The 144,179-nt window shown below is 41.1% G+C and overlaps 4 protein-coding genes across 6 annotated transcripts; all 4 read right to left on the reverse strand.

The window, feature by feature from the left end:
* Positions 1 to 226: 226 nt before the first annotated feature.
* Positions 227 to 40,332, reverse strand: HKDC1 (hexokinase domain containing 1). The gene is made up of 18 exons (XM_082855122.1): positions 40,204 to 40,332; positions 35,420 to 35,582; positions 29,258 to 29,406; positions 29,036 to 29,155; positions 25,322 to 25,417; positions 24,108 to 24,207; positions 21,729 to 21,912; positions 18,883 to 19,038; positions 17,321 to 17,554; positions 15,948 to 16,252; positions 14,186 to 14,331; positions 13,973 to 14,092; positions 7,574 to 7,669; positions 7,298 to 7,397; positions 5,722 to 5,905; positions 3,620 to 3,775; positions 2,878 to 3,111; positions 227 to 425 (listed from the first exon to the last, which is right to left on the reverse strand). The coding sequence occupies exons 1-18, from the start codon at positions 40,264 to 40,266 to the stop codon at positions 278 to 280; spliced, it is 2,754 nt and encodes a 917-aa protein (XP_082711248.1). The 5' UTR covers positions 40,267 to 40,332; the 3' UTR covers positions 227 to 277.
* Positions 40,333 to 54,537: 14,205 nt separating this feature from the next.
* On the reverse strand, positions 54,538 to 78,595 carry SUPV3L1 (Suv3 like RNA helicase). Its single transcript, XM_082855123.1, has 15 exons — positions 78,310 to 78,595; positions 72,671 to 72,748; positions 72,173 to 72,280; positions 70,696 to 70,810; positions 69,376 to 69,544; positions 67,289 to 67,400; positions 65,166 to 65,243; positions 63,776 to 63,867; positions 62,408 to 62,588; positions 61,535 to 61,628; positions 60,575 to 60,794; positions 58,841 to 58,921; positions 58,308 to 58,484; positions 55,670 to 55,818; positions 54,538 to 55,012 (listed from the first exon to the last, which is right to left on the reverse strand). The coding sequence occupies exons 1-15, from the start codon at positions 78,581 to 78,583 to the stop codon at positions 54,577 to 54,579; spliced, it is 2,364 nt and encodes a 787-aa protein (XP_082711249.1). The 5' UTR covers positions 78,584 to 78,595; the 3' UTR covers positions 54,538 to 54,576.
* A 4,697-nt stretch (positions 78,596 to 83,292) lies between these two features.
* Positions 83,293 to 108,760, reverse strand: VPS26A (VPS26 retromer complex component A; the record flags this gene model as incomplete). Of its 3 annotated transcripts, none has more annotated exons than XM_082854233.1 (9): positions 83,293 to 85,031; positions 87,895 to 88,037; positions 89,997 to 90,065; positions 93,514 to 93,620; positions 95,266 to 95,430; positions 96,070 to 96,226; positions 97,339 to 97,414; positions 103,957 to 104,106; positions 108,691 to 108,760. In XM_082854233.1, 9 exons carry the CDS (start codon positions 108,697 to 108,699, stop codon positions 84,918 to 84,920), a joined length of 990 nt encoding a protein of 329 aa, XP_082710359.1. In that variant the 3' UTR covers positions 83,293 to 84,917. The 3 variants fall into 3 exon arrangements, with proteins under 3 accessions (XP_082710359.1, XP_082710358.1, XP_082710360.1); XM_082854232.1 differs by lacking the exon at positions 108,691 to 108,760 and adding an exon at positions 108,340 to 108,441; XM_082854234.1 differs by lacking the exon at positions 108,691 to 108,760 and adding an exon at positions 106,038 to 106,157.
* Positions 108,761 to 123,200: 14,440 nt separating this feature from the next.
* SRGN (serglycin) lies at positions 123,201 to 139,808 on the reverse strand. Its single transcript, XM_082855148.1, has 3 exons — positions 139,550 to 139,808; positions 130,537 to 130,684; positions 123,201 to 124,099 (listed from the first exon to the last, which is right to left on the reverse strand). The coding sequence occupies exons 1-3, from the start codon at positions 139,623 to 139,625 to the stop codon at positions 123,868 to 123,870; spliced, it is 456 nt and encodes a 151-aa protein (XP_082711274.1). The 5' UTR covers positions 139,626 to 139,808; the 3' UTR covers positions 123,201 to 123,867.
* Between the last annotated feature and the right edge of the window lie 4,371 nt (positions 139,809 to 144,179).

Below are 144,179 nucleotides of genomic sequence, written 5' to 3' on the forward strand. Positions count from 1 at the left end.
ACTGAAAGACTTGCTGAAAGGGGATCTCTTGGGCCCAATGCTTTGATTTTATAAGTTGGCCCATCTTTGGTCCAAACACGCCAAACAGAGATGTCATTTAATGCCCTTGAAAACCAGTAACAGAATGCTAAGAGTACCCAAGAACCTGGGGTTCTCTTTTGGCTATCCAGAAGGTGAAGTCAGCCAGAAGCTTGCCTGCTGGTCTCTGACCAACTCATCTGCCAGAGGAAAGGCTGGTCAGTATCCAAGGCACATGCGGCCCAACCCCAAGGGGTTCCTAGTTCTCCCTCCGTGCCTGCTGTAACCTCTTGGCCACAGCAGTGATCAGAGCTGCTCCCTTTCCACTCCCATCTTCTGACAACATGAATGTCACATCACATCGAGGAGCTAGTTCTTTCACAGTTTCCTGCAATATCCGAGAAAAGCTATAAGAAAGAAAAAGAGAAGCATCATCAGCACTTAGTTGTAGCGTGTATCAGTACTTCTTCCTTTTTATGAATAATATTCCATTGCATAGATGGAAAATAGATTGCTTATCCATTCATCAGTTGATGGTGAGAATGTAAATTGGTGCAGCCATTATGGAAAACAGTATGGAGGCTTCTCAAAAAATTAAAAATAGAACTACCATATGATCCACTAATTCCACTCCTGGGTATTCATCCAAAGGAAACAAAAACACTAATTAGCAAAGATATATGCATTCCTATGTTCACGGCAGCATTATTTACAATAGCCAAGATATGGAAGCAACCCAAGTGCCCATCAATACGTGAATGGATAAAGAAGATACGGTACATATATACACAACGGAATATTACTCAGCCATAAAAAGAATGAAATCTTGCCATTTGCAAAAAAGATGGATGGACCTAGAGGGTATTATGCTAAGTGAAATAAGTCAGACAGAGAAAGGCAAATACTACATGATTTCATTTATATGTGAAATCTAAAAAACAAAACAAATGAACAAACAAAACAGAAACAGTGTTACAGATACAGAGAACAAACTACTGGTGATTGTCACAAGGGAGGGGACTAGAGGGTTGGGCAAAATAGATGAAGGGTATTAAGAGGCACCAACCTCCAGTTATAAAATAAGTAAGTCGGGGGATAATATACTGCATAGAGAACATAGTCAATAATATTGCTATAACTTTATACAGTGACAGATGGTTACTAGACGTTGTGGTGATCACATAAATGTCAAATAACTGTGTTGTATACCTCAAACTAATATAATATTGCATGTCAACTATACTTCAATTAGAAACAAAAGATTTGGGAAGTTGTTCTCTTTACAATCTTAAGTTTCACAATCCACTAGCATGGGATGTTTTTCCATTTATTTAGGTTTTCTTTATTTGAACAATGTCTTGTAGTTTTCAATGTACAAGCCTTACACTTCTTTTATTAAATTTACTACTAAGTATTTTATTCTTTTTGATGCTATTTTCTTAATTTCATTTTCAGATTATTCATTGTTAATGCATAGAAATGCAAATGATTTTTGTACACTGATCTTGCATCCTGAAACCTTGCTGAATTTGTTTCTCAGCTCCTTCCAATAGCTTTTTGTGGATTCCTTAGGATTTCTATATACAAAATCATGTCATCTGCAAAGACAGTTTTAGTTTTGCCTTTCCAATATAGATGTCTTTTATTTCTTTTTCTTGCCTAACTGCCTTGTGTAGACTCACCCTTGATTTTCTGCTTGAGGTCACATATTTTTGGTCTGGTTCCTATAAGCCTCTCCCTTGAATCAAAACTTGACTGAGAGACAAAACCACACAACCATCTGGAGGCAGTGCTAGAAGCAGTACAATGTTGAACAGCAGTGGCAAGAGTGGACATCCTTGTCTTCATCCTAATTTTAAGGGAAAAGCATCCAGTGTCTCACCCGTAAGTATGATGTCAGCTGTGGGTTTTTCATAGATGCTTTTACCAGATTAAAGAAGCTCCCTTATTCCTAGTTTGTTGAGTGCTCTTATCATGAAAGGTGCTAGATTTTATCAACTGCTTTGTCTGCACCTATTGAAATGGTCATGTGGTTTCTGTCCCTTGGTCAGGTCTTGGTTCAAAGGAAAAGGCTTGTAGGAACCACACCAAAAATATGTGACCCCCAAGGGGAAAACCAAGAAAAGATATTAGTCAGTTATTCTGGATAATTAGTCAGCATCATAGGAAGGGCTAAGAATCAAGGATTGCAGTAATAATATGCTCATGTATACATTTCAGCAGGATTGGAAATTTTTATAAGCTTTTATAAGCTTCATCCCCAAAACAAAATATAAAACATTAAATAAAAATAAAAGCTTTCACTGCCATCTTTTCGATGTGCCACATAGTCTACAGACACTATTTGACTTAATTCTCCTGACAACCTATGGGGTAGGTGTGATTTTTGTCACCATTTTAGAGATAAAGAATTAGGGTCAAAGGGGGTAAGAAACTGGCCCTGGGCCCCCCAGCTTCTAAGTGGTGAAGCCAGGATTCAAACTCACTCTTAATCCTTCTGCCTCCTGACTCTGAGCTCATACTTGTCACATGCTCTGTACTGTGCAAAATAGTCAGTTCTCATTGCTCCCTGTGAGGTCAGGTGAGACTGTGTTAACAATAATCACTTGTATTTACTGAGCACTGTGTAGAGCACTTTTCATGTAGGAACTCACTCAACCCTGATGCAGGCCTAGGAGGCAGAGATTATTACTGCCTGCCTGTTACAGATGAGGAGCCTGGGGTTCAGAGAGGGTGGTGAACACCCCACATCACAGCACTAGGAAGCAGAGCCCCCAGGGCCTGCACTTTGTCTGTCAGATTCCCCAGGGTCCACACTCAGCCCCAGCAGCCCCACCCCTGCCTCTCTGGAGCACTCACTGCGGGTGCAGCTTGTACAGGGTGCCATCCACACCCACGGTGATCTTCAGGTGCTCAAACCCCTGGTCTTCCCTCCTCTTCTCCACGATGGCGGCCAGGCCGGCACCGTAGAGCTCGGCCGCCCGCCGGGACACAGCTCCGCACACCTCCTTCACCACGATGCTGTCCTCACACGTGCTGTCCAGGCCAAGCTGCTGCAGGATCTTCCTGACCTGGAGGAGGGCCAACCGATCGCTGCAGGCAAGCAGAGCAGGACGTCAGGACCTATTCCCGGGGTCCTAGAACCCGCTCCGCGGGGCTCACAGGCCCCCATCCCTAGATGCTCAAGCGGGAGGGAGAAGAAAATGATCCAAGCAGTGGTAGGATTGGAGCAGGATGCCTTAGAAGCTGAGATTCAAGAAGGTCTGCCACCCCCAGGAAGTCCCATCATCTTTAAAGAATAAAGTGTGAGCACATCATCTTTTCAGGATCAAAAGAGGATCATTTTTTTGCCTAAGCTAACTCCTGTGTAACCATTTAGGAACCTCGGGGCCCAGACAGGCTGCTGGACCCTCAGCTGGGTGCTGTGGTCCTGATACAGCTGGAGAGAGGGCGCAACCCCAGGAGGCAACCCTATGCCCAGCCAGGCCCTTATTCTTTTTATTTTTAAATTTCAAATCTGCCGGAACCTGGTGTGACAGCGGCACATCCAACATAGGGCCTGTCACATCAAGCCAAGCAGGTGAAATTGATCACGAGTCACCTTTCAATTTGAGACAAGAACTTGGTTTCAAAGATGCCCCTGGTCCGGAGACGCTCTGAAATCTGCCCTCTGAAGAGAAGACCCTGCTTGGTCAAGTCAATCAGGATCTGCCGCACAATCTCCCCCAGGTACATCCCACTGGTCATTTTCTCGTATCTGTTTAGAGAAGAGGGATAAGGTTGGCAAGAGCAGGAAAATCAGTGCTAGTGAGTGGTGTGATCCGAAAGGATCACAAGTCAGAGTGTGGAAGGCATGCCATTGGCATCCACCAGCTGCCTGGGTTGCAGTGAGTCAGAGTGGGCAGCAGGCCCAGAGAAGTGCATGCAGGAGACAGTATGATGTGGGAAGACCAGGCTTTGGAGCCATATTGAGCAAGAACTAGGTCCCAGCTCTGCCACACATTAGTTGCATGACCTGAGCAAGCACTTTAAACCATCATCTATAAAACAGGGAGCAAAACCCTGACCCCACAAGACTGTTGGGAGGCAACCGTCTGGTGCACAGTAGACACTAAGCTAAAGTGAGTCCCTTTCCTGGCCCCAAAGCTAGTTCTCCTTGGCTTTGTATTTGAAGAAATCTGTTCCACTAGAGTTTTTGCTCCATGAGATAACACATTTAAACTGTATGCACACACCAAGGGTGGTCCAAATGTTAGCTCCCTTCCCCCTTTCTATCAGGCTGTGAGCTCCAAGGCGGAAGGTGCAAGAGAAAAAGGAGCTTTGCAATCGACAGGCACTGATCAGGCACGCTGCCCAGGTATGTGTCACAGTATTAATAACAATGATGCAGAGCTGGACTGCCACTGCCTGCAGGGTCACATGGAAATCTGAGTGTGCCTGAGACTTACGTGCTGGACTTGTGTTCTCTTAACTGCTCAGGACCTCATCCGTCTAAAGAACTGACACTTAGACAAATACTGGTGACAGCAGGTGAATTCAAGTATATTACCCCCTTAAACTCTCACTCCAAAAACGTGAGCTTCCAGTGGATTCAGACATAAAACTTGGATGCCCCAACTTGGGATTTAGAGATAAGGCCCTTTGTTAAGGTCCCTTGTGTTTTGGTCCCTGGTTCAGCTGGGCTGACCACAATTCACCTGCCTCCCACCTACAAAGACTAGTGCCAAAGGAAGGTGAGGGACCACCAGGGCTGGTCTTGGTCTTGTCAAGCCTCTTCCTATTGAGTTTTCTCAGTTCAACAGTCAGCGAGGCACCTGTGGCCCAGGCATCCCATTACATTTCCTATCTGCTCAAATTTTCCACTTGGATATCATCCATCAGGATAAATGTATATTTTCATCTTATATTATATAGTAAGACACTGGGTTTAGTTGTGACAAAGACCATATGGCCTGACAGTAGAACATTTACTATCTGGTCCTTTACAGAAAAAGTTTGCCAATCCCTGTCGTAATGGATGGGCTCAGGCTAATGATCAATCCACCACACGCTAGCTCTATCCCTGTCTACCCCTTTCTCTCCTGTTCAAGAAGGTATGTGAGAATGCAAGTGAACATGTACTCTGTTTTGTGTTTTTTTTAAACCATCATTATTTTCAGTATCTTTAGTATGGTTATCAATTGCAATACACCTCACAAAGTGACTGTGACCCATGCTGGAACACAACGTCATGGCTGAGAACCAGGACTCCCACCCATCACCTGCAGCCACTTCCCCACCCCCAGAATAACAGAGATCACCAACCTGGCAGCCTGCTCTTGAAAGTCTAAGGATGTTGACCTCTAAACTGGACCTACTAGAAGCCCATCTTGAGAGGGCCCAGTAAGTCACCATGTCCCACCTCTGGGACACCCAGTCCACAGTGAATGGACTTTTTGACAACCTCTGCCTCACTTCCAAAGCCACCACTAGACCTTATGGTACATTGTGGTAATTAGAAAAAGGCTCACCTTCTTTCTCTTTGTTGGAAACTTGTCATAACTTTATGCTTTTGTTCAAATAAGACATTTCACTAACATCCGATGGAGAGTTGTCATAAATATACAAACTATGGTGTCTGTAACATGAAAATGGCGCCCCCTTAGATCTGCTGAAGTCGTACACTGCACAACCTGCATAAATGCACACATCTGCCCTCCTCACCTCTGTTTGCCAGGATTCAAGGACCCCTCGTCCACCTCCTTGTCGTACTGGGTCCGGATGTCATCTAGGCAGCCATTATCTCCAAATCCTCCCCACTCTGTGTTTATGCACATCTTCCCTTCATCCCCTTCCACCAGTTCAATGTTCCTCATCTCCTCCATGTAGCACATGTTGCTGCCTGTTCCTAAAAGGTCAAGATGGGACTTTAGTCTTCAAAAGACACCACTACGTCTTAAAGAGCCAGCAGGGTACAGTAGATAGGAATTTAGGTTTGGAGTCAGATACAACTGGGTGTGGACTCTAGCTTTACACTCATAGCTGGGTGACCCTAGACAAGTATCTCATCTTTCAGAGAGCCAATTACTTCATCTGTAAAAAGGAAATAATACCTGCTTTATAGATTTGTTATAAAGAAAAAAAAAATGAGACGATGTTCGTAAGTTTCCTCCACATAGAATTGGTACCTGTGATATCATTATCCTCCTCCTCCTTCTCCTCATGATTATTGATAAGCCACAGGCACACCAAGTAAGCTCCAAGCAGTCACAGAATTAGCAGTCAGAGCTGGAAGGGACCACGAGGAATCATCTGGTCTTGGATAAGTAGACACCTGGCATCTGAAAGCCACCCTCTTCTCCTTTGTCCATGACCTGGTCTCAGAACTATTCTCAACACAACAGTCCAGGCAACTATTATCATCAATCAAACAAATCTTACCTCTTTGTCCTCCTAGATCTAGCCCAGCCCTTCCCACAGATGAGGAAACTCAAGTCCAGACAGAATAAGCAACCTGCCCAAGGTCACAAAGTAGGTAAGTGTTGGAGTGAGATGAAACCTCTTAGTTGGCATTGAAGACATCTCAATATATCCCCATCTCCTGTTCTATGTACTACTTAAACGCAGGAAGCCCAGATAACCAGCTGGAACAACTTTCCCAGATTCTGTGATTACTTAACCCGTGCCTGTCACTGAGAATGCCCATCACCCCTGTCTCCACCTGTTCAAATACCACCTGTCCCCTCACCTGTTAGAGTATCCCCCTGGAATCGACCCTTGCACCTAAACACTGCCAGACTTTTCCAAAAGACCCTTAAAAGGCCTATATCATACCTCAGACCACTCCCTTCTTCTCTCCTAGGTTTCTTTCCAACTCTTCTCCATCCTGTGCATCCTGACAGCCAGAAGAGGTCAGAGAACAGAGGAGGTGCATGTTGGAGCCAACATGAAAATCTAGCTCCCTCAGCCCCGTGCCAACCTGATCCAACTGGGGTCTCCTTCCTCCCAGAATAATCAGCCCCAAGGCGCTAATTTGAAAGTCCCCTCTTTCTATGTTATTCTCCTTCCTCAACAGAAAAGAAAACCTTGGCTTAGGACCCTTAGGGAAAAAGATGTTAAGTAAAGACTTGGGAATTAGGAGACCTGGAATCCCAACCTTAACTCTGTCTCTACTTTGGAGAAAGCTGGCTTCAGAACCTCTACGTAATGGAACAATGGCCCCCTGCCCTTCACTATGTTAAAAGGGAACCTCTAAAAGATCAGATGGGAGTAGGCCAATAGGACATGCCTGATCACTTACCTGCAATCAGGCCAACCTCACAATTACGATCTTCATAGCCACAGGTCATCATGGTCCCCACTGTGTCATTCACAACTGCGACTATGTCCAGGTCAAACTCCTGCAAAGGAAGCAGCTCTACTATAAGTAGGATGTGCAAGCCAAACAGGCTCAGGAGGGGCACATCAGCCTGATGTGGGCAGAGGCCAGAGTCACAGGGCTGGGTATAGGATGGCAGAGCAGAGGGGCCTCGGGAAAGGGGCAAGGTCAGGCATGAGCCTTAACACCATAACGTACATTTCTCCTCTTGATGGCTTCCCTGAGCATGTCCACTACATCTTCCCCTTCACAGTCAGTAGCCTTGAAGCCTTTGGTCCACTCAATGAGTGTTCCCTGTAAGAAAGGAGGGCAAATTCATTTGCACAATAGTTTGCTGGGACCACTACACAATCTCAGCATCAAATAGATGCAAGGCACTATAGCTGACGGGTAGTCAAATGCTTTTGACTGTGCTTCCATCTGTAGCCCTAACACTGGGCCCAGAGGTGCCACAGGGCGTGATGCTCAGACAAGGTCTGCTGCTGAGGAATAATTGTAGCAATTCATATTTATCAAGGGTCAACTCATGTTCCCTGGCCATGACTGCACAGAACAAAGGCCAGTTCTAATTTACCCAATCAATCACATCTTTGTGATAAAGCTGCAAAATGTTAATCAAAGCATTGTTTCACAGGAAAAACTAGAGGCATCCTGTCATTCCAACAATATGGATCTATCATCTTGTACATCAATATAGGAAATGCTCTACAACCATAAAAACATAATGCTTTAAGAGACGTTAGATGTTAGAGAAAGATGCTCACCATACACTGCTAAGTGAACTCACATTAAACAAATATAGATGGTGAATTATTCTATTATTATTTTAAAACTCACACACACTCAAATCTGGAAAAAGGCCTGGAACAATGCACACACCAGGGGGTTGACGGTGGTTCCCTCTGTGTATAAAATTACTGCTACCTTTTAGTCTCTCCTTTTTGTTTGCCTATATTTTCTAATTTTCCTAAAATTAGCATGTATAATTTTTATAATACCGAGAAAATGTATTTCTAATTTTTTTTTGAATTTTATTTTTTTAATACAGCAGGTTCTTATTAGTTACCTATTTTATACATATTAGTGTATATATCAATCCCAATGTCCCAGTTCATCCCCCTCCACCACTTCCCCCGCTTGGTGTCCATACATTTGTTATCTACATCTGTGTCTCTATTTCTGCCTTGCAAACCAGTTCATTCTAGATTCCACATATTTGCGTTAATGTACAATACTTGTTTTTCTCTTTCTACTTACTTCACTCTGTATGACAGTCTCCAGGTCTATCCACATCTCTGCAAATGACCCAATTTAATTCTTTTTTATGGCTGAATAATATTCCATTGTATATATGTACCACACCTAAGTCTCTCTTTTGGGAACTAGTGGTTACCAGAAGGGTGAGGAGTGAGGAGAGGGGCAAAATAGGTGAAAGGGATTAAGAGGTATAAACTACTAGGTATAAAATAAATAAGTTACAAGGATGTAATGTATAGCACAGAGAATATAGTCAATATTTTTTAATAACCTTGTATGGAGTATAAGCTATAAAAATATTAAATTACTATGTTGTATACCTGAAACTAATATAATATTGTAAATCAACTCTACTTCAATTTTTAAGTCTCTCTTTTTTCTCCCCAGCCATCAGTGGCTTTGCTCCCAGCTGTCCATTGGTCTCCCCTCCTTCTTAGCTGTGTCTTCATGAACCTGTCAGAACTGCTGGGAGAGAGGCCTGAAGGCCCAGTGTCCTGAGTCAGGAGGTGCACCTGTGCCCTGGATCATTCAGGACCATGGACAGCTGCACACAGCTTCCTCCTTCCCATGTGTATTAATTTTTTTTCAATATCTTTATTGGAGTATAATTGCTCTACAATGGTGCATTAGCTTCTGCTATATAACAAAGTGAATCAGCTATATATATACATATATCCCCATACCCCCTCTCTCTTGCATCTCCCTCCTACCCTACCTATCCCACCCCTCTAGGTGGTCACAAAGCACCAAGCTGATCTCCCTGTGCTATGCAGCTTCTTCCCACCAGCCATCCATTCTACATCTAGTAGTATACATATGTCCATGCCACTTTCTCACCTCGTCCCAGCCCATCCCTCCCCCTCCCCGTGTCCTCAAGTCCACTCTCCACACCCGCATCTTTATTACTGTCTTGCCCTTAGGTTCTTCAGAAATTTTTTTTTTAAGACTCCATATGTATGTGTTAGCATACAGTATTTGTTTTTCTCTGTCCGACTGACTTCACTCTATATGACAGACTCTAGGTCCATCCACCTCACTACAAATAACTCAACTTTGTTTCTTTTTATGGCTGAGTAATATTCCATTGTATATATGTGCCACATCTTCTTTATCCATTCATCTGTAGATGGACACTTAGGTTGCTTCCATGTCCTGGCTACTGTAAATAGTGCTGCAATGAACACTGTGGTACATGACTCTTTCTGAATTATAGTTTTCTCAGGGTATATGCCCAGTAGTGGGATTGCTGGGTCACATGGTTGTTCTATTTCTAGTTGTTGTTTTTCTTAATTTTTATTCGGGCATAATTGCTTTACAATGGTGTGTTAGTTTCTGCTTTATAACAAAGTGAATCAGCTATACATATACATATATCCCCATATTTCCTCCCTCTTGCGTCTCCCTCCCATCCTCCCTATCCCACCCCTCTAGGTGGTCACAAAGCACCCAGCTGATCTCCCTGTGCTATGCAGCTGCTTCCCACTAGCTATCTATTTTACATTTGGTAGTGTATATATGCCCATGCCACTCTCTCACTTCATCCCAGCTTACCCTTCCCCCTCCCCGTGTCCTCAAGTCCATACTCTACGTCTGCGTCTTTATTCCTGTCCTGCCCCTAGGTTCTTCAAAACCACTTTTTTTTTTTTTTTTAGATTCCATATATATGAGCTAGCATACGGTGTTTGTTTTTCTCTGTCTTGCTTCACTCTGTATGACAGTCTCTAGGTCCATCCACCTCACTACAAATAACTCAATTTCATTTCTTCTTATGGCTGGGTAATATTCCATTGTATATATGTGCCACACCTTCTTTATCCATTCATCTGTCGATGGTCACGTAGGTTGCTTCCATGTCCTGGCTATTGTAAATGGTGCTGCAATGAACATCGTGGTACATGACTCATTTTGAATTACGGTTTTCTCAGGGTATACGCCCAGTAGTGGGATTGCTTGGTCGTATGGTAGTTCTGTTTCTACTTTTTTAAGGAACCTCCATACTGTTCTCCATAGTGGCTGTATCAATTTACATTCCCACCAACAGTGCAAGAGGGTTCCCTTTTCTCCAAACCCTCTCCAGCACTTATTGTTTGCAGATTTTTTGATGATGGCCATTCTGACTGGTGTGAGGTGATATCTCATTGTAGTTTTGATTTGCATTTCTCTAATGATTAATGATGTTGAGCATCCTTTCATGTGTTTGTTGGCAATCTGTATATCTTCTTTGGAGAAATGTCTATTTAGGTCTTCTGCCCATTTTTGGATTGGGTTGCGTTTTTAATATTGAGCTGCCTGAGCTGCTTATAAATTTGGGAGATTAATGCTTTGTCAGTTGCTTCATGGGCAAATATTTTCTCTCATTCTGAGGGTTGTCTTTTCATCTTGTTTATGGTTTCCTTTGCTGTCTAAAAGCTTTTAAGTTTCATTAGGTCCCATTTGTTTATTTTTGTTTTCATTTCCCTTTCTCTAGGAGGTGGGTCAAAAAGGATCTTGCTGTGATTTATGTCATAGAGTGTTCTGCCTATGTTTTCCTCTAAGAGTTTGACAGCATCTGGCGTTACATTTAGGTCTTTAATCCATTTTGAGTTTATTTTTGTGTATGGTGTTAGGGAGTGTTCTAATTTCATTCTTTTACATGTAGCTGTCCAGTTTTCCCAGCACCACTTATTGAACAGGCTGTCTTTTCTCCATTGTATATTCTTGCCTCCTTTATCAAAGATAAGGTGACCATATGTGTGTGGTTTTATCTCTGGGCTTTCTATCCATTCCATTGATCTATATTTCTGTTTTTGTGCCAGTATCATACTGTCTTGATCACTGTAGCTTTGTAGTATAGTCTGAAGTCAGGGAGCCTGATTCCTCCAGCTCCGTTTTTCTTTCTCAAGATTGCTTTGGCTATTCGGGGTCTTTTGTGTTTCCTTACAAATTGTGAACGTTTTTGTTCTAGTTCTGTGAAAAATGCCATTGGTAGTTTGATAGGGAATGCATTGAATCTGCAGATTGCTTTGGGCAGTATAGTCATTTTCACAATGTTGATTCTTCCAATCCAAGAACATGGTATATCTCTCCATCTGTTTGTATCATCTTTTTTTTTTTTTTTTTTTTTGCGGTACGTGGGCCTCTCACTGTTGTGGCCTCTCCCGTTGCGGAGCACAGGCTCCGGACGCACGGGCTCAGCGGCCACGGCCCATGAGCCCAGCCGCTCCGCGGCATGTGGTATCTTCCAGGACCGGGGCACGAACCCATGTCCCCTGCATCGGCAGGCGGACTCCCAACCACTGCGCCACCAGGGAAGCCCCTGTTTGTATCATCTTTAATTTCTTTCATCAGTGTCTTATAGTTTTCTGCATACAGGTCTTTTGTCTGCTTAGGTAGGTTTATTCCTAGGTATTTGATTCTTTTTGTTGCAATGGTAAATGGGAGTGTTTCCTTAATTTCTCTTTCAGATTTTTCATCATTAGTGTATAGGAATGCAAGAGATTTCTGTGCATTATTTTGTATCCTGCTACTTTACCAAATTCATTCATTAGCTCTAGTAGTTTTCTGGTAGCATCTTTAGGATTCTCTATGTATAGTATCATGTCACCTGCAGACAGTGACAGCTTTACTTCTTTTCCGATTTGGATTCCTTTTATTTCTTTTTCTTCTCTGATTGCTGTGGCTAAAACTTCCAAAACTATGTTGAATAACAGTGGTGACAGTGGGCAACCTTGGCTTGTTCCTAATCTTAGTGGAAATGGTTTCAATTTTTCACCACTGAGAACAATGTTTGCTGTGGGTTTGTCATATATGGCCTTTATTATGTTGAGGTAAGATCCCTCTATGCCTACTTTCTGGAGAGTTTTTTATCATAAATGGGTGTTGAATTTTGTCAAAAGTTTTTTCTGGGCTTCCCTGGTGGCGCAGTGGTTGAGAGTCCGCCTGCTGATGCAGGGGACACGGGTTCGTGCCCCGGTCCGGGTAGATCCCACATGCCGTGGAGCGGCTGGGCCCATGAGCCATGGCCACTGAGCCTGCGCGTCCGGAGCCTGTGCTCCGCAACGGGAGAGGCCACAACAGTGAGAGGCCCGCGTACCGCAAAAAAAAAAAAAATAGTGTGTATACATACAATAAAATATCACTCAGCTTTAAAGAGGAAGGAAATTCTACGTGGATGAGCCTTGAGAACATTATGCTAAGTGAAATAAGCCAGTCACAAAATAACAAATACTGTTATGATTCTACTTATATGAGGTACCTAGAATAGTCAAATTTATAGAGACAGAGAGTAAAATAAAGGTTACCAGGGGCTGGGAGAGAGGCAAGTGAGGAGTTATTGCTTAATGGGTATAGAGTTTCAGTTTGAGAAGATGAAAGAGTTCGAAAGATGGATAGTGGTGACAGTTTCATAACAATGTGAGTGTACTTAATGCCACAGTACACTTGTACTTTTTAAGTGTACCAGTGTACACTTAAACACAGTCAAAGTGGTAAATGTTATATCTATTTTACCACAATAAGAAATGGTAAAATAAACAAGGCAAAACTAGTGTGTACATCATGGGGACATTGACTGGATTAGACAAAATCTTAACAAATCTTTGGTGTCATTCTTATTATTGTCATGAGCTCTCTGGCTGACTTGCTGTGCTGACCAGAGTTCTCTCTATAAATTGAGGAGTGGTGTTCTGCTTTTATGCCAGTCCTGTAAGTTTGGTTGACATAAGCCTATCAGAGAGCAAGAGAGAGTACTCTGTTCTCCATAAGCTGGTGAATGGTGCTTTTATCCAAGAATTCCACGAAAAATCTTGTGATGTACATTTCTAAATTATTATGAATAATGTATTAAAATCATTATCCATGATGTTCTTCAATGTCAACTAGGTAAGTGCCTATGTGATAAACTCCTGAAATTCTAATATCAGGAAAGAAATGCATTTCTTCTGAGGCACTGGTATGCTTTTGTTCATCAGACAATAAAAACCCTACGACCTACTGCATTTCCCTGTTTACACAGGAAGACCCAGGTAATATTGTAGACTAAGAGTTATAACTGGCCTTAACTGGTCCTTACCTCTTATCTCTCGATAACATGATTTGACCTCTCTTTTAACAGTAGCCTTATCCAAGTGTCCCTTTATTGTATACTACACTAAATTATTTTGTAAACTTCAATCAAAGAAACAATAATAATGGAAAGGGGACACAGTAAATAGAAAAAACTTAAATGGTCCAAATTCTCGATCATGTCTCCCCAGCTGCCCTGAACCTGAGACCCCGAAACAAAATGAACAGTGACTCAGAGCTGTCTCGAGATTCCCCAGGTGTAGGAGGGAATGGACCCACCAGGCTGGGCCGTCTTACCTTGTCAATGCTCGCCTGCCTGCAGGGAAATGAGAATGTGAAGCCCAAAGGCAGCTGGGCTCCCTTGAGGCCCATGTAGTCCAGGAAGTCAGCGATGCACTGCACAATGTGGTCAAACAGCTGCAGGCAGAGAGCGGGAGTCATGCCAGGCCTGCACTGTACAAGGTGGCAGGCTGGCACCTCGGAGTGCGGATCCGCTTGCCCGGAACTTACCTCCTCGCCAGTGCCCTGCATGATCTCCAGGGGGATGGTGAAGATCTTGTTGTACATTCGCACTGACCTCCGTCCGCTTCTGATCTTCACCAGGAGGACCCGGAAGTTGGTTCCCCCGAGATCCAGGGCAAGGAACTTGCCTTTCTCTGTGGTGGAGAAAGTGGGGGCTGCATTCCACCAGCACGCACCGAGCAGGGCCTTGTGTGCAGGCATTGGGAGGAAGAGGTGATGCTGAAAGTGAGCAGATCCAGAGCCTGCCTGCCTGGGGCTCATGGGCCAAAGGGGTGTGGCGGTCACCAAGCACAGTGTCAGGGCACTGGGCAGGCACCCTGAGCCCATCTGAGGCCAGCCTGCTTTTCTTGCTGTCTGGTAAAGGCCACACATGATACTTATGCTCAGGGAGGCTCTGAGGGTGAATCCAGGCCAGGCTACCTGACTACAATGGACTCGGGAAGGTGCTTCCATCCTGTCATATGGCCTAGAGGAGCTGTTCATCCTGAGCATGAAATGATTCTTCTGTCCTGCTCACCCCTTCCCTGGATTCTCACACCCCCACCTGACTAATAAGAAACTGTATTGAGTCTGACGTCCACCACCGTCCAGGGCCCCCCCGTGCAGTGCCTCTCGGTTCTCTGACATTGCAGAGCATGTCAGTCTGTTCTGTGTGATTCCTCACCTCTCTCCCTGCCTCATTCACTCTGTTCTAGCCACACTGGTCATTTTGCTGTTCCTTGAATTTGCCAACGACCTCACTCTCAGACAGTTCTGTTACCCCTGACGGTGGTCTATTTTTCTTCATAGCCCTGTCATTACACGGCATCACCTGGCGTTTATTTGTCTACTGTCTGCCAGCCCAACAGAACTTAGGCTCCATAAGGGTAGGGACTGTGTTTTCTTCACTGCTCTGTTACCGTGCTTACAACAGAGCCTGACAAGTAGCAGGTGCTTAATGAAACTTTGAGGAATAAAGGCAAAAGGATAAAAGCTATGAAAGAATGAAGAGTTGAATAGCATCTTTTTTACTGCTCTTATTGTTTTCCCCCCAAGTAGACTCAAACGATACTGGCTCTAGAAAAGATCTTTGTTGTTGAGAGATTCCAAGTACAACTGTGTGACCTTGAGTATGTCACCTAACCTCTCTGAGTCTCAGTTTTGGCATCCATAAAATGGGAATCATTCTCTTTATATAACATACAGAGTAGGTGTAAGCACAAAATGAAATTAAACGTTCAAAAGCAAATTAAAGATATGAAGCATTTTACAAAGGTCATTATATCTGGGTGAGACTCATGAGATTCAAAGAGGTGGAGTAACCTGTCTAAAGAACTGACCTCTAGAACCCTAGTTTTGTGGCTACCGTCAGACGAGCACAGAGGACCAGGAGAAGGATCAAGTATCGGAAAAGTCAGGGGCAGAAAGTGAAGAGAGAGGAGAGGAAGAGAGCCAAGCCCCAGGAGAGAAGACAGCCAGAGAAGAGGGGGGAAGACAAGCCAGACACTCCAAGTGTCCAGATGGCAGCCCCTGGGAACAGCATCTGGGTCTTCACACACATGGAACCTAACTTAGGTAATCTTCACTGCCAGTGCCGTGGATCAGCCAAAGCAAACAGATTGAGCAGAGTACTAACCTTCTACCCCAACCCTCCTCCCTCCATTACAGACATGAACCCAAGGCTCTTGAAACAAAAGACCTAACTGGATTTAAGGAGTTTTGATACGAGCTCTGGGTGGCCCATCAGAGAAGGGAGCTGTGCACGGCCCACCTGTGCCATCTGGCATCCCGCAGACGTAGGTGGGCAGCATCTTGACCGTGGCCAGCGGGTGGGTGTCCCTCTTCAGCCCGTACTCGAGCTCAACCCGCATCTTGTCCCGAATGCCCACAAGTTGCTCTCGGGTCAGCCGGAACAAAGCCAGCACCTTGTCAATCTGCTTCCGCTGGGCCTGCACGCGGGAGGCCACTGCGGTCACCATGGCGGCCCCCTTGGTGCTGCCACTCTCCGACAGGAGGAAGCGGACGTCACAGTTCGGGACCAGTTTCCTCACCACCTTGTGCAGGCGTTTTGGGTATCTGGAGGTGGAGGGGGGATGGCAAAATATGTAAAAATCATAAAGGCCCGGGCCCAGCCAATAGGAACAGACACAGGTGTAGCAGAGGAACGGGCTCCTGGGGAGCCCTGCTGGGCCAAGGCTCACCCCTTCGGTTGCTGGATGGAGGGGGAAGATGGGGGTGACTAGGGGTAGGGACCAGGGCAGCTGGGACAGTGGAAGGGACACTTGGAAGGCTCAAAGAAGTGGTTATTTTATCACTAATATTGTAAGCAGTAGGGCATGTCCACACATAATGTATTGGCTGAACATCATCTCTGCCCAAAGGGGAAGGGTTCTTTCCCTAGCTCTTCCCAGGTGTACCCACCTGACTTCCAATAACACCTCTGTTAGTCAGAGGGACTTTTGTGCTCCCTCCTTCTGGGAAATTCTCATTTCCCTGTTTGTTTACTGTCTGCCAACCTAACAGAACTTAGGCTCCATAAGGGTAGGGACTGGGTTTTCTTCACTGCTCTGTTACCGAGCTTACAACAGAGCCTGACAAGTAGCAGGTGCTTAATGAAACTTTGAGGAGTAAAGGCAAAAGGATAAAAGCGATGAAAGAATGAATAGTTGAATAGTGTCTTTTACTGCTGTTATTGTTTTCCCCCCAAGTAGACTCAAACGATACTGTCTTCCTACTGGTACCTTTCAGGTGGACTTGGCAACCCCTGCCATCCTGATTTTTCCCCATTTATAACTGGGTGTATCTTACTTTCCAATCTTACCACATAGCAAGTATTTAATAATAATAATAATGGATAGATAGATGAATAGATGGATAGACAGATGGATAAATACACGGCTCTGCTAGTCGGGCAATTGGGTTTAGCAGAATATTCCTTTAAGAATGATCCCCTAAAGCAACCCAGCCAGCTAGATGAATGTAATCTCTGAATTCACCCCTTCCCCTGTAATCTCAGAACCACAGAAGGCAGTTGGGTCCAGCAACCCAGAGAAGCAGCGTAGTTTAGAGACAAAACTGGACTCGGTTCCAAGCAGACAGACTGGACTCGTTTGCAGGGGGTGTGGGCCGGCGGCCAGCACTCACTGGGGGTGGATCTTGTAGAGTGTGCCATCCATGCCCACCGTGGTCCGGAGCCGCACCAGCTTCTTGTTCTCCCGCAGGCGTGTTAGGATGGCTGCCAGGGCCGCCGCACAGAGATTGGCTGAGCGGAAGGAAACGATGGTGCAGACGTGCTGGACCGCGACGCAGTCGGCCTCCGAAGGCTCCAGGCCCAGATCCGTCAGGATCTCTCTTGTATTAGCCAGGCCTTCTTTATACCTAGCCAGGGGATAGGAATGAGAGGACCACACTTCTCCATCCCGTGGGAGTCCCCCTCAGAGAGCCAGCATTCCCACCTCTCAGGACTGTGAAAATAAACAGCCTGGCACATAGTCATGTGATAACGATGACGATTTCACCAGTGATCATGGCAGCCACTATTTATTGCACACTATGTGCCAGGTGCTTGTCTAAGGACTTGACATGTGTTAACTCAGCCCTCACAACAATCCTGGGGGGAGTACTGTCATTATCCTATTGCACAGAAGAGGGATCTGAGGCACAGACAGGGTAGGTAACCTGTCCACAGGCACAAAGCTGGTAAGTGCAAGGGGCAGGATTTGAACTCAGGCAGTTCGATTACAGAGCCCACCCTTTTAAGCATCCTGTGCTATACTGCCTTTGACAGAAACTCAGTCTCTGCCAAGCTCTGCATAAACACAGACTCTGGAAGTCAGATGTCACCCTGTTGAACTCAGAATCCAAGCTGATTGCAAAGCTCAGGGTAATGCCAGGGTTTCTAAGCCTGAGGAACAGGATCCTGGGTCGACTGGGGCCAGCCACCACCACCAGTCAGCTCCCCACTGCACACCTTTGTGTGAGCCCCCTAATCACCAAAGCCAAAGCCAAAGCCAGTCCCTGACAGCACCAGGTAGAGAAGGTTATTGCTACAGCAGGAATTCTTAACTTGGATTCCATGCTTGGGTTTTAACGGGTCCAAGGATGCCCTGATATTATAAGCAAAATGGCGTGCAAATGTGCATTTTGGGGGTAAAGGGTCCAGAACTTAAATCAGATTCTCAAAGGGGTCTGTGACCCTAAAAGAGTTATGTCACTGGGCTTCCCTGGTGGCGCAGTGGTTAAGAGTCCGCCTGCCGATGCAGGGGACACAGGTTTGTGCCCCGGTCCGGGAAGATCCCACATGCCGCGGAGCGGCTGGGCCCGTGAGCCGTGGCTGCTGGGCCTGTGCGTCCGGAGCCTGTGCTCCGCAACGGGAGAGGCCACAACAGTGAGAGGCCAGCACACCGCAAAAAAAAAAAAAAAAAAAGTTACGTCACCACTTCAGTGAGGAAAAAGGTAACAAAACATGAGGAGGGCACAGACCTCCGACAGCAGAATCCCTGGCTGCTGAAACCAACAAGAAGCCACATGTGAGGCATGGCAGGCATTGCTAATCCACCTGAAGCTGTGTCCAGGTATGAAATCGTCCTGTGAAGAAGGAAGATCTGGTTCCTTCTGTGCACCACCACCACGAGCACACCACTCCTTGGTTGCCCACCCTAACCCTCCACAGAGTCAAGGTGGAAGGGACCCTGCCAGCAGCTTACTTCTCCATGGCAGCCACGTGCCGTGTTTCAATCTTGCCCTTAATGTGGAGAGCGGAGGATTTCTCGCCGCCAAACAGGAGGCCTGCCTTGGCCATCTTCAGCAAGATGAGCCTGACGAGTTCACCTAAGTACAGGCCGCTGATCATCTTCTCAAACCTACAATTTGGTGAACAGATCAGTGGCAGCAATGCCTTTGGTTATGCAGCATCCTTTCCCAAAGCCCATGAGCCACAGCCCATGGTTTGGAGCATGAGTAGTGGAAGGGTCTCTTTATAGGTCAGGAGGCCTCAGTCCCTGTCCCAGCTTGGGGTACCCTTGGGAACCCACTCATCCTCTCTGAGCTACATTCTTCTCACCTGTAAAAGGCGAGGACTAAACTAGAGGAAACCGAAGATTCTTTCCTGATCACAAAGTGCTTGATTCCAAAAATCTTTATCTCAAATCACCCTTGGCCACGGGGGTGCCATTCTCATATTAGGCATAAGGAATCTCAACTTCAGAGACTTCAGGTACTTTCCCAGGATCACCAACCACAGCACGACAAATCCAAATTTCAAATGTTTCCAACTCCTACACATGTTTCTGCCCAAGAGAGAAACATGCTGTGTCTGTAAGATGGGCTTGGATAGCTCCAGAGAGGTTCTACAATAATATGGATGAAATATCCCACCAGGCTACCTACACCTGGACTCTCAGTCTGCATACAACAAGCTATTACTTACTGTTTCCCAAGTAAACTATTAAATATAATTTTTATTCTGCAAACATAAGATACAAAATCAAGGGCAACCTGTTTCCTAATCAACTTTATCTATTTCATATAAAGTCTTAGAGCATTGCAGAAACAAGACAATCAAAAGAAATCCAGGTTGGGTTTGGGGGAGTGGAATTTATTTTAAGTGAAGTGGATAGGATGAGGATGATAAAGTCCCCAAAAGGGCACCACTTCCTTGGGCTGTGGCTGCTCTATGTCACCAGTGAAATGGGTGTGTGCTGGGGACCAGGTGCATCCAAAGCAGAAATTTGCTCCCCAGGTATGCACTTCTAGTGTTGAGTGGTTTCTAGGTGGTACTTAAAATATTTATTCACCAGGGCTTCTTGGGAAAATGGTTGATTTCAGGGCTGGGGCTGGGAAAGTGCATGGTGAGCCTAGAGCATCTTACTGTGCCAGAAAATAAGGAAGTACTTAAAGAGTGATGGAATCATGTCAAAAGGACACAGGGACTAGCTTGAAGGAGCTTCCACTGGCTAAATCTGAAAAGAATTTGAATATCAAAAGAAATATAATAGGAAGGAATTATAACCCATTAAATTAAAAAAGAATCCATATTAGTATAAGTAGATAAATGGAGGAGATAGGAAAGCTCTTACTTATAGTAGAATAACTACTAATAACCTACAGGGAATGATGGATCTAGAAATTCATCAATAGATGCTAAAACTAGAGAGTGAAAGTTTAATGAGAAACAGGGTATTTACATAGTCTCAAGGTATCTCTTCACCAGATACTTATTCATTATAGAGGGAATAATAATAACCTTATGGTGCAGAAACCTCTTTCATATCCCCTTAACCAAGTGATCCGAGTTAGTATCCCCAGTAACGGAACAAACAACATGTGCTTCCAGATCCGATGCCCAGGGGAGGACACACACCACTTGTGTGATAGTCCTGCCAAAAATACATCCCCTGAATCTAATCATGAGGAAACGTCAGACAAATCCAAGTTGAGGGACATTCTGTGAAATAAATGGCTTGCATGCTTGAAGATCATGAAAACCAAACAGATATTACAGAAGATTAAAGGAGGCTAAAGAGACATGGCAGCAACATGTAATGTGTGATCCTGGACCTGGACCAGGACAATTTTTTTTTTTATAAAGGACCTTAGTGGGGCAGCAGGTGAGTTTTGAGTAAGATCTGTAAATGAGAGATTAGAACTGATTAAGTGTTAATTTCCTAATTTTGACAATTATACTTTAATTATATAAGAGAATGTAATTCTTTTCAGATAATACACTCTGAAGTATTTAGGGGTGAAGGGATATTATGTTTGCGATTTTAGTCTCAAATGTTCAGAAAAATAATTTTATATAGACATATGTGTATTTTATGTATATGTGTATTTTATGTGTCTGTGTATACACATATACACAGAGAGAGAATGTCACTATTAGGGAATTTGAGTGAAGGGGAATTTTATACTATTTTCACTACTTTTTTGTAAGTCTGAAATTATTTTTTAAAATTTTAAGCATTTATTCATTCAACACTTTTTTTTTAACAAACACTTAATGAACTGCAATAATGTGTAAGACCCTATGTGTAGAAAGGAAAGGAAAATCACAGGTGTAGCCGCCTTCAGGGAGCTCAGCATACAGGCAGAGCTGAGGCAGACCCTGAACACTTATACCACAGGCGAGTGTGGGATGAGAGCAGAGAAAGGCTCGGCAAGACCTGAGACTGAGACGGACTCACACCAGGTGCTGCATGATTAGGCCTCCGAGGAGGAGGGGGCGGGGCGGAAGGGGAACACAAGTGAGGAGTGTGTGCTTCCTCAGGCTGCACTGGTTTGTTCTGTGGCCACTCATCCAAATGCGCCAAGAAGGCAGGACACCTAGTTCACAGCTGTATCTCCCCTCCCTCTGGACTGAATTCGAATCACTCAATTTCCTTGGCTTTCACTTTCCTCATCTGTCCAGTGAAACTGAAATACAAGCCTTGATTCATAAACTCCCTGTGATGGATAACGAGTCACAGCTAAGAAGCCTCCCAGGTATACAGCAGACCTGAGTAAGTGGACATTTACTGGTGCCGATGCCCAGATTACAGCGCAGGGTACTCACAGCTGCTTCCCGGGGTTCAGAGAGCCGAGGTCCAGCTCCTGGTCGAACTCGGTGCGGATGTCCTCCAGGGCCCCATCGTCCCCGAAGGCCCCCCACTCGGTGTTGATGCACATCCTCCCTTCGTCACCTTCCACCAGCTCGATGTTGCTCATGTCCTCCATGTAGCACGCGTTGGTGCCCGTGCCTGGACGAGGGATCAGGGAGAAAACAGACGTGAGGGCTCCCAGCTGGACAGAGACAGCGGGGACTCTCAACTGCCCAAGAGTCCTCTGAACGCATCACAAAGTGCTTTTGATCCACTCCGGGGGCTGGTTCTCGCTGAGGGAAGCAGCTTTTGGCCAGCTGGGGAGTTCATGAGGAATAAAGCTGACATGCCAAGCCTACACTTGTCAGGGTGTTAATGGTTTGCTGTTATCAATGGAGTCAATTGTGAAGAAGTCCCTGATGAATATGTATGAAAGCTGACAGTATATTTACTAAGAGGAGGATGAGTTAACCAAACTTCGTAAATATATTAAAAAAGAAATCACCAACCCACAGTCATATTTTTAATCCTTTCCCTATGCTACTTAGCTTCTTCTCTATTTGATACTAAAAATATTCCTTACTCATAGCCTGCCACAAATTGTTCCTAGCATAAGCTACATCCTTATTTTTGACAGTGATTAGCTATCACACAAGAAAGCAACATGCCATTATTCAAACACAAACTCACTGCAAGGAAATACCTCAGACACTTGAGTAGTGGTGAGTGGCTGCAGATGGACACAATCTGCAGCCAGTAGGTTTGGGACCTATTGGGATAATGGAAATGTGCTAACTGGATTGTGGTGATGGTTACAAAACTCTATAAGTTCACTAAAAATCACTGAATTATACAACTAAATGAGAGGATGTTATGCCTCAGTAAAGCTTTTGTTTTTGGCCACATCGCGTGGCTTACGGGATCTTAGTTCCCCGACCAGGGATTGAACCCAGGTCCCCAGCAGTGGGCACACGGAGTCTTAACCACTGACTGCCAGGGAATTCCCCAATAAAGCTGTCTTAAAAAAATATATTTTTTTAAAGTATCTTCCCCTGGCTGATACTCTGGTGTCAGAATTTTAAAGCCAACATGAGAAATAAGAGATGTAGAGAATCAGAGTGTAATAGAATATTTGGAAAAAGCTTTTCTCAGAAAGGCACAGACACTGTTTATGCATGGCACCCAATTGGCAGGTTACCAGACACAGTCGCTAAGACGCACACAGTGGGCAGTAGCAGATGCCATGACAGACAAGCACCAGGCCCACTCAGAGGTGTGGGGCTCCAGAAACAGGAAGTCAGATCAAGCCCCTCCGCTGTAGAGATCCTGCCCTTTGGGAAGGTCAGGCTGAGGAGAGTGAGTTGGAAATTAAGGAAAAGCAATTCAGAAAACTTCCCCCCATAGTGGTAAAGGAAAAGGGAAGCTGCAGGGATGTTTGAGAACAGCCTATAAACCCGGTCCATTTGGCCTTACTGTCCCCTGCACAGCCTTCTCATGGACCCCTCCGGGAGAGCCCCTCCCAGCTCAGGTGTTGGGACCACCCACCAGACACCCCCGCTGCGCTGCGGGCTCCCTGGTCCAGGCCCACACGCAGCAACGAAGGCCCAACGCAGCCAAAAAATAAATAAATTTATAATTAAAAAATAAATAAAAATGCACACCCCACTTATCCATCTGCCACCCAAAGTCCTCCCGTGCCCTGTCTCCCCTGGGGTAAAAGCCAAAGACCTTCCAGTGACTGTGCTCCGTGTCCTAGGCCACCTGCCCAGTCCTGTCCACTCTCTCACGTGAAAGGCCTTCTACCCTCAGCCTCACTCGCTTTGATTCAGCCTTTTAGGGTTTCTCGAGCACCCCGGACTCACTCCCACCTCAGAGGCCACAGGGACTCTCTTCCTCACCAGCTCTGCTTCGCTCCCTCTTCCTCATCACTGAGGTCCCGGCTCGAATGTCACCTCTCAGCAAGGCCCGGCCTAACCACCGCACCACAGTCGCTCTCAGTCACATCACCCTGCTTTATATTCCTTATCGTACTAACCACCACCTGAAATTATGTTACTTGTTTAGGCCTTTTCAGTCTCTCACCCACCTCCGCGCTGAAAGCTTCATGAGCACAGGAACCTTTGGGACTCTCACCACTGAGAATCTGATGCAGAGCACGAGGCCCGGCACACAACGGGCGCTCAGTAAACACTTGTTGAATGAATGCGTATATTAATTTTCCATCTCCCTATGTTGCTTCTTCTGAGTAGAAAGTGCCAATAACCTTCCCACAGCATTTACTCAGAGTTCCCCGAAACTAAGCCCCAAACCAACCCCTTTCACCCTCCTCCACAAAGGAAGTCAAATTGAGTTACCAATGATGACACCAACTTCACAGTAGGGATCATCATAGGCGCACGTCATCATGGTCCCCACGGTGTCATTGACCAAAGCCAGGATGTCCACATCTAAGTCCTGCTGGAACACAAGTCCCAGAGGGCATCAGTGGGTGGGAGGGAGGTGTTATCCGTTTATGTTTCCCCACAGAGGAAGCAAAAGCAGTGAAGGTGCCTGGTTGAGACAATCTCTAGATCCTGCCTTCTGGGTCTGCCTGTAAGGAATAAGGCCTTTGTCAAGCTTCGGGGGAGAGAAAGAGAAGCTGGGAGCTGAAGAGTGGAACTCATGCTCCTGCTCTGCGGGTGAAAGCCTCTGAGCCATGAAAATACGAGGGACCGATCACCAGGACTCCAGCCCATGTTTGAGGGACCCTGAGAAAAGCGTGTTTATCCTAGGAGCAATAGTGTTTCCAGGAGAAAACACCGAAGTCCTTGCCCATGGGGACATTTGAACCAGCCTCAGCCAAGTCCTCTCCGTGGGCACCACCATGGGCTTCCCGTTCTACCAAGTCACCGCGGGTTATTACACCATGGTTCCACAAGGTCTGGGGGAGCATTTTAAAGTGAAATGAAAACAATAAGAGAAAAACAAAGGGTACAAAAGAACATGAGAGCAACTTTAAAGAGAAAAAAGACTGCAAGGGTATACATCAATATATTCCTCATGCTGTCAGGGTAGCAAGTCATTTGGGTTTATTTGTGTACTTCTCAGCTCTGCAAGGAGCACGTCTTGCTTTTATATTTTTAGAGTTCTTTAAATTATCATAAAATGTATTCAACAAACAGAAATACTCAATGAGTAGAGAGTGGAAAGTGGGATCAAGAGCCAGACAGGAGAGAAAGTGACCTTTCAAGCCTCAGAGAGGAAAGGTGGCGGTTGGAACATCACACACAGCATCAGGTCTAACCAAGACCCCCGAGGGGCTGTGGCAGCTGGGGAGGCCCCAGGGAAGTGCGGGTCACCCTTCAACAGTGATCGGAACACTCTCCACATGCCAAGGCTCACAGGTGGGCTCATCCAAATCGGCAGCATCTGTGCTACAGTGAGACCTTCCCTAAGATCAAATCCGTCTCTGATTCTCCTTCGAGGGCAGGCATGTAGGAGATAACCCTCCCCCACATCCTCCCCTCACCCCCGCAAGAGAAAGGGGCTAGAACTGGGAGACCTCCCCACGCGGAGGTGGATTCCTTACCTTGTATTTTCTCATAGCATCGGTCAGAGAGCTCACTACGTCTGTGCCCTGAACTCCCCGCGCCTTAAACTTCTTTGTCCATGAAAGCAGGACACCCTGGGGGAAGATTTCAGATCCAGACAAAATAAGGAAGGCACTCAGTTCTGAAACTGCAGAAATTTCATGCTTAAAGTATATCCCCCTGTGGCCTTCTCTTCTTTAGGCTGAATCACACCAATCCTTTCAACATTTCTCCAGAGGCCTTTTCTAATAATTTTGACATGTTTATTACTCTCATCTGAGCAGTTTGAAACATAATACATAGGGGCAGAAAGAACAACGGCAGCAGAGTCAGAACACTTAGATTCATAAGACATTGATTGTCCAAGTCATTTAACCTCTCTGAGCCTCAGTTTACTCATCTGTAAAATGGAAACATCACTTCCCTGCCTCTGTCACAGGACTGCTCTGATAGAAGTACCAGCATACGGTAGACGCATGATGTGTGCAGAATGCCTGGTTTGCCAGGTCCACAAAGCAGAACTGACGTGTTACCTTGTAAGACTCCCTCAGGGACTTCATTTCAACTTAGAAAAATAGTTCTCAATTTGCATTATCAATTTTCTGCTTACAACTGGTGTTTCTCGAGAGTTTCATGTCTAACATAGCAAATAATCACAGAATTTTTCAGACTGGAAGAGAACTTGGAGATTAAGAGACTTGCCCAAGGTCACACAGTCAAGAGGAGCTGAGCCCAAACTTACTGACTCCCTGACCATCCCCACCCCCTCAGTTTATGGATAAAGCAGCCAAGCTTTAGAGAGGAAGGAAGCTGTTCCAGGTGTCACAGCGAGTGAAGGACAGAGCCCAAGTGGAACATAGGTCTCCGACGCACCCCCCCAGTGACCAGGTTTTTCCCTGCACCACAGCGCTACCTAGTGGTAGCTCTAAATTCTGCCCTCATGGGCTATGGTAACATCCCTGCCCCACCAGACAGAGGAGTGAGAGATTGTAGGGTGGTGTCCCCCCAAAAAGGATGCTAGGGACAATGTGGGACCCGTTGGGGGGAGTATATATGGGGGAGTGGGGAATAAATGCATGTGATATATTGTTAAGTGAAAAAAGAGCTATACATACAACTACATATTTTTAAATTACACATACAGTATAACACCAGTATTTAATATAGATATGACTGGAAGGAAAACCCAACAATTCTAGTAGGGCGTATCTCTGAAGGCTGAGATTAGAGGAGATTTCTATTTTCTTCTTTAAACTTTTCAATTCCTACCCTCTTTCCTCTCTCTTCTTTTTCCTACCTTGAAAACGTATTACCATTTTATCATCAGAAACACACACACACACACACAAAGAAATTTCTCTTTGGCTAAGACTTTTCCGTTCCCTCACTTAAACAAACAAAACAACAGCAACAACAAACTCACATCCTGCTTTAATTCCAATGCCCTGATCTTTTATCATTTTTTAGTTTTACAAAGAATCCCCCTTAGCCATACCTCCTCATAAGAAGTCTTCCCCTTCCCACCTCCTTCTGCACTTACATGGCTGATCAGACTCCACCTTCTCCAAAGCCCTTATTTTCATGTCACAAATCTACATCTGCAGCAGAATCACGGTAACAGCTATGCCCGCTCTCGGTTATTATTACTAACGCATTTCCTTGTGGCTGAAGCTTTTCTACTTTAGACTTCACTGAAAGGCAGCTTGGGAGGAAATTTTATAAAATGCAGGTAATTCAACTAGACTTTGAAGAGAAAAAGTTTTTCCCTTCTTCGATATAATCAAGCCACCCTTGCCTCATTTAAATGTCCTCTGAAAACCCTCATTGGGATACAACACAAAATGGGTCAAAATGCTTGCACCTGCTGGCATTTTAAACAACATTCTAGACCTGTGTCTTTTTGGAAAGTCAGTGTGGTCAGGGAGTTTGTGAGCTTGGGCTGAGCCATTCTTGGCTGTGTGGCCTTGGGTAAGTCTCTTAACCTCTCTGAACTTCATTTTCTCAAATATAAAGTGGAAATAATTATATCTCCCTCATACGATTGCTTTGGGATTTAAATGAGGTTATACACATAAAGCGTTCATCAGAGTGCAGGACACAGTGTCAAAATCTGAGATACAGTCTATCATCACCACCATCATCATCATCATCATCTTCCTTCTTCCTGAGGTCTCTGTTCCTAAGCTCAAATACGAGGTGTTTAACTTTGGTGAATTGAGGCCTGATTCCTGACTCCTCCCACTTCCCCTACTGACTCGGGGGAACTCTGCTCTTCCAGTCTGCAAACACAAGCGAAGCTCCACCTGGCCTCTTCTAACATTCCCTGAAACCTTCTTCACACTATTTTTTCTAATTCTTTCTCAAGAAAATAATTAAAAAGTAAACCTCAGCCCATCTCCCATATAGACAGATGATGGCAAATTCCCATTCAATGGAATCTAATAAATGATTGGTTGCACCTTTTAATTGTCAGATAGTTATCAAATAGCTATTAAATATAAGACATTGTGCTAGAGATCCTGGGGATGGAGAGGAAGAACAACATAAAATAGTGCCTGCCCTCCAGAAACATCTGTGGAATTGGAGGACAAGGTACAAAAGAAAGAAGAGACAAGTTGTATAGGGACAATTGTCAAAACCTTGCAGCTACCATTGATCCACCAGGCACAGTGCTCAGCGCATTACAGATGCTTCGTCTAAGCTTCACCTCAGCCCAGCAAGTAGATATTACCCTTGTTTTACAGATAAGAAAACAAGGGACCCAAGAAGTTAAGTAACTTGCCCAGGGGACGCAACTTGTTCTGAGCCAGGATTCAAAGCCAGGTCTGTGGAACGTGAAAACCCATTCCCTTTCCACTATCCCACTATCAATAAGCAGCTCAAGCCAACAATATCAAACACATCCCAAGTCAAGATGGTCCATGAATTGATTATGAGCTGGGTGTCATGACCAGTCTGTGCAGCAGGAGCTCACAGACCACCACCCCAGGCAGGAGTAGCCTGCGGGAGACCTGACTTGTGACAATAACCCCCTGGCCCCAGAAAGCTCATTGTCCTTTTATATGGCCCCTTGTTTATTGCCACAGATTCACATGAGATCAGCTTTGCCTTCTCCCTGTTTACAAATTGAAAATCTGAGGCACACAGAGCTGGATTACCGGAGACTCCAGCTGGCTAGTGGCACAGCTGAGACTATACATCCCAGGTGCTGGGTCTGTCCAGTAACACTGTCACTCCAGTGACCCCACCTCAGTCCTCCTCCTAAGCGCTCACTACAGAGGGAGACTCCCCAAGTCTTCCCCCTCTTATTCTAGTTAGCTGTGCCAATGCTTCTGAGAGTGGTCGCCAGACCAGCAGCATTCGTATCACCCGGTAACCTATTAGAAATACAAATCTAAGGCCCCACTGATTAAGGAACTCCTGCATGGGGCCCAGCGATCTGTGTTTAACAAACCCTCCAGGGATTCCGACGCAACCAAGGTCTGAGAACCACTGAGCTTGGTGGTGAAAACCATCTTGGTCCCTGTGCTGTGCCCCAGGAAGTGTAAAATCAAGGTGGCCACGTTAACATATTCCCTGCCTCACGATTCCACCTCACTGTTTAAAAAACTCCTGCTGATCTCTCCTGTTCCCAGCCTGACCCTGCACGTGCCATTCTCCAGCCCCAAACCCAAATCCTATCCAGGTCCTTCCCTCCCTTGCACCAGCCTTACCTCTTCTAATTTAGTCTGTTTGCAGGGAAAAGAAAAGGTTAGGCCAAGAGGTAATTTCTTCTGCATCAGGTCTTTGGTTTTCATGAAATCTGCCAGACAGTCAGCTACGTATTCAAACAGCTGCAGAGAAGAGAAAGCACAGGACACGGGGCTAAGGCACGGTCACCCAGGAACTTGATGCCAAGGCCTTCCCCCACCTTCACAGAGCCCCTGCCCTGCTACCTCTGTGCCATTCCCTCGGATAATTTCGTTGGGTGTTGGGTAGAACTGACTCTCCATCTGGACATTTCGTTTCCCCTCTTCGGAGACTTGCACCTTCAAGACTCGAAACTTAGATCCTCCAAGATCCAGGGAAAGAAACTCCCCGTTTTCTATTAAAAAACAAAGCCAAAAAAGTTATCATTTATTGAGGGTCTGCTAAATAGCAAGCTCTGTGTTCGAAGCTGGAACTGTAATAAATGTCAGGAAGTCTCACAACCACCCCACGAGCCATTATGCCCACGTGCCAAGACTCCAGAAGTGTGGCCGCTGATTTGTGTCCTCCAAGGGGCAAAGCTGGGGTGCGACCCAAGTCTGCCTGCCTCTGTAGCCTCAGCCCTGCCCACTGGGCCATCCAGTAGGGAATAAACGCGTTCATCTGGAGAGGGCAAATGTGAACTCCCTTCACGCAGGTGGTGTTAGAAATGGGCCTTGACGGTGGAGCTTATTCTAGCCCGCCACAACCCCCGCAACAGGGAGGAGAGAGCTGATACTCCGGAAAACGGGCATACGGCAGAAAAGGCAGGGGGAGTGCAGGGAAGAGAAAGCAGCCCCAAACGAGCCTCAGTCTTATGGGCAGAGAGGAGACACTCCAGGAGGGAAAGGAGACAAGAACCAAATGCTGGTCCTTAAGGAGCAAGGATGCTTAATATTTTGGGCCAGAGCCACTCCAAAAGGAGAAAATGTATCCTGACTGAGTCCAGTATAAGACAGATGCTATTAATAAAAAGGTGGAAATGACACATGTGTTGTGGTGAGGCAGCCCACCCTGATGACTTCAACGCAGATTCCAGCCAGAGTTCCTGCCTAGGACCCTGCCAGTATCTTCAGTATCAGCCAGAGATATGGGATGGGAACTCATGTGTGCAAACCCTTGAACCAACAAGTCTTTGTATAGAATTATCTGTGCTGGAAAAGTGGCTGCACGTACCAGGCATGCTTCATGACATATGGCCAAGGCACGTGTAAGTGAAACTCCATGACCACAAATCTGGGCACCCAAGTGGCCTTTCTTTGGTACCATGTGACCCTAAACACAGCTGCATGAATCTAAGGAACCAGCCGGCCATTCAGATTCACTCCTCGTGAAATGTGAAATAAAACATAGAGGGAAATTGCTAGTAGGTGGTAAAAACTGAAGTGGAAGCATCCCAAACATCAGAGGTCGGCTGGGTAGCCAAGGTGGCCACATATATGTAGGCTGAAACCGTGGAGGAAAATTCCTAAGTTCCAGTTCCCTTGAAGCCTGAGTGCACCACGGTTCCTGCCCTCAGATTCCCACAAGGTCCTGTGTGCCTCCCATTTGGGTTTATGTGTCCTTGTACTACAAGCCTCCTTTCCTGACCTGCCTTGACTGGGTTTCTCTGTTCCTAGCAATCAAGGAACTAGCGGCAAGCCCTCCCAATGGCGTGGAGCACCGCTCTTCAAACTTTAAGGTGCATGTAAGTCGCCCAAGAATTTTGTTAACATGCAGACTATGATTCAGTGGAGGTGGGGCCTGAGATTTTACATTTCTGAACAAGCTGCTGCTGCAGGTCCGTGGAACAAGGTTTAGAGTCCTCATTTATAGACCCAGCCAGCTGGATATTTTGCTTTTGTGGAGATTCCTGGAAAGCAAGACTCTTATCTCCCTAGATCAGCCCTGAAAGGAACCTGATGGAGCCATTTATTCAGGCAGGGACTCGAAGGACCTAATCCTGTGCAACTTTATTAGCACTCATCATGTACCAAGCAAGAGCTGCTTTCACAGGTGTTATCACAGGTGTTGCACAGGAAAGAGGGTAGATCACATGATCCATGTACGTATGAACATTTACTGAGCACTGACTTTGTGACAAGTGACATGCCAGGTGCTAGGGATGTAAAGACGAAAGACTGTGGGCCCCCTGGGAAGCCCATCAGAAATACAGGCAAGTAAATAAACCATTTCCACACAGGAGGGCACGTGCTCTGATTGTGGGAAGCACAGGGAGCAGTGTCTACTAAATCAGAGCAGGAGTCACCACCCCAGAGGAGGTGATACAGAGCTGAGTGACGAAGAAAGAGAGCGAGTCAGCCAGCCAGACAGAGGAGAGCAGGGGTCCAGGGAGAGGAGGCCAGGAGCAAAGGAATGAGATTGCCTGGGGTGGGAAAGGTCTGCGCTTCTGAGCAGGAGGGACGTGTGACAGAAATGAGACTGGCGGGCAGTCTCGGGTTAAATTAGGAAGGATTTGGAAAAGCCACCCCACCTCCAAGAAATCTGGGATTTATCCAGGTGAGGGGGAGCCACAGAAAGACTTTAAGAAAGATTTTAACCAAGACCTGGTTGAGATTTTGGGAAAACGCCTCTGACACCAACCAGGATAGATTGGAGGATTTTTTTAAAAAAAACATAATTATTATTATTATTTTTTTGAAGATGTTGGGGGTAGGAGTTTATTAATTAATTTATTTTATTTTTGCTGTGTTGGTCTTCGTTTCTGTGCGAGGGCTTTCTCTAGTTGCGGCGAGCGGGGGCCACTCTTCATCGCGGTGCGCGGGCCCCTCACTATCGCGGCCTCTCTTGTTGCGGAGCCCAGGCTCCAGACGCACAGGCTCAGTAGTTGTGGCTCACGGGCCTAGTTGCTCCGCGGCATGTGGGATCCTCCCAGACCAGAGCTCGAATCCGTGTCCCCTGCATTAGCAGGCAGATTCTCAACCACTGCGCCACCAGGGAAGCCCAGATTGGAGGATTTTAATAAAAACCACATGGTGTGATCCCTTCTGTAACTCTGACACAGAGAAAGGACTCATTGGATCCCAGGGAAAGGAGGACCTGCCTAAAAGAAGAGGGCAACAGCAGCAGGGGGGCCATCAGGATCTTTACGGTGAGTATTAAGATCATTATGACTTCTCATCATGGGGCTGTAATGTACAGCTTGGTGACCATAGTTAATAATACTGTATTGCATATTGGAAAGTTGCTAAGAGAGATCTTAAAAGTTCTCATCACAGGAAAAAAAAATTTGTAACCGTGTGTGTTGATGGATGTAACTCGACTTTCCGTTGCGATCTTTTTCTAATATATACAAATATTGATCAGTATGTTGTACACCTGAAACTAATGTTATATGTCAATTATGTCGCAATTTTAAAAAGAACACTAATTTTTAAAAAAAGAAATGATCTTTCAAGAAGGTGAGGTTTCCTTGAGAATCCACCAGCTGTAGATGATCCTCCAGTGATCTTTCAGTGGCTCCAGGCAGCCGTGGACACCAGGGGTTTCCTTCTCCTAAGCCATTGCCAGGGCTTGTGCTCCTTCCCCACTCCCTAGTGCAGCATCTCCCAAAGGCGCAGGAGGACTGAACGTGTATATTCCTGGAGATTCACCACCTCCAGGGGGAGAGGCCCGAGAAGCCATATGTTTAGGAATCGTCCCAGGTGAGTCTTATGCTCAGGCAAGTGCGGGACCCCTGTCCTAATGCAGACCCCTGGGCCCATCAGCTGACAAAACTGGGGCTCCTGGGCTCAACTTGCAAGGCTCACCCTCCGGGAGGCCTAGGAGGCTGCCTGGAGACAGAGGCCAAGAAGAGAGGCAGCTGGGGTGGGGCCTGAAGAACCACTGTCACCTTCAAATCACAAGATGGGCACTTCCTGTCCCCCTTCCCTTGTGACTGGTAGAAGAGAAGGCACAAACAATAACCATGCTTTTAAGGCACTCGTAAGAACAGTCAAGTGCTGCTCCCTGACTGACAGGTTGCGAGGTAACTAAGGCTCAATCAGGTTACCCCCTCTCAGGGAGGTTCAGATGAAAGAGGGGAAACTAGAGAGTAGGCAAACTCAAAAGGCTTTCTCTGGAAATTGAATACATTTCTGAAATGGAGGCCCCAAGAGATTAGGATGTAATTATGAAATCATACCACCAGCTCCCAGGAGCTCTGTAGGACTTGGGACATTTTGAATAGTTGAGAGCATTCCTTCCACATGACCTCATCTGATCCTAACGACCCTACAAGTTGGTGGGACAAACTGGCCACGTCCCTTTTACTAATGAGGACAGGAGTACAGTGGTTCTGGGACTTAACAAGGTCGCCTGGCTCCACAGGGACTCTGGGCCCAGGGACCTCACTGCAGCAGGATCACTGGTGAGATTTATTGTGTGATGAGAGGCTCTAAGGAGACAGCGAAGAAAGGAGGTGGTGTCTCCTGGCCTGAGGAGGACGCAATTTCTAAAACTTGGTCAGTTTCACTTCCAAACCTTCCTGAAGCAGCCAGGGTCGGGAAGGCACACCTGGCCAGTAGCCTCACACCATCAAAGGCCACTTTCCCTTGCTTCTGGGGACACACCTCTACAAGAGGAACCAAATCACCAAAAGCCAGGAGGACTCTGACCTGGGGCTTCCTCCCTCACACACGTCATGATTCAGGTACTTCCTCGGAATGCCCCAGATGATGTATCAAGGACAGAGTCCCCGCAGCATTCTCAAAGAGCAGTGTCAGAACTCAGCAGAGATTTCAAAGCAGGACTGTCTCTCTCCACAGCCTGTGTTCCTCCATGGTGGTACACTGCCCACCACACAACCGCCCCAGCAAGGGAACGGGTCTTTCCCATCACAGTTCCCAGTTCTCAAACGGCAGAGCCAAGCTACTTGGGGCCAGGCATTGGCCCAGAGGGGCCCAAAGCCCGCTAATCCGATCAAAGGTCCCTGCTCCTTCAAGAGCCCCAAAGCCCCTGCTGGAGCTTGGTTGCAGAACTGGGGCCCTGACACTGAGGAAGCCCCATGGTCCTCACTGCGCTCATCTGACCTGAGGATAAGAGTTACACCATGGGGTTCTTATAGGGATTGTACGAGACAGTGAGACCCTAGCACTGCATGACCATAATACGTGCCTGGTAGACACCAGTTCCTTTCCCTCCTATGCTTTACCCAGAGGCTGAGAGTGAAGGAGTTTGATGGGGCCTCACAGATTCCCTCTAGAGGTCTCTAGGCTCTGGTAAGCAAAATAATGGCTCCCCCAAGATGTTTACATTGTAATCCCCAGATCCTGTGGCTATGTTAGGTTACGTAACAAGGGGGAATTAAGGTTGCAGATAGAATCAGAATTGCTCATGAGTTGACCTTGAGGTTGGGAGATGATGCTGGATTATCTGAGTGGGCCTAATGTAATCACAGGGTTTTTAAATGTGGAAGAGGGAGGCCGAAGGGTCAGAGTCAGAGATTTGAAAATGCTATACTGGGGCTTGAAGATGGAAAGGGGCACGAGTCAAGGAACGCAGGTGGCCTCTAGAAGCTGGAAAAGGCAAGCAAACAGCTTCTTCCCCAGAGCCTCCAGAAGGAACGCAGCTCTGCCAACACCTAGATTGTAGCCCAGGGAGACCCACTGCAAACTTCTGACCTCCAGAGCCGTAAGAAAATTAATTTGCGTTGTTTAAAGCTGCTAAGTTTGTGCTAACTTATTACAGCAGCAGTAGAAAGCACATGTTACAGATAGAAAAACTGAGGCTAAACATTTTGCCAGAGGTCACTGAGATGTGACAGAGCTGGGCCTAGAACCTAGGTTTCTTCAATTATTATTTAATATTTTTGCCACTACGTCATACTATCTTCCACCACTTCCTCTCTATAGCCTAGAATCTAGATATCTAGGAGTGAAATGCCATTTACTATGCATTCTACAAATATTTCAGGCCTAGTATGCATCAAGCACTACGCAGCGCTCAGAGCGCTGTGGTGAAGAAGACACAGACCCTGCCCTCAGGGAGTGATGGTCCCGTGGGGAGACTCTCATACACAGCAGGCTGACAGGCGCTCTGATAAGAACCTAATCCAGCGTGGGGATGCTTCCCAGACGGAGGCAGTAACCTCTACACTGAGATGGAAAAGCCAAACTGGTGTTCGTAAGGGGAAGAGTGTTGGGATTCTCCAACAGGAGAGGGAACAGAGTGTGTAGGGCTAAGGCAGGCAGGGAAGAAACAAGGTGCATTTGAACTTTGGCTCAAAACTTTTGGTACTGAGCATGACTGAAGCATAGAGAGTCAGTGGGGTGGGGGGGTGTGGAGAGAGGGCGGGAGAGGTAAGCCAGGGAACAGAAGCAAACTTCAGTTACCCATCAGCCAAGAGGGAACCAGGGGGATCAGGGTCCCTGGCAGCCCCCAGCTCCACTCACCTGAGCCATCCGGAATGGCCCTGACAAAGGTGGGCAGCATCTTCACCGACGCTGTGGGGTTGGTGTCCTTCCCCAGGCCCTTCTGCATTTCAGCCTGGAACCGAGCCATGATGTCCAAAAGGGTCTCATCGGAGAGCCGCATGTGATACAGGAACCTGTCCACCTGGAACAGAGAGCAGAGTGATCAGGGTTGGCTGCTGGGGACACCTGTCCACCATTCAAGGCTGTAAGTTCCCACTCCAGGCATGAAGCTGCCTTCCTGACTCGGGACAGCTTCTCGATGTGGATTCCCAAAGGCCCCTTGCCTGACCACTCATCAAGCTGGGGAGTTAGAACAGAATGGAATGGAAAGCCAGGGAGGTGGGGACTTATTCCTCTGAAAAACAAGCTCTGAGGAAAAAATGATTCCCCCATTTCTCTGATGGGACAATGGAGGGGCAAAAATGAAGAAGGATTCAATTTCTAATTCCCGGTTCAAGGCCCTCACCGTTGTCCTACTGCCTCTCTTCTGGAAAAGACTAGCTATAGCTTGAACCTCAAATTCCTAAACATGGAACTTTTCTTTTGTGCAATGGTAACAATATACATTCACACGTTTCCCCTTGTTTATGGGCCGCTGGGAAGAGCAGAGCTAAATTCAGTTTCCAAGTGCAACCTCTAAAGTCCAGTGCTTTAAACTTCCATTTTGTTTTTAACTGAGGTTGTTTTAACTAAGATGAAGTTTAATTTTTAAAGCCAGATCAGATTGCTATTGGAAATGAGAGCATGTCACTCAAGTAACCAGGAAACTGGGACAAAGGACCACTACCCCCGTGGAGGGAAGATATAAAAATTACTATTGCTGTGCACAGTCCATTTGAAGGCAGTAAGTCACATCATATTACCTTCCTCCCCGTGTTAACGCTAATCACTTGGTGGCGGCAGCCTAGATTCCCAGGGCTCGCTGGGATGGAGTACCAGGAGGAGGGACAGCGGCACAGGTGCCCTGTATTGCCACCCTGCTTTATCTACTGAACAGCCTCTCTATTCATCCAGGTCACAAGGGGGCTTCATCTTGGCACATTCCTGCAGGAACTTCTCTCCCACACTTTTATCTAAGGCTAAGAACATTTGTTGCAGTATACAAAGTGCTTTCATGTATGTCACCTCATCTAACCTCCAAGACATCCATTGGAGGCAGTCAGGTAAGGCCAAATTATTGCTCCTAATTGAGAGATGGGGAGACTCCAAGGCTCAGAGCCATTAAGCAGCATTAGGAGAGCCACAGGTAAGTGGCAGCCCTGGGACTCTAATGCAATCTCCATATTCCTCGCTCCATGGCCTGGTTTTGCTTCACAGCTTTGTGCAGGACCCACAAGCCCCACAGACAAGTTATACCAAAGTCCAGGGGTCACATGACCTTTATCATAAGACAGGTACGCAGTCATCAGCCAGCCCTAGAGGGCAGGCATCCCAGTTCAGTCCAGGGCCAGTATGGAGGCCTAAGCCAGTGAAATGGTCCATGGCTCCAGGGGCTTGGGGGCCCAGCGAGAGGCCAGAAAACCATCAGAGAGCCACTAACAAGAGGACAATTGGGCTTTCAGCATATTTGAGAAGATAGGATGGAATCAGGTCATGCTTCATTAAGGGCTTTCTGTTCACCCCGAGTCTGTTTATGACTAATTGGTTGGCACAGCAACACACAAGGAGAAAACCGACAGAAGGGACATGACCCAAGTAATTGGGGTTTGGGGAAGGGTGAGATGTACTACACGGAACCTAAACTTGCTTCTTTATCACCCCAAGGCCCTACAGACAGTGCCCCTGAACGGACTGCTCATTTCTGCTCAGCCCCAGAGTATAAAGACCTCCTCCAGGTAACCCCATAGCATCATCCTTTGTATGTAAGTAGTGGTTTTGAGGCCCTTTGGGGTAGTTTGCCAGCTGAAGTTTAACAGTCATTCAGGACTTTGGGTTACTACTCCTGCTCTTTCAGTAAGTTAAAGTTAAGACACACAAATGTCAACTTAGCGTCAGTTTCTTGTTTATTCTTTGTATCTTCCACAGCACCTGGTACAGTAGTTAGAAGGGAAGAATGAAACACATGCTGGGACAAAAAGGCTGTATTTTAAATCCAAACAGGTGATTTGAGGCCTGTATAAGCAGGCCCACACGTTGCAGGCACCAAGGGAGGGTACTTGAGTTCAGAAAGCCAAGCCCACTCTTGGAGTGACTCACAAACCATGTGACACCAGATATCTTCTAAACAAAAGAGCCAACAAGCATCACATTTAACATATGAAGAGCAAATTCAAAACTGCAGGCTCAGAGCTGCTGAATTACAGGATGTGGGAGCCCAAAGGGACTTTACAGATCACTTAGTCCAAAGATCCTGTATTATGAATCCAGAGTCATAAAATGGTTCAACTCTTGAACCCAGTGATGTCACTTCCGGGAATCTATCCTTAGGAAACAATCCCAAATATGGAGAACATTAAATACACACCAATGTTTATCATAGCAATATTTTATTTGTTAAAAAAATGTTTATGAAAGTGGCTGAATGTCCAACAAGAGGGAAAAGTTTAAATTATGGCATATCCAACTTGACTGAATTTTAGGAAGATAATTATGGAGAAATGTACTTGAGTGGTTACGTTTTAACAGTAAGTGAACTATACAGATCCACAGTGGTAAACACAATGTAACTGTAAAAACATCCACTGTGAAAAAAGACAACAAGGGCTTCCACGTGGCAAACGTGACAGTGTCTGTGAGAAGGGTGGGATTAAAGGTAACATTTCCACTTTTCGTAATGTTGACTTACTAAACTGTAAAAAGTACACAGGGAAAAACCTAACCAGTTCTTCTCTTATGAATGAACAATCTGCAGGTCAGTGACCAGACCCAGTCCAATGTTATCAATAGGTCAAATAATGTCACTACATCGAACTGGAAAAGATCTCCTCTCCTCTCCCCTCCCCCCTTTCCTTCCCCTCCCCCCTTCCTTTCTTTTTCTTTCTCTCTCTTCCTTCCTTCCTTTCTCTTTCTCTTCCTTCTTTCCTTCCTTCCTTCTTTCTTCCCCTTCCTTCCTGTTTTGTTTTGGTTTAGTTTTAATGTTGGTATAAGGAAATTTTAAAAAATTGTTCCAGGGTCTGCATAGTAACCCTCGGAGGCAAGTAGCACCCAGCATCTTGACAACTCTAGAAGCAGGAAGCACAGAAACTACGGAGGGGACCGGCTACCTGACCGGGACAGAGGAAGAGCCCGTGCCTTTTGACCAGGTGTGTTGTCACCACGAGGAGAAGTGAACGAGTTGGTGTTCTCAGAACCTATGACTCAACGCAGCAACTCATAAACTGGCCACCCTTGCTACCCCAGACACCTGCTGGCTCACTCATCAAGGTGGCTGGAAAGTGCTCCTGACTATCCCTGCTCAGCTCACGCTTAGCTATCTTGCCTTCCCCTGGGAGAGAGAAAGGGGTCAACCCCAGGCCTTGACAAACGCTGACCCTCCTCCCAGAAGGACCTGGAACAGATCAGTGGAGGCTGCAATCCCACCTCCTGGGCCTGCACCTGGGCTGGTGGACAAACATGTCTAGCCTGATTCTTGGGTGTAACTAAAGGTTAACCACCACAAAGGGACCCAAGGAAACGAAACTAATTTGTTAGAACTAGAGGTATAAAGGTCCAAAGACTCCCCTTGAGGGCTGGAGAGACACCATGCAGGTTACATCTTTACTAAGAGGTTGTAACAGAAAATGAATTCTTAAGCAGTACTGTAGGACTTTTCCACCTCCTTAAGAAGCTAGTAGAGAGCTCTCTGAATCTAATCAATAAATGAAAATTAAGATAACTGATCGATTTACAATATTTTAAGATTTGCTATAACCTGCAACCCAACTCCCTAATGAACAGAATGTAGTGGGAGGTTATCCCACCCAGCACAGGAGGGCTGTCAGGTGCCATGCTTGCTTTCTTTCAGTTTGAAAAGCCAGGAGGCATCATGACACAATGGAAAGAATGCTGAAGGAGGATTCAGAGGTTTGGGTTTAATCCTCACTCCACTTTAAATACCTGGGTAATCTTGGCTAAATCCACCTGCTGGGAGGACTTCTGTTATCTATAAATTGAGAGATGCTCGTGCCCAGAGCCCTGCCACTGGCAGCTGGTGTGGGTAGAGGGGCAGGCTGGGCTCATTCTAGGCTGCCAGGAGAGAATGCTGGTGGCTGGCCCCCATTTGAGCCTTGGCAACTTTTAACCAGCCGACCTTGGAATCAATTTTGTAGACAGGTTTCTTGTGCAAAGTGGCAAAATAATGCACATCATTAAGAGCACACCACTGGCCAACAGCACGTGCCAAGAATATATATCTTGAATATTGTACGTAAAAACTCACACCCCTCTTGGTATCCGTATTTATATCCTTCCAAGCATGTGAAGAATCATGTGAATTACTTTAATGAGTTCTCAAATTTTCTTTAAAAATGATTCTTCTTTGTAGCCTTTCCCCCAAACATTCCTCACATCAAACACAATTGTCTTCAAGCTTTCTAAAGACTTTCTCCTCATCCGCTTCCCGTCTGGTATCTGAAGTCCGAGTGAAATTGAAGGCTCAGGACAGTATGCAATGTGCAGCCCATGGGAGATTTACTTCCTCTTCCCCTTCTGTGAGTTTTTACTGCCTCTCTGCACCCTGTACCTTTTCTAATAAGCTCTCTTAAATCTCTTCACATGTAGGCACGGGATCAATTAACTCTGTCAGGGAAGACTGGACCAGATATCTCTCAGCTCTGAGTCCTTACCTTCTTGATCTGGTCCTCCTTCAGCTTGGTGAAGTAAAATGCCATCAAGTGTACCGCAAACATTCTCCCCAAGTTTGGTTTCTCCTGAGGTGAGCAGGTATTTCCGTGCAGCGTTCACTCCCACGTCTCTGGAGCGCTGCCCACTTCCAGTCCAGGCTGGATCCCTCTGGGGAACTAGGTGCTACAGATTAAATACTTCCAGGCTGCTTAGTTCAAAGATTAAACTTTGCCCCCTGTCTCTGGTCCCTCCCTCCAGCACACACTTGATTGTCTAATAGGAGGCTCAGGATGGTAGCTGAGGGTTGGTGGAGGGTAGGCAGGGGACGGGTTGCTTGACTCTTTGAGAATTGGGTCCCACAAAATCTCGTTGCTAAGCAACACTCTCAAGCGAATGTCCCACCAAGCCCACTCAGCCGAGGAAAATCTTCTGAGAAGTTGGGCGTTAAACAAAGCCAACTCTCAACCAGCTGAGCTGCTCTGCAAATGTCTAGTCTCAGGCTTTTCTCTTTAGTCCTTTTCTTCTCAGCACAGGAATATAACTCCTAACTCTCTGCTCCTCAAGGGCACTATCTTAATTAAGACTAAGTATTGCCCTGGTCAGAGAGGTTTCAAGAATGTTGGGGCAGGGCTTCCCTGGTGGCGCAGTGGTTGAGAGTCCGCCTGCCGATGCAGGGGACATGGGTTCGTGCCCCGGTCTGGGAAGATCCCACATGCCGCGGAGCGGCTGGGCCCGTGAGCCATGGCCGCTGAGCCTGCGCGTCTGGAGCCTGTGCTCTGCAACGGGAGAGGCCACAACAGTGAGAGGCCCGCGTACTCCCCCACCAAAAAAAAGAATGTTGGGGCAAATTCCTTAATTTGTGACCAATCAAATCTCTTAGCTTACAGCCATTGGTAATGGAATAAAATCAATAAAGGTTTATCTATTCACGGTGGTAAGCCAGAAAACCTTGATATCCCAGCTAATGAACCAGAAAAAAATTATCCATGAGAAAGAATGAAGTCACCTGTACTCACTGGGAAGCTGCTGCTGGAGAGAAAAACTGAAGTCACAGACGGGAAATGTCTCAGACCACCAGGATATTTGGTTCACTCACTTATCTCCCTCCATCATACTTGATGTGAGAAGGACCCAGAAAGGGGTCAATGTATGGGTACAACAGACTTTGCACTCTTCCCGCAGTCATTGGTCAGCTGATGAAATCAACAACAACAACGATGCTGTTAACAACAGCTGCTAACATGGATGGAGCACTTACTATTTCCATTTTATAAATAAGAAAATTGAGGCCCAGAAAGGTTAATTTGCTCAAAATCACAAAGCCTGTAAATAGGACAGTGAGGAATGAAACCCAGGAGTTTCATTTCAGTGCCCAGCTCTTAAACAATACATAGTATTGCCTTTCTTCCTTTTCCATGCAATAGATACTCAGTTAATAGCTACTACTAGCAGCAGCATTCTGTGGGGTTATTGTCAAGAATTCCAACCACAGTTAACCCTTGAATGACACAGGTTTGAACTGCATGGGTCCACTTACATAAGGATTCTTTTCAATAGTAAATAATACAGTACTACATGATCCAGGGTTGGTTGAATCTGCCTGTAGATGTGGAATCACAAATACGGGGGAACCACTTGTACAGAGGGCCGGCTATTAATTATAAGTAAATTTTTGACTGTGTGGAAGGTCCAGCGTCCCTAACCTCTGAGTTGTTCAAGGGTCAATAGTACTTGGAAAACTAAACACACAGATATCACTTCAATAGGATCTTCCCAGTGGGGGAAAATGGCAAATGAAGAAATTCCTGACCATAACATCCCAAATACTAATCAAATGCTTACTAAAATTAGCAACTGATCTGATGTTAATGAAGGTCAGCTGGGCACCCCAGGGTTTCTCTGCTCCTATAGGCACCTGCGCTACAATACAAACGGAAAAAAAAAATGACTTTTCCTGGTCAACTTAGCGGCCTCGGCTTTGTTTGCTTTGCAACTGCATAGTCTCATTTATCAAGACAATTGCCAGACAATTGCCTGGCGAGAACCTTCAACAGCTGCCTCTTCAGGAGCCACTGATTCTCCAATCAGTGCTCTTTATCCATCCATCATGTGGATGAGCCACTGGAAGTCTAGCCTAAGCCCAGGGTGTTTGATTAAAACTACTCAGATGCTTTTCTCAGACTGATATAAAACCGTCTCCCAGAATGAGAAACACTATCCTTTTCAGTGTGTTTACCCCTCAGACTATGAACTCTTCTAGTTCCTTTACTTTGTCGTTTCTACAAACAAGCAAAGGCTAATCTTTAGTTGTTGACACTATTCAATTCCCCATGTGGAACTGGTATTCTGAAACAGACGTGCCGTCCCAGAGTCTGCACTGGATAACATCCTGGGCAGGTCACCCGCCTACAGGTGATAACAATATTGTCTTAATTCCTTCATTTAAAAAGTAACCTCAGGTGCAGTACGGCACCAAGGTCATTGACTTATTCAACATAGGGATAAGGGGTTACAATGGCTCATGGACAAAAGGACACAAAGTTATAACCAAAGATCTCTGCAATCTAGTGGTTGCTTTTATGTGCCAGATAAGCAGCTTTGGGGATTTTAATTAGGCAAATGACACCAGAGGATTTTCAGCTATTACATCATTCCATTTTTTAATCTAAGCACATTAGCATCTACATTCCAGGTCTGAGCTAGCTGACTAAACCAAGAAGCTTAATGATTATAAAAATCACATGTATTTGAAGTCATCTAGCTCAGCCCCCTCACTTTAGAAAGACAAAATAATTAGATTATTTTACCATTCCTCATCTGATTATTTCAGTTCAACCACTGGAATTTTTCACCCTTATTAAAGCTCTACGTAGCTATTCAACGATATACAAGTCTTATAAGCACTTAGATTTTGCTTAAGAACATCATTTGAGGGTTAGCGCTGCTAAGTGACATTTTAGTTAAAACGTATTACCTGTCTGGCCCAAACCGTCCATGTAAGAAGGAACTCTCTCACATCTATACACATTTCTGTTTCCACAGAGCTGGCCCTTATGGGAAGACCTAAAGACAATATCTGCTTTCCTTTTGGTATTGAGCACAGTAGGAGGACAAGAAGTGCAACACAATTTACCTATTATTTAGTAAACACTTGTACTGATATAATGTTTACTAGGTGTTTTACAATATTAATTCCCACCACAACTATCATTCTCTCCATTTTACAGATAGAGAAACTGAGGCAAAGATCCCAAATGGTACATGGTAGAATAGATATTTGAATGCAGGCAGTGTGGCTTCAGAGTCCATGCTTACCCACTGTGCTACACTGGCTCTCATTAACCTGGAAGCAAAGCACAGGGGAAATACAGGACCTAAGCTAGGGAAACCTAAGCTAGAGAAATACAGGACCTAAGCCCAGTGGAAAGTGCACAGGCCCTGACTTCCCACTTTGGCTCTGCCCTGACTGAAGACAAAGGCTCCAAGTTCATATCTGTAAAGGGTTCATAGCTCCATTGTGGTCATTTGCAGAATAAAAGTAAATGAGATCACATAAGAGAAGTCATGCATCCCATAGTGGGCACACTAAAAGCATCTCTTTAATCTAAGCCTTCACCTAGTTCAGTACCCCTTCTTAAAATTGCTATTTTATCTCATCCCATTTAATCCCTTAGGATAAAAAAAAAGCATGCAGCCCTTTCAGTACATTCAGTAAAACATAAAATATATATTACTTATATATGGAATCTGAAAAATAAATTAGTGAATATAACAAAAAAGAAACAGACTCGCAGATATAGAGAATAAACTAGTGGTTACCAGTGGGGAGAGGGAAGGGAGGAGGGGCGGGAGAGGGGTGGGGGAGTAAAAGGTACAGACTACTATGTATGAAATAAATGAGCTACAAGGATATACTGTACAACACAGGGAATGTAGCCAATATTTTATAAAAACTACAAGTGGAATATAACCTTTAAAAATTGTGAATCACTAGGTTGTACACCTGAAATTTATATAATATTGTGCATCAACTATACCTCAATAATAAGCAAATAAATAAACTTGAATGAACTTTTTAAAAAACCATAACTGTAAACCATTAGAAGGTACCAGTTCCATTTATTGGAATTATAGAAACAATTAGGAATTTTATAAATATTTTATTCCTGTTACTAAAGAAAACAGATCTTGAATTCTGTCCCCTATTTTTTTAATGATATGTCCAACGTTAGTTGTCCATAATATAAAACAGTCTGCCCTGCTGGTATTCCACATGCTGCAAAAGAATAAGAAAGAGTGTGTGTGAAAGAGCAAACTGCCATAAAAGAAAGTCAAAGTAGAAACTTTCAAACCCTGCCAGCAGTTACAGTTACTATGGTGTTGCCATGGGAGCAACCACAAATGAAGCAGAAATGTTAACTTCAGCAAGTTTCAAAAGAATACTACTGATAGTTTTTTATAGGTTTATTCCTGACCCAAGAGCCGTCAGGGAATGCTCATGAAGAAATGAGCATGTATGTTAACTACAGTTCAATAAAAATCAATTAATTAATCTTTAATAATTTAAAAAATGGGTGCATATTATTCTGTATGTAAATAATACCTAAATAAATTTGATTTTTTAAAAAGGGGGGGAAAAGAAAGACATCAACTGCACACAATTATTTTTTATCACAACTGTACATTAAGAGCTGTATTTGCAAAATACATAAGTGTGGCATAAACCCACAAGGACAAGAGAGCTTAACATAATTTTGGAAGACAGAAAGCTGACAGAGAAGTAACAGCTTAGCAGAGGAAACACTGACACCTCAGTGCCTGCAGAGAGTGACTGCACCAAGAAACGAGCAATGACATCTATAACTCTAGAAATGCTCAGGAATTGAAGGCCTTGATACTTCAGAAAAGCAAGAGGCTGAAAAAAAAAAAGATTGGCTAAAAGTGTATATGAAAAGCTTTCACCTTTCAAGTCTGCAGATACAGAGGGCCGAATGTATACTGGAATTAGACAATTAAGTAAATGAAGAGTGGATGGCAGGAGGTTGTTTTCTCTCTGCGAGAGTGGGAGGCCACAGACAAGCGAGTAGAGAAGGCTAGAATGATCCAGGTTCTGGATTAGAGTTGAGGCCATTAGTATAAACTCACGATTAGCTTAATATAAATACAGATGGTTAGATATATTGTATATACACACACACACACACTATATATATATACATAAATACTTGTAGATATGTATATGTACATAAGTTGGTATACTCATATATATTTCCTTGCTCTGCAAGCTGAGAGACCCTGGAAGCAATGATACTCAGCAGCAACAAGAATACCTAGCACTCAGATCTTGGTTTCTAGTATCATTCTCCACACCCCCACAGCAAAAAAAAAAAAAGAACCAGGGCTCCTTGGAGAAATGTCTGATTCTAGAACTAGGCAGAGTATATACAAGATGAGTCTTGAGCATCTTGTAGTGCCAAAAAAAGTAAGAATGCTAAAAAAACAAAACACAGTAACAACAACAAAAACAAATGATGAGGATATATCAAAGGGACACAAGGCCAACTGAAAGAGTTTGCAGTAACCAAAGCTAGAACAATTTGAGCAACAAGATGAAGTATTACTTTATTATAACCCAAAGTATAAAATAAATACCCAATAAATAAATAAATAAATACCCATCAAGCCATACTAATACAAATAAATTGAATGAATAAATAAATATGGGAGAAAAGACAAATTTCCCACGCAGAATAACTCCAAATAATTTATGTAGATACCCCCCCACCTCCAAGGAGGTGGAGCATACACCCCTCACTACTGAAGTGTGGGCTGTGCATAGTGACTGCTTTCCAAAGCATACGACATGGAAAGGCGGTGGGGAGGGGTCGGGGAGAGTACTTTACAGTGGAGAAACCTGATAAACACTAGTCAGCCAGATGATCAAGGTTAACATCAACAGGGAGGTCATGTTGATAGTATGTACCTTTGACATGGTGTGATAAGAACAGCACTTTACCTCTGTGGTCTTCCTCTCAAAACCCATAACTCCAGTCTAATCCTAAGAAAAATATCGGACAAATCCCAACTGAGGGACATTCTGTAGAATACGTGACTAGTCCTCCTCAAAGTTGTCAAAGCCATCAAAAGCAAGGAAAGCGGGGCTTCCCTGGTGGCGCAGTGGTTGAGAGTCCGCCTGCTGATGCAGGGGACACGGGTTCATGCACCGGTCTGGGAAGATCCCACATGCTGCGGAGCAACTAAGCCTGTGTGCCACAACTACTGAGCCTGTGCTCTACAGACCTCAAGCCACAACTACTGAGCCTGCGTGCTAGAGCCCGTGCTCCGCGACAAGAGAAGCCACCGCAACGAGAAGTCCGCGCACCTCGAGGAAAAGTAGCCCCCACTCACCACAACTAGAGAAAGCCCACGCACAGCAATGAAGACCCGTTGCAGCCAAAAATAAATAAATAAAATAAATTTATTTAAAAAAAACAACAGTATGGTACTGGCATATATGTAGTACCATATATATAGTCAGCTAATTTTTGACAAGGGTGCCAAGAATACACAATAGGGAAAGGACAGTTTCTTCAATAAATGGTGCTAGGAAAACTAGATATCCACATGCAAAAGAATGAAACTTACCCTACAGCATTCACAAAAATTAACTCAAAATCAATCAAAGATTCAAATGTAAGACCTGAGCCATAAAACTCCCAGAAGAAAACATAGGGGAAAAGATCCTTGACATTGGTCCAGGCAGTGATTTCCTAGATAAGTCACCAAAACACAGGAAACAAAAACTAAAATAAATAACTGGGACTACATTAAACTAAAGAGCTTCTGCATAGCAAAGGAAACCATCAATAAATTGAATAGACAATCTACAGAATGGGAGAATTCATAAACCATATATCTGATAAAGGTCTAATATCCAAAATATACACTCATACAACTCAACAGCAAAAAAAAGAAAATAATCCAATTAAAAATGGGCAAAGGACCTGAATAGATATTTTTCCAAAGAAGACATACAAATGGCCAAAAAATATATGAAAAGATGGTCAACATCACTAATCATCAGGGATATGCAAATCAAAACCACAGTGAGATTTCACTTCACACCTGTTAGGATGGCTTTTATCAAGAAGACAAGAGATGACAACATTGGTGAGGATATGGAGAAAAGGAGACCCTTGTGCACAGTTGGTGGGATTGTAAATTGAGTTGACCTTTACGGAAAACAGTATGGCAGTTCCTCAAAAAATTAAAAATTGAAGTACCATATGATCCAACAATCCCACTCCTGGGTATACATCCAAAGGAACTGAAATCAGTATCTCAAAGCAGTATCTACGTACCCATGTTCATTGCATCTTTATTCACAATAGTCGAGATATGGAAACAACCTAAGTGTCTGTCAACAGCTGAATGGATAAAGAAGATGTGGTGTATATATATATATATATATATACAATGGAATATTATTTAGCCACGAGAAAGAAGGAAATCCTGCCATTTGGAACAACACAGATGGACTTTAAAGGCATTATGCTAAGTGAGGTAAATCAGAGAAGGACAAATACTGTATGATCTCACTTATATGTGGAATCTAAGAAAACTGAACTTGTAAAAACAGAGAGTGGAACACGGTTACCAAGGGCTGGGGATGGGGGAATTGGGGCGATACTAAAGGTACAAACTTGTAACTAGTAAATAAATAAGTTCTGGAGAGCTAAGGTACAATATAGTGATTATTGTCAATAATACTGTATTATAAACTTTAAAGTTACTAAGAGACTAAATCTTACCTACTGTTAACATAAAAAGAAATGATAAATATGTGACATGATAAAGGTATTAGCTAATGCTCCTGAAGTAATCATATTACAATATATAAACACACTGCATACCTTAAAATTACAGTGTTATATGTCAATTATTTCTCAATTAAAAAAAAAGCCAGTTTATGATCCAATCAACCTACATCAAAACCCAAAAGCCTTACCCTTGTAAACAGAGCTTCCTATTAGCTTAATTCCTCCCTTTTTTTTTTTTTTTGACCACACTGCAAGGCATGTGGGATCTTAGTTCCCCAACCAGGGATTGAACCCGTGCCCCCTGCAGTGGAAGCATGGAGTCTTAACCACTGGACCACCAGGGAAGTCCCATAATTCCTCACTTTTAAATATGAACATAGCCAAAGACTACTAGACACTAAAGAAAAGTTTCCAATGGTGAAAGCAAAAACCAAGCAAGAAAAAAAAAAAAGTAGGAAACAGAAAAGAACTTAAAACAAAAACTATAATATCTTTAGGGAAATAAGATATTGATTGTATCCATGAAACAAGAACAAGAGGATAACTACAAACAAGGGTGGGAGCAGGGGGGAGGGAGAGGAACTATATGACACTTAAAAAAAAAATTCAGTACTTTTTTCCTAGCAAGAGTTTTAAGCTCAAAAAGACAAATTTAACTGAGCCATAACTGATAAAAAAACTTATATGAATCTATAGGGAACGTCCTAATAAAACTTCTGGGAATAATTTAAAGGTGTATTCTCTAAGGCATTTTCCAATATTTTTTGATTGTATTAAACATTCATATTCTCTGGTTACATTTTACAGCACTCTTAATTAGCTTTGAGTGGTTTAAATTCCACTAATAAGATAATGGCCTCTGAGAAATACATACAGTTGTACTAGGATTGTCTGTAAATGAATAAGGATAATACACACATGCATACATTGCAAACTTTGCTGTAACAATACAATATGATGTATTAAGTTGGTAAGGGAAGAAGAGCATTAGCTGAGGAAAATAAGAGAAGCTAAAAAGTTTTAAGATCAAGGCAAGATTTATAGTTAAAAGAATATGTGAAAATATATGAGTTCTAATATTACTAAAAATTAAGTAACAGGAGTCAGAATTGATAATTCAGCTGGAAATCATTTATGTGAATTTGCACATATAATTGAGCAAAAAGTCACAGTATATGGACCAGATGGTGATGAAATTAAATCACTGTGCAGAACTTAGGAGACTAAATCATGGGCGGTTTTTCTTCTATCATCTCAAGATAGACTCTTCTAGTGGCTGAAAGCCCCCAAGAAAAGGCCAGAGCTGAAAGCATCTACTTTCTTAGAACTCAGGACTGCCAGCTGTTAGAATGTCAATATTCTCAAAGGAACCCTCCTACACTGTTGGTAGGAATGTAAATTGGTACAGCCACTATGGAGAACAGTATGGAGGTTCCTTAAAAAACTATAAACAGAATTACCATATGATCCAGGGATCCCACTCCGGGGCATATATCTGGAGAAAACTATAATTTGAAAAGATACATGCACCCCAATGTTCATTGCAGCACTGTTTACAATAGTCAAGACATGGAAGCAACCTAAGTGTCCACTGACAGATGAATGGATGAAGAAGATATGGTAAATACATACAATGGAATATTACTCAGCCATAAAGAATGAATGCCATTTGCAGCAACATGGATGGACCTAGAGATTATCATACTAACTGAAGTAAGCCAGAGAAAGACAAATCATATGATATCGCTTATATGTAGAATCTAAAGAAAAAATGTTACAAATGCACTTAAGTACGAAACAGAAATAGACCCATAGACATAGAAAACAAACTTATGGTTACCAAAGGGGAAAGGAGGGGGGGAGGGATAAATTAGGAGTTTGGGATTAACATATACACACTACTATATACAAAATAGATAACCAACAAGGACCTACTGTATAGCATAAGGGACTATATATACTCGATATTTTATAATAACCTATAAGGGAAATGAATCTGAAAAAGAATATACACAGGCACACACACATATATATACATAACTGAATCACTCTGCTGTACACCTGAAACTAACAAAACATTGTAAATCAACTATACTTCAATTAAAAAAAAATGAGAGAATGCCAACATTCTCATAATAAGCAACAAGTCTTACCTTCTTTCTCGCATATTGCCATACTCCCCTTTATTCTTCTGAATTCTCTAACTCTCTTTCTTTTCAAATGTGTATCTGAATCTCTTCTCAGATGTAGACATTACACTGTTTATTGTTACTCCTCTTATTTTCAAAATGAAAAAAGGAACTATCAAATAATGAGCTCTAAGAAATGAAAACTAACATAGAGAAAATTAAATTTTCAATAGGTTAGAAGATAAAGTTGGAGAAATTGCCTAGAAAGTAGCAGAAAAGTCATGAGTATAATTTTAAAATACTGATTTAACAACCACAAAAAGGAATAATAGCTATATCAAAAGAGAAATGGAGAAAAGGAATGATTTAAGGAGTGATTTAAGAAAGCTAAATCCTCACCTACTATAACAGGAAATCAGCAGCTAATGCTTTAAAATGATGACTCAAGAGACAGTAGGAGACGTATATTATGCAGAGTCAATGAGGTAAATATTAGAAGAAATAGATAATAGAGTTGAAAATGCTTGTTTCTGGTTTTTAAAGCTATGTATGTATTCCTTTGACAAAAATTAATTTTTAAAACACGGCTTAAGCTTACTTGGCTTATGTATATAGAGTTAGAGGTAAGTTAATGTGCTTAGGGGAAAGTTCTTATTTCCAAGTGAGCTTTGTTTTGAATTTACATTATATACTACTTTTAATTACATGTGATCAACATCTATTTATCAGTTTTTAAAGAATAACAATGAGTGATAAACATGCTAAGAAAATGAAAATGCAGCTGTTAAGAGGAAAGAATAAGTCAATTTGTGAACATTACAAATTACTTAAGGAACTTTTAAAAATATATATGATCTCGACCTAATTACAAGCACTTGAAAAAAAACGATCTCCCAGCAGGGAATTATCAATTTCACTGCACTTTACAGGTGTCTCAAATAGCAGTTCAAAGTAGTCACTGAGGCGAATAGAGACACAGACCTACCAGACAATGGACTTGACACGGGGAGGGGGAAGGGTAAGCTGGGACGAAGTGAGAGAATGGCATGTACATATATACATATATACACTACCAAATGTAAAATAGCTAGCTAAAGGGAAGCAGCCGCATAGCATAGCACAGGGAGATCAGCTCGGTGCTTTGTGACCACCTAGAGGAGTGGGATAGGGAGGGTGGGTGGGAGGGAGGAAGACGCAAGAGGGAAGAGACATGGGGATATATGTATAACTGATTCACTTTGTTATAAAGCAGAAACACACCATTGTAAAGCAATTATACGCCAATAAAGATGTTAAAACAACAACAAAGTAGTCACTGAGGTTACAAGCCCTTCCCAAGCCTCTATAAGCACCAAGGGCTTTTCAAAGGCCGGGACTGGTTAAGGAGCACACGATATTGAATCTCTGGGCAGATTCTAAGAGCGTAGCTTTAAAGGACTTCAAAACGCCTCCTCAACCCAAATTGGCCAAAAGTACCTTCTTAAATTCAGTCTTCAAGACCCGATCCTACTTCAAAAGCTTTTTTCCCCTTCTCCGGCATCTTTCTGACCATTAAGACAACTACTGTTTATCGTCTCTGTTGGAATTGTCCTACTATGTTGAGTGACAGACTTTTAGATAATAGTGCTCCGAAGCATGTTTAAAAACATTGTTATCTCTGTTCAAGTTTATGTATTTTACAACCTTTGAAAATAGAGTAGGGTAACAGCCTAATTCATTTATCCATTTGCTTCTCTTATCAAACCACAACTTTTCATTATATCCTCAGAGGTTTGTTTTCAATTGGACACACAAAGAATGACTGCATCATAATTACAGACTCCCAGGTCTGAGGTGTAAGAATTTTTGGTGATTTGGGATGACAGTTTTGTTTGTGATTCACAATAAGTCATTTTTCAAAAGACCCAATTCCATTTTGTATACTCACACTCGTCCATAAGCAATGTACAAAGCATTACAAGTCATTGGTTATTATTGTTAACCACTTACGTACTAACCACATTTTACTAAATTACCCAGATCTGTACTGATGGAACTGAGGTCGGCATCTAAGCCTCAGTCCATACCCAATGCTGATGTTCGGCTGAATCCACAATAGTCCAAGGAGGGTTTTCAGGCAAGTATTTCAAAACCTGCTAGAAAACTGCAAGAAAAAAAAAGAAGTTTTGGAAATACTGAAAACATGACCTTAGTGAAATGTATGCCTTGAACTTAGCTTGAACTTAGCTTGCCCCATAAGCCCACAAAGAAAGATAAGTGACATGTCAAACTTGTAGCAGAGAAGGAAGACCTGATTTCACAGTGACAATTTTAAACACTGCAGAGTTATTCAGGGCCATTCCAATTATATTTTTCCTGTTTTGTTCCACCTGATTTCATCTTTCTTTTAATCTCTTCTTCTGCCTAACCACAGAGCTCTCCCTCCCCCACAAACACGGGAAAGGTGAAAAGTAAACTATCACTAGTATTTATAAACACTCTGTAGCTCAATGTTCAAGCAGCCCTTCTCTGACAGCACCCCACCTCCACTCCTCTTATCTGAGGCTTCACTAACATTTAACCTGCAAGTGTCTTGCCTAAGTGTCGTCTCTGACTTACCAATTCTAGCTTCTAAACTGGAGAAAGTGAGAGAATTAATAACCCTCCAAGGGCTTCCCCTGGTGGCACAGTGGTTAAGAATCCGCCTGCCAATGCAGGGGACATAGGTTCGAGCCCTGGTCTGGGAAGGTCCCACATGCCGTGGAGCAACTAAGCCCGTGCGCCACAACTACTGAAGCCCGCGCTCCTAGAGCCCGTGCTCCGCAACAAGAGAAGCCACCGCAATGAGAAGCCCGCGCACTGCAATGAAGAGTAGCCCCCGCTCGCTGCCAACTAGAGAAAGTCTGCGAGCAGCAATGAAGACCCGATGCAGCCAAAAATAAAATAAATTTATGAAAAAAAAAATAACCCTCTTAATTGACGTATCTCACCACGTAAATACGAGACCAAACCCATTATCCAGTTCAGTTCATGGGTATTTCTTGAGACCATCTGGGCAAGAATAGATTATGTCTGCCATGACGTTAATTCACAGCGGAAAGCAAGTCCTAGAAGTTAAAGTTGCTCAAACGCAAAATATCAAAAGAAATATGCCGTTCCAGGCATTTCACTATTGATTATCCACAAGTAAGGGAGATACACAGTCAGTGCTGCCTGTTCAGCCTTTATCTTTATGAAGGCAAAGGTTAGAAGAATAAAGACTGCTATCAATTAAACATCATCTGAACTCTGAACTACTGAAGAAAAAGTCAGAGAGATGACTAACTGTAAACTTGGCTACTCCTTGACCCAACTACGACCAAATCAGTTTAATCCCTAGTCTGAAGTCAGCCTCGATTTAGCCGTTGCTCAAGAAATTAGTTTAGTTCTTCGAATGACCCAAGAGCTCAATTCACAGCCCAGAATGAACCCAAACCTTCAGGTTCATTTATAAAACACTTCCTGTATACCAAGTCCTGTGCTATATGTCATCTCATCACATTTAACCTCCCAAACAACGCTAAGTACGTGTTATTGTCCATCTTTTTCAGATGTGGAGACCAAGCCATAGGGAAGGTAAGATTACTGAACTGGTAGTGATGAGAGAAGCTAAACCAAGATCTATCCAACTCCAAAGACTATGTCCTTAAGCTCCTTTTAGCTATATCTCTAACCAAGGCTTAAAATCTTTATTGGACAAGTAAAGGCCACTATGCATCAGACTGGCCTTTGGACACGGGAAGACCACTCACTCTATGTAAAATAGCCCACCAACCACTACCACTCTCTTCCCTTATTCTAGTTCTTTCTAGCATTTATCTCTGAAATCACATCTATTAATTTCACATTCATTTGCGCTTCTACTATATTCCAGGCACCATAGATATGGCAGTGAATTACACAGACAACAATATTTGCCCTCACAGAGCTGACATTATTTATTTAACTTATTCCTGTCAGTCACCATACCAAAATATAATCTCCACAAGGGCAGGAACATTATCTGTCTCACTTACTGCGTATTTCCAGCACCTAGAACAGCCTCTGGTACGTGGGTACAACAGACAGCAACCTCTGTCAAAGAATTCTACCTGTGACATCCTCAGCAAAGGTATAGGAAACTGGTCAAAACAATTCACCAAACTGATTTTATTCCCACACAGAGTTCCTTATAGTGCATTGTCTTAGTGCTATACTACAAATGGCCATTAAATAAATCTTTAAATAAATCCTCTAAGACACAAAACAAACAGCAGTTTAGTTATCCTTAACAGTTAATTTTTCTTAGGAAAAAAAAAAAAAAAAAAGACCAGTAAAAGATAGCCACAGTACCATAGCAGGCAGTAAATGCATATGAGGAAAAAAAGGATTTTAAAATAGATTTTTATTTGCAAAAATAAAAATAAAACTAATCTGAATCGGGTTCCTTCTTCTTTCTTCTTGTCCCTTTTAAGGAAGTCCCAGATTCTGTTCTTCCTTTGCCATGCTCAGTTTGTTGTGTCATCCACTCTCTTTCTAGTTGTTTCAGCATGTCTGCAGTGAGGAGTCCTTGCTGCACCAATCTGGAAGCAAGGGATTTCTCTCCTGCACCAGAGCCAAGTGGTTCAGCAGCTCTACTCCCTAAAGCTTTGGTGCCATGATTCCTTCTAGTTCGGCTCTTTACTATTCCTGACAAACGGGACTGGCTTTCTGCTGATGAGTTCTGCAAATTCAGCAGTTTATGTGCCTCTGAAATTTTAATCAGTTTGGTGATGTTATGTACACCATCTTGGATAATGCCATCTAATTGTTTCTGGAGATCTCGAACAAGGCTGGCATCTGGAAACATATCTATAAACCGGTAGCTGGAAAAAAAGACATATTACATTATAGGAACAGCTCTTACCGCAGTCACTGGACTAATCTCAATGAAGTAACTACATCTTAACACTGACTCATTCCAAATATTCTGCTTTTGCAAAACTGTGTCCAGTGCCTTTGCTCAACCTTTATTTCAGCCAACACACCTAAGGAAGATGTTGTTATGAGAGTCGGTCCTTGCTCATATCTTAAATGATTCCAATATGCTCCCCTAGTGGGACATGCCCCACCTTTGATAATCACTGATCTACAGCAGTACCTCTCACATCACAATGTATACATGAGCCACCTCAGGATCCTGTTACAATGCAGAATTTGATTAAGCCTTGGGTGGGTCTGATATTCTCTATTTTTAACAAGTTCCCAGTTGATAACAATGCTTTTGGTCCAGGGATCACCATTTGCGTCACAAGGATCTAGGGGACTTTCTCACCTACCTATCTTAACTAGAATCGTAAGAACTCCTTAAGTCATTTTTGGAATAGGTATAAACCAGGCTCAACTGCCTTAATGGACAATAAACATAAAATAGAGCACCCTGAAAATATGTCCCTAATTTGAAAGTGCAAAAGACCATCATAAAACCTTTGATTCACCCTATTACTTAAAAAATGAGAGTGCATACAGGAAAAAATTGGTACCTTAGCCACAGGTAAAGATCCAAGACATCATGGACAGCTTCAAGATCCATGAGGTCTTTAATATTCTTAGGTGGAAGTAACGGCCATTTAATATATCGTCGTAACCATGAGAAGGTCAGGGGCTCATTCCTGCTATACTGCCTGGCAAACTGAGAGAAACAGAAGAAACGAATTTGGTAAAACAATCAGAATTCACTTCAGTCTGTGACCAGAAAAAAAAAAAAAACAGCACAACAAAATGTTAACTGTGGCTATATCTCAATAGGCAGGCTGGTTTCTCTCCTTCTTTATACTTTTCTGTATTTTAGAGAACATTTAATATCTTATAAAGGTACTTTTTAAAAAAAAAGACATGATTTCCTTCTTTTTTCCAAAACCAGGGCAACAATATATACATGAACTAGCTTTCCAGGGACTGTCTATTAACTTTTATGAACAATTAATGTTCTAAGTTCTAGGCAGACAGTACCCAAAGACTCTCATTCCTTCATGCAACAGTCCTATAGCTTCAAATGTGAGCTTGTATTTTTTAATATCCTCACTTATTATAAAGAAACTCTTTGAGGTGGCTTCGTGCAAGGTTGGTCATGAGTCAATCAAACTAGTAAAGAGACTACCTCTTTACTAGTTATATAGTTTTGGCCAAGTCACCACTGTGCTTCAGCTTCCTCATTACCATAAGACCATCATACCTCCTTCTTGAACAGCACAACACTCTTGGAGAATATGCCGCCTCCCAGACAATGCTAGGCATTATTATGCATCACAATATACTATAGGAGACAGAAATAAAACCATGCAAGAACTATCAAGCAGAAGTTTAAAATCTTTAGCTTCAAGGATAAGGTGATTTCAAATGGTTCATTTCCTAATTAGGGAAAATTATCTCTAAATACTTAACCTAAGCAAGGTCAGTACTTTAGAGAGGCAGGGCAGTTTTCAAATAATTGTGGTTAAATAATGTCACAATTTTATTAATTTCAGTCTGGTGCATTCTTCTAGGTTTAATAAATGCCAAGTAGGACAGCCATGAAGAATGTAAATGTGACCACGCTAACTTACTAATAAGCAGGACATGCCAAAAAGTTCTCTTATAAAGGCAGTGGCTTTAATATTTTTGGCCACAAACAACTAATGGAAGCCCATATGTAAAACAGCTAAGCACGGAGCTGCTCAGAGACAGGGAGGGAGAGAGGCCCATGCAGGAGCCATGGAACACAGTTTCAAAACAACTTCCTAAGGGGCATCAGAGACCATCAGTGGGATTGAGCTCCTTTATACTTCAGTAATAATGGAGATCAAGAAAAAAGAAATATCTCTAGATTTCACATTTTAATCTGTAAACACAACACATAACAACTATTGACCTGTACTGCTCCAGACTCCTTACTCCTCAGTAATATGCTTCCGCTTTATTAGGGTAGCTGCTTGAAGGATGGTGTAAATGGGGTCAGGGCCATGGGCTCCAGCTCCATCCAGGCCAGTTTTTTAAGTTTAAGACTTTGTTCCATAAACTTCAACCTTATGCTAGTTAGCTCTCTCACAAACACCAGCTCTAAGAAACAGAGAGCTGGTAATAGCTGGACACAGTAAACAGCTGGACACGGAACACCTCTGGGACACATTAAGGAAAAAAGAAAAAGGCAAGCTACAGACTAATTCATTGTAACATTTATGGGAAAGCACACCCACCCAACAAAAACTAGAATTTCTACTCATACAGGTATGTAGGCAAATGTAACGGAAAAGGTCTGCAAGGATACACAATGCTGATAATGGCAGTTATGCCAGAGGACTGAGACTGAAGGTGGTAGCCCAATTTAACCTTCTCTAATGTTTTAATTTTGCTCACACAAAAAAAGTACTTATGTATTATTTATGTAATTTTAAAGTAATTTAAAACATAAGCCTATAAATAGATTTGGTAAAAACAGAGCTAGTATGCAGAAAGCTAACATCTATTAAGAAGATGGCAGTGAAACTACAACAATGAATCAGGAAAAGATTCAAAGAGGAGACCTTTGGATTTAGTGGGGTGGGCGCTCCAAGCAGAAGCAAGAGGGACAGCAAGGGCTCAGAGATGTGAGAGGACACGGCAGGAGACTGGAAGTTCAGCTTCTACTGCCTTTGCCTAGTCCCCCTGTTTGGGTGAATCTTGTGCTCAGAAGTTAGAGATCTGTATCCCTACCCAAATGAGTTAAAAGAAAAGAGGCTGGAACCTTGGCACCAAATTCACACAAGACAGCCATCCCCGGCCCAATGCCTGATAGTTAAGAAAACGGAATACTATGGCCACTACTGACCCCAAAGCCACCTCCCTTCCAAAACATATTACCTAACACCAATAAGGAAAAAGTATATCATCAGGCAAAGACCCCTTTCCTCGAAAAAACTGTTTAATTATTTTTGTTTTAGCTTCTTCAAAAAGGCTACCATATAAGCCCAAATATGAAGCAAGACTTCTCCTTCCCCCCAAAAATTATCTGTAAGAAAAAAGAGCCATTTTTATTTAAGTTCGTACACAGTACCTCATATTAAAGGGTACTCTCTTATTTCTTTATTTTGAATAACAAACTATTGTTTGGGGAAAATGCATCAACCTAAAACAACTCAAAATATCACAAAGATAAAGGCTTACCTGTAACAATGAAGAACAGACAAAAGGCTGCTTCTTGTTGATAGGGGCTGTGCAGAAAACATACCTCACTCGTAGACTTAATGGAATATGCTGGATCAACTCTGCAGAAAATTTAAAATCATCCATATTGCAGACAAAATACTGCCCATCAACTTGTGAAAAGTCTACAAAAATATCCTGGGGGGGGAAAATATATTAAATTACTGGACTACCTAGCTGGGCATGAATAAAGTACTCAAGTCTATAAATGACAATCACTTTAATCCATTAACAGACTTCCAGAAAGGCCTGCTTAATTCACTGCCTCCTCAAGCTAACAGACTTCCCCCATAGCCTTCCCGACCTAAAATACTCAGAAAATTCCTCAGGACAAAAGTCCCAAAAGATTTTGAGAGAAAGTTTCCGCTTTCAAGATAAACTTCATAAACAGCAACTTCACAAAAACAGACTATCCATTCATGTCCACAAGGTTAACCAGTAATTGTCTGACATACTGACCTTTTTAGAAAAGCGATGTAAGAGTTTCTACTTACAATGAGATTAGAAAGCGTTGTGTCAGGGAGATGGTAGGCAAACATTTCAATCTGTTCAGCAGTTGGATGAAGACCAGCTGCCTTTAGTAAAGAAAAAACAACCATAAGCTTATTTTTTTTTTAAGGATAAGTTTTCTTAAGTTATTTCAAGATAAGTCCTACATTCAGGTTAAGCTATTGCCAAACGAGTTAAGGGACAAGAATTTAAGTATAACAGAGAAAAGCATCATACTTTGCCATTTATTACCAATTGGGAAAGCTGACGAGATGATTTAGTAAAACTAATCAAGTATACCCATTGAGTAATTAATCTTTTGCTTATATTTTAGTTATATTTCTAAAATCTATGATGATCTGATAGAGTACCACAAATAGTTTCCGGGGTCCCAATTCTCTCCACTGAACAAAAACGAAAAAGGAAAACCCAATCACTTTATCCAGGGCAATAAACCTGACATACATACATTAGAAAATGTCTAAATTGAAATGTCTAAATTGAAGGTCAGCTATCTCTTTACCTGTATATTTACACGATGTTAAGAATTGCCCACAATAAGTATAAGCAAGAAAATAAGAGAGAAAAGGAATGGGAAAAAGAAAGAGGAAAGGAGGAGAGAGAGATGAGTCATGGGAGACGATGAGTCAAGGCAGACGATGAACACAAGAAAGGAGCTACACAGGAGGGAGGTGGGGGAGATCCATTATCAGCTGCACTCTTAACAAAAGCTACAGAAATGATTTCAACCACAGCTTTCCTCCAGGAACTTTTCCTTGCATTCTCTCATTTATATACCCTTTTACCTGGGTTCACTAAAATCAGATGAGCCTTAATTAGTGAATTTTCCAGGCAAACTTTAATCTGTAAGTTTGTTTAAAACATGTACACTTCTGCCTCATTAACTACACTAACCAAAATTTAACCCTGTCCTTACTGGTTCAAAGTTGTATAGCTTAATGCTATTTTTGCCCCCCACACAAAGGTTTCTTCTACTTCCGAGCTTCTCACAATTTTCAGTCTGCTGATATGGTGTGTGCTCACCTGAAGCAACTGTGCCCCTATCCCCACCCACTGCTAGATTACAGGAAGAACTAAAGGAAAATCAGGTTTACTAAACTTGTTATATTATGGCTACATTTGTCAAATCTGAATCTTTCACTTGCATACCATTCTCTAACAAAGGGGTCTCTATTAGGCCTCTCAAAAGCAATAAAGCAGGGTTTTCTCTTCTTTATTTTTTTATTTATTTACTTATTTTATTTTTGGCGGCATTGGTTCTTTGTTGCTGTGTACGAGCTTTCTCTAGTTGCAGTGAGCGGGGGCTGCTCTTTGCTGTGGTGCACGGGCTTCTCATTGTGGTGGCTTCTCTTGCTGCGGAGCACGGGCTCTAGGCACAAAGGCTTCAGTAGTTGCGGCACGCAGGCTCAGTAGTTGTGGCTCACGGGCTCTAGAGCGCAGGCTCAGTAGTTGTGGTGCACGGGCTTAGTCGCTCCGCGGCATGTGGGATCTTCCCGGACCAGGGCTCGAGCTCGTGTTCCCTGCATTGGCAGGTGGATTCTTAACCTCTGCACCACCAGGGAAGGCCAAAGCAGGGTTTTCTTGACATGATTTTCATGGCACAAAATTTTCTTTTGCTTATTTGTTTCCAGGTGTCTGAGGCAAAAGTCTGGAAAGTAAGTGAAGGAAGGAATGACTGTCCTCCATAGAGAAGTAGCAATTACTATGTTACACCTTACCTTTATAGGATCCACAGGCCTATTCAAAATTTCCTTTAATAAACTGAGGTCTTCTCGATTCATTGTTGTAACCTCTCCTTCTTTAAATTTTGAACTGAATCTACCAGCTCTGCCAGCAATCTGCAAGGCTTGAGAGGTGGTGATTGGTTCTATTTCTTTTTCTCCCTTTTCATTGATACTGGGCTTCATAAGGGAGTAAAAAATAATTCTTCTTATGCTCCTGAAACAGAAATACAACTGATCTCACGGACTGCTGTCTGAAAAACCGTCCATCATTTGATTCATTACAGAAATGCTGACTCTAATTCTAGTTTAGGCCTACTTGCAATATTGCCCACTATTTACAAAGTAAGGTAAAAGGGTTTGTTGGTAATTCTTTTTCTTCCCTTTAAATAGCATTTTTTAACAACTGTGTACATTTACTAAAAATCATCATCAAATTATACATTTAAAATGCGTGAACCATATAATATGTAAATTATACCTCAGTAAGGCTCTAGAAAATAACTTTTTTACAAATAAACCACATAAAGCCTTCTTAGGCTACTTTTAAACACTGACTGCTGTTAATGGCTTTGAATAGTTCTTTCATGCATAAAGGTACAGTTGCATTCATTCCACAGAGAGGAATATTCAGGCTTAATATTGTTAACCCCTAAACACAGTGGCTGGCCCCGCACGCCCAACAGGCACACACCCTTGTTGACTGAGACAGTGAAAATCAAGTGAGGTAATGTAATAGGTTAGCAGTGGTAGGAAGCAGCACTCAAAAGTCCAAATGTTATGTGATATTTTCATTTTATTCCCTCAACAGGTGTGAGCAAGATAAATCTCAGACCTATACTATAATATCCATTCTCCTAAATCAAAGTGTTTGATCATTCTAATGCCAATTATAAGTTTTTTAAATTTCCATCTAACCCAGTGAATATCCATGATTATTAAAAACAGATTACTTACAAATTAAGTCCCATGCCAACTGCATCTGTAGCAACCAGGATTTTGCATGGATCACCAGGATCATTAAACTTCCTTGCTTGAGCAAGTTTGGTCCCTAAAACAGCAACAGTTTATGTTAAATCAGTATTCTCAACCTTTTACTACATCACACTAAATATATCTTGGGGGCTTCCCTGGAGGCGCAGGTGGTTGAGAGTCCGCCTGCCGATGCAGGGGATGTGGGTTCGTGCCCCGGTCCGGGAAGATCCCACATGCCACAGGGCGGCTGGGCCTGTGAGCCGTGGCCGCTCAGCCTGCGCGTCCGGAGCCTGTGCTCCGCAACGGGAGAGGCCGCAGTGGTGAGAAGCCCGCGTACCGCTAACTAACTAACTAACTAAGTAACTAAGTAACTAACTAAATCTTGGAAACCCTTACCTCCTACTCTCCATTTTTATGGATAAAACTCTTATTGTTTCAAATTTATTTCTTTACATTCTCAAGGAGCCAGTTATCCTTTATTTCCATTCCTTTAAGTATACCCACAAAGAGCAACACAATCCTCTTATCATTTCTGAGGACACTCATCAATAGACTTCTGGTAATATTTTAAGAATATTACCAAGTTCATATTTTAATGACATTTCTGTAAGAAAATCATCAGCTCAACGTTTAAAAATACAGTGTAATAATAGCAAGTAACAAGAGCTATAAATAATTAAAATACTTCTATCACCACAAAGATGACTAGAGAAATATTTATTTTATATGACCTATAATAAATTACACACCAAGCAACTTACTTCATATCTTTTACTGTGTTTTCTAGACATATCTCAACATAAATGGCAAAAACAAGAGATTTCATATCTTGTCATGATGAAAGCCAATAATTACCAGGTGGGAGACTGCCATATATAACAGCTGATTCCAATCCCCGAATTTCAATCTGTCGACTCACAGAATAAATATCATTCTTGCTAAAACAGACAATGCAGTCCCCAGGCCGAAGGTTGTCTAAAGATTCTAATGCGTGATCCAGCACAAAAATGGGGGTAAGCCTCTTATAGGTTCGAACCTACAATAAACGATATGATATTGTAAAATAACATACCGAACTCAGCTTCTTCTAATATTGTGAAAAACTCACAATCAAGAGTAGCTAGAAACTGATGAGTTCCAACTTTTTCAAGAGAAAATACAGAAAAACATTTATTTTGATATTACAAATATTACCATCCATTCTCACCGGTATTTCTAAATTAACAAAATGTTACAGAGGATTTCATAAATTTTCAAAGCACTTTCATATATATTTGATTTTTATGGCAACGTGGTAATTTCAGAAAGGTTAATATTATTTCCCTTTTATGAAAGAATAAAATAGAGTCTAATAAAAGATCAGGTCTGATGAGGATTTTTCCAGTTCTAGCCTTCTGTGATTTGCTTAAAAACACAAAGTGAATAACAGCAAAGCCAAGACTGGAACCCAGAACTTCTTCCATTACATTCCACTATCTCTCCCTGAAAGCTGAACACAAAACTAAAGTAATGGACCAATTTAAAAATATTTCTTCATTTTATTACAGAAGCCTGGTAAAGAAAACAAAAAGTAGGATTAAATGGAAAGGAGTGGCTTCCTACTCTAGGTTTGAAAAAGGGTACAAACTACCTCTACCAATCAGATATATATCAAAGTCCCCAATATCTGAGACTGAAAATCACAAACTTTTGCTGCAGCCTCCAACTTCCAACATTCCTGATTTATTTAATTCTAAAGAGTTCTGTTTAAACTCCAAAAGGTTTTGTCAAGAAAAGATAAGGAATCTCCTTATACTTTTGGAAACTTAGGGTGTGACAGCCACACAGTCAGAACTTTAGTTCATGAGGGTCAACCAACTATGTATGATCTAGTCAACTACGAGGAAATGCTAATCTTTCAAGTTCTGATTTTGCCACCATCTGGGGCCTATGAAGCCATTGCCTGGGTACTCTGGGCTATTTGCTATGCCACCTTGAGAACGAAGTGTATAATCTAGGGGCTTCCCTGGTGGCGCAGTAGTTGGGGGTCCGCCTGCCGATGCGGGGGACGTGGGCTCGTGACCCGGTCCGGGAGGATTCCACATGCCGCGGAGCGGCTGGACCCGTGAGCCGTGGCCGCTGGGCCTGCGCGTCCGGAGCCTGTGCTCCGTGGCGGGAGAGGCCACAGCAGTGAGAGGCCCGTGTACAGCAAAAAAAAAAAAAAAAAAGTGTATAATCTAGTACCTCCACATCTTCCCCAGTTGTGTACATAAGCTCGGTAACCAGGTCAATAGCAGCAGATTCTCCACACAAATGGATTTCTTCAGCACAGAGTCCTGTTAAATGCAAAACTGGCGTTTCTTAAAATTTTAAAGATATAAAATTAACTATGCAATACTCGACATACCAAAAATACTTTAAGTTTGCTTACATTGCTTTACAACTTCACCAAGTGTTTTCACATTATCTCTATGATTCTAACCTCAAAACAAAACCTTCTAGTAGGCAAAAATTATCACCACTTTTATAAATCTTGGGGTTTTTTAATTGCTTTGGCCAAGGTTTTGAGTCTACTAGAGGATGAAGCCAGCCTGTACCAGAACCTGCATTTTGATGGTTAATACTGAACATTAGTCCTATACTTTTTTTTTTCAAATTAGGCTCCATGGAATCACTGAGGTGCCTCAGAGGCTGGGGGCTGGTAGGTAGAAGAAACTCCAAGCTCCTTACCCCTGAGCGTATCCACTTTCATCTATTTTATATTACAGGCTTTAGTGTATACTCTTTGTTTACAGAAAGTTTACCTACGTTTTAAAATTTGAAAACACTTGCCCTACAACATGCTGATCAAAAATTCACTCCAATATCAAGCAGGAGAAACGTTCATTCATGTCTATGGACCTCACTTCCAGGAGCCTATCCTAAAGAAGTAATAAAATGAATAAAAAGTTAACGCCTACAAAGATTTTTACTGCATCATTAATAATAGAGAAAAATGTTCAACTCTTTGGGACAAATTACAACTGGTCTCCCACATCCACAGGTTTCACATCTGCAGATTCAACCAACCGCAGATTGAGCATATTCAATCCGTGGTTGGTTGACTTCATGGCTGCAGAAGCCATCCAACTGTAAAGGATTTGAGCATCTGCAGATTTTGGTATCTGTGCGGGTACAGGAACCAACATCCCACAAATACCAAAAGGACGACTGTGTAGTACAGTTCTTCAATGGAGAACATGCAACATTAATATGTGGTATGAAAAAAAAGTCTATGAAACAACAGAACTGAAAAAAAAAAGCAAGATAAAAATTATATATTCACAAAACACCATATACGTGAGAAAAAAGACTGCCATGAAACACCAAAATGTTAATAGTGGTTGTGTAAATATGGCAAGATTTGAACACTTTAATTAAGTGATTATGCTAATTTTATGACAGAAGAAATGGATTTCCCATTATTAGAACAATACTTAGAAAATTAAAGCTCACACTTAGCTGACTTTTTTGTTTGATTTGTGTCAAGAGAGAATCTAGCTGGCTCTATTTGGCAATGTCAAGCAGATAAATGCAGATAAATCCCAATGCAGATGTCACAAAGCACAGGTTTTATAGCAATAAGACCACCAACCTAGTAGTGCTCTGGTCCAGGCCCATCCTCTGGCTGGATCTTTAATCATTTGAATTTCATCAATCACAGCCACTTCATCTTGAAATAAAAAGTTATCATGAGCAAGACAATCTACTTCAATAGTATTATAAACAAACCACAATACCAAAATGCAAGCTTTCAATACCACCATAATCATCATCATTACTTATTAGGTGCTTCGTTTCTGGCAGGCTTGTTCCAAGTGCTTTACAACTCATTTAATCCTCAAAACAAACCCATTAGGTAAGTATCATTATTACTTACATTTCCTTTTTTTTAATCTCATCTTTTTTTTTTTTAATTAAAAATAATTGTCTTTGGCCACGCTGTGAAGCTTGTGGGATCTTAGTTCCCCAACCAGGGACTGAACCCATGCCTTCGGTAGTGAAAGTGAGGACTCCTAACCACTGGGCCACCAGGGAATTCCCCTACATTTACATTTTACAGAAGAATAAACTGAGACTCAGAGAAGTTAAGTCACTGGCCCTAGTGTAAGATTTAAAACCGTGAAATTCAAACCCAGACCATCTCTACTGCACTGCCTCCCAAACTGAACAGGTTCAGTTGTCCTATTTTCTGCAATCTCAGAGGCAGCCTGGAGAATCTGCCTAATAAGAACACATCCACACAGCAACTGAAGTAGCTCCTGGGACCAAGGAGTAGATAACCCTGCAGTAAAACAAAGCACCTCAGGAATCCAGACGGGTGTCAGGAGGAGAACCAGAGAAGAACGTGTAATTCCCTGAGCTCCAGCTCTGCTTATTCTTAGGGGTTTTAAAGCTTATTATGGTAAAAAAAAATAGTGGCTCATTTTATTTTCTAATGCCAAAATGCTTCCAACCATATTATTTTATTCTTTTTAAGTCATATAAATTATATTTTAGTTTGCTTCCCAAAATACCAAGGAGTTGCAAGGAGCATATTTTAAAAAAAGGAAAAATTTTAAAACATTTAGCAAACAACAACATTTAGCAAACAAAAGAAAGCTAATTTTATACTGCAAAACCATCAGATTAAAAATTACTAGCATATCTGAGCGTATACAAACAAGATTAGAAAAGAGGGCACAGAAGAAGGAATTTTCATTTATATGTGCTATTTTAATTTTTACAATGTATTACTTTTAGAATAAATGGATTTTTTGGAAAACTATCCATTTACTCAGAAAGTTAAGATTATTAAAATGAAAAAAGCAAGCTACCAAATAGTACATAATATATAATCCCTATTTTATTTAATATACACACTCACGATGCACACATAAGTATAATGCATACACAATACAAACACAGTCTAGAAAATATACACCACAGGGTTAATACTTGTTGATTCTGGATGGGTGGAATTGGGAGATTTTTTTTTTTCCTTCTCTTTGCATTTATTTTTATGTTTTCTATAATGAAGAAATGATTGCCTATATAATAAGGAAAAAGGTAATTTTCATTTAAAATACTTTCAAAACTACAGTACTTAAATAGAAGTTTTCTGTGGTACTATGTGTAATAGTGAAAAACTTTAAACAACCTAAATATTCTTTAATAGAGGAATGAATAATTTTAGTCATAATACGGAATACTACATAACAATTTAAATGAATAAATGTGATATATATTCATGATACATATATATGTATACAAGACTAGATCTAAAAAATGTAAAATAAAAAGCAAATTGTGGAATAATAATGCAATATGATAATCATGTAAATGTTTTAAAACACACAATCCACAGTATTGATAGGCAATACATAACAGTGATACCAAAAAAAAAAAAAAAAAAGGAAAGGTATATACCAAATATTTGATAGCAACTGGATCAAAAGAGGAGAGAGGAATTGAACTGGGGAGTGACACAAAGGAAAATTCATACCTAGTGACATTTCAGTTCTTTTATGAGAAAAAGGGAAAGAAATTCAAAAGCAAACATAACAGAAAGTTTGGCATTTTTAAGTAGTGGTAAGTCCTGGGTATTTGCTGTACTATTCTTTTCTTTGTCTCAATTTAAAATTTTTTTCACAATAAAAACCACATTCCGTATGTTCATCTGAATTTTAAAATAAAAAAATACTAAACCATACAGTTTTTAAAATGGTGTATACATACAAGGAGTTGTAACACTGCACATCTCAACAGTACAAGCAACATGGGCAGCCTGTTTCCCATCTGGCTCTACTGTCACACGTTCTTCACCTGTTACCAAGTCACATGGCACACCCTAAGATGACAAAAAGAAAACTGGAATTATTTCCACCTTGAAAACAATAGCAAAAAGAAGTTTTGGATGTTTAATAGAGTATTCTCTCCATTACGTCAAATTTATTTGTCTAATAGTTGAAACAAAATATCCCCAATCCTTTAAAAAAAATTTTAATAAGAAAGTAAAAGCCACTCTCTTATATAACCTATGTAAACTTGGAAACATCTCAAATCAGCTAAATTCTCAGGTAACAAAAGCATGAGAAATTGCAGCAGTTTCACTTTATACCTCTGTACTATTTCAATAGTTTCTGTACCATTTTAGTTTATTAAAATGAAATTGTTTCTATGTTCAAGAAGAATATTATAAATAAAGTTTAAGAATATAAAGACCTCCTAATATATTTCTTTGAGAAGGACCAACATCAATGCTATGGTGTATTTGAGTTACCAACCACCCCCGTCCACTCAGGACTGAGGGGTTCCCCAGGATGAAGAACATTTGGTGCTAAATCAGGGAAAGTCCAGGCAAACTGGAACAGCTGGTCTCCACAGTGGCCTGAAACTAATGAGGAAACATCAGACATATCCAAACTGAGTGACAACTTACAACACAACTGACCTGTAGTCTTTCAAAATGTAAAGGTTTGGCATGGACATATATACACTACCAAACGTAAAAGAGATAGCTAGTGGAAAGCAGCCGCATAGCACAGGGAGATCAGCTCGGTGCTTTGTGACCACCTAGAGGGGTGGGATAGGGAGGGTGGGAGGGAGACGCAAGAGGGAGGAGATATGGGAATATTATGTATATGTATAGCTGATTCACTTTGTTATACAGCAGAAACGGAACACACCATTGTAAAGCAATTATACTCCAATAAAGATATAAAAAAAAAATGTAAAGGTTATGAAAGACAGAAAGACTGAGGAATTGTACTAGAGACACGACAATAAAACACAGCGGGAGACCCTGAACAGAATGCTGGGGTGGGGGGGGGATGAGGAAATGGAGTGGTGGCAGTGTTTATAGGACAACTGGCAAAATTTGAATATGGACTGTGGATTAAATAATGGCATTCTATCAATATTAAACGTCCTACTTTAGATGAATATCCTGAGGTTATGTAAAAGAAAGTCTTTGTTCTGTGGAAATACTTTAAGTATTTATGAATAAGGAGGTATTATGTATGCAAATTACACAAATTATTCAGAACATAATAAAAGAGAATGCAAATCGCCTACCAAAACGGGTTAATCTTTCATTATAAAATCATAATAAAACAATGAACTAAAATATGGCCCCTTTACTGAAATGATGCCTCAGACCACAGGGCATTCAGTCCTTTTCTCAGTCTTTATCGTTAGTTCTAGTTGACAGCATCAAAGGTCTAATCTTAAAAAAAGGTAAATTGAATAAAACAGAGTAGGTGGGTAACTCTGAGGAGACAAAGGGGTTCAGAGGGCGTTTCATCTATATCAATATTTTCTTTTCCTTTTTTTTGGCTGTGCCACGTGGCTTACAGGATCTTAGTTCCCCCACCAGGGATTGAACCCGGGCCCTCCGCAGTGAAAGGACCAAGTCCTAACCACTGGACCGCCAGGGAATTCCCCAATAATATTTTATTTCTTGAATCTGATGGGAGTTGGGTAGTGGACTCAGGTTATCTGAATGTTATTCCCTGCATTCCTCTGTATATGTGAAACATTCTGTTAACTCATTCTGATACACACGTTTTTTCACATTTTAGTATCTCTGAAACCAGGATACCTCTTAACAATGGATGGCATGTCAGAATTCAGTCGGCAGCATCATCTTCCTTCTCAGTTTTACATAAAATAACAGTACATCTTACACTCGATGGCTTGTTAGATGCAATGCAAGATGGCACTTTTTGTTAACAGTAAATTACTACATACGCCCTCCCCCTCTACCCCCTTCACTCTACTCTCCCCCAAATTAACAAGAAAAAGAATATTTGTAATATACTAACAGCAGCATTACTCTTTTCGAAGATCTCATGTGCCAGTAATTTTAAAGGGCCACAATATACTCCAGATTTTGCTGACAAGTATTTCTGGATTGCATGATAAGTCTTTCCACTGTTCGTGGGACCCGAATGGAATATTATCTTCCGCTGTAAGACTCTGGCTTCTGGGTACCTAAAACATGAGTAGGTAAACAGCTTAATTCCATTAACCTCAAAATCCTGGCAAAGGTATTAAATGAAAAAAATTCCAAGGAAACATCCTCTTAACATTCATAAGATAGCATCTTTGAAAAATTAAATGATGAGCTTCATATCCACACTAAAATGACTGCTTTCCGAGAACAGCATTTACTAACTAGAGGACAGAAAAATCCAAATGCAAATTAATTTATTGGATATTCTTGCCACTGTATAAATCCCCTTCCCCAAGAGTTACCTAAAATAAGTTTAAACTGCTAACAGCTCCAGAGATTTGTCCCCATTATTTCCACAGCTCTACATATGCCCTATAAATAAATATTCCTAGGCTTCTGAATTTCAGCATATACAATAAAATGACTGAGTCTTCTGCTTCCGGCCATGAGCACTTGCCCTCTCACCATAAACAAGTACAAAACTGGACAAAATATATACAGCAGCTGCCTGGGGACATGGACAGGAGGCAGTGCAGGAATACAAGCCCCAAAAGAAAGGAACACCTGAGATGAGCACTGCTGTACCCCAGCAGGGCATAGGGAGGTGGAACCCAAGCAAGGTAAAAGTCCCACTGAGCTGAGCAGTAGAGATCAAGTTCAAAGCTGCTGAAGCAGCTGGAATTTGAAAGCCAGAGTGTGAAAGAGAAAAAAGGGTGCAATAGAGGGGGAGCCTTGAAGTCTGTGTGGGAGTTCCTTGGGTCCTTGGCCAAGGGCTGGGCTGAGCATGTCCTCCTAACAGAGGACAGCTTGCTAAGAGTTTGAGTGGAAAGTCTCAAAGAGGTGGCAAAGTGCTAGGAGATGCTGGAGTTCCAGCCACAGTGGTGGTGGGGAGAGCTCATTAATAGCGTATTCGGCTGAGACACCAGGAAGGCCACACCTGAATTGTAAGGATGACACCCTAAAGGGCTACTCTAGATCTGCTCTAATAAAACCTTAAGCCAAACTTGATTAGGATTCACCGGGAGACACCAGTTAACTGCCTGCCAAAACTGCCCACTTTTCTAGAGAAAACAAAACAATCTAGATGACTTATGATTTACCATCCAGCATACAATAAAAGTACATAATGATCACTAATTTTCCAAGATTAGAAACTGAAAATTTCAAATCTACAAATAAAGAAACTAACCAGTTAGGTGGTATTCTTAGGTCACTGATTTTACGTAGATCATCCTTACATTCCAACACAGGAAATATCTGTTTTGCATGTCTCAAGAAAAATGGAAATAAATCATCCACGTGAGCTGGAAAATAAAACACTGCATTAATATGTGCAATCTAAATGCTATCCATAACTGCACTGAATGAGAACTTTACTCTTAGTGAGCTAAATTAAGGGGGCATTGCCAGAATAAAAAGAAAAACCCTAAAACAAGGAACTCTATCCTTTCCTGAGGTCCTGCTTTGTCTTACATTTTCCTCCTCATTTCACTTATATTTTCCAGGAAAACAGAAAATTGGCTTTCAACAACCACGTTCCACTTCTTCTATGCAAACCGGTAAAGATCAGCATTGATGAAAGTTAAGTTAAAAACAAAGAACCTGGGGGAATTCCCTGGCAGTCCAGTGGTTAGGACTCGGCACCTCATCGCAAGGGGGCCCCGGGTTCGATCCCTGGTTGGGGAACTAGGATCCGCAAGTGGCATGGTATGGTCAAAACAAACAAACAAACAACAAAAAAAAACAAAGGACCTGGGAATATACATTAGAGAGAAGGCCTGTGGTTACTGAAGAGAAATACAAATGCCAAGTATTTTTTAAACTACAGAAACCACTAAGAGACAAAACATGAAAGTGAATTGACACCTCAGCAAGAAGTCTCCACACCTTAGTGGCTCTGATGAGGGTGGGGCTGTGTCCAATTCTGCTTTGTGTCCAGGTTCTACCTCAGTGCCTGGCCCAGGGCAAAAGTCTAATAGTCAAATACTTAAAAATATAACCAAAGCCAAACTGCCCATGGGAACAAAATAATGATGTTCCTACATTTTTTCTTTTTTTTTTTTTTTTTTGCGGTACGCGGGCCTCTCACTGTTGTGGCCTCTCCCGTTGCAGAGCACAGGCTCCGGACGCGCAGGCTCAGTGGCCATGGCTTACGGGCCCAGCCGCTCCGCGGCATGTGGGATCTTCCCGGACCGGGGCACGAACCCATGCCCCCTGCATCGGCAGGCGGACTCTCAGCCACTGCGCCACCAGGGAAGCCCGATGTTCCTACCTTTTTATCTTTTATAGCAAGAGCTTTGTCCTAATATGAGGGAGAAACAAGCCAGTGGCAGAAACACATGGAATCTGTTATGTATTAATTCTGTCTTGTGTGAGAGTTTATTTCACTGTAGCCTATATATTACTACATAGTGAAGAGCAGATAATGACAGATGAAGACCCCAGTCTTCCTCCAGCCTAAGACATATGGGTGATTTAATAACCAGTTCAGGGACCCACTATAAAAGCAAAAGGACCTAGAAGGCCTCCTACGAAAGCACTGAATTATTTACAGAGGATATTAACAGGGTTTATTCTAAAGCAAATACGCCCTAACTAGAGAAATAAACATAGGAAGAAATAAAAAGTATGCTCAACAGGATTTTAAAAAGTCTCTAAACACTTGCCTGCACTGAAGCAAATATCATTCAAAATAATGTGAATGTCCACATCCAGGGAATGAGACTGCATGATATAATTTCGAAAGCTTATGAAAGCCTGGTGGAAGAGACGAGCTGTGGGAAACACAAAATCAAAACAGGTAGGACTTAGTTTTCATTTAATTTCTCATTTTAAAAAATACATATACACGTCACACCTAACTCATCAAAGTGTCTTTTTCTTTTCTTGTAGTACAGCTGGTTTGTTATGATCTGGGCTAAAACTGATATTCTAGTAGCGCATGAAGGAAAGCTGACCACACAGCTCCCTTGCCGTGTGTCTGGCTCCCCAGGTGCCTCCTGCCGATCTCCTGCCTACAGAGAAGCAGAAGTCAGGGACATTCTCTAGATTACAACTATGTATTAATACGTATGTCCAGGCCACACTAGGTCCCACACAACAATGACAAAGCTGTAATCTAAGCAGTAATAAGATGTCTCTAATGGAAATCTTATTAGCCTTACCATCGAGTCCATAATCAGCACTCAGTTTCTGAATTTCTTTTCTCTTGTAAAACTTATCTAAGATCTTCTTTACTTCATCTGGAAGAAAGATATAAAAATTTAACATATGTTTAACATTTGTTTTCCAGATAGAGAAATGCCCAAAGAGCAAAAGAAACCTGAAGTCATAACACTCAAGGCAGCAGTCTACTGAGTGTTGCAATAACTTGAAGGTTTTAGTTGATCACAAACTCTTTATAGTTTAATAGTGTCTAGAAAAAGTATAAAGTCAAACAATGCAATATTCCTGTAATACTGCAGAGGACTAAGCAAGGTGCTACAGGATTAGCATCACCCCTAGCCTCCATCAGACCCCTTTTAGATAACCATGTTCTGTTCTGTTTACTTACAACCATTCTGAACATCAAATAGTGAGCAGCTAAAGGTATCTAGAAAGATAACCAATACTGTGAGGGCCAGATCATTATGCTTTCGCGTGAATGACTAAAGGAGCCAGGGATGATCTTTAGCTTGGAGATGATTTTAGGGAGAACAGATTATACATATTTTGTTCTAGATGGCATAACTAAAGTCAGTGGGAAGTGAAGGAAACAGATTTCAGTGTAATTTATACAAGAATTTCCTAATAATGAGAACAGGGAAAAGGAGTTGTCTCACAAAAGTGCCAGCTCGTTGTCACTGGAAAGTACTCAAGCAAGGCTTAGATGACTGTATTTCAAGGGTGACAGCAGAGAAATTACTGTGCTATAGTGGAGGCTGGATTAGATACCTGCTGAAATAACATGCCACTAAGAGTCCCTAATTTTACAGGTGAAAATACTTTTTTTTTTACTTTTTTTTTTGCGGTATGTGGGAAAATACTTTAATCAAGCTGAGACTGTATTAACATTGCACATGTTAAAACACTACTGCATTATTCTGTAGAGATAAACATTTTACTAATCCAGCCACACCCTCTACATTTCTGGGAAGGCAGGCCAAAACTGATACAGTCTTTGCTCATGAAACACAGAAAGGCCAGGTGGCCTGTATTTTTGCCTCCCACCAGAATACCAACTGCACTTGCATCCAACCACAACATACACACAACACTCACTGAAGAAATTAAGCCTGAATAAAGCATCTCACTATCAAAACTTTGTTTTGCAGAATGAGAGAATTTCAAAGTCGCTGGTTTAGCCATTAGGTTTGCCCACAACTAAATGTAAGATGCATACAAATATATCTACTATCACAGGCAGCTATCCTGATATTTCTGGGTTTCTGTTACTTTGTACCCAGTGGGTCCAACAGTTTCTTTACAATAGTGGAAAAATCAGTGACAAAAAAGGCACATGCAATTGCTTGGGGAAATTCTGCTGACCTATAAACTCAATACAAACTGAAGACATCACATTTATTAGAATTAATCCATTTTTTGTAACTAACACTCCAGTGTTATGCAAGAATTATGATACTTCACTCAATTTAAAATGCTTCAGAAATATGAGGTTTCTCATGCTAAGTGAAAGAAACTAGTCAGGAAGGCCCACGTATTGTATACTATTTATATGAAAGGTCCAAACAGAAAGGGAACGTGGATTAGTGGTTGCCACGGGCTGGGCAGAGGGGAGTGGGGGCTAGGGGAATGGGGAGTCACTGTTTCTGGGTATGGGACTTCTTTTGGGGTCATGAAAATGTTCTAAAATTAGATTATGGTGATAGTTTCACAACCCCGCAAATACACCATTTAATTACACACTTTAAATGGATAAACTTTATGATATGTAAATCATACTGTACAGCTGTTTTAAAAAATGAATACTACCCACATACTAAAAGTGAAGCTTCTCTGTATCAATACTTTCTTTTATCTAAAATTTAAAAGATAACTGCAAAAACATTAACACAATGGAAATAGCACGGAAAAAAATTTAATCTACTACAGAAGTATATGGAAACATAGTTTTGTTTTTCATAAAAATTAAGCTTTAACTGTCTCATTGTTCTTTTTAAAAATCATTCATTCATTCATTCATTCATTCACTCATGGCTGCGTTGGGTCTTCAGTGTTGTGTGCGGGCTTTCTCTAGTTGTGGCGAGCGAGGGCTACTCTTCGTTGCGGTGTGTGGGCTTCTCATTGTGGTGGCTTCTCTTGTTGCAGAGCATGGGCTCTAGGTGCACAAGCTTCAGTAGTTGTGGCACACGGGCTCAGCAGTTGTAGCTCGCGGGCTCTAGAGCACAGGCTTAGTAGTCGTGGCACACAGGCTTAGCTGCTCCACGGCATGTGGGATCTTTCCGGACCAGGGCTTGAACCCGTGTCCCCTGCACTGGCAGGCAGATTCTTAACAACTGTGCCACCAGGGAAGTCCCTGTCTCATTGTTCTTAACAGAATGACCTGATTTGGGGATCACAGTTACTTCTCGTTTAAATTAACGGTGATTAAAGGAGACTCTCTAGATTTCAGCTACAGTAGAAATGACTCAGTACTACAACTTTTAACCAGTTAATAGCTTTCTTCCAGCTTCCTACAATGGGAGTTTGGGATTTAATAACAGGTTCTCTTCTAAAATGTAAATGTACCTCACATGAGTCTTTACACAAAAATGATCCACTTTACTCACTCCACGTACATCTCGATGAAGAACGAAGTAGCTACTACTAATGGTTGGGACTGCTTAAACCTTATGATTTACCCATTTTGTTAAAATGTTTTAATTTGCTTGTTCCACTGTACTTATCAGTAATTAACTAGAAGCCCATTACTTAATACATCAAAGCTCTATGATCACTTGAGGGTTGGAGAAGCAGGTGGAAAGGTACAAAACTCAAACTCTTAAAACAGAATTGGAAATGCCAAAGTTACAGTGGAAACACAGGTGGGGAGAAGTGATCAGAATAGATCAGAACATCTCTAGGATCCAAAAAGGAAAGGGAGAATCAATCCTGAAGAGACTGTACCAAAGACCACCTAGGAGTGGCATTTAGTTTCCACCCCTTTAATATTACAACTAGTATTACCACTCTTGTTGAATATGAAGAAGTACTGAAATATTGTTCTAGTAGTGGTTGAACTCATGATGAACCTTTTGTATCATCACAAAGGGAATTATAAAAAATAGTACTAGACTTACTGAAACTGTCCCTATTGCAGCAGACAGTTGCATTAGGCCAAATGCCTCCGACCCTTCTGCATCTCTCTCAGGTGATGGGTGTGAGAGATGACTATTCCCTACACCCTCAAATGTATCTATACCTGATACACCTACATCAAATTACAATGACTTCGTTAGGCTTCTGTTCTTTCTTAAGGTTCCCCTTGTAACCAACAGCATGATTCTCATCCAGGAAGCTAGCTGTGCTCTGGGCAGAAAAGTGTTGCCTAATACCCTATGCAGAAACTGTCTCCATAACCTTGATCCCCTTAGCATTACACCGTAATTCTGTACTTCGTGAGTAATTCGCCAGAACATACCAATCCAGGTGTTTTGACAAGCAAGCTTCCCCAAAAACTCTGACTCCAGTTCACTTTACTAATATGGAGCTGAGTGGATTCAACCCTACGAATCCAAGTTCCAATCTGCATCTACCCATCTAGAACTACTAGCATCTATGAGGAAACTACCACAACCTGTCTCAATTAATCTGATACCTTCCCTAGAAGTCACAACTGCTAATAAAATTCACTATGAATATTATTGGTTGTTGTCACGTCCTGTAAACATACCAGTTATCAATCAAAAATCAGAAAGAGATCATGTGAGGTGCATCAATCACCCATGGTCAGCCAGGGCTCACCTAGCTTACCTCAGTGCCTGGGTGCTACCTTCCTCCTTCACTGCTCCACTGGAGACCACCCAAAACTTCCAGCTTAGTCAGCTGTCCAAGAAAGGGGAGGGCCACTCTGCCATCAAAGGTAGCTGCACTTCATTGTTAGAACTTCCAAACACTTAAAAATTCATAACAGTGCCCAAAAGATTTCAAAACACTAATCTGGTGAGACCAGCTGATCATGAGTAAAAATACATCCAAGGAATTTTACACCAGCTATTAACAGCCTAAAGAAAGAGAGGCTTAGAACCTTTATTTACACGATACCCCAAAAAAGTATTTTGTCAAATCCTCACATCAACCTATGCTATATAGTTGGGATAGATTATTTGGGCTCCTAGGGTGATAGTTTTCCCAGTTTCCACACATCACAGATTCTACTGCAGGGTAATTCCATTTTTCAAATAGCAAATGTTTAGTACAAGTGATACTAGTTTACATTTGTTCACCCCTTTATACTTTTCAAAGTGCTTTGCCCAACTCTTTATCATGACTTTCACAATCCAGAGATGTAAGCAAAGAAAATATTACTCTCATTTTACCATTTGGGAAATGGAGAAAAGGTAAGTAAACTGTAAATCGGGCCAGTCACTTAAGTGCTGTAATGACTATCACAAATATGCACCATCTTTCTACTTGTAGTCAATCATGTTCACAGGGCTAAATGTGTTACAATCAACCAGAAAAAATACACATATACATATAATTTATATACATATATGTATGTGTTACAATCAACCAGAAAAAAGTATATACATAATATATATGTTTACATAATATATATGTATTTGCTACTGCATGACTAGATAAGTGTCAGGGGTAAAGACTGTCTACTTCATAAGAGTTACAGGAAAGATTAAATGGGTCACATGCTTAAAACAGTACCTATCTCTAGCAAACACTGAGTATTAGCCATTGTTATTTTTAGAAAAAGAAGAAGATGGAATTACAGATGTATTCTAGGCAGAGGGAGTAGCATGTGTAAAAGCCCTGGGGCACAAGTGCACATTTCATCAGTTTGACTGAAACAAGGAGAGTGGCTCGCAACAACGCTTCTCCAACAGGTACCCACGCCAGATCAGGCAGGGATTGAGGACCCTTTTAAACTGGGAACAATGGAAAAACATTAAACAATGTTTTGCAAGGGAGCAATAGGATTAGATCTTGCCACTTGCTGATGCTAAGCGATTCCTTTCCCTCTGGAGCCCCGGATGACCAGGGAACCTACCACTTTCGGTGAGCACACCCTTACGTTCTACCTTGTACTACAGCTGGCCATTCATATGTCCTTCCTCCCCACGAGACTGTAAGTTTCTGGAGCGGAAGAGATCTGGATGTGAGTCTGGTTCCTCCTGGCAACCACCATACAGCCTAACACAGTGGCTGGTTTGCCTAGGTACCCAGTCAATGACAAAAACTCCTGAAAGAAATCTTCCTCTGGCTTTTCAATTCCCCACTCCCTTGTCCCTTCTCGGAGCAATAGTTCTGGGTAGCGGGGGAGAAGAAAGAGTACACTAGAAATCAGTCGTCCACCTAACGACTCGAAAAAGGTGAATCGTCCCATCACAAGAGGGCTTAAACCATTCACAGGACAACAGTGAAAGGGAGAAGGCCACTTCTGGAGCAGCACATCAAAGGATCAATAAGACACAGTCCCAAGCCTTGAAGGGCTCACACGCCAGTAAGGGAGGCAGACAGTGACAGGCACGATGACAACGCTCGAGGGGACCTCGGGTCTCCAGGGGAAGGGCGGGGGGGGGGCGGGGGTAAGCTTCTTCGCGGGCCCCGCAACACCACCCGCGCCGCCCACGCCAGCTCCTGCACTCACTCTTGTCCAGAGGGCGGGTTAGCTCGGCCCCGACATCGCCGTCAGCGCTGCGGCCCTGCGGTTTCACAGTCAGCGGCACGAACAAGGACGTGTTCGGAGATTTGGAGCCTCCTGAGGCAGAGGAAGAGGCGCAGGCAACGGCAGGAACGCGCCCCAGAGTCCCAGGAAAGGGCCCAGTGTGGGCGCGAAGGGCAGAGCAGATGGCTGCCCGGGGGCCAGGCTGGCGCCCCGGGGAAAGCCGAGCCCACAACAGGGCACACCGGGGGAAGGACATTGAGACCGCAGACTCCAGAGGAGGCTGGCTGCAGCAGCCTGCGGACACGGCGGCGGGCAGTGACGCACAGCGCCAGTGCCTATAGCCCGCAAAGACCCAGAACAGCGGAGCTGCCCAGGAAGACGCCCGATCAATAACGAAAAAGTAGTGCCGGAAGATTGCTCGTAAAGGGGAGGAAAAGCTTAGAAGCGAAAATCACAGAAGATAAGTGCTTGCAAGTCCTTTTTCTCTCTCTCTTTTTTATTGGCGATTGGAGCCAGCTTTCTTTAAAAAAATAATCTGGCACCGTTGGGGATGTCACAGATGAGAGGCGGGACCTGCGAGGTGTGTCACATGACGCAAGCTGGCCCTGCGGGTAAGTGTTCGGAAGCACGTGGGCAGTGCGGCCAAGAGCCTTGTGGGTGCGACTGGTGAGAGACGCAATTCTCTAGGTTGTGGCGCCACCGTGGCTTGCGGACTCGAAGCTTTGAAGAGCATTTCCCAAAAGTTCCTTAGATTATTAACTTTCGTTTCCTGATGGAAGGCGTTAGAGAACATAACTTGATCTGCCCTTCAGGACCGTTGTTAAGGAATTTTGTTCCACAAGTTCTTAGGTAAACCCCTTGTATGACGTGTGTAGGTACTTATACTTTAATATGAGCAGTTTGTATACATCATCCTAGCAGCTGGTATGTCACAGCCGCGTAGCAAAAATATGTACCCTGTACTCGGGGCAAAGGTTAATTTCTTTTGCATTAGTTGGATACTGTTTCATTTGAGGTTGCAACATCTTAAATTCAAGATATGCCGTTGGATTTTCCATGTCTCTTATTATACTTAAAACATCAAGGTCTTGCAACTTGAAGGAGCACGGCATATGATTTGTAATATTGCATGTCAAATAAGATTTCAGTAACAATTTGCTATTGTGCCTTTGATTCACCGAATACTTTTTTTTTTTTTTTTTTTTTTTTTTGGCTGTACGCGGGCTTCTCACTGTTGCGGCCCCGCCCGCTGCGGAGCACAGGCTCCGGACGCGCAGGCTCAGCGGCCATGGTTCATGGGCCCAGCCGCTCCGCTGCATCCCGGACCGGGGCACGAACCCATGTCCCCTGCATCGGCAGGCGGACTGTCTACCACCGCGCCACCAGGAAAGCCCGTCACCAAATACTTTTTAAACATCAGGGATTCAAGTAGACGGCCCTTTGCCCTCAAAGAGTTTTTGATCTGGTTTTGGTCATACTAACGGTTAACGTTAAGTAATGAAAATGTTTATTATTCTTAGGCTAATGAGAGTTCAAAGAACTATTCATGCCAGAACTACAGGCCAGTTGTTATGTCATCGTTTCTCACCTACATACCTCTGAACACATTGGGTGCCTAGTACAACTGCTATCAAACCACTAAAACTGTATCATAATTGTGTTTATAGAGTAGTAGTACTCAAACTTCAGGGTGCATCAGAAACATCTGACAAGTTTGTTAAAATTGTTGGGGCCCTAATCCTGGAGTTTCTGATTCATAGGGTCTGGGGTGGGGCCCAAGAGTACGAATTTATAACATGTTTCCAGGTGATGTTGACCCTGCTGGTCTGCGGAACCACACTTTGAGAACCACTGCTCTGGGTTATAGTTCCTTCAGGGTAGGGCAATAAAATAGCACTACGGAAATACTCAGGAAAATGCTGAATGAATGCATAAATAGAGAAATAAATGGGGGACAGGGAAAGGAAGTGGGAGAAGTAAAGATATCCTTGGTGGTGGGGAATAAACTAAGTTCTCTCTTCTTTGCCTTTGCTATTAACAAAACCTGGTTTATAAGTTTTCTCAAAAGCACATTCTAGTAGATTTCTCCCCCTCACATCTTGCCTACAGATTCTGTAATTTGACATTTCTAGAGTATTTTTCTAATGTAAGGTTATCATGATCTGGATAACAAATTGTTTATCCCTTAGAATCATGGAGTAATAGAGCAGAAAAGGGGTCTTAGAGATTATCTGGTCCAGTTTCCCCAGACCTAGGGAGGGAGCAACTATCAAATGCATCTGTAGCACTTGTAGATAGTGTCCACATGGTCCTGCTCTGCTGTCTTGCTTTCTCTCCCCAGCCTGATAAGACTCCTAGAGAGCCTAGTCTATTTCCTTTATTTCAATACTAAGTTGCATAACAGTTCTTATCCGTAATTCTATTACATTTAGACACATTTTTTTCTAAAGGACACCTTTAATTTTATAAGCACTAGGAAAATAAGCTTCATCCATTTATTCAGATATTGAATGTATTATGTGATAAGCACAAAGTATACCAAAACAAAACAGGCTGAGCCCTCAAGAGGCTTATTAAGTCCATACAATTAAAAAGTCTTCTAGAAGTGTGGTAAACAGTCCTGGAGGTGTGCACAGCATGACTTGGAAGCACAACAAAGGGACATGTCTTTGATTTAGAGGTGGAGATGGTGTCAGACAAGGCCCGGAGAGTCTTACAAGAATTTAAGTGAAGTGCCAGCACAAGGGCACGCCTTCTCCAAGGAGTCTGGCATAGCTGGAGCTTAAGGTGTTTTGTAATAGGGAATTTAAGCTTTTCCTGGAATCAAGTCACTGAAAGATTTTAAATAGGGGAGTGACATAAGAATTATGCTCATAGAAGATCCCAAGCCTAAAAAGGGATCTGTCATATTTGAGAGTGCATATTTTCCTCACTGCATCTTTGATTTGAAACTGTAAAATGTGTTACATTTCAATCCAGGCTAGTATAAACCCCCTGGAGAGTGCCTGTGTATGTGTTCAACAGATCCAGCTGAATATAAAAGGAACAATTTAAGAATTTACTGACTCACACGGTAATTAGCATTGAGTATTCCAACTACTTGATCCACATTGAAGGGGTCCAGAATATGCCACTGGGGCATAAAATTTTTAGGAGAAGGCATTGGAGTTCCTGAAATCCTGTCTGCCTAATAGCAGAGCCTCCCCAAAGAACTCCATTGCCATAAATCCCCTCACAGGGAGCAACCAGGGAAGATTAACTCATCACCAGAGATGGCGAGATATCGACACCTAAACAGACTTTCGTTACAGAACTATCATATCTACCATCTATTTTCCTAAGGATCGTTTTATCTTTCCTAAAAATCATTGGCTTTCCCATTAGTGCTTTCTCCCCACAACTTCCTCTAAGTCATTTATAAGCGTACTTCACCCTTTCCCCTAGCAAGATGATATATAAGCCCCAAATTCTAACCACCCCTTTAAGTCACACTTGTGAACTTCCTCTAACTCGACTACAACTGTCTTTTCTTTCGCTAATCTGTCAGTTTTTTTTTGTTTTTTTTTTTTGTTTTTTTTTTTGCGGTACGTGGGCCTCTCACTGTTGTGGCCACTCCCGTTGCGGAGCACAGGCTCCGGACGCGCAGGCTCAGCAGCCATGGCTCACGGGCCCAGCCGCTCCGCGGCATGTGGGATCTTCCCGGACTGGGGCACGAACCCGCGTCCCCTGCATCGGCAGGCGGACTCTCAACCACTGCGCCACCAGGGAAGCCCTGTCAGTTTAATTAGTAGGCTCTCAAACACAAAAGTGGGTAGTTTTTCCTCCCCAACAATTCAAAACAATGAAATTAGCTATTTCTCTCTTCACCAGCGAGAGAAATAACTAATTAAATGGTTTGAACGGTGGTTCTCAATCCTGGGTAGTTTTTATTTTTTAAATAAATTTATTTTTGGCTGCTTTGGATCTTTGTTGCTGTGCACGGGCCTTCTCTAGTTGCAGCGAGCAGGGGCCACTCCTTGTTGCGGTGCGGGGCTTCTCATTTCAGTGGCTTCTCTTGTGGCGGAGGACAGGCTCTAGGCACTCTATCTTCAGTAGTTGTGGCACGTGGGCTCAGTAGTTGTGGCACGTGGGCTCAGTAGTTGTGGCACGTGGGCTTAGTTGCTCTGCAGCACGTGGGATCTTCCCAGACCAGGGCTTGAACCTGTGTCCCCTGCATTGGCAGGCAGATTCTTAACTATTGCGCCACCAGGGAAGCCCCAATCTGGGGTAGTTTTTTTTTTTCTTTTTTTTTTTTTTCAGTACGCAGGCCTCTCACTGTTGTGGCCTCTCCCATTGCGGAACACAGGCTCCGGACGCGCAGGTCCAGCGGCCATGGCTCACAGGCCCAGCCACTCCACGGCACATGGGATCCCCCCAGACCGGGGCACGAACCCGCGTCCCCCGCATCGGCAGGTGGACTCTCAACCACTGCGCCACCAGGGAGGCCCTGGGGTAGTTTTTAAATGCTGCTGTCCGGGCCCCTGAAATTCTGATTTTATTGGCCTGGATAGGGCCTGGCATGATTATTTTTAAAAACTCCTAAAGTGATTTGAATGTGCAGCCAGGGTTGAGAACCACTGGATTAGATACTGTACTCTTTATTAAAGACACAAATTTCTTTTTCAGTTCATTTCTAATTAACTGGCCAACTTTTTACAGTTCACCAAATACTGAGTTCAAATTTTTATTTTTTAAATCGGTTATGCAACAAAGTTCCAAGTGAATAAGCGTCCTATTTATGACAGTGTTTTAAGCCACCTAATTAAAAGCATTATATATTTAAAATTGAAATTGAGTATTTTTAAAACCTTCTAATCATCACAATTATAACTTCCTAAACTACTGAGCAATCCTGCCCCCAAAGATAAATATGACAATGAGAAGAGATTTGAGAATATAAATATTTTAATCATTCACATAGCAAGCTCAGTATGTTTCAAATTCTTTATTATACATCATGGTTGCACAATTTGAGGCTGGTTAAATACAATTGTTTTTCAATTTTTCTTTGAATATTTTCCAGATTACTACATGCAAGTGACCATGAAAATATTTGGCATTTTAAAATTTTGAAACTCTGAACAGGCACTTACATGAAGGAAAACATTACCATTCACAGATATCCACATTTAAAATAGATGCTCCAGCACATGGTACCTGGAACCTTTTGCCAGTTAAGAAGTTGGTTACTGACCATTTTTCAAAGTGCCATAGTAGTAAAACAGGCTTAAAGAAATGTAATTTGGGTTACTTAGCTTACCCATAAAGTAAGGTTAACTGACAAGACTTGCACTGAAGTGTATAAAAAAATATTGGTACAAAAACCAATGAACCGTAAGTGAAAGCAGTTTCACACAACAGGCTTCATTTTAGTTCCTACACCCCACATTTAGTGTATTTGCGATCAGACCCCATGCATAGCATAAAAACAGATGACTACAACCTTCTTTTTCAGAGGCTTTGAACAATACTTGAATTTAATATTAAAAAAATTTAAACAGTGGATGAACTGGTTTAAATTTGAGTTTGAACTAGTCAACTTTCCAATTTAACAAACATGAAATTGTCGAGATTTGGGTAACTACATACTTCACCAGTTCTCCTGAGTCCCCCATCCTCAAATTTTCCCCTGAAAAGGGAAGAGAATATTTGCAAGAAAATTATATTTGCATATATGTGCTAAAAAGATTCCTTAAATCAAAAAAAATTTTTTTCAAAGTATTTATGGAAAAATTATATAGTTTTAACAAACTAAAATGCCAACACAGAGTCAACTCCACATTGCAGAAAACATACCATGGTACCTATCTGATAGTAGTAGCAAAATGGTTACTTAATATGGTACCCCCCCCAAAAAAAGCTGCAATGACACGCCACATAATCTCTTATGGAAAAAAATTTAATATTCACACCACAGAAGACTTCAAAGAGAACAAAATTCAGGAAGCCATGAAATGGTAGACTCAGAGGCACCTACAGCGAAACACTCATATGCATTTCTCGAACACGTATGGAAAAACAAAAATGTAGTTTTCAAAAATACTGAGATGCCATGTTTTAAATCTTTGCAGGATTAAGGGCCACTCAGGTTTTTCTAATTTTATTTGAACACAAAATGTTTAATTTTTTGCGTGTAGAGAATAAGAGGTAATCATTAGCATGAAAAAGGAGAATAAAAGAATTTGTAATCAACATTATGCAGAAAGAAAGCAAAATTACAAAATACCAACCTACTCACATGAAAATCTTTAATGTTTATGCTGATGTACAGCTGAGTGCTTATCATTAAATGAAAGTGTGTGGTTAAAAAAACAACAACACGGCAGTTTAAGAAAGTTCCAGTGTTTCAAAGAAAGCACTTTTTAAATGTATATACATGAAGAACATTTAGTTATGTCATAAAATAAACTCAGCACTGTAAGATAAAGGAAGACTATAATAAATGGGGTTTTGGCCTTTTCCCCGCCTTACACACTGCGACCATCTTTAACCTGCCGAACTTCAATCTCAACAGATATAGGAGTTTTTTTCTTTTTTTTCTCCTATTCAGTTCACATTTCAGGCTGCTCAGCAGATGCCTGCGATTCTGGCGATTCAAATCGCTGGTGAAAGTTTGTTCTCTGTTTCCTCAGTTTTTCAGGAGCTTTTCTCCACAAAATTATCTCCTAGAAGACAAATGCAAGACAACAAATTAATGTCCTCATATTATTCCTTATATTTTCACCATAGAAATAATGCCACTTCAATTTTAACCATAACAAAACTAACTTCTTCCCTACAAAAGCCCTCCTCTTTCCTTATTGACTCACCTTCTTCCAATTCTAATCTTGGGCCTCCCCTTCTGGCAACTCTGCTCCCACCAGCACCCATGCATGCCACCACCATGAATCCAATCTGGCACAAAGTCCTAGCTATTATGGCTTTAAAGAATTCCTAAAATCTACCTTTTGTTTGTTGTTCCACTGCCCTTATCCAAATTCAAGCCCTTGTCACTTCAACCTTAGATACTAAAATAGCTTCCTGGTAGATGGCTCTCCCTCCCTTGCCTGATACCCCTTTCTAAGCTATCCTTCCTGTCACTTCCAGATTAGTCTAAAACATTGCTTGGATGACTCTTCCAATAGTTCTCAGTTCCTCCAGGATAAATCTCCAACCCGGCATTCAAGCCCTCCATAACCTTTATCCAATTTATCAACATCACTCTCTTCCCTACCTAGACCCCAGTACCCCACCAGCCAAACTGAGTTACTCTCTGCGTCTAACGCACTTCAAATTAAACTTTCCCTCCATCTTCCCCTTGATATTCTTCAAATCCCTCTTCCTCTGCCTATCTAAGTCTCACCCTAACCAATACATCCTGAGATCTCTTCTAAATTCTTAAAATTACTTGCTTCATAAAGTCATGGCAGGCTGTTTGTTTTTTAACCAACATAGCAGAATTTAAACATCCAAATGAATGCCCGTGGGAAGCATATACTTACTCAATAGGGCCACAATATGTAATTGATTTGGAAATTGTAAATTTCATATAATCTAATTTGAAATTATAAATCACCTATGTTTAATTATACAGCATTATGGCAGCATTAGCAGAGTAACTTTTCTCTCTTCCCAGTTACTGTCAAACTATTACTTAAGTTTTCTGTTAATTATACACTCTCTCTCTTTCCACATATCGGCAATGTGAGGGCCTTGAGGACAAACCATGTTTAAAAAGGTAGCTTTTGTATTCATTACAGTACTCAACACAGAATAATTTCCTTTTTTTTTCCAGAATAATTTCTAATTTAGTTTTGAACGCTCAACTGACATTCAAATATTTATTAATCTGATTCAGAATACAGAAGACCATTCTAATCACTATCTTTTATTCAAAATTCACCAAAGGCTTTTAATTGATTTTCAAATGAGAACAAGTTTTATGATAAACATCTTATATTTAAAAAGTATTAGGGGCGGGCTTCCCTGGTGGCGCAGTGGTTGAGAATCCGCCTGCTGATGCAGGGGACGCGGGTTCGTGCCCCGGTCTGGGAAGATCCCACATGCCACAGAGCAGCTGGGCCCGTGAGCCATGGCCGCTGAGCCTGCGCGTCCGGAGCCTGTGCTCCGCAACGGGAGAGGCCACAACAGTGAGAGGCCCGCGTACCGCAAAAAAAAAAAAAAAAAAAAAAGAAAGTATTAGGGACTTCCCTGGTGGCACAGTGGTTAAGAATACACCTGCCAATGCAGGGGACATGGGTTCAATCCTTGGTCCGGGAAGATACCACGTGCCATGGAGCAACTAAAGCCCGTGAACCACAACTACTGAGCCTGTGCTCTAGAGCCCACGAGCCGCAACACGCCTGGAGCCCACACGCCTAGAGCCTGTGCTCCGCAAGAAGAGAAGTCACTGCAATGAGAAGCCAGTGCACCACAACGAAGAGTAGCCCCCGCTTGCCACAACTAGAGAAAGTCCGCACACAGCAACAAAGACACAACGCAGCCATAGATTTTAAAAAAAAGTATTAGATTTGGGTCATCTCAAAAACATTTATAAGAAGATTGTTTAATTATGGAAAAATGGAAACCCCCAAATCCATCAAGTTGATGCAGTCATTAAAAGTGATAAAGGAAATCTTTGTTGATAAAGGAAAGCTATTCAAGATACTATTGACTGAAAAAAACAAATTAAAGATCAATATGCATAATAATGATCTAAAAGCACATATACAAATTTGTCTAGAAAACTAATCACAATGGTGGTGGAATTTTTGTTGACCTTTTACTTCATTGTTTTTTATTGCCTGATTTTTTTTAAAAACAAATAGCAGGTATTGTTTTTATAAAAAACAAAGGTTTCAAGAGAAAAATAAAATTAAATAAAATTAAAATTACTTGCTTCATAAAGTCATGGCAGGCTGTTTGTTTTCTAACCAACATAGCAGAATTTAAACATCCAAATGAATGCCCGTGGGAAGCATATACTTACTCAATAGGGCCACAATATGTAATTGATTTGGAAATTGTAAATTTCATATAATCTAATTTGAAATTATAAATCACCTATGTTTAATTATACAGCATTATGGCAGCATTAGCAGAGTAACTTTTCTCTCTTCCCAATTACTGTCAAACTATTACTTAAGTTTTCTGTTAATTATACACTCTCTCTCTTTGCCTGATACCCCTGATACCTCCCTGGTGGTCCAGTGGTTAAGACTCATCACTTCCACTGCAGGGGCCGCGGGTTCGATCCTTGGCAGGGGAACTAAGATGCCGCATGCCGCAAAATTAAATTTAAAAAAAACAAAACAAAACAAAACAAAAGCCCTGCCAAATTACAGCCCATTCTGGAGTCCTGCATAATGACCGGGAAGAGATGGATTACAACATAGTTCCATTCATGCTTACTTCTATAACATACTGTCAGTGTTTTCACTTACTTAGAAACCCCCACTTGCTCAGTACAATAAAGCTTAGAAAAGTGGCTGCTTTCCAGGTGTTTTTGGAATTGCCACAGAACAAAATAACATCTGGGTGGCACCATACCTGCTGCTTGAAGTACCTCCTGTCTTCCTCATCAACAAGGACTAGATTCAAAAAGTACCTTACTGAAAATTTTTTGTTCACATCTCTCATTGTTGGAGTTGGGTCATAGCCTGCTAAAAACAGTCTTATTGGAATTGATTCACCTGAAAGAAAAGCAATTTCCATTTAATTCTAAAGGATGATTAAATATATCAATAGTTACATAACACCTAAAACTAAGCATCATAGAGAAGACATTAATGCTTCAGTTCCTCACAAGACAGCAGCATAACAAAAGCTTTAGACAAGGGTTTCTCAGCCTTGACACTATTGACATTTTAGGCCCAATAATTCTTTGTCATGGATAAGGTCCTATGCACTGTATGAAGTTCAGCAGCATTCCTGGCCTCTACCCACAAGATGCCAGTAGCAGTTCCCAAATATGATAACCAAAAATGTCTCCAGGCATTGCCAAATGTCCCCTGGGGAGGGGGGACCAAAATTGCCCCTAGATGAGAACCACTGCTCTAGAGCCAAAATGCCTGGATTTGAATCCCAACTCTGGCCAAGTCACTTAACCATCTGTTTCATCTGTACCATAATTTCTAATCATGTGTATGAATTCTTGAATACTTATTACTAATTCACCCAAAGCAACAAACATGTTCAGAATGATGACATTCCTTCATTAGCAATGAAGCAATAGCAAAAAGATTGCTATTCAGATTCTCATGGCTTCTCTTTTTCTAAGAATAATTATTTGCATATTCTGCTTTGAATCCTTTTTATGTAATAGTTTTTTTATGTATATCTATTTCCTTAAAGATGTACAACCCATCACTTTACATAAAAATTTGTGGCTGCTGGAATTTTACAAAGTTATGTTGCATAACACAAGAGTACACACACAAGAGTCCTGGAGTCAGAAACCCCTGGACTCAAACTCCAACCATGCAATGACTAGCTATTGAAGGAAACCAGAATATGTCACCGAAAAATATTCGTCTTTGACATACAGATTATTTTGAGCTGAAGGCAATTAAGCAGCAGTAAAATCAGAAAAGAATCCCCTGTTCTGCCTAAAGGCAGGATATAAATTCTCCTTTTACTGAAGACAGCCTTTTTTCAGGCCGGGGATGGCACCAGAGGAATCTGCAAACAAGCCTACTCCATTGGTTTTCTCCCACATATTTACCTGCCCGTAGTTTGCCGCCCTGGGAAGCCTAAACTGCTTTCCTTTGCCCAGTCATTTCTCTCCAAATTTATTGTTCTTTTGAAGATGCTATATAGGCTGAAATTCTAAGTCACAGCTTTGAGTTACTTTTTTGTTGAGGTTTCTCCTGGGTGATGTGTACTGCATGCATTAATCAACTGTTTTTCTCTTATTGATCTTTTTGTTAAAGAATTCCAGCTGAAAATCTAAGACGGGTAGAGGGAAAGTTCTGCCTCCCCTACAGTATATCACCTTTAACAAGTTTTTTACCTCTACATCTCAGTTTCATGTATAAAATAAGGGTTACCACTACCTAACTCAAAGTGTGGTAGGGAACTTGACAGCGCCTGAGAATACAATGCCTCATCTATAGTTGGTACTCAGTAAATGGTAACTACTCTTTGAAGTAATTACTAACAGAGTAAGAAAAACCCAAAGACATAAATTTAAAATGATAAATACTGGCTTCATTGTCTTAGACACTGAAAATTATCTACTAAGGGAACTGCTTATTTTCTTGAGGGCTATATAAGAACTCCAAAATCCCACAATGAATACTCAATTATACTGCACCTTATGTTCAGCATGAGTAAAAAGATTTACAGAGAGAAACTACTGTAACAAAAGGTAATTAAAATATTATAAATTCAGAACTAGGGAAGAGATATCCATAAATGTCTCTTCTAAATTCTAAATTTAAACTGAGTAAAAAATTAAACCTTATTTCAAACTAGAAAGTACTACTATAGTCTTCTCAGCATTTATACAAAGATAATATTAAAAATCATTGTAAGAATCATTTTAAGAATTCACAGATATATTCACATGAATAAATACTTTCAAACTAATCTGCCACGAACAGTGCTATCTGCACTACCTGTAACTTAAAAGTAAATGAAAAGTGTATTACCTTTTACTGGTGCACCATCCATTATTTCATATTTAGCGATTGTTTCTGTTTCTGTTGTGGTACTGGGTCCTAGTGCAATAATGTAAATGATATTAATTTAAATACTGCTAGAATATGATCTCCAGACTTATACCTTCTTCCTATTTTCTGACTACATTATTTTAGTACTAATTTACTTTCCCCTTTTGTGAAAATGTTGATCATTCTTTTCTATTTCTTGATCTACACTTACTTACCACCCAACTGAAGATCGCACTCCCTTCCTCCCAAAGGTAATTCAGTAGACTCTTGAAAAACTGCAGGGGCTGGGGCGCTTGACCGTACACACAGGAAAACGTGTGTATAATTTATAGTCCGTTCTCTGTATCCTCCACTCCTCCCTATCCACGGTTCCTCCCTATCTGTGGATTCAACCAACTGCAGATCATGTAGTAGTGTAATATTTACTACTGAAAAAAATCTGCTATAAGTAGACCCATGCAGTTCAAACCTCATGTTATTCAAGGGTCAACTGTATACAGTTCAGAAATAATCTTCACAGACTTCCTTCTATCATTTCTAATATCTGCTAAAATAGAAACTATCAATGCATAGCAGTGCACTGACATGCTAGTTTTCTCTGCAACACCCAAAATGTTTTCTCTTGTTAACTTTAACATAGACAAAACATCAAAGTAAATACCTGACATACATACAGTTCTTTTAAACAGTCAATGAGATAAGTTTAAAAGGTACACTAAAACACAGTAATGATCCCAATGTTGTAAAATATATAATATGCAAAGGCTAAGGTCTGTTCTGGATTATGAGTACAAATTATTTTTTATTTAAAATTTCCCAGAACTGAATATAATTTTTATAACTAGAAAAAAATGTTTAAATAAACAATTTCTTTTTAAACAACAAATGGGAACCTGAAGTTTGGTTTTAATATCTTTAAGTCACTTTAACTTTTTTTAAAATATTTTTTTCCCAGTCTGTGGCTTGTCTTTTTATTCTCTAAACCATAGACAGTTTTTCTTTTTTTTAAATTAATTAATTAATTTTATTTTTGGCTGCCTTGGGTCTTCGTTGCAGTGCACGGGCCTTCTCTAATTGCGGCGAGTGGGGGCTACTCTTCATTGAGGTGCGCAAGCTTCTCATTGCCGTGGCTTCTCTTGTTGGGGAGTGCGGGCTCTAGGCGCGCAGGCTTCAGTAGTTGTGGCATGCAGGCTCAATAGTCGTGGCGCACGGGCTTAGTTGCTCTGAGGCATGTGGAATCTTCCAGGACCAGGGCTCTAACCCACATCTGAGCATTGGCAGGAGGATTCTTAACCACTGTGCCACCAGGGAAGTCCCTAATCACTTTAACTTTTATTAGCAGGTGAAAAATGGAGATTAAGAAATTACAGATATTTAAAATCATGACTACCAATTATAAATTCTTAAAAAGTGTTGCCTAAAATTCTTTTTAGCAGAAAACCAGCAAAGTTAAAGGGAACAAACTAAATCTAAATATTAATTAAAATCAGGGAATTCCCTGATGGTCCAGTGCTTAGGACTTCGCACTTCCGCTGCAGGGGGCACAGGTTTGATCCCTGGTCAGAGAACTAAGATCCCACAAGCCACATGGCGTGGCCAAAAAAATAATAATAATTAAAATTAAAAAGCAGTTATGGGGCTTCCCTGGTGGTGCAGTGGTTGAGAGTCCGCCTGCCGATGCAGGGGACACGGGTTCGTGACCCAGTCCGGGAAGATCCCACATGCCGCGGAGCAGCTGGGCCCGTGAGCCATGGCCGCTGAGCCTGCGCGTCTGGAGCCTGTGCTCTGCAACGGGAGAGGCCACAACAGTGAGAGGCCCGTGTACCGCAAAAAAAAAAAAAAAAAAAAAAAAAAGCAGTTATGAACCAATAGAAGATTTGGGGGCAACTGGTCAGCTATCTGGAGAAAAGTAAAGTTGGATCCATAGCTGATCTCTTACATCAGAACAAATTCCAAATGAATTAAAAGTTTAATTAATTAATTAAATTTAATTTTAATTAATTAAAATTCCTAAACTATAGTGTATTACTTTAGTAGAATCAAGCACAGAAAATTTTTAGAACCTCAGTGTAAAAAAGGCCTTTCTAACTGAGGTATAAAACCCAGAATCCATAAGAGTAAAAACTGATAAATCTGACTTAAATAAACATCAAGAACTTCTAGATGGCAAAAACCACCGTAAGCAAGACAAACTGGGGAAATTTTGCTGCTCTTAATACAGAAAGAGGGGGACTTCCCTGGTGGTGCAGTGGTTGAGAATCCGCCTGTCAATGCAGAGGACATGGGTTCGATCCCTGGTCCAGGAAGATCCCACATGCCATGGAGCAACTAACCCCGTGCACCACAACTACTGAGCCTGCGCCCTAGAGCCCGCGAGCCACAACTACTGAGCCCACATGCTGCAACTACTGGAGCCCATGTGTCTAGAGCCCATGCTCCACAACAAGAGAAGCCACCACAATGAAAAGCCTGTGCACCACAATGAAGAGTATCCCCCGCTCGCGGCAACTAGAGAAAGCCTGCACGCAGCAGCGAAGACCCAATGCAGCCAAAAAAGAAAAAAAAAACAGAAGAAAAAGGGATTGATTTTCCTAATATATAAAGAGTTTCTACACATCAAAAGGAAAAGACTAATAATCCAATAGAGATGGGGCAAAGGATATGGATAGGTGGTTTACAGAAAAGAAATACAAATGGCTTTTATACACATGAAAAGATGCTCACCCTCACTCAGATGAGAAAAATGAATTAAACTTTTCCCCCTACCCATGAGATCAGCTAAAAGTTTTATAACATCATGCTTATGAGAATACAGGGAGAAAGAGGCACCCTCCTACATTCATTGCTGGTAGTAATGCAAACTGGTACAGTCCATAAAGAGGAGAAACTGATATGAATTGAAATTGCAAATGAATATACTCTTGGAAACAGCAATTCCACTTCTAAGATTTTATCTTGCACACAAACCAACACATGTGTGAAATGATATTATTAACTAAAGCATTGTTTATAATAGCAAAAGACTAGAAACAACCTGTTATGTCCACCAATAGCTAGTACACCCATTGAATGGAATACTGTAAGAAAGATGAGGAAGTGTTCCACACATTGATATGTAAAGAACTCTAAAGTATGTATTGTATATAACCACTTAACTAAAAAAAGGGGGAGGGTGTAATGTAGAGGCACTTGCAGGTATATGGATAAATACTTAAAGGATTTTAAAACTTACAAACATATCACCTATGAGTAGCTGGAGTACATAAACAGGACACTTTTTACTGTATAATCGTTCACACTTTATTTTTGAGCCATGTGAATTTATTATGTATTCAAAATTAATTTTTTTAAAAACATAAATGAGTAACTCACTGCCAGCAATATTAAGTATCAAAGTTAGTCTCCAAGGTGGATATTTATTTTAAGTTTAAACAATATTTTAAGATTTCAAAATTTCAACTAAAATGAATTTCAGTTCAAATACTCTTCAACTTACCAATTCCCGTGATCTCTTTTTTGATCAGTTGTAACTCCATATGTTGGATTTTTATTCTTACTAATAAGAAGTAAATTTTTCCAACAATCACATCCTTTAAATGATACCTTTGGGGAAAGAGTATTTGTCACTTACTAAATATCAGTTTACAAAACAAACAAAAAGAGTGAAATATGTCCTGAAAGGCTTTATTAGATATCTGTAGGATAATTACTATTTAAGAATACCATTCTGACCATTCATGTGTTTAATGTTCTTTTTTGAAAAAATTACTCATCATTTTACTATAAAAATAAGGAAGCAAAGTTTACTTGACCATCGATATACCTCAGAGGGAAGAATTAGCCTGATTAATTGTTGGTCCCTATGTAGAGGTTAACTTAGTTTCCAAAGAACTTAAGCATGGAAAATTAAGATTTTTATGCCTGAAAATTTTTATTTGGTGTATGAAGATGTTTTGAACATTAAAAACTCTACACATGGGTTTAGTGTCAGTATTACTCCAAGTGCTAGAATAGTGCAGCTAACAAACCACCTGGCCACAAAGAGAGACTCCATAAATTGAGTTTGTTGCTGTAATACCTACTAATCAAAGACTTTTCCCAGGGACCTTGAAATAATATGGTAGCAAACCTAGGAATTCCTGTAATTCCCAGAGGGTTTTTTTTTTTTAAACTTCTCCCAGGTTTGATCTCAAAATAATATCCCAAGAGTTGATTAATGCAATTATGTTAGTCTGAAAGGAGGCTTCCAGTGACAAGTTTTAGGTCCTAAACTATCTAATAATTTTATCAACAATATAATTTAAGACCCTGAACACGTGTGTATCACAATTTCAGTGCTATAAACTGAGACATGACAAGTAATAAAAATGATGTAACAGAAGAGTGCACAGGAAGGGGACAAAAGAATGAACATCCATTTCTTCAACAATAAACTTTAGTGAAAAATAAATAAATAAAAGAGAAAACCTATAAATTAAAAGAGATTTAAGAATAAAAAAACAAATGTAGTGTGTTTGGATCCACTGGATTTGAGCAAGTCTTGTTTGGATACTGATTTGAACAAACCATATGGCGACAAAACATTTATGAGTAAATTAGGGAAAAGTGAACACTGACTAAATATGTGACGAGGTTAAGAAATTATTAATATTGTTAGATATATACTTTGGTATATGTTTGAAATTTTCCATAATAAAGCTTTAAAAGGCATTAATAAATAAAATAAGAGCCCATTTCTGAAAATGCACAACATATATAAACATATATACCCCCTCCCATGGAAAGATATACATGAGGATTTAATAGTGGTTAAGTAGTAATGGTGAAAATATGTGGTATTTTTACTTCCTTTGACTTTTCTACATTGTCAATTTTTTTAATAAAAATGTATTGCTCATGTAGTCAGAAAAAGAGCATTTTTGCTTATTTTTAAAGAGATGACCAGCTAAAATGATCTCAAGACAAGAAGATAAATTTTTTGAGACATAGGATTAGATGCCTTCTGAGATGGTGAGATCCTCTATAAAAAATGGTCAATTACCAGGAACAGAATAATAAAGACATCTGCGCTGAGTCAGAAACAAAACTAAATTCCTAAAGTTTCTTTCAGCTCAGAGATTCTGTTGGTCTGTTAACATCAGATTAATGTTGATTCTATCCTTACCTTGACCAATTTACAAAGACATAAAAGGTTTATTTCTTAATTTTCCCTGAACATTTATGTTATCTGTTTGTGAAAGGTACTTACTTTGATTTATTATATTCAAATTCTATGTGTAGACAATCTTCAATGCCCACTTCCATCTTAATAGAATTGTTGACATCAGGATAGGTAGCAAGCTGGTGAACAATAAGATCATATTCTTTTACCAAGTCTGTCAGTCTTCTTACTATCGTCACTTTAAGGAAATACCTACAAAATTAATGGAGAGGACAAGTTAAATCTCCTGTGATATATCTCAGTGTTTTAAATAAGCAAACATTAACTGCAACTCTGCTTTCTCCTTGCTGGAACTCCTCAGGGATCAATTTACTCCATTTACTTCATGAAGAAGTTTTAATTTTTAAATAAATGCCCCCACCATAGAAAAAATACAAAGTTCAATTTTAAGAATAGTGTACATACTTTTTAGATCAATTTGAAGCACCATCATCAAGCCTACTTGAGGACATCTCTCTAGATCACTGCTTTTTGTTTGTTTTTTCTTTTTTTCTAGATCACTTCTTAACCATACACTAAATGAGATTCATTGGGAAACTAATGGATTTAGAGAGTAATTCCATTTACAGGACAAATGAAGTACCTAAGAACGATTCATACAGGCAAGTGTATGACTAAAACTTCTCATAATAGGATTCTCTAAAACTACAGAAGGCTCTTACTATATCAGATGAGCATTAGCCAGAAAAAAAAAAAAAAAAATTGACAGAATTTAAAAAATCTCAAGCCTTCCAGTCCAAAATTATAATTAGAAGTTCTAATAAGACATTCAATAGTAGTCATTACTTTCTGGTTTTGATTCTGTCTACAGTTTCTGATACACGTTCATACCTTAAACGGACATTGGCACCGATGTAAGATTCATATGGCTTTTCAACTTGCATAAATTCAAAATCATAACTTCTGCTCTGAGTCAGTTCTCCAGGTAAGGCTAGTTCTTTCACTAGGTTTACAAATTCGTGAGTATTACTCTTGTCATTGAAAAGTTCTAAGAAATTTTAAAAAGCAAAAAGACCAATTATATTTAATACCCATCTCATTAAAACTCAAACTTCTACTTCCAAAGCAAATAATTTTTACAAAAAGAATTAGTTGGATTTGTCTCCACTTTAAATACTAGAGCTATGATCTGAATTCCATTATCTTTCTCACTATTATGCTCCACTTAGGCATAAAAGAATTCAAGCAGCATAGCAAAATGAAAATTTCTATTATAAAAAAATGAATTCATTCCTTTAATGCATTTAGGATTTGCCCAGTATGAAGATGTTTTAACAGACATATTTCCAGCAATTATTTGAACTTCCTCCCTTCTAGGCAAAAAATGTATTGTCTTGTTTTGCTTTAGTTAGGCAAATATATTACCTTGATAAAACTATAATATGCAAAAGACTAAAATCAACTATCAGTTAATTACTATAATTTGCCCCTTAAATATAATCTCATCCAAAATAGACATGTAAATAAATATCCACCCATTCCAATTTTGATACTTTAAAAATGTACAGTAAAACTTAGAAAGCTAGGACCTATTTTCTTTTCTCTTTTCCGAATCTGCAGTACCAAAAGATTTATACAGTTTAACTCCTACTAAATCAAGAATGTCTCTGAAATACACATATGGAAACATACACAAGTTGATCTAAGTCAAAAAGAAATTACACTTTTCCTTTTCACATGGAATTTTCTATTGACAAGTGAGTCTGGCTACAGGTACACACTAAGTTAGGAAGACAAATGGCATGGGTAATTAGAAAGTGAAGGATGAAGGTGACACTGCTAATTGTGAATAAACCTGGTGAAAAATGTAGGCAGATGGAAATTTCAGTGAGTAAACTAATTTACTTGAATTATTTTTCAAGGCTGGTAGCTTACATAACTCCTTTCACTTTTAGTAATTAAGTTTAATCACAAATAAAGGCAGGATTAGTCAAATATCATTTAATACAATTAAAAGAAACATGATTTAATGTTTATAAAATAAATCCTCTTTTATTACGCAAAATCAATTCCTTCTTTCCATAAAGCTAAGTGCCAAATTAAACTCTCTTCAAACTCAGTTATAAAAGAAAAAAAAAGTAATACTATTTTAAAACTCACCAATTTGACCTACAAATTCAATTCTAATTCCTTGGTGCTCTAGCCTCTTTCCAGATTGCTTAAAGGCTATGTTTACCTGCCAAAACATGAAATTGTAAGACATGTTAACAATCCTTTGCAGGCCTACTAGCAGATTGCTTCCAGATGAATACAATGTATAAATATTTCAGGTATTCATTTCTGAAGTCTGAGACACCACCACATACCTAGATCCTACCTAGACCTTATAGCACCAGAGAAGGTAAAACCTACTCATATACAATCAGTAATGAACCTCTTACTTATACGTACACTTAAAGCATCTTCTTTGTTAGTAAGGAATCCTTCTTTACAGCTGGAGAACTATAAAGACTCAATAAAAGGGAAAACTTTCAACTATTCAAATATGTTTTCAGGTCAAATAGTTAAAAAATTCTACAACAGCATTTTAATGTAAGGTTATTACTAATTCCAAGAACTGATCTTAAAGATCACTTTCAGCCTTTTATAACCAACAATATATTGTTATAATTCCTGATCTTAAAAGCAATGCTTATTGCCCTGAGTCTGCTACTCATCCTAAAAACAGAATGTCTAAAGATTTAAATTTTGAGTATGATTATCTTACGTACTTTTCAAATTAAATATATAATCTAAAATCCCTAAATTCATATGTGCCAAATGGAAACCTTAATTTTAAACATTTTAATTTGACAAAATATCTATAAAGTACATACATATTAAAAACAAAACTCGAAACATTTAAGGATTAGCTAACATACCAAAAAGCATACTTCCGGATTTATTCTTTACTATAAAAAATATGGGTAGCATGACTCTTAAAAGCTTTTCTTCCAAATAGTGTTTTCAAAAGACAACAGAAATTAAGGACCAATAAAAACCGAAGTTCAGTTACTTCTGTCTGTAAACTACATAATTAAAATATTCATGCTTCTATATCTTCCATATATCTGTGACCAGGATGAGTTAGTCACTTGCCTTCCAAATTAATATCTCAGAAAAACAAGTAAATAATTAAACAAATTGTAGTACATCATATGATGGATATAATTAAAGTATAAAAATAATAAGGTCAAAGAATATTTAATGATGTGGGAAGATGTGCATGGTATGTCACATGAAGGAAGCATGGTCAAACTGTATACAAGTATAATGCCAATTATATTTTTTAAACTACAGAAAAAACTTAACAGGAGTTACTTCTGGAATGTATGCTTATGGGTAATTTTGTTTCCTTCTCTGTAGCTTTTTTTGACAGACGGCAATTAAATTTAACTTTAAAAAGTATATGCTTCAGGAGTCCCAAGACAATTCAATGGGGAAAGAATATTCTTTTCAACAAATAATGCTGGAACAACTCAATCTCAACATACAAAAAAATGAAATTGGATCCCTACCTTGCACCATATACAAATATTAACTCAAAATGGATAAAAGACCTAAATGTAAGAGCTACAGTTACAAAACTCTTAGAAGAAAACATAGGTGTAAATCTTCATTATCTTGGATAGGCAACTGTTTCTCAGATGACACCAAAAGCATGAGAAATGAAATTTTAAAAAAGGTAAACTGGACATCATCAAATAGAAAATTTTAGTACTTCAAGACACCACCAAGAAAGTGAAAAGACAACTCACAGAAATAGAGAAAATATTTGCAAAACGTAACTGACAAAAGACTTGTATCTAGAGTATATAAAGAACTCTTACAACTCAACAATCAAAGGACAAATAACCCAATTAAAAATGGTCAAAGGATATATACAGACTTTTCTCCAAAAGAGTTATACAAACAGCAATAAGCACATGAAAAGATGCTCAATATTATTCATCATTAGGGGAAATGCAAATCAAAACCATTATGACCACTTCTCACCCACTAAGATGGCAATAAAAAATACAGACAATAATAAGTACTGCCAAGAATGTGAAGAAAGTGGAACCCTCATACATTGCTGAAGAGAATATAAAATGGTGCAGCTGCATTGGAAAAGCCTGGCAGTTCCCTTAAAAGTTAAACATAGAGTTAACGTATGACCCAGCAATTCCATTCCTAAGTATACACACCAGAGAAATGAAAACACATAGTCACACAAAAACTTAACACACAAATGTACAGCAATATTCATAACAGTCAACAAATAGAAACCCAAATATCCTCAACTGAAATGTCCTCAACTGATGAATGGATGAAGTGTGGTACATCCATATACTACACAGATATATACTGAAATATTATTCCGCTATAGAAAAGAATGGTGTTTTGATACATGCTGCAACATGAATGAACCTTGAAAACATTATGCTACATGAAATGAGGCAGACACAAAAAGACAAATCTTATATGACCACTTATATGAAATAGAACAGGCCCAGAACAGGCAAATTTACAGGGAAAAAAGTAGACTAGAGGGACTTACTTCCCTGGTGGAGCAGTGGTTAAGAATCCGCCTGCCAATGCAGGAGACACAGTTTGAGCCCCGGTCCCGGAAGATCCCACATGCACGCAGCAAACCCGTGTGCCACAACTACTGAGCCTGCACTCTAGAGCCCGTGAGTCACAACTACTGAGCCTGCATGCCACAACTACTGAAGTCCATGCACCTAGAGCCCATGCACCACAAGAGAAGCCACCACAAAAAAAAAAAAAAAAAGCCACCACAATGAGAAGCCCACGCACCGCAACAGAGTAGCCCCCCCCTCGCCGCAACTACAGAAAGCCTGTGAGCAGCAACGAAGACCCAACGCAGCCAAAAATAAATAAATAAATAAACTTATTTTTTAAAAAAAGTAGGCTAGAGATATCCATGGACTGGGAGAAAAGGGAAAAGAGTAGTTATTACTTGATGGGTACAAAGTTTCTGTTTGGGGTGATGAACAAATTTTTAAAATAGTGGTGATGGGGGCTTCCCTGGTGGCACAGTGGTTGAGAATCCACCTGCCAATGCAGGGGACACGGGTATGAGCCCTGGTCCAGGAAGATCCCACGTGCCGCGGAGCAACTAAGCCCGTGTGCCACAACTACTGAGCCTGGGCTCTAGAGTCCGGGAGCCACAACTACTGAGCCCACGTGCTACAACTACTGAAGTGCTACAACTACTGAAGCCCGTGCGCCCTAGAGCCCTTGCTCTGCCACAAGAGAAGCCGCTGCAATGAGAAGGCCATGCACTGCATCGAAAAGGAGGCCCTGCTCCACAACTAGAGAGAGCCCAAGCACAGCAACGAAGACCCAATACAGCCAAAAATAAATAAATAAAATAAATTTATAAAAAAAAATAATGGTGATGATTACACAACACTGTGAATGTGATTAATGCCACTGAATTAGACACATAAAAATGGTTAATATGGTAAATTTTATTATATATATTTTTTACCAAAATTTTTTTAAAAAGGAATAAACCTTGAAGACATCATGCTGAGTAAAAGAAGCCAAACACAAAAGGCCACATATTTTATGATTCCATTTATATGAAATGTCCAGAATAGGCAAATCCACAGAGAAAGAAAGCACATTTATAGATTAGTGGATGCTAGGTGTCTTAGTCCATTCGGGCTGCTATGACAAAATACCATAGACTAGGTGGCTTAAAAACAACATAAATTTATTGCTTACACTTCTGGAGGCTGTGAAGTTCAAGATCAAAGCGCCAGGAGATTTGGTGTCCGGGGAGGGCTTGCTTTCTGGTTCACAGACGGCTGTCTTTTCACTATGTCCTCACATGTCAGAAGGTGCACATGGGATTTCTCTGAGGACACTAATCCCATTCATGAGGGCTCTGCCCTCATGACCTAATCATCTCCCACCCACCCCCCAGCCCCACCCCCCCCAATATATCACACTGGGGATTAGGTTTCAACACATGAATCTTATAAGGACACAAACATTCAGTTTATGGCACCAAGGGAGTTACTGCTAATGGTATGGTGTTTCTTCTGGGGTGATGAAAACATTATGGAATTAGATAGTGGTGACAGTTGCACAACTCTGCAAATATAGTAAAAACCTCTGAACTGTACACTTTAGTAGGGTGAATTTTATGGTATGTGAATTACAACTCAATAAAGCTATCTTTAAAAAAAAATGAAAAAAATAAAAAATGAAAGTATATGTCACAAATAAACCAATGGAACAGAACAGAGATGTTGAAACAGACTCATACAACCTCTGGCTGATGACAAAGGTGATGCTGCAGTGTAGTGGGGGAAAGGATGGCTTTTTCAATAAATGTCCTGGGTTAATAAGATATCCATGTGGGGAAAAAACAAACAAACAAACAAGTAGCCTTGACTCCTATATCACAAAGACAAAATCAATTCCAAAAAACTGAAGATCTAAATGTGAAATGTAAAATTGTTTTAAATTATAGGAAAAACAGAACATCTTCATGCCCATACGGTAGCAAAGATATCTTAAACAGGTTACAAAAAGCACTAACATTTGTAGAGTATTAAAATTAAGAACTCCTGTTCATCCAACGATACCATTAAGATAGTGAAAAATCCAGCCAGAAAGATATTTATAATACATATGCAAAGGACTCTATATTGAGAAACACGTATCAAGAACATACCAAAAAAAAAAAAATCCTACACATCAATAAGAAAAAAAGTCAACTGAGTATAAAAATGAGCCCAAAAAACTCCCCACCAAAACCCAAAGCCTTGAATAGGCATTTCACAAAGGACATCAAATAGCCAATAAATATATGAACAGTCACTCAACCTCATTAGATGTCAGGGAAATGGAAATTTACACATGTAGCGAAAAAATGAGAAGACGACAAGCCATAAACTGGGAGAAAATATTTGCAGAAGCCACATCTGAGAAAGGGCTGTTTTCCAAAAAGGGCTGTTTCCGACTCTTAAAACTCAATAAGAAGAAAACAAACAACCCGAATGAAAATTAGGCAAAAGATTTGAACAAGCACTTCACCAAAAAAGATATATATTTGAAGATAAACATATGAAAAGATGTTCAGCATCATATTATTAGGGAACTGCAAATTAAAACAATGAGATACCACTACAAAACTATTAGAATGGGCAAAATCTAGAACACTGACATCATCAAATGCTAGCTAGAATGTGGTACAACAGGAACTCTCATTCATTGCTGAAAATGGTAGTGCTACTTTGGAAAATAGTTTGGCAGTTTCTTACAGAACCAACACTACTTCCTTTACTCGTTTGACATGTTCCATCCTTTTAATGATTTTGTCTGCTCTCTTCCAGGCCTCTTCTCTTTCTCCCCATCATTTTAAAGGGAGAGTAAAGTAGAAAAGCAAAAAATTTATTTCAAATATAACACTAAGACATCAGTAAGTAAACTGGCAAAGGACCAGAATAGACGATGCAGTAAAATAGCTAATAAACCTAAGTTCAACCTATCTAGTAACCAAAGAAATGCTATCAAAGAATAATATCATTTTTGCCTATAGAAATAGCAAAGATTAAAAAGTGACCATATTCAGTACTACCCTGAGTGAAACAAGGCATTAAGTGAACATGTGATTTGATGCAAATTCTCCAGGTTAATATGTATTGATACCCTTCAAATAGTCATGTCTTTTGGTCCAGCAACTCACTTCCAGGAATTCATTCTAAGGAAGTAATCTTATCCTACAGAAATTTGGAGAAAAACTTATGTTCTAAAGTTTTATTACTAAAAACATGCCTGTATTACTAAAGATACAGTGATATACTACAAGCAGTCTGAAAAATACAGTAGAAACTATTTAAATATCCAATAATAGGGAAAAGTTATGCTTAATATATTACACATACATTAACTAATGCAGAGAGACTAGGAGGAAACACATTCAAATTTTAACAGTGAATTATTTCCATATGATGGGAATATAGATAATTATTTTATTTCCCAAACTATCTACCATGTGTATGTATCACCTTAACAAGCAGGGGAGAGAAACTCTTAATATTTCAAAAATATTGAAAATAATTGAAAAATTATTTCAAATGTTTTATGACTTGATTTTATCTAGGATATTACCATTCTTCAGTATCACAAACTAATGAGTACTAATCATGTTCCATAAGGTATAAGAATAATCTTATACATCACTTGGTAAGGAAAAGGAGGAAAAAGTTAAACCACAGAAGGTATCATAAATGTATCTGACCATGCATGGACACGTTCCAAATGTACTTAAGTCCTCTACAGAGTATCAAGAAATGAGATCAACAGGCACAATGACAGTAGTACAGACAGATAAGCTATAAAGAATGAGAAAGAAACTTTTAGAAAGGTATACTAGAGAATTATCCCCAATCTCCACAACTCAACTTTATGTTAAAGGAGAAACAAACTTTGAGGGGATCACAGCCCCACTGTAGAAAGTGTCTGAAGTTAAACAGATGCACATAGTCACAAACACACAAAATTTTCCACACAGTTTAATTTAGACTCTGCCCCTGTAACCCTTCCAGTTTAAGAATCTTTCCTGTAAATGTTCTATTGAATCAAGGATTTAACTGACCTTCTGAAAAAAATTTTCCATCTCTAATAAAATCATTCAAATTTAGATACAGCACAAGCCATTCTCATGACTAATTCTAATACGCTACAACTAGGTAATTCTCCAAACAAAATATTTACCTTCCCTGAAACAGATTCTCCATCATAGAAAAGATAGTGTTTTTCTACTTTGCCATCCTCAGTTTTCATTTCTGCCATTTTCCTGGTTTCCCCATCATTAAGGACAACATCGATCTCACAAATGGGACCAAAAAATCCTCCAAGAAAACTCTGAAATAAAAGGAAAATGTTCATAATTATGTTTTGTCAGTCACTACATTTCTAAATTCAAATTTAATTACCTATAACCTACAGTTAATCTATGAATTCACAAGGAAATAACAACTTATATCAAATACTACATCAAAACTAAAATTTCATACAATATGCATACAGTTAATGCTGTACTGTATGCTTAAAATTTTGCTGAGGATATATTTGTTATATGTTTTCTACCACAATAAAATTAAAAGACAAAAAAGAAAACAAATTTAAACACGCTATAATTTCAATCATTTCCATAGGTAACCACTATAAATAATCAAATAGTAACATATACCAAAGATCTAAAAGGACTACCCCAGTGGTCCAGTGGTTAAGACTCCCCGCTTCCACTACAGGGGATACAGGTTCAATCCCTGGTTGGGGAAGTTCTGCATGCATGCTGCGGGGCTAAAAAATTAATCCTAACAACTGGATTTGAAAGGTTACCTTTAGTAATACATCTATGAGGTTCTTTCATTATACTGCTATAATGAAACTCATACAATCCCAATTACTCATGAGTTATTACAATGTACTAGTTATGGTAAAATCTACTGCTATATAGGTCTGAACAGCATGTGTTACACTGTGTAAGTAAGCCCTTGGAATAAAACTGGCTCTAATGGAGGAGACTAATTAAATTTCTGTAAATTTTGTGAATACCCAAAAGAAGTGAGCTAAAACTAGGCATGTTTGGTAAGACCAGCCCTCCCGCAGGAAGTTAGTATTGGTGCAGTAGCAAAATCTAGAGCAAGGAACTTGGGTTAAGGCTCAGTTCTGTCCTCAGGAGGACAGCAAACAAGCTAATGATCCTGCTAAGGCTATGTGGCTCATAGGATGACACTATGATCAAAGGAGATAGTGTTTTCCGAAATTCTGAGCTTGCTTCTTTGTTTTTTGGCAGTGCCACGCAGCTTGTGGGATCTTAGTTATAGAACTCGGGCCCTCAGCAGTGAAAGCTCAGAGTCCTAACCACTGGACGGCCGGGGAATCCCACTTCTTTATTTTTATTAATCCTTTATTAACAAAAGGATTATAATTTCATGAAATCAACTCAAAGAATTGCCAGATTAGTACTTATGACATACTCCAAAGACATAACCAGCAAATTTTCCTTTTGGCAAGATGTTTTAATCTTTCCTGGCAATATTATGAATGACAAACAATTTTAATTAGAAAACTATTCTGAACTTAGAATGAAAAACATCAATGATAGGGCATGTGCACTGTCCCTTCCTAGTTAGCTTTCATACCCCAAGTTTTAAATTCAAAACTTGCTCAAAATGGTATACATTCTCGTAAGAGTTACAAATATGAGAATGTATAGCAGCTGAAAATCAGTTACTATTTATCAAGTATGTGCAAAGCACTGAGCCAGCAAAGCTGGTGGGGGGGGGCCTGCTGTGGGAGGAACAATTATGAAAGGGTAGAACATGACAGTCCAAAATTCGGGTTATAAAATAGAAGCAGGAAAATAAAATTTAATTTTCTCATTCCCCCTTAATATTCTTAGAGCTGGTTGCAGGAAAATGAGATTTGAAAACTATAAAAATTGTTTTACAAATGAAAGGAAATATTAAGGTAACTTTTCCCACATACATATACTTAACACATACAGCTGAACTGGGATTTGAAAGTTGATATTAAAAGATCAAATAATCAAAAATAAAATAAAATCAAAATTGCCACTAATTAAAATGGTATAAAACAGACTTAAAAGTCACATAAAACTTCACAATTAACAACAATTAGTAATTGTAAACAATAAGTTTTATTTTGACACTATATGTAAAAATGTAGGTCTTAGGCATTAAAAATATGTAAAAATTATGTGTTATCCTCTATTATTTTCTGTATGCATGAAGTATTTCATAACTAAAAATTAAAAATGGACTTACTTTTCAACACAATCAAAACACTAAGATTGGAAGAGATCAGAAGGAATAAAAAAAAGCCTAGTGTAGCATATGCAGAAAAACAAAAGGTTGATGATAAACTACAGCACTTTAACACGGTTAAGTTAATGAGGTCATGAGAATTTAGCATTGGGTTAACATCCAGTTTTTTACACCAAGACACATCAAAAATGAACTAGTCTTGGTAAAAGCCTCCAGAAAATTGTGCATGTAGATAACAGAGAGAAAAATATCTGAGAAAAAAGTTTGTCTTGTTTTCCTTCTAGAAGGAGTTGAAAGAAAGATTCTCTACCCAAAGTCTTCTAGAGTTTTTATTTCTAAAAAAAAAAAACGGAAGGGATTTCCCTGGCGGTCCAGTGGTTAGGGCTCTGCGCTGTCACTGCTGAGGGCGTGGGTTCAATCTCTGGTCTAAGATTCCACAAGCCGCATGGTGTGGCCAAATAAATAAATGAAGTTTTTATTTCAAGATGTGCATCTTCTGTATTTCAAACAAAAAGTCACAAAATTAAAATCTTCTTAAAGTTATTCACAATCAAATTATAATACTTCTGATATATAAAGAGGAAAAAAATGGTCAGAATGGTGAAGACCAGAAGAAGGAAAAGGAATAAAAGCTGTAAAGAGGGTTAGGATATATTAACATATACTTCTGCTGAAATTACAGAAGGCAGTTTTGAAATCATTGACAAGAAAGACTACCAAGTTCTTTTAGAAAAGATATCTTCAAGTGAGCATTCAAAATAGGGGATTTTCAGCAGCAATACTAGACAATATACAGGTTCAAACTCTTAGGTGGCCTTTAAATAACTAGAGGGCAATATATATGACTACTTAAATATTAGAGCAATTGTTCTCACAGTTTTCCAATCGTAGCGTAAACTACATATCACTGAATTTAGCTTAATTTAAGATTTTTCACATAATTTGTAAACCTAACACTGAGCATTACCATCTAGCAAAATTACACATGTATATGTTAAAATACAAACTTTTTAGCCCTCACTGAAGAAATTTCACTACATCCAGTGGCTGTAAAGAAATGCAACTCAAGGTGAGGCAGAAGAGAGGCTCTCAAAATTTATTCACTTAGGGCATACACGAACAATGAAACAGCAAATTTTCATACATATATTATTACACTTGTGCCCATTTCAGTGTTATAAAGCTTTACAATTGTGTTTGTTTCAAGAGTAACTTGAAAATAAAAATTGCTCTTGAACATAATTCAAAAGCTCATTAAAAGTAATAATTTTAAATGTAAGCAAAAGATAGGAGGACCTTTTAAGTTTTCTTTGCAAATTATATTCAACTAAAGAAGCCTTCTTTAACTCCCTGACAAGGCAAGGTCCCCCAATACTTCCTTCTTATCACAACTGTAATTATTTGTTTCCACGTTAAACAAATAATTACACAAATAAATGTTTATCTCCCTCTGGATTGCAAGCTACAAGAGAGCAAGGGCTGTTTCAGTCTTGCTCAGGGCCCCTGGGAGCACCTAAGTATTGTAATTATTTGTTTAAAAAAAAGAGGAAAAGGTTCCAAGTTTAAGAATGAACATGTCTGTCCTCTCTTTTATAAATTAAAACAACTCGATTTCTGACTTTAAATGTATTTATTCAAAGTAACTTTTTTTTTTTTTTTTAAATAAACCTAGCTTGGTCTATAAGCCAAAAGTCTCAAGCAGTTTACGGAACCGGGTGAGCTTTGGGAAAGCAGGTACTATTAAGGAGAGCACACAGTAGGCGCTCAACATAAGCTTGCTAAGTGAACCGAGTAAATGAATACTACCATAAAATGAGCCAAGTGAGATCAAATCTAGAGAAGATCGCCAACACACACAAAGCTAAACGCCATCGCGCCCACGCTGGTGCTTCCCACTAACTGTGGTGAGAGTACTCAGATTTCCCTCCCTCCTCTGCTCCCTAGGCCATTTCAACATCCCAAAGCGGTAAGTTTCCAGAATGGCTTGGTGAGGGAAACGAGACCTAACGCTTAAAACAGCGCGCAAGAAACTACTGCTTTTTGCATTAAAAACGTCCTCCCCTCCAACGTCCTTCTCTTTTTCTCTCCCATTCTATAACTGTCAACATCAAGGCTGAACTGGGGTCAGGAAATCGCAGAATATCACCGTATTCAGGCTAAAACAATCACGGACTTTATCAAGCTCCCGATCAACACTGGAAGAGAGTGACCAAGTCCCCCCGAGTCCGGAACTGGGGGATTCTTGAGTCACCCCACCTGAAAGGAAGCGAGGCTGCCCGGGAGGAGCAGAGGGGCTGGCTACCTTGGAAGGGGAGGGGGAGGCGGGCCCCCGCAGAGGCGGGGTCCGAGTACCCAGCCAGGGCCCCCACAACCGATCGAGGAACTCGGGCAGAGGCTCCGACATGGCCAGGAGAACGCGCCGCCACCCGCAGGTGCTCGGGCATCGCCGAGACCGGGAAAGGGCGGCGCAGCCCAATAGTCTCCGACCCCGCGGCGGCCAAACAGGCCTAACCCGGCCCCCCCGCCCTGCCCGCCTGCCCCCTCCAGCCGCTCCCCGCAGCCCCTCCCGCGACATCTGGCCCGCCGTTGGCCGTCCCGCCGCGCGCTCCGGGGCGAGGGCTGCAAGAGAGCGCGCTGGCCGCCGCGCACTCACCATTGTCATCGCCGCCGCCGCGTGCCCCACACTTCACTCCTCTTCCCTCAGGAGAACTCCCAGCCCCGGCTCCCTCCGCCCAGCGTCTTCGTCACGTGACTTCGGGCAGCTCGCCGCACGTGACCCCTCCCTTCCCTTCCTCCCCTTAGCCCAGCACTGGCCCCCTCCGGGCCTCTCGCCCCGCCCCACTGGTCAGCCTGGCGCTCCGAGGAGAGGCCGTTTGGAGGCGGGGCCTCGTGCTCCACCCCACGGCGGAGGGGTGGGGTCACTGAGTGGCGTCAAGTGGGTGGGGCCAGGGCGGACGTAGGTTCCCCAGGTCCTCCGCGCCCTCTTGTCTGTCACGTGAGGGGCGGTTCGCTGACCGGCGGTTCGCTGACGGGCTTTTTGCCACACCCAGTTCCACTTCTAGTGGAAGTTTGAGCAGCTGGGAAAGAAGAAAGGAGGAAAGAAAAGGTTCGTGCGGGAGGCCATCTCTGCGGGTGGGTTACTAGGCCGAGGAGTTGAAGGGGCGCTGTTACCCGAGGCCCTGATTCGTTAGGCCTCGCAAGAGACGTGCTCTCTCAATTCGGGGATGAGGCATTCTGCCACCATTCTCGAACTCTACCCAACTTCCTTTCTTTCCCTCAGCTTCTGAGATTTGAGAACTCAGAAGCTTTGTCACCTATGAGGAGACCAAAAAAAAAAAAGGGTACTGTATCCGTTGCCTCGTAAAGTACACAGATAGTTCCTGAACTATCCACCCCTTAGCTGTGGAGGACTGAGAAATCACTTGTACCGCCCTGCCATTCCGTGAGGGGTGGAAGGCGTTCCTGAAAAGCGCAATGATGCTGCTCAGAAATACTCTGTCTTGGGCTTCCCTGGTGGCGCAGTGGTTGAGAGTCCGCCTGCCGATGCAGGGGACACGGGTTGGGTTCGTGCCCCGGTCCGGGAAGATCCCACATGCCGCGGAGCGGCTGGGCCCGTGAGCCACGGCCGCTGAGCCTGCGCGTCCAGAGCCTGTGCTCCGCGACGGGAGAGGCCACACAGTGAGAAGCCCGCGTACCGCAAAAAAAAAAAAAAAAGTACTCTGTCTTTAACCGCAGCCTAATCACTGTGGTGTAAGCCTAGAGGACGGGCCCCTGAATGGAATACTGTTTTTTTTTTCTTTTTTTTTTAACACCTTTATTGGAGTATAATTGCTTTACAGTGGTGTGTTAGGAATACTGTTTTAAGATCTCCAAACTTAGCGTTGAGCCACCGCAGTAGACTATACATAACCAAAGCAGAAAAAAATGAGTCTGAACCTACCGGTTTTCCCATCATAACAAAACAGCATCAAGTTTGTGAGGCAAGGTCTTAAAGCGAGTCTCAAATTTAAAAGGCTTGAAATTAGGGTTTGGTCTCTAACCACATTAGAATTGAACTAGAAATAACAAAAAGCCAGAAAATCCACAAATGTTTGGAAGGTGAGCAACATAATTCTAAACCTCTATGTCAAAGAATATTTCAGTGGGAATTTTTATATAGTTTGAACTAAAGGATAATGAAAATACAACATAGTAGAATTAATGGGATGCAGTGAGCAGTGTTTAGAGGGAGATCTGTAGCATTAAATGCATGTATTTGAAAAGAAGAAAGGTTTAAAATCTGCAATCTGTGTTCGCCTTGAGAAGTTAAAAGCATATTTAGCATGTGGAGGGGAGCAGGGGATACATGGGAATTCTGTACTTGCTATGAACCTAAAACTGCTCTGAAAAATAAAGTCTATTTAAAAAATAAAAAGCGCTCACATATATGGTCAAATGATCTTTGACAAAGATGCAATGATGACTCAATGGGGAAAGGACAGCCTCTTCAACAAATGGTTTTGGGAAAACTGGGTATCTATGTGCAAAAGAATGAATTTGGACCATTATCTTATACCATATACAAAAATTAACTCAAAATGGATTAAAGACTTAAACATCAGACCTAAAACTATAAAACTCCTAGAAGAAAACATAGGGGAAAGTCTTCAGGTCATTGCTCTTGGTAATGATTTCTTGTTTATGACACCAAAAGCACAGGCAACAAAAGCAAAGATAGACAAATGGGGCTAATCAAACTTAAAAACTTCCATTGCAGGGGGCACAGGGAACTAAGAGTCCCACATGCCCCACTGTGCGGCCAAAAATAAAAAAAACTTTTGTGCACCAAAGGACACAGCAGAGTGAAAAGGCAGCCTATGGAATGGAGAAAATATTTGCAAATCGTATATGTGATAAGATACCCAGAATATCTAAAGAACTCTTACAACTCAGTAACAAAAAAATCAAACTGATTAAACAGTCCAACAAGCATATGGAAAGATACTCAGCATCACTAATCATCAGAGAACTGCACGTCAAAACCACAAGATGTCGACTCACACTCATTAGGATGGTTAATATTTGGAAAAAAGAAAATAACAAGTGTAGGTGAAGATGTGGAGAAATCAGAACCCTTATGCACCGTTGGTGAGATTGCAAAATGGTACAGCCCCTGTGGAAAGCAGTATGGAGGTTCTTCAAAAAAGTGAGAATGGGGGCTTCCCTGGTGGCGCAGTGGTTGAGAGTCCGCCTGCCGATGCAGGGGACACAGGTTCGTGCCCTGGTCCGGGAAGATCCCACATGCCGCGGAGCGGCTGGGGCCGTGAGCCACGGCCACTGAGCCTGTGCCTCCGGAGCCTGTGCTCCGCAACAGGAGAGGCCACAACAGTGAGAGGCCCGCGTACCGCAAAAAAAAAAAAGTGAGAATGGGACTACCACATGATATAGCAATCCCAGTTCTGGGTGAATATCCAAAAGAATTGAGAGTAGGGTCTCAAAGAGGTATTTGCATACTCACGTTCACAGCACATATGAACGTTCCTGTTCATTCATAATAGTCAAGAGATAGAAGCAACACAAATGTTCACGGACAGATGAATTTTAATCTTTAAAAGGAGGAAAATCCTGTCATATGCTACAACATAGATGAAACTTGAGGACATTATGCTAAGTGAAATAAACCAGTCACAGGACTTCCTTGGTGGCCCAGAGGTTAGGACTCCACACTTCCACTACAGGGGGCACGAGTTTGATACCTGGTCAGGGAAGAAAGATCCTGCATGCCTCATGGCGGAGCCAAAAAAGAGAAATAAACCAGTCACAAAAAGACAAATACTGTATGATTCTACTTATATGAGTTACCTAAAGTAGTCAAATTCATAAAACAGAAAATAGGATGCCGGTTACTAGAGATTTGAGGGGAGGAGAAAGGGGAGTTGCTGAAACAGAGTTTCAGATTGCAAGATGAAAACGTTCTGGAGGTCTGTTTTACAGCACTGTGAAAATAGTTAACACTGCTGTGCTGTATACTTAAAAATTGTTAAAATGGTATATTTTATGTGTTTTGTTACCCCCCACACACAAAGCAAATTAAACTCTAAGAAAGTAGAAGGAAGGAAAACAAAAAAATCCTGAAGTTTATAAAGCAGAAATTGCTGTGAAAACAGTGATCTGTGGATTAGCCCTACACTATGGTTAAATGTGCTTTTTTGTGTACGTGGGACAACATCTTTATACATGTTTTAAAGTTTATCTCTATTATTGCTGATGCTCAGGTCAGCATTATAATGTATAGATAAAATATATAAAAATAAGAAATCACTATGTTCTTTACGTGAAACTAATACTGTAAGTCAATTGTACTTCAATAAACAGGAAAAAGTGGAAATACTTTTCCATTTTTCTTTAGGATGTTTGTCTTATTATTGAGTTTATTAATATTTTGGATACAAGTCCTGTATCATATATTAATTGCAAATATTTTTCCCAGTGTGTAGCTTCACTATTTATTCTCTTAATAATGTTTTTGGATGACCTGAGAATTTTGGCTTTTACATTTAGGCATGTGATTCATCTTGATTTAAATTTTGCAAATAATGTGAGGTAAGATTTGAGGGCTTCTTTTTGTCCACATGGTTCCAGCACCATTTGTTGAAAATAATTTCCTTTCCCCATTAAATTGCTTTGGTGCCTTTGTCAAAAATCTATTGACTATATAATTATGGATTTATTTCTGGACTTTTAATTCTGTCTCATTGATCTGTTTGTCTATCTTTATACAAACCACATTGTCATGATTACTGTAGATTTATAGTAAGCCTTGAAAGTAAGGAAGTGTAGTTACTCCAAATTAGTTCTTTTTCAAGAATGTTTTGGTTCTAAGATTTTTGTGTTTCCATATAAATTTTTGAATTGTTAATCCACTTTTTTTTAAGCTGCTGTGATCTTTATTGGAATTGATTGAGCTCTATTTGAGGAAAATTGACATCTTAACAATACTGAGCTTTGCAATCCATGAACATGGTATATTTCTCTATTTATTAAGGTCTTTTTAAATTTCTGTCAGCAATGCTTTGTAATTTTCAGTGTAGAAAGCTTACACATCTTTTGTTAAATTTATTCCTAAGCATTTATATTTTTAATAATATTGTAAATGGAATTTTAAAATTTCATTTTCCAATTGTTCAGTGCTTGAGTGTGTGTGTGTGTGTGTGTGTGTGTGTGTGTGAGAGAGAGAGAGAGAGAGAGAGAGAGAGAGAGAGAGAGAGATTGCCTTTCTATGTTGACTTTATAACTTACAACCTTGTTAAATTTCTTTGATAATGTCCTCCCTTCTCTTTTCTCTCCTCTTTTCCTGAGTCTTCTATTAGTCATATTGGGGCTTCCTGATTGATTTTGTCATTTTCCTACTTTTTCTTTCCTATTTTCCATCTACTTGTCTTTTGGTTCTCCTTTCTAGGTGATTTTCCCTGATTTTATGTTACAGCTCTTAGAACTTTTTTTATTACTGTGTTATGGTAAACAGCTTCTAAGATGCTCTCCAACGATCCATATCTCTGTGTACTCCCTTCTCAAATTCTATCAAGGTTGGTCTGTATGACCAACAGAGTAAGGTGGAAGTGATGATTTATGACTTATAAGCTTGCTTCTGACTTGCTCTTTTCTGGATCAATTACTCTGAGAGAAGTCAGCAGCCATGTCATGTAATCCAATGGAGAGGCCCACATAATGAGCTGAGGCCTCCTGTAAACAGCCAACACTAACTTGCCAGCCAGGTGTTTGAGCCATCTTAGAAAGGTGACCCTCCCACCCCAGTCAAGTCTTCAGATGACTGCAGCCCCAGCTAACATTCTAACTGCAATTTTATGAGGGACCCCCCCGCAACCACCTAGGTAATCCACTTCCAAATTTCTGATCCATAGAAACTATGAAATAATACATGTTATTTTTTAAAATTTATTTTATTGCAGTATAGTTAATTTACAAGTTGTGTTCATTTCTGCTGTACAGCAAAGTGATTTAGTTATGCATATATGTATATTCTTTTCATATTTTTTCCCATTATGGTTTATTACAGGATATTAAATATAGTTCCCTGTGCTATACAGTAGGACCTTGTTGTTTATCCATTCTATACATAATAATTTGCATCTGCTAATCCCAAACTCCCAGTCCATCCCTCCCCTACCCCCCACCTTGACAACCACAAGTCTGTTCTCTATATCTGTGAGTCTCTTTCTGTTTCATAGATAAGTTCATTTGTGTCATATTTTAAATTTGATATATAAGTGATATCATATGATATTTGTCTTTCTCTGTCTGACTTACTTAGTATGATAATCTCTAGGTCCATCCATGTTGCTGGAAATGGCATTATTTCATTCTTTTTTAATGGCTGAGTAATATTCCATTTATATATGTACCACATCTTTTTTATCCATTCTTCTGTCAATGGACATTTAGGTTATTTCCATGTCTTGGCTATTGTGAATAGTGCTGCTATGAACATAGGGGTGCATGTATCTTTTGGAATTATAGATTTTTCTGGATATAAGCCCAGGAATGGGATTGCTGGATCATATGGCAACTCTATTTGAAATAATACATGTTTATTCTTGTTTTAAGCCACTAAGTTTTGAGGTAATTTATCACACAGCAATAGATAACCATTAGATGCTATTATATTTTTGATTTCCAAGAGCTCTTTCTTATTCTCTGACAGTCCCATTTTAATATCATGTTGTCCTTGTGAAGATAAAGAAACAAAACATCCAGTAATCAACATATAAACATCTAAAAATGTAGATTTGTGCATAAATCACTGATGTAATTTCCTTTATATCAAATCACATATTAAGTGGTTGAATGATCATGATAGTAAAGTCTCTAGTTCCTATGTACCAATGATAAATGATAAATAATTACTATTCCATTATAAGGTGAGAACATAACTAATAAGACTGTAGTCCACAAATAATCATTGATTTAGTGCAGTGGTTCTCAGAGGGGCAATGGGCATTTGGCAATGTCTGGAGACACTTTTGATTGTCAAGTCTGGGTGAGTGCTACTAAGATCAGAAATGCTGCTAAGCATCCTACAATGCACAGGACAGCCCCTTACAACAAAGAAATATCCTGTCCAAAATGTCAATAATGACAAGGCTGAGAAACCCTGGTTTAGTATAAACCTAAGAAGACAAACAGAATTCTGAAAGATCAATCGTATTAATATTTTAAGCAGTGATTTGAGTGGTAAAACAGACTACGTGCTGAGGGAATGGAGACAAAAAGCTTCTGCAAAATGAATCATCCCTTTCTCTTTGCTGCCTTAGCATTTTGTTTATAACTATTGTAAATTGGGAAAAAAATCTATAATGTAATGTATTACAGTTATTTATTTGTTCCCCCCCACACATCGTGAGTAGTCTTAACTGTTTATTCCTGGTGTCTTGGTCCTTAGTAGGTTTTTGTTGATTGTATAATATGAGAAAAAGTGACTGTGAGTTAGAGAGGTACAAAAAGTACAAATTGAAAGAAGCCCAACCCCTTCCCTTCCCTCAAACTCTATAATTATGGCAAATGATTGATTGATAAATAGAACCCAAAAGGTAAAAGAGTAAGAATGAGAAAGAACATGGGTTATATACTATTTCCCCTATGTGCCTAAGAATATTTACTTTTATCTATCTACCTTCCTTTGTGCCAGGCAAGACTAACATATTACATTCACTCTCACTTGATCCCTGTTAAGGCTCTAAGCTCAAGCACAAAGGCTGTCTGGTATGTCTTTGTTCCCATTTGTATCTTCAATGCCTAGCACAGTACCTGGCCATGCCAGGAATCTTTAAAACAGTCTTATGAAGTAGCTATAACACATGTTCACGATTACAATTGTTTAGGGGCTTTGAGCTAATCGTATCACATGTATTGCCTCATTTAATCTTTACCACAACACTATGGGCAAATATTGTTAACCTATAGTACAGATAGCAATAACAGCTTGTAAGTTTATTCATCACTCAATGACATTGTTCTAAGCACTTCACATACATTAATTTATTTAATCTCAACAAACTTATAAGGTAGTCACTATCATCATCTTCATTTTAAAGAGGAGGAAACTGAGGTACAGAGAGGTTAAATGAGTTAACTCATCTGATGTTACCTAGTTAGTAAGTGACAGCTTTGAACCCAGGTGATCTGGCTTCAGAGACCACACAATTAACCCCTTCACAACATTGCCCTCCATAGACAATGTTAGCAAAATTAAGTAACTTGCCTTAAGTTACAAAGCTAATAAAGAGTGAAATTGGTATTTAAGCCAGGACTTTGAAATTCTAAAGCTCGTACTTTTTTTAATTAGTCTAATTACCTCTCTAAAAATAGAAATATTCTACATTTTCTTTGTGGCAAGTTTAAGATCTTTCTTAGTAAAAAAAAAGTGTCATTTTTTGATAAAAATCAGCCTAGACTATCTACCCCTTCTTCAAATGTGTAAAACTTATCACTTAACTAGAAAATGCAAAATAGTATGTATATTTTTCTAAACCATGCCTTATTTTTTCTGCTATGTATTTTTGGGTACCCAAAAGATAGGTCTCATGACAGTAATGTCCTACTGGGCATAAAAACTCGCAAAGTTCCTGTTAAATAATCACAGATAGATTTATTAATGGAAAGATTAGGGTATAACTTAACAACTATCACCAGAAGTAAAATGCTATAAAGATAATTCCTATGAGTTGTGTCCTATGAGACGCAAACCCATAGAGGAAATTTATCAGGGAGTGTCCTTCGGATCAATGCCTGTGGAGGATTGGAAGGAAGCAGGATTAGACAGGAATAAACCGAGCTGCAATGGAATCACAATATGGTGTCTTCGTGTGACACCATAGAGAGTTCTGAAGCAGTTGTCCCTTCAGAGTTGTCCCAAGTGGAGCATGAGGTCTGAACCTTTATACCCCCACATACATGAGTCTTTGGCTGTGAGCTGTCCTGGGAAAGGAGCATGACCTTAGATGATGTGGCTTCTTCATCTAAGTTGTAGCTATCAGCCAACCTTCCCAGTAGCTGGAGGAATAAGTCCTCCAGTTCTAAAGGGGGAATCTGGGCAACACAGTACAGCACAGCATCCGTAACAGTCCACCTTTGTGCCTCTTAGATCCATTTGCTTCATATACACTCTGGAAGCAGCTTTTTCAGGACACTGGAGGGTTCTTAGGGAAAACTTATGAGGGGAGGGTCAGTGGAATGAACTGCAGCTGCTTCTGCTGCAACTGGTAGCAAGATATAATCAAAACTCATCAAATTCCTCCTTTGTTATCAATGTAGTTTTCTCTCATCCGTAGCTAACACCACTACTGGTCTAGATGGCTTAGTTGGAGGATTGACCCAGATCTTCAACCATGAGGATCTGAGCCCCCGGTTACCATGCACTTCTCGGGCCTAACTGCTAACTTTATCCATTTACCATCAAAACTGGGTAAGGAAGTACTAAGAGAAGCCTCAGTAGGTCACCTGGATTTCAAAGATAGTCCTCCCTGTCCCCATTGTGTAGCAACAGCCCTCTCTCCTCCTGATGATCAGGTCCATTTCCCCCACCTAGATGATTACTTCTTATTGACTGTTCATCCCTTGGCACAAAGGGCTTAAAGTGCCTGAATGATGAGAACCATAGCTTAAAGTTCAATAGGATTCTTACTGTGTCCCCTGGTGGAAACATTTCCCCAAGGGTACCATAACATCTAAATCTGCAGAACACAATTGTAGGGATAGGAAGCACAAATTCCCCAAGTAGGCTTGATGTTAAGTGTGTCCTAGCCTACTTCCACTCATTGGTTCCTGGACCCATATATTCTCCACGTATTAAGGGCACAGTACAATATAGAAGTTACTGATTTAGCATGTATACTGCATCCTGGCAGTTGGTGTGCCAACCTCGATATATCATATCCAAGCTTGTACCTCAGCTGTGCCTTCGATAGACCCTTCTATCATTCTATCATGTTGGTGGCATCTAGGGTCAACAGTGGATCCCATCGTCACATGCCACTGCTGAATCTCCTTGCTATAAAGTGGGTCCTTTGGTCTGATGCAATGTTATATACGAAGTTATGTTGGTGGATCAAATATTCTGTAAGCCCTTAGATATTGATGTTGCTGGAGGCCCCGTGGGTAGGAAAGACAAATACATACCTAGAATACATGTCTATTCCTGTTAGAACAAATCTCTGGCCCATCCAGAATGGAAGGGGCCTAATATAGTCAACCTGCCACCAAAGTCTCCTTGAAGAATGGTGCCATATCAGTGGCACAGCAGTGAGCTCTGTTGCTAGCATATGGGACATTTGGCAACATTAGTAGCTAAAGTAGTCTTGGCCAGTGGGAACCCATGCATAGTCTCCCCTCTCTGCCATTATGGCTACTCCTCCATTAGTTCATTGTGCTCTCAGGGTAGCCCGTGACAGAGGCTGACTAATACCTGCCGGTCATTTAATCTACCTGGTTGTTAGTGCCTCTTCTGTACTGGATGCTTTCTGATTGGCATTGGCGTTTGACCCAAAGATTTTCACACTTTGCATCTTCTCTCATTGGTCCATTCATGTGCCTTTACCCCAGACTTCTTACTCCCCAGTCTTGTGATATTTTCTATTTTAGGCCCCTTATCAACTTACCAAAACATTTACCACTACCCATGGAACTGTGTATATCCTAACCTTGGGCTCCTTCTCTTTCTACACAGGGTAAATGACCAGGTTTGCCACCTGAAGCTCTGCTCATTGGATTTCCTCTCACAGCTATTTTCAAGGCTACCCCTAATTGGCACTTCAGTGCACCTGCCATCCATTTTTGACTTGAACCTATATAAGAGGCCAATTCACCTATGAACCCAGCTTGATCTTATTCCTGCTTTGTCAGTCATAAAGAACACTCTCTACCCCCACCATATGGCCATAGTTTTGAGCTGAGGGAGAGATGTCAGTTCATCAGTGGCACATGACATGGGGGTCTGGATGCAGGCTCATGATCCATCGATACAGTGGACCACTGTGATATTCTGTGAGATGTCCAGTTAGTCCAAGTGTCTTCAGATTATATTATGGCAGAGGGCAGAAGATTTAACATAGCCCTGAGAATAGACTAAATGTATACTGTTATCCGTTCCAAGAGAACATAACCTGTTTCTGATTCTTCTTTTTGATAGGGATGGAAATGAAAGCATTTTCCAGCTTAATGCCTGCCTACCACATACCTGAAGCTGTGTAACTCTGCTCCAGCAAAAGTACTATATCTGGCATAGCTGCTGCAAGTACAACTACTACTTTGTTGAATTTGTGATACTCTACTGTCACCCCCCAGAATCCATCTGGTTTTTGCAAGATCCAGACTGGTCAATTAAATGGAGATACACTGGGGACTAGTATCCCTGCATTCTTCAGGTTTTTAAAGGTACTACTAATCTCTGACATTCCCCCCAGGATGAAGTGTTTTTAATTTGTTGACAGATGGGGGTGGGTAGCTTTAGAAGTCTCCACCTGGTCTTCCCCATTGCAATAGCTCCTATCACACAGGTCAAGAAATCAATGTGGTGTTGTGCTACCAATTATGTCCATTCTAATTACACATTTAGGGACTGGAAAAATGACCAGTGTGAGCTGGGTCAAGATTCCATTTAATACCTGATCACCTAATGCCCCACTAACAGGGAGGCCATGATGATGCTTTGGATCTCCATGTATCAAAGTTAATTAGACTCTGTAACTGATTGTCTTTGAAATGTCTGAATACTCTCCTTTCCCCAAGTTATAGTACCTGAGTTAATGGCCATCAGTCCCTTTGGGTAAACATTAGAGGAATCAGTGCTGTATATACTTGCCATGGTGTCACAGGGTCTTATTCCAGAGCACCTAACCTCTCTTTTAGTCAGTGGGTTCCAGGTCTGAAAACTGGCTCAGGTAAGGATACTGGAGCCAACTGTTTGATTAAAGGGTTGCAACCTTCAGTCCCACCCCTGACCTCCAGGCAAGGGAGATGGGAGAGGGGCTAGAGATTAAGTTCAATTACCAGTGGCCAATGATTTAATCCATCATACCTATGTAATGAAGACTTCAAAAAACCCACAAAGGACAGGGTTCAGAGAGCTTCTAGGTTGGGGAACCAGAAGCTTCCATGTGCCACCGTGCCAGGCCCCAAACTCCAAGAGGACAGAGACTCCTTTGTTCAGGACCTCACCTTGTGTATCGCTTCATCTAGCTGGATTTACACCCTTTTATAATAAATTGGTGATCAGGTAAGTGAAATGTTTCTCTGAGTTCTGAGAATTGCTCTAGCAAATTAACTGAACCTGAAGAGGTGGTCATTGGAAGCTCCAGTGTACAGCCAGTCGATCAGAAGCACAGGTAACAACCTAGGTTTGCGATTGGCATCTGAAGTGGAGGAAAGCCTTGTGTCACGGAGCCTTTAACCTGTAGAATCTGATGCTAGCTCCAGGTAGATAGTGTCAGAATTGAATTGAATTGTAGGACACCCAGCTGGTGTCAGAAACTTTCTGGTTGGTGTGGGGAAATTCCTCACCCCTACCCTGCCAACCTCACCCCTCCAACACACAATGGAATTGGGTGCAGAACTGTTACCAACTATCTTACCTCTGAAGATGCCACTCTATAACTTTGCCCTGCATTCCATTCTGACCTTCCTCATTATGATAATTGTACCACCTGGCTTCTGATGGCTGAACACCTCCACCTGTCCTCTATTATTTTGGGATTTCCCCCACCCCATCATTCCCATTGCTATTTGTGAACCCAATTCTGTAACAGCATTCTACCATCACCTCTGCCCTTTAGAGGAGAGCTACCACTGATAGCTCAGAGATGCTGCCCCTCTTACCAGCATATTCTTCATTGCTTTGGCCTTCCTTCGGAACAAAGTCATTTGGTAGGTTTTTAGGGCTTACACAAACTGTCCATTCTAGCATGCTAACTTCCTTAAACTTTTTGACCCCTTTTCCACTGCCTGCCATGGTAGTTCTAGCATTTCTACTTAAGAGGAGCTGTCACTTTTTCCAAGCTTCTAAGAGCCATTCTAGAAGCATGTCAACACCTTCTCCCGGAGTTCTTGCCAGGGTGATAAAACCTTTATCCCAGAAGAGTACTTCTGTTGCAGGAATGGGAACCCCTTCCAGGGCCTGAGAGTGGGCTCTTGTCTAACACTCAGAAGTGAATTGTCTGAGGAGATACACGTGCTGACAAACAAGAGAGTTTATTGGGAAGGGGCACCCAGGCAGAGAGCAGCTGGGTAAGGGAACCCAGGAGAACTGCTCTGCCACGCGGCCCATAGTCTCAGGGGTAATGGGGTTAGTTTCCAGGTTGTCTCTGGCCAATCATTCTGACTCAGGGTCCTTCATGGTGGTGCGCACATTGCTCAGCCAAGATGCGTTCCAGCAAGAAGGATACTGGGACATATGGACTGGCGTCACCTCTCTCCTTTGGCCTTTCCCGAATTCTTCCAGTCAGTGGTAGCTTGTCAGTGGTAAGGTCCTTCCTTACCAGGACCTCCTGTTGTAAGATAACTAATGCAAGTGGTTACTCTCATGCCTGGCCAGGGCAGGTTGTTTTGGTCAGTGGTTCCCCTAACACTTCCATATTGATAAACACTTCCTTATCCAACTTTGTTCTTCCTCCATCCCTTGATCTAGCACTCTTAGAGTTAAGGCACATAGACACTTTCTAGGCTTCTGAGGTGCATGTCAGCTAAGCTCTGCAGAAACCTTCACCTTTCCTCCTTAGCAGCCCCAACACTTTCCTGTTGGTTTATATTGTAACTTTAGTTATGGATCTGGTGGCTAGGTGGGGTGGCAAGGCAGACCTTGAGGGAGTGTGCATGTGGTCTTAAAGGTCAGAGGCTTCTTAATCATCTTCAAGCCAGAGGAAAGCATTAATTCTTAAGGAGTGGGCCTCTTCTATAGATTCAGAGGGTTTGAGGAAGTCTGGGGATTTGAATTCTGAATCTATCAACCCAGATACATTTCTACTCAGAGGTCTTCATTTCTGAGGGTCCAGTATTTTCCCAGTCAGGGCCCTGATGTTGTATAACAGACTTGGCTAACTTGGCAACTTAACATTCTTGAACTCTGCTATTCTTCTGATTATATCCTGGGCCTGAGCCTCAGCTTTTCCTGCCCTTCCACTGCAGAAGAGAGTTTCTTAATATGCTGCTGAGGAGGTCCATTAGTTTTCACATTTAGTCTTTAATTAATCATCCTTGGTGTTTCATTAATTGCCTCCAGCAAGAGCCATCCAGTGTCATTGTCTCTATAATTACTACTTCCCCATATTTCTCAGATGCCTCATATACCGCACCCTGGTGCACTTCCTTCCACTGGTACACCATCCCAGTTCATCATCAGTGAAAGTTTGAACGATTGCAGCGCTCTCTTGTGGTTGTTCTGCATCTACAGCCAGTGATGGGGTCCTCATTGCCAGCCAGACAGTAGGTGATCCAGCTCCAAAATCCCATTTTAGCATCTGCTTTCTACCCATCCTGGCACCAACTTTCACAGGTTGGATTCCCCATAGAGCAAACTCTGAGATGAAAACTAGTGTGCAGAAAGTTCCTAAGGGAGCTCTCTCAGGGGGGAATGGAAGGAAGCAAGACTAAGTAAAGGAAGAAACTGAGCTGCAAAACAGTCCCAACAAAGCCTCAGATGACTCCTCAGGGAGCTCTGAATCTGTGATTGCCCTGCTGAATTGTTCCAAGTTCAGGGGAGGGGTCTGGCACTCATATGCTCACATCAACCAGGCATTGGGTGCAGGCTGCCATGGGAAGAGGTGTGCCCTTGGACAAGGTGTCTCTCTTCCACAGAGGTTAATTTGAATAAGTCCTCAGTTCTGAAGAGGGGATCTACATGGTACAGAACAGGATCCATGACAATGATGCTAACAGGCTTTTCAGAATTAAGGGGAACAGAGATGAGTATAGTATAGCCTTAAAGAAGAGGAATTGTTTGGACAAGAGTAACCCTCTCTGTAGCATGATTGTTTTCTTCATCTGCTAGTTAACAGGATTTGATTCCAGTTACAAAATTTGGTCTCACTGTAAAATAACTTTACAGATATTTTGTTGATGAGAATCTAGAAACATTTGAACAAATAATTACTTCATGAACAAGAGAGCCCAGACAGCTTGACCCTTTGATTATACTTCTGCTTTAATAGAGTAATGTTTGAAAATACATAGATATCCAGGAAAAAAAGTAAAGCAGTATGAGGTATTGAGAGCACAATTGTGCTTTAATCTGGGTGTTAAGTTTCTAATTGTGACAGCAATCACACTTCTAAGCAAACGCTGTCCACTAGCTCTGCAAACACCTCCAGTGGTACTATTAAAGCAGTTAACTTCACACTGTAAAACATGTCAAATACCCACTCTGTACATTCACTGTATGTTTCATCTGTGTTTTTTCACAAAAAAAGAGGCATATCTAGATTTCATAATCAGAGTCAGCTTCCTGAAGATTCAGATATGAAATAATGCCTGTCAATTTGTTTCTCAAACTAAATGTTTTAAGAAGAGTATAATTTATTCTTTAAAGCAATTTTATATATATGTGGAGTCTAGTTAACTTCATAGTGATGTTGTTGAATACAATACAAAACAAATGCAGGTATTTTCCAGGACATTAGTATAGAAAAAGGAGGCTTTAAGAATTCATGAGGAAAAAAAGATAATAAAACTTAAACTTCCTTTTCAGATGTTTTAAATTTTCTATAAAGCTTTTTGTCCTCAAATTAATCATTTAACCATGGTACACAAATACATTGCCTGGTGTCAAGCTGGGAAACCCTCTCTTTTATATAGTAAAATCCTCTTCTGGTCCATTCTGACCCAACTCCTGGTTGTCTGAGGGCAAATTTCTCTCCAGAGACCTAAAGTTGTAATAAAAAGCATCGTTTTCTTCTAGTGGTTGGTATTCCTGTTCGATTTCACGTAGGAAGCCACTTCCAGAGCCACTTCCAGAGCCTGATCCTGAAAAGTCCTCAGAAAGAGGGAAGACATCATTCAAGTTCCTGGATTTCATCATTCTGAAGCATGACAGAAAAGTGGAAAAGAAACATTAAAGTTTGAGACATGAAAAGATAATCATAATAAATTTTTTAAGATATGAAAGTAAATGTAGCCACTCCGTTGCTCAAATTTTAAGTTAAAAGTTTCCCAGTTATTTAATGTTTTAAAACAAAAAATAAGTCAGACCTTTCCACATATTTACAATACTTACTGTATCTAACTCGTTGCCTTTATCAGCTTCACATCTACTCATTGCAGATGCATATAAAAATGCTAATTTTCTTATCACTAACATAGCAATCCTATATTTAGAATTTACTTAAGGGGTCATTTATTTTTTACAGAAAAGATCCCATTTTTACACTTTCTCCCACTGAAGAAAGGACACACAAGTAAATTAGACTAGATATATATTTTTCCTATTTTAAAAATTCTGCAAAATCTCTAATAACTTCACAGGGCTTCAACAAAGCTCACACTTAAGAAATTCTTTGCAACAAGTCAAGCATTATATTTGCCAGCATGTTAACATTCAATCTCCTCCCCACAGATAAGTGCATTCATTCAACTGGGTTCAGTGGGGTAGTTTGAAATCCACTCAGCACCAAAGGACCAGAGCAATGATGCCACCCATCAGTGGCAGAATAAGGCAACAAAGCATCAGAGACAAAAGTTGAGTTTCACAGCCTATGGGTCATTTTCTACATGAAAATAATAAACCACAGGCCATACAACAGATTAGAGTTTCCTTCATGCCTACATTCGATAAATATTGAATATCTGATCCCTGTTCTGAGGGCCTGGGATAGAATGGGGACTGATAGATGAGGTCCCTGCTCAGAGGTTTATAACTTTGGCGGGGAGACAGACAATAAAAAGTGAATAAGCAAATCAGGAAAATATTAGGTGGGGCTAAATGTTATGCAGAGAAACAAAGTGGAATAATGTAATAGAGGGTGACCTGCTGGATAGTTGGTCAGCTGGGTAGGAAAAGGAATCAGAGCTGGAAACAGATTTGGTAGTTTCTCCCCCTCCCTCTCCCTCTCCCTCTCCCTCTCCCTCTCCCACTCCCTCTCCCTCTCCCTCTCCCTTTCCCTCTCTCTCTCTCTCTCTCTCTCTCTCTCTCTCTCTCTCTCTCTCTCTCACACACACACACACACATAGTATTTAAAGCCATGGAACAGGATGAAGTCACCCAAAAAAGGCATGCAGATACAAAAGCAGCCCACGACAGAGCTAGGGCCACCCCAACATATTAAATATTAATCAAAGGAGAAAGAACAGCCAGGGAAGTAGAAGGAAACCCAAGACAAGGTGGGGCCATGGAAGCCCAGAGAAAAAAGTATTTCAGAGGAAGGGTGGTCAACTGTTTTTGAAAACAACTGACAAGTCAAGTGGGAATTCCCTGGCGGTTCAGTGGTTAGGACTCTGCACTTCAGTGCCAAGGGCGCAGGCTCAATCCTTAGCCCGGAACTAAGATCCCACAAGCCATGTGGCGCAGGAAAAAAAAGAGAGAGAGAGAGAAGTCAAGTAAGCTAAACATAGAGAAGTAACCAGCAGATGTGTCAACAGGAAGTAATTGTGACCTATTTGGTTGCTGTTTTTATTCTTTTGGATCACCATTCTCCCTATCCCTTTTTTTTTTTTTTTTTTTTTTTTGCGGTACGCGGGCCTCTCACTGTTTTGGCCTCTCCCGTTGCAGAACACAGGCTCTGGACGCGCAGGCTCAGCGGCCATGGCTCACGGGCCCAGCCGCTCCACGGCATGTGGGATCTCCCCGGACCAGGGCACGAACCCATGTCCCCTGCATCGGCAGACGGACTCTCAACCACTGCGCCACCAGGGAAGACCTCCCTATCCCTTCTTGCCTCCCTCCCTCCTAAACGTGTACAATAACTATGACTGCTACAAACTTGTATATAGTTTTTGGATCAAATAACATGAGGAGATGGGGAACCATTAAAAATTGGGACTCCTGCTCTCCTTTGCTTTGTAAATTCAGAAGTCGGGGGTGGGAAAGAGGGATAGTTAAAATGTTTAAAAAACTTTAAGCTCCCTTGGAACTTTTACCAGTGTGGAGGAAAATAAAAAAGAACTTAAATTGGGAATTCCCTGGCAGTCCAGTGGTTAGGACTCCACACTTTCACTGCCGAGGGCCCAGGTTCAATTAAAAAAAAAAAAAGTGGGCTTCCCTGGTGGCGCAGTGGTTGAGAGTCCGCCTGCCGATGCAGGGGACACGGTTTCGTGCCCCGGTCCGGGAGGATCCCACATGCCGCGGAGCAGATGGGCCCGTGAGCCATGGCCTCTGAGCCTGCGCGTCCGGAACCTGTGCTCCGCAATGGGAGAGGCCACAGCAGTGAGAGGCCCATGTACCGCAAAAAAAAAGTAAGTGCTTCTACCAAGCTCTCTGGGTGAAGGTAGAACCAGAAGGGGTTGAGGAGATAGTAAGCATCAGCAACGCTATCAGGAAGTGTTACTATGAAGAGGAGCAGAGAATGGGGCAACAGCTGGAAAGGATGCAGAGTCAAAGAGGGGATTTTACCTAAATGTAGGCGATACTAGAGAATGTCTGCATACTGATGAGAAGAAGATGCTGGGTTCAGAGGGTTAACTGCAAAATTAAAGTCCTGGAGAAGGTGCATGGGGATAGGATGCCCAGCACAAGGAGGGGTGGCCTTAGAAGCTGCCACAGTCATAGTACAGTCAAGAAACTTACCTAAATATTTAAGACAGGGAATTGCTAACACATGAGATGGAAGAGAAGCAAAGCCAAATAGGGAATAATAAGGAAACCCAGAGATGAGGAACAGCAAGAAAATATTTCCCTCCCTGGGCTAGAGGGACAGTGGAGGAGGTGGTACTACCTGAGCCCAGGGACCAAGAGCATCTGGTGGAAGCTGAAGCCATGGATGAGACACAGCCCTGCCAGAGGTGCCACCCAAGGCAGGAATGAGAAGAAACATCCTTGTCTCTCCTTGCCGCCCACGCTGACCAGTCTCCCTTTCAGGCATCCCACTGGCCAAACTCAGCCACAGATCTGGGAGCCTGAGAAATGCAAACCATAGCGATCAGCCCTCACCACCCTCACCCAACGCAGAGCAGGGAGATGGAAGGAGAAGAAATGGATCTGAGAGCAAGAGTGTCCAAGACCGTCACAGAAGCAGGGGCTGTGCATCCATATTAACAGGAGTGTCAGAGCAAGAAGGAAAGTTGCTGGCTGAGGAAAGGGAAGATCCTAGAGATTTTTTTTTTATTTATTATTTTTAGTTGAGGCAGAGTTGATTTACAATATTATATACATTTCAGGTGTACAACAGTGATTCACAATTTTAAAGGTTATATTCCATTTATAGTTATTATAAAATATTGGCTATATTCCCTGTGTTGTACAATACATCCATGTAGATTATTTATTTATTTTTATTTATTTATTTTTGGCTGCGATGGGTCTTCCTTGCTGTGTGCGGACTTTCTGTAGTTGGCGCGAGCCGCGGCTACTCTTCGTTGCGGTGCGCGGGCTTCTCATTGCGGTGGCTTCTCTTGTTGCAGAGCACGGGCTCTAGGCGCACAGGCTCAGTAGTTGTGGCACACGGGCTTAGTTGCTCTGCAGCATGTGGGATCTTCCCGGACCAGGGCTTGAACCCGCGTCCCCTGCATTGGCAGGCGGATTCTGAACCACTGAGCCACCAGGAAAGCCCGATTATTTATTTTATTCACAGTAGTTTGTACCTCTTAATCCCCTGCCCCTAGCTTGCCCCTCCCCCTTCCTTCTCCCCACTGGTAACCACTGGTTTGTTCTCTATATCTGTGTGTCTGTTTCTTTTTTGTTATATTCACAAGTTTGTTTTATTTTTTAGATTCCACATATAAGTGATATCATACAGTATTTGTCTTCTCTGTCTGACTTATTTCACTAAGCATAATACCCTCCAAGTCCATCCGTGTTGCTGCAAATGGCAAAATTTCGTTCTTTTTTATGGCTGAGTAGTATTCCGATGTGTGTGTGTGTGTGTGTGTGTGTGTGTGTGTGTGTGTGTGTATCACATCTTCTTTATCCATTCATCTACTGATGGACACTTAGATTGCTTCCATATCTTGGCTATTATAAATAATGCTGCTATGAACATTGGGATACATATATCTTTTCAAATTAGTGTTTTCATTTTCTTTGGATATATACCCAGGAGTATAATTGCAGGATCATATGGTAACTCTATTTTTAGTTTTCTGAGGAACCTCCACACTGTTTTGTACAGTGGTTGCACCAATATACATTCCCATTAACAAGGTACAAGAGTCCCCTTTTCTCTACATCCTCGCCAGCAATTTATTATTTGTGATCTTTTTGATGACAGCCATTCTGACAGGTGGGAGGTGATATTCATTGTGGTTTTAATTTGCATTTCTCTGGTGATTAGCGATGTTGAGCATCTTTTCATGTGCCTGTTGTCTAACTGGTTGTGTTCTTTGGAAAAATGTCTATTCAGATCTTCTGCCCAGTTTTTAATTGGGATGTTTGTTTTTTTGATGTTGAGTTGTATGAGCTGTTTATATACTTTAGATATTAACCCCTTATTAGTCATATCACTTGCAAATATTTTCTCCCATTCAGTAGGTTGTCCTTTTGTTTGTCGATGGTTTCCCTTGCTGTGCAAAAGGTTTTAAGCTTAATTAGGTCCCATTTGTTTATTTTTGCTTTTGTTTCCTTTGCCTTAGGACACGGATCCAAAAAAATATTGCTACAATTTATGTCAAAGAGTGTGGAAGATCATACAGATTTGAGGAGGGAAGAAATAGTGTAAATATTTGTTTTGGAGGACTTGCGTTGTTCCTCTAATATCTTAGATTTAAATGAATCACCGTTGAAATCCGTGACTAAAATAATGGAGGATGCTGTAATATCACGTTCAGGCTTTATGCCATGGACCTAAAAGCGCAGGGTTGCAGAGTTGCATTTTGAGGATGGTGGTGATATAATTTCAGTGATGAAGGGGGTTACCAGGATCCCCAAAGTGATGATAGACTTACGTGGTTTGGGCATGATGATTTACGTGGCTTTCAGGGGAGTGATTTTCTATTTAAGCCTGAAGATTAAAACTTTTATGATAATTCTTTTCATAATGTATCTTTGCTACGTATAATTTTGATATTCATTGAAATAATGGGTTTTAATACAATTCAATTTTTGTTACTTATGAATTCCTATTGGATCTTTTTTGCAAGTATAAGGCAGGTTTTATTTGATCAAGAAGAGTTTTGGATGTATGGACACCAAGGGAGGAAGTGGGGTGAGGGATGAATTGGGAGATAGCGGTTGACATTTATACACTAATATGTATAAAATAGATAATAAGAACCTGCTGTATAAAATGTAAATTAATTTAATTTAATTTAAAAAAAAGAAGAGTTTTGACTTTCTTTTTTATGAGTCGTGGTCACTTATTCTTCCTTTCCCTAATTTCTTCTTTTTTTTTTATCACTACTATCTAAACGGAACATTTTTGTCACCCCTCAAAAATCTTGTACCTAATAGCAGTCACTCTTTATTCCTCCCTCCCTCACAGCCCCTGGCAACCACTACTCTATTTCTGTCTCTATGGATTTGCCTATTCTGGACATTTCACATAAATGGAATCATACAATATGTGGCTTTTTGTGTCTGGTTTCCTTCACTTTGCATAATGTTTTCAGGATTCATCCATGTTGTAGCATTTATCAATAACTCCTTCTTTCTTATGGCCAAATAATATTCTACTTAAGGGATGTACCACATTTTGTTTATCCATTCAGGTGATAGACTCCTATTGGATTTTAATATAAATATACAATGTGCTCTATTTACATTAATAAAATAATGTTCAATCATTTTCAATACCTATTGGTGAAAAGTATTCAATTTTTGTTTCTGCCACAAGAAAAAGACCTTGCAAAAGTGTAGGTGAATAGGGACCTCCCTGGTGGCGCAGTGGTTAAGAATCTGCCTGCCAGTGCAGGAGACACAGGTTCTATCTCTGGTCTGGAAAGATCCCACATGCCGCAGAGCAGCTAAGCCCGCGCTCCGCAACTACTCAGCCCGCATGCCTAGATCCCATGCTCCGCAACAAAAGAAACCACCACAATGAGAAGCCCGTGCACCGCAACGAAGAGTAGCCCCTGCTCTCAGCAACTAGAGAAAGCCCGCGCGCAGCAACAAAGACCCAACTCAGCCAAAAATAAATAAATTTTAAAAAATAAATAAAATTCTTAAAAAGGTAGGTGAATCATGTATTCTTGTGCATCTCATATACCAGTAAAGACAGTACAGTTTTACCCTGTACTGTGCAGTGAAAACCTAACCATGGAACCTAACCATGGAAGCAAGAGCCTGAAGAAAAACACTCTTGGCAACCCTCCCACCTCCATGCCAAGATCTCAGCAGCGGATGGTGAAAGTAAAATCAAGAAAGTCCACTTACGAAAAAGGGTCAGTCCTTGGAGGTAGGATTCTGTTGTATTCACCTGGAAGTAGATCGAACTCTGGTCCCTTTTCATCAATGCAGTTTGCAGAATTGCTGTCAGGATTGCAGCGTACCCACTGGTATCTGGCTTTCCGCACAGGAGAACCTGCCCAAACGTGGAACCCACGTGGTCAATAAATGTCTCTTACACAGCTTCTAATCACTCTGTCCCTAAGAAATTTTTAATTAAATCGATTCTAAATTTGGTAGGTAAGGTGTGGACAGGTTTTATGATCATTAATATCACAGGAGCACCGACTATTTGCTAGCCCTTTATGCACACCATTTGTCCTTCTCACAACACCCCTCTAAAGTAGCCTAGAGTTTAAGGTTAGAACAGGCTTTGGCAATTAGCTGCCTGGAGTGAAGTCTCAGCTCTGCTACTGGTGAGCTGTGAAACCTTAACTTCCCCAAGCCCCCACCAGAAAACTGAGGTACTAAGAGTGTCTCTTCTTCATAAGCTGGTCACAAAAATTAAATGAGAAAATGCATGTAAAGATCTTAACATAGTGCCAGGTACACAGTAAACACTTGAAAATATTAACTATCATTATCTTTGTACTATTATTTCCATTTTATACAAAGGAAAACTGAGGCTGCACAGGTACTAAGTAAAGGACCCAGGATTCAAACCTGTATCTGACCCTGAATCCTGCCTGTTCTGGTAGAGATGAGTCGAATCATGCTCAGAAAGGTTAAGGAATGTACCAATTGGTACCCGAGATACTACAGAGCCCTAGTTCTTTAGGGCCATTCTTGGGTATTGAAAAGAAATTCTTGGGTATTCTTGGGAATGAAAAGTAGGTTAAAAACTTGGCCTCTTTCTTTGCCCTCACATCTAGTCAGAGATTTCAAAAATCCCTCGGCAGTGAAAGCCTGGAGTCCTAACTACTGGACCGCCAGGGAATTCCCGCCAAGGTATATTATTAAGTTAAAAAAAGTAAAGAACACTATGAATTGTTTGTTACCATTTGTGTGTGTTTGTTCACACTATATTTACATATATGCTTATATGCACAGAACATCTCTGAAAAGATACACAGCAAACTGATCATCTTTGTGGAGGGAATTGGTGGCTGGAAGACAGTGGAAGGAAGAGCATTGACTTTTCACTGCATATCCTTTTGAATCATTAGATTTTTTGAGCCATATGTATGTATTATCTATTCAAAATTATTTTTATTTTTTGACAGCTTTCTTAAGGTGGACTTGACATTCAGTAAGCTGTGCATATTTAAAGTGCACAATTTGTTTCGACAAATGGATACACAATGGAACCATCACCACAATCAAGGGTATGAACATATTCAACATCCCCCAGAGTTTCCTTGTGCCCCTTTGTGATCCTGCCCTTCTCCCTCCCTCCTCCTGACTCCCCCCAGCCCCCCTCAACCATCAATCTACTTACTGTCATTATAAATTAGTTTGCATTTTCTAGAATTTTATGTAAATGGATACATACAGCAACTTGTCAATGGTTTCCTGACTTTAAATCAGGTTCTAGAGGGCTCTCTACCTTTTATAGTACTCTCTCCTAGAAATGGAGAGTTTATTTAGATATTCCTTACATCTAGACTGCTTTTGTTGCAATTTTTAATAACATTTATCTTAGAAAAGGAATGTATGTTCATTATAGAAAATTTTGAAAAATGTAGCAAACCAACATACAAAAAAATTTACTCCTAATCTCATTACCCAGCCCTCCCAAAGACCATAAGTTCTGGAGTTTTGCTTTTTTTCCCTCTGGGTATCTGTATTTCTAGGAGAGTATGCACAAGTTGTGTCCTATTCTCAACTATCAGAGGTTGAAAAGTGAAGCCTCTACTGAGGTCAAATTCACTTTACATCTTAATGGGATGGCCAAGGACTTTGTTCTTTAAAGATTGCAGAACCACAGAACTTTTGCAAAATGTCCTCTTTCCTCATGAAACTCTATTATGTCTGTTTACACTCAACTTTGTCCTAGCTAATATTTCTGATTAATTTTATAAATACAGCATTGCTAAGTTATTAATAACATCATTAAGATATACATTATATACATATATATGGAGAGAGAGAGAGAGAAAATATATAAAGAATTCATGATGCTGTTCACCTTAGTATTATTTAAAATAGGGAAACAGGAAATAACTAAATAATCAAAACAAGAGAAAATACTCAGATTAATTATGAGGCATTCATATGAGAGACTATTAAACAAATGGGAAAAAAGCAGTAGTTATGGAAAAGACTATATAGCATCATAGGAAAATCTATGTTCAAAAATGAGTTTAAAAAAAGCAGAGGGGACTTCCCTCGTGGTCCAGAGGGGACTTCCCTCGTGGTCCAGGGGACTTCCAATGCAGGGGACTCAAGTTCTATCCCTGGTCAGGGAACTAAGATCCCATGAGCTGCAGGGCAACTAAGCCCGCGCGCCGCAACTATGAGCCCACAAGCCATAACTAGAGAGCCCTTGCGCCACAACTACTGAGCCCGCATGTGCTGGAGCCTTTGCACCACCACTAGAGAGGAGTCCGTGTGCCACACGAAAGATCCTGTGTGCTGCAACTAAAACCTGATACAGCCAAAAATAAATACATAAATATTTTTTAAAAAGCAGAATACCACTCTATGCATAATAGTTGTTAATGCAACTACATAAATAGATATCGGGGGGGTGAGGAATGGGAGGAAATACACAGAAATAACTATAGTGGTAGACTCTGATGATTTTTTTCTCACTTTGTTTTCTAAATTGCTGTAATAAACAATATTCTTTTAAAAATATAAACAAAACTCTAATGTAGAAAGTAAATGTTCTCCCATTGTTTTCCTTCTTTCTTTCTGTCTTACTTTCATTCATTCTTTCTTTTAGAACTACTATTCTATCACAATCTTCCCCATAGTTCCTGAATATAGCTTACAGTTTCTGGTCTGGGACGCTACTCATCCAGAATGGGTTAGCTTTGTCACTGCTTGGAGGCTGGAGGTAAGGCTTGACATCAACTTGTGATGTCAAGTTGACATCACAATGTCTCCCCCTTACTAGCTGTGTAACCTTAACCTCCCTGTACCTCAATTTCCTCATCCATAAAATGGGGACAGTAGTAGCTCTAATAATGAGATATAAATATTAGGCTCGTAGAATAGTACCTAGCACCATGGTCAGAGCTTTTTTTTTTTTTTTTTTTTTTTTGCGGTATGCGGGCCTCTCACTGTTGTGGCCGCTCCCGTTGCGGAGCGCAGGCTCCGGACGCGCAGGCTCAGCGGCCATGGCTCACCGGCCTAGCCGCTCTGCGGCATGTGGGATCTTCCCGGACCGGGGCACGAACCCGTGTGCCCTGCATCGGCAGGCGGACTCTCAACCACTGCGCCACCAGGGAAGCCCAGAGCTCTTTATTTATTTAAATTAATCTCTCCCTTTTCTTTTCTTTTCTTTTTTTAACATTTATTTGTTTATTTATTTTGGCTGCACTGGGTCTTGGTTGCAGCATGCAGGATCTTCATTGTGCCATGCGGGATCTTTGTTGCAGCATGCGGACTTCTTAGTTGCAGCATGTGAACTCTTAGTTGACACAGGCATAGGAGATCTAGTTCCCCAACCAGGGATCGATCCTGGGCCCCCTGCATTGGGAGCACGGAGTCTTAACCGGTGGACCACCAGAAAAGTCCCGTCAGAGCTCTTTAAATGCTAGTTTCTCTGCTGAGGAGGAGAATGAGAATGACCTATTGACCTATCTCTGATAGTGAACAGCTTGTAGAGAGACCAAATTTAAACTCCTGTTCCACCACAGTATCCCATAATAGTATCCCAAAGAGTTCCTGTTTAAACAAGATAAAAGTATCTGAAACATCTAGCACAAGCCTTTGCACATGGTAGGTATTTAATACATTTTAGCTCCTTCTCCTCTGATTCTTTCCTGAAGAAGCTTAAGCTTGGCATCTACTGAATTGTTACTTAGAAGCGTCATCATTGTGAGTCAGGTAAAAATTCAACATCTGCTCCAGCAGAGGGCAATGTCTTCACACCCCATGCCGTCTAGACCAGCGCGGTCCAATAGAAACAAGAGAAACCATCCGTACACTTATGGATGTTACAACAGCCATATTTTAAAAAGTAAAAAAGAGGTGACATTAATTTGAAAATATTTTACTTAAATATATTCAAATATTGTCACAACATAATCAATATAAGTTATTAATGGATATTTTACACTTTTTTTCATCCTAAGATTTCAAATCTGGTGTGTATTTTGCACTTACACAATACCTCATTTTGGACTCGCCACATTTCACACATTTCAAGTGCTTAGTAGCCACAAGAAGCCCGTGGCTACCATTTCAGACAGAGCAGGTCTAGACATTCTTCTCTACTGTCGTGGATGGCTGAATATCAAACCAAGTAAGTGCTTGTATAGATAGGAAGTTAAACAGAAAAGTAAAACTAATAGTTTAATGAGGAAGCATCTCAGTAAAAGATCTCATCTTTTCACTGGTGTAAGAAACACAACTCTGGTAAATTAGAAAACTTCTAAAATACAAATTCCCTCTAGAGTTTAGAATCTCAGCTTTTAAAATTTATAAAGAGGGGTTTCTTTTTTTGGGTGACGAAAATGTTCTAAAATAGACTATGGTGATGGTTGCACGTAACTGTGAATATACTAAAAAACCATCGATGTACACTTTAAATGGGTGAATTGTATGGTATATGAAATCTATCTCAGTAAAGCTATTCCAAAATTGATAAAGAAATCAAAGATAGAAGTCCACCTCCCCCACAGAAATGTTTATCTAGTTTGGGACTGGTGATTTTATTTTTTTAATTAAAAAAAGTTTTATTGGTATGTATGTAACATAGCACACAATCACTCTTCTAAAATGTAAAATTCAGTGGTTTTTAGCATATTCATAGGTATGTGCAACTATCACCACAAATTTAGAACAATTTTATCATCACAGAGAAATCCCCTATCCTTTAGCTAGCCAGCTCCTGTATCTCATGCTTCTCATCCCTAAGTAACCACTAATCAATCTACTTTTTATCTCTATATTTTTAAGCAAGTTGGATGTTTCATGTAAATAGAATCATATTAGGTGTTTTCTTAGTATTTTTTTTTTATTTTTGGCTGTGTCGGGACTTAGCTGCGGCACACAGGATCTTTCATTGCGGCACACGGGCTTCTCTCTAGTTGTGGTGGGCAGGCTCCAGAGTGTGTGGGCTTAGTTGCTCCACGGCATGTGGGATCTTAGTTCCCCCACCAGGGATTGAACCCACCTCCTCTGCATTGGAAGGCGCTGGACCACCAGGGAAGTCCCGAGGTGGTTTTTCTTTTTTAAGTATAGTTGACCTAATATACTATGTTAGTTTCAGGTACATAACATAGTGGTCCTGTATTGCTATATATTATAAAATGATCAACACACTGGGGATTTTAAATCTGCTTTAAAATAAAGAACACGGTTACAGATACCAAGTTCCTGACATATTTATTCAAGGGTGTTGGCAGAATGTGAAAATTCAACAGTTCCAGCCCCCGATGTGTGGGAGTATCTTGATTCTGTCTTGCTTGAGAGAAATCTTAAGATTATCGTAATTTAAAAAATAAAAGGGAATATGCTCATGGACAGAAAAATTATCTTCCTAAGAGGCCCCACTTACAGATCTCCTGGTTAATTTTGTGGTGGATTCAAGGGAGAAGAATGTTTTTTATTTACAATCACTTCCCTCACTGCCTACCCCCACCCTTTCTCGGTCTGTCTTTGTCTCTCTCTGTCTCTGTCTTTGCCCCTATTTCTTTCACACATACACACAGAGTCACTAGTCTTGCTTTAGCAAATACTTTCTATAAGTAAACATTACCAGAGCAAATAACTTACCCCAGTAATATCGTATTGTAATATCAATTTTTCTCCAACATCATCTCAATTTACTAATTTCCTATTCTTAATGGAGACTTGCTACAAGTGTGCTAGAAAAATTTAAGCAGAAACTGCCATGTTGTGGGGAGGGGGGGAGGGAGACCATCTCGTTCATTGTTTGGTGGCATTCAAACAGAAGTCACCATCTAAGCTGGAGCTGCTTCCTACAGGCCAATCAATTCCACAAGATGAATAAAGTTCCCCCACCCTTGCATGGTTTGACAAGCTATAAAAAGTTCCAAGTTTACTTTCAATTTCTCCTTCTCTGTCCCTCAACTCAGTGGTTTTTGTAGCAAGGGCTAGAGTCAAAGCAAGGTTGTTTTAAATAAAGAAAATCTCTAATCCACCTAGAATACAGCTAAATTGCAGTAGAAAGTTAACTCTGAACTTGAAATCAGATGACTAGCTCTGCCATTAATTAGTTGTAATGGGCCTTGGGCAAGTCTCATAAATTTTTTGCAAGAGGTTGATGTAAAGAGCAAATGAAATGATGAATGTAAGATCCAATTTTCCCCTCTATAAATTGGTGTTAATTCCTCCTCCTAGGGAATGTGATGATCCTTTACCCGAGAATGGATGTGAATCACTTTACAATCAAACAGCAGCGCACATAGGTGGAATCAATATCATTATCGTGATCTCAGAGGCAGTGTAGAGTGGAAACATAGTCTGGCAATGACCCCCTTGGCCACACCTGCTCATGGATTTTCCATTTTCCCTCTTTATGGGCATCTTTTAGAAAGAGAGGCAATAAAAGAGTAAGAGTCACCTCATCAATTGATGAGTAAGGCCCCATCAATAATCCCCTGGAAAAAAAAAAAATCCCCTGGAGCTCTACATTAAATTGATTAGCCATCTGTACTCTCCAGGGTCTCCCACACATTGCCAAACTTCCATCTCTTTGCACTTGGTAGACATACTTTTACAGCATGTCTTTACTTCAGCTTCACTTATAGTCACTGACATGGGCTGAATTGTGTCCCTCCAATTCAATGTGTTGAAGTTCTAACCCCCAGTACCTCAGAATGGGACTGTATTTGGAGACAGGGCCTTGAAAGAGATAATTAAGACATAATGAGGTCATGCAGATGAGCCCTAATCCAGTATGACTGGTTTCCTTACAAGAAGAGGAGATGGGGACATAGACACACACAAAGAACCATGTAAAGACAGAGACAAGACGGCCATCTACACGCTGAGGAGAGAAGCTTCAGAATGAAACTAACCCTGCTGACACCTTGATCTTGAACTTCTAGCCTCCAGAACTGTGAGGAAATAAATTCCTGTTGTTTAAGCCACCCAGTCTGTGGTACTTTGTTATGGCAGCCTTAGCAAACTAATACAATAACCTAAGATGTTTTGTTTCAGTAAAAACAAGCAAAAAGCCTAGTGCAGTTGATCAGTTCAGTCAAATCAATGGGTTAAGAAAAAAAATTTTTTTAAGTGGGGAAAGAATGCTACAGAATCATATCTGGCATCACATAGAAGTATGATGAAATAGTAACCTCTCTGCAGCCTTGAGCTGATGTCACTCACACACGCAGCTGTGGGTGGACATCTATTTCCCTTCTTATTCAGATGTGAACACTAATCCTTGATTCCAATACCAACTGCACTTCTCCTTTGGAAACTCCCTAGTTTTTCAGTCCATTCATTCTCTCTTTTTTGGTTCCTTTCCCAACAAAGAGCTAAACCTACCTGGTGATGACATAAATACTAGTACTTTATAAAATGTTATAATAGTTTCTTCACTACATTCTGAAGAATACCTATTACATAAAGAATGCCTTTGTTTTCATTTTAGTTTTCCCTATAGAACCTTAGTGGGGAATGTGACATTTCTGGGAAATTTTGAAGATGTAAAGACTCACAGAGCTCTGGTCAGGGTAGACCCAGCACCAACAGGTCACTCAAGTCTGTGCTACAAACATGGACCTGAGTGCTTGGATCTTGTCAGAGCACATGAGGGAATTATTTCATCAAGCTGAAGGTTTTCCCTAAAAGATCCAAGTAAAGCCTGTTCCTTACATTCAACAATGTTTTATACCTTAAAAAATAAATAGACGAATGGAAAATTTCAGCAACATTATTTGCTGGTTTTTTCTTCAATAATTGCATAACAAGAAGAAAGTGATTTTATAAATTTCCAATACATAATGAATGTATCTGAGATCATGTGTACAATTTCATTTCCACCAGAAGTAAAAACAAGACAACTAGAAGAAACTTCGAAGAAACAAATCCAGGATATGTGCAATCACCATGACTCAATATTTCCTTTACCGTTTGGAGGAACTCTAGTTTTTCTACTATAAATTCTCCCATCTACTTATCAGGCCATGACTTTCTGCCTTATTCAGACATGATCGCTTATTTACCAAAGGAGAAGAAATTGTATTTTTCCTACAAACTGATTGTTTTCATTTTCTTAGTCATTAAAGGTTTTAAGTTGTTTCATTCTGACTAAACAACCCTAAATGATAGACCTAATAAGAAATTTCCCAATGTGATGTTTCTCTGAGCAACAAAACAATTACTAAAATTCTTTGGCCTCTCTTTAAAATCTGAGATGGTTTTCATTAACTATGTCTAAACATAATTGAATTTTCACTAAGAACCAAGTTTTAAAAAGGAGAAAAAATACACGCAAATTTACTCTGATTTTAAAAATAGTATTTCCCAGTGTCACAATAATTATAACACTACCATATTATGTTAAAACTTGGGATTGATGTAGACACTTAGGGGTAGGTCATTTTCTATATTCCTTTCTTAAGCGTTGAAAAATTTATAAACAATTTTCATCTGACAATAAAATAGTACATTTCAATCATTTTAAGAACTTATAAGGCCACACCTCCCTCAGAGTTTAACTTTTTTTGGTACCAAACTTAACCAATCTCACACCAAGGAGTTCAGCTACCCCAAATCCTTTTTTTTTTTTTTTTCTTTTTTTGGCCTCCTTTCCCACAGTATAATACATTCCATACCTTAAAGCAAATATAAACATTTGTGTGGACCCCAGGACTTACAAGGAAGATTATAGGGGGACAAGATTCCTGGGTCTTACCTTGAACTGAAGAACCCAAAATCAGGATGAAGGCGAGAGCCAGGACAAGCCTACTGCACTGGAGGAGCACCTGCATGATGACCAACTTGCTTCAGCCCCACCGTCTGCACGCCAATCTCACGACAGGGAAGTGTAGCAGGGTGCTCTCTGTCCCTTTTAGAAAAGGTTCCAAAACCTCAAACCCTGCCCAGAACACACGTCACAGTTTCCTGAACAAATAGAAAGAAATCCACATCAAACCCCAGAAAGATTTAGAAAAAAAAAAAAGGCAGAAAAATAACTATTCATACCCATTATGAAACTGCAGTGGACTCTCCCCAGGTCTGCTTTTTCAAAAGTTTTGTTGTTTGCCACTTGCTGAGTAGAATCAGCATTCAGGACACTTTGTTTTTTCTTTCTTCAGGTAACAATCTAAACACAAGATTGCTAACATTAAGAGCCCGCTGCACAGTTGATGAGATAAGGGAGCTAGATGCTGCCATGCTGCCTTTTCATCACTGATGCCCTTCAACATAAAATATTCTTAATTTTCTTTTTCATCAGGAATAGCATAACTCACTGAGCCAAGCTCAAGAAGTGAAACTTCAAAACTGAGTTTTAATCTACAAGAAAGTGTTGTCAGATTTCAAATGAGCAGTTTCTTCTTATTGGACTCAGTTTCTCCCACTGGCTCACCAGCTTTCCCTCTGCCTCAAGAATCTAGTGAGGATTTTCGGTTACAAAGAACTGGGTAAAACAGAAAAATGATTTTGCAGTCCTCTGCTCCTTCGCACCGAGTATTTCTTATGATTTCATAAGAAATACTTTCATGTTTTTCTCCTGGTAAAACTTTTCAACTTGACTTTTGGTCTTCTTGCCTTGAATAAGCCGGAAATCAAAAACAAGGGGAGGTTGTCCTGTCAGTGGGCTGCTGGACCTCAGAAAATACAAAACAACAAAGTAAAGGAACAGCATTTTCCCCATGTCCTGGGGATTGTGTGCTGACTGAGGCCCGAGGAACACGAGGTAGAGGCTCCTTATTAAAGTCACATAATAAACAGTTTATCACATGCCCTTGTCCTTGGGGCATGTACTTTTCCCTTACTTCCAGTCAAGATTCAACCTCTCTCCATTTCAACACGTCTAACCCTACAATGCCCACTTTCCATTTTCATCCTCACTCTGGCCTGTCCTTTGACAGGAGGGAGGAGTTTCCCTTCCCTTGTTCTAGCCTTCCTGCTGATTCCTTTACCATTTCCTGCTAAGGACGGGCCTCAGGATCTAATCGCTGAGTAGCTGTGGTACAAGTCCACAAAGGCTACAAAGAATGCACATTTTGACCCTCCTCAAAACCAGCTGGACGTGTGTCCGGGGACTCCTCCAAGTGCAGTAACCAACTCCCAAACTCACAAACCCAGTGAGTTCCCCACCATGGAATATTGGTTTCAGCTTGAAATAACAACCCTCATCTTTGGTCCCTTTTAATCCTATCCCCCAATTTAAAACCCTGGCACCAAAACAATAATCCCTGTCAATAGCTTCAACAAGGCTGCTGCAACGTCTCAGATCTGATTAGAGTTTGTGCTTTAAAATGGTAATTTTGGAGGCTCTTCCCATTTGAGTACTTTATTTTTTTAATTCTCTGGTCATGGTGATTTTTTAAAAAACATTTGCAACATTCATAAGCATTTACTCTGCTTCCGCTACACTGACAACCAAGTTTCTTTTTCCAAACAGTCTTCCTCCAGCTTCATTGTCCTAGTCCTCTTCAAACTGTGGAGGAGCAGGATGTATCCCTAAACCTCAGCCTCTCTACAACAAGTTTTCAGTATTTTTAAAAGACAAATTCCATTCTAGACTTAGTCCTTCATTCACCAGGCAACCTTAAATGCACCTACTTTACTTCACACTCGGTTGATTTGCCTGTAAAATGGGTATCCTTAAGCCTTAATGGTCATCCTGGAACAGGACAGAAATCAGTTCCTTGTTGCCTAAAAGTGTAACTACCCCCCTGCCCCAAAGCAATGTAAACGTTGCCTTTCACCTGCTATTGGTCTCAGGGTGGCCTTTGGAAACGGGAGATCTGTTTGGAGCACTTGAGCCTTCCCAGAATCACGAGTCAGCAGAACAGTTTTTAAGACAAATTGAGGTTGTCAGAGGAGATACTGAGGGCAGCACAAAACTACTCCAAGGGATGGCTCCAAGGCTCAGTTCTTTTTTAAAGCTCCAAGTTAAAGATTCTGCCACTCAGCAGCCTCTGAGGCTTTCTTGGCTACTCACTGAGAAGGTCTTAACTCTGAACTGGGCATTGCACAAAAAACCCCAAACAAACAGGAAATAGATCCTGTACCAAATCTATATCATGTCTCTGGAGGCTAAAAGAATGAATTTTCCAATGATTTTTTTATTTCTAGAACTGGAAGAGACCTTAGAAATCATCTACCTCACCCACTCAGGTGGGAAAAGAAGAAGTCCAGAAAGGTTACAGGACTTGCACCTGGTCCCACAGCTGGTGAGTGGCAAAACCAGGTCTAGAACTCAGGTTTCGTAGTTCAAAGTCCAGTGACAGAGGAAGAATGAGGAAGAAACAAGATTAAGCTTTGTAATCATCAGAAGTCTTCCTTTTAGTCTTTTTGGTCTTTAGAGGTATGTACTGAAATATTCCTGTTTAGAATGATAAAATGACTGGAATTTGCTTCAGAATAATGCAGTTTGAGGAGGGGGCTATGAGAGAGGTATAGCAGTGGGCTGCTGATTGCTGAAGCTGAACAATGGGAAAAGTGGGGGCTCATTATACTAGCCTCCCTACCTTAATATATTTTTTGGAATTTCCATAATAAGACACTTTAAAAAATCAACCTTTTAAAAAGGTATGTTTATCTTATTTGGAGTCCATATAAATAAGAAAACATCTCCTGACTTAAAAGAGGACTTTTAAGGAAAGTCCAGGAAAAAAAAAATTGTTTTCTTTAAAAACCCACTTCTTTATTCTTGGATCTCAGTCATGCTTTGAGTTTCCCATTCTTTCGGTTCTACTCTCATTCCTACCACCCCTCCCTTCAGTGCATGGGAAGACGGTATCTAAGACATAAAAGTATCTTGATGCTTTTGGTACAATGAGAACAGCTACCACTGTGTTCTTAGACCTCTCACCAAGTATCAGTGGATGGGTACGCATAGGATGAGTGCCCTGGGAGAGGGCACAGGCTCACAGGTATCCCCAGCAGCTCTTTTCCTTGATCTACCCTTCTCATCACTGTAGCCGCATATCCAGTTTCCCAGGAGCAGGTGCCCCTTGTTGAAGGTTTCCATAGTCCTACTCCAGAAGCTGCTCCAGGTGTTGCCAAGTACATAAAAGTTTGGGAACTTGGGGCTTCCCTGGTGGTGCAGTGGTTGAGAATCGTCTGCCAATGCAGGGGACACGGGTTCGATCGCTGGTCCGGGAAGATCCCACATGCTGCAGAGCAACTAAGCCCATGGGCCACAACTACTGAGCCTGTGCTCTAAAGCCCGTGAGCCACAACTACTGAGCCCACGTGCCACAGCTACTGAAGCCCGCGCGCCTAGAGCCCATGCTCCGCAACGAGAGAAGCACCGCAATGAGGAGCCTGCGCACCACAAGGAAGAGTAGCCCCTGCTTGCTGCAACTAGAGAAAGCCCACACGCAGCAACAAAGACCCAACGCAGACAGAAACAATAAATAAATAAAATAAAATAATAAAATAAATAAATTTATTAAAAAAAAGTTTGGGAACTTGAGTGTTTTAGTCTTGGACTGGAGATAGGGGAGGGGAAGGACACCCCTCCTCCCATAGTTTGGATCTACAATTTGACAAGAAGAAAAACAAGGGGCAGTGGGTATGTAGGAAATCTCTGTACCTTCTGCTCAACTTTGCTGTGAACGTAAAACTGCTCTAAAAAATAAATTCTATTTTTAAAAAGAAGCATAAAAGAACTTCTCAAATACTAACTACAGTCTAGTAGAATATGACATTCCAATTCCAAAATTATAGGGCTTTGAAGAACCAAAAGTTGCAATGGAACTTGCTGAATATTATTGATATAAATAACTGGGAACAGGGGGATGTGTTACTTTTCTTGGGAATATTTTCACAGGGATCAAAAATACTGGAAACAAATCTCTTAAGAAATATTTCAGACATGAGGGAATGGGAGCAGACACATGATTAGGGGGAATAAGATTATCTGAAAACGAATCAGGAAAGGAGTTTCCTTATTTGACTTCTGAAGTCTTATCTATTTCCTAAGATTCTATCTATCAATACTATTCTAAATTATTTTTCATATATTTATTAAATTATATTTTGTATTAAAAATTAATAAATGTTTACTATGGAAAAGTGGGCAGTTGAGGAATGGCAAAAGAGGACTTAAAGGAAAGTACAAATCCCTTACCACCTTCCATCCAGAGATTAGCACTGCCATGTCCTGCCTTTGGTAATTCAGGTAGCACATACCTCTTGCTTGCCCACTGGGATCCCGTTCATCTCCTCTTACAGCTTTTATTTTACACCTTACCCTGTGGCACTACCTGGCCCCACGAGGGTCCCCAGAACTAACTTTGTTGTTGATTCCAGCCAATTCTATAACCCACCCATCAAGTCACCACCCGAAGACTCTGAGCTCCCTC

Source organism: Leucopleurus acutus, assembly GCF_964270905.1.
Source record: "Leucopleurus acutus genome assembly, chromosome: 14".
Lineage (NCBI taxonomy): Eukaryota > Metazoa > Chordata > Mammalia > Artiodactyla > Delphinidae > Leucopleurus > Leucopleurus acutus.

What these genes read in the sequence shown, in the direction of transcription:
- HKDC1 (XM_082855122.1), bottom strand. Translation starts at nt 40,266, where the DNA reads ATGTTTGCGGTACACTTGATGGCATTTTACTTCACCAAGCTGAAGGAG. An exon ending in AACAGACTAAATTAGAAGAG is followed by an intron (nt 25,418 to 29,035) that starts GTAAGGCTGGTG and finishes ATCTTCCCCCAG; the next exon opens with GGTGTCCTGCTTTCATGGAC. An exon ending in CTCTACAAGATCCACCCCCA is followed by an intron (nt 16,253 to 17,320) that starts GTGAGTGCTGGC and finishes CTCCACCTCCAG; the next exon opens with ATACCCAAAACGCCTGCACA.
- SUPV3L1 (XM_082855123.1), bottom strand. Translation starts at nt 78,583, where the DNA reads ATGTCCTTCCCCCGGTGTGCCCTGTTGTGGGCTCGGCTTTCCCCGGGG. An exon ending in TGATATTTGCTTCAGTGCAG is followed by an intron (nt 70,811 to 72,172) that starts GCAAGTGTTTAG and finishes TTTATTTTCCAG; the next exon opens with CTCACGTGGATGATTTATTT. An exon ending in CTAAGAATACCACCTAACTG is followed by an intron (nt 69,545 to 70,695) that starts GTTAGTTTCTTT and finishes CTCATGTTTTAG; the next exon opens with GTACCCAGAAGCCAGAGTCT.
- SRGN (XM_082855148.1), bottom strand. Translation starts at nt 139,625, where the DNA reads ATGCAGGTGCTCCTCCAGTGCAGTAGGCTTGTCCTGGCTCTCGCCTTC. An exon ending in TTTGGGTTCTTCAGTTCAAG is followed by an intron (nt 130,685 to 139,549) that starts GTAAGACCCAGG and finishes ACGTTTGGGCAG; the next exon opens with GTTCTCCTGTGCGGAAAGCC. An exon ending in CCAAGGACTGACCCTTTTTC is followed by an intron (nt 124,100 to 130,536) that starts GTAAGTGGACTT and finishes GTCATGCTTCAG; the next exon opens with AATGATGAAATCCAGGAACT.